Raw genomic sequence first — 139,508 nt, 5'->3', positions numbered from 1 at the left:
TTTCTTTGGATTCAAACGGAAATATACCAATTTTAAACAGTGCAACGTGATATGGAGGCGAATCTTTATCTCCTCCATGAGCTGGAGGCCAAAAACGGGGCAGGTAAAGTTTCCAAATTCAAATTGTTAAATATATTCCTTTTGGAAGAAATTCGAAAGTTTTGTTTAAAATTCAAATAATAGGATGTCAAGTTGCCAGGAAAAGAGAGCTCCTTAGCACTCCCTGTTAATAGAGTTAAAAAGGCGTATTTGACAGCGAAAAGTTCTCTTCAGTGATAGTTGAGTCCTTTCAGTCACCTTCAACATCGTCAGTTATGCAAAGGGCCTGTTGCATTGAGCATCACAAAACGGGAGCTACCATTTCCATATGGCAGTGCTTCTGGACAAGGCCCAAAGGTGGATCAGAGTTAAGCAGCATATCCAACAGCAACATGGTATTGTTGTGAATTTTTCTGACCATGCAGACTATCATTCAGCTTTCGCATATGTGATGAAGGAAGATTTGGCTGTTCTAAAAAGTCCAAATCAACCTGCTGTTCCAATTCAACTGCTAATGCCACAAGGGCAGGGAAGGGCCGTAAAAGTGTCAAAATGGCTAAAAGCCTTTCCAATAGCGAAGTAGCAAAAATTGTTTTGCGAAATAAAATATGTGCTTGAATTGATGTCTTTTCAAGCTTCCAAAAATTAAAACTGAATATGCATGCAGATTGTTTCGTTTCATGGCAGCAAAAATTTACAATGAACTGCCTATCGTTTGGTGTTGAGGATAAAACAGTTATATTTTTGAATGACTTCAGGTCGTCTACAGTTATACTGCAATGGCATGACATTTTGTTATTGTTGGAAGGCCATGCTGTCCGTTTTGCTGCACCAAAACAACGTACAACCAGGACATTGAATTCTGCAGAGACACGCCAATCTTTGCAACAGCAAAAGCCCCAATATCTTTTGTCAAGGGTTCCATCATAAACGACCAAGAAACGGAGAGGATGAAGGTTCGATGGCGTATTTTCTCTTTTAGGCATCATGACATATAATGCCAGAAAACTGTTCCTTTCTGTGGACATTTTTCTGCAACAATGCTCCTTTATTGACAGCATTGATTATCACATAACTATCCTTCGCAGTTTGGTGCTCTGTAAATCAACTTTGTAAACAATGACTACTCAGAACGATCCACACAAGGGTCTAAACTTTATTTTGTTCAGAATACCCTATATTCTATGAAGCATTTTCCTAGTAAAGGTAACCAAAATTCGTGGAAAGTTTCCCTATGTACGTTGCTATGTACTTTACAAGAAATACCTACCAACAAGCACAACAAAATTGCAGGTGGCAAAAGGACTGCAAGACAATGAAGAAAAATGACTGGACTAAAATTAAACCACAGTAAAAAGAATCATTTAGCTGTGAATCTCCTTGTTGCCAAAGTCAAACTGCGAAGGCAAAAGAAAGGAAAATCTCAAAGATTTGAATCAGGAAAAAGATGAAATCAAAAGTTGAACAATGTTATGAAAAACAGGAAGCAGATAAATTTAAAGCCAGCAACAACTGGTTTTAGCAGCAGTTAAAGCGCAGAAACAGAACTGCTTTGAGACGTAGAGCCAATTAAAAGAAAGATGATGGAAAGAAGACAATTCAAGAATTTCACAGGAACCTCAGAAAGTCATTGCAAACTACCAGAAGAAGAAAAAACTCTTTGCAAGTTTGGAAGATGGCTGCCAGATAACAGGTATTATAACGACTAAGTGCCTCTCCCATTTGTTGTGGAACAGGAAAAAACATGATGTATTGGGCATGAAGCAGCTATTCTCTGTTCTGACATGATGCTAACCACAGAGGGGAATGGGACCAAAATAAAGACTGCGTAACCATTGCTTTGCAGTTTATTGTGTACATGCGTAACCAGTGACGATCAAAATGTTTGACCTCAGATTCGGATTGCGAGCAATGTTTTAAGTATACTTTGAAGTTTTCACTAAGGTATTGCTCACGATATTGATTTTATGATGACAAAAAGATAAAAAATTTATAAGGGATTTGACCGTGATTGGTGACTAGGGGGGTAAAGTCTCCCCCGAATGATTTTTGCGGTCAAATCCCTTACAAGTTTTCAAACTTCATTCTCTTTAAAATCTAAAATACAAGCACAAACAATATGAAAAATTGTACAAATCATATACTGATCAACAAAGAGCCAGGGCATGCGGTTGCCGATCCGCATGCCCTAGCTGAATTGAATCACAGCATAAGTCTTCGAGATGTGGATTCAAAGAAGTAGAAGATATGGACTATAGGGTTATAGAAATAGAGAAGTATAAGATGATTGCATAAATGTTTTTTTTCATTTTAGCTTGAGTCCCACGTGAGGGTACTCAATTAGTGAGGGTAACCAAATAGGGAGGGTACTCAAATAGGGATGGTACGGGGTAATTCATTTGAACATAGGGGTTTAGGCGGATATCTTTTGACCGAATCTTTTATTTTCTAATTGTGACCTATCAAAAATCCTTATGAAAGTATGAAAAAGTGGTCTATAATTTTCATTTCAAAGTGTGCTGTAGATGTTCTGTTTGGGCATGATAGGATTTTAGAGAAGGCGCTATTTTAACTATCAGGTGTTTTTAAAAAGCTATAGCTTCCGGGGGCTTCGCCCCCTGGTCCCTCACAAGGGCGTTGCACCTTGGCACAACTCGGCCTTCAGCAAGCCCCAGATCCCTCGCCGCATACCCGCTTCTGCAACTCACGCTACGCCACTGGTCAACAATGATGGAAACCTTGGTCTTGAAGTGTTTTCTAAAACAAGATGGTGTTGTTTCCAGCAATTGTTCTCTGTCTGGCCATTTTATCAAGGGTTGCATTCTGACAAACATAATATCCACCCATTTGAGGAAAACAGATGAAGCGGTGCTTCTGCTTATGCCATAGCAATATCCAAGATCACATAAGGTCAAGTTCAAACGCAACCTCATTGTTGGCATTGAAAACTCCTGAAACTGTGTTAGAACTGACTTTGAGGAATGTTTCAAATTAGCCGTCAGAAAATTGAGCAATGTCAATAGTACATGGAAATTGGAAAGTCCAGTGTATAGAAGAACTTTTTTTTCATCTCCTTGAAACCACTCAGGAGTTCCAATTTTAAGCTTTTTGCTTGTCTCTCTTACCTGACACAGCTCTGTAACAAGCCCATTTTTTTCTTCTCCCAACTCAACTATTTGTTTGCTGAGTTTCACAGAAATATGCTCCATTTCAGTTAAACCACCAGAATTTAATTCAGTCTGGGATGCAACATCATGGAAGCCTTTTTGGGAACAATCTTATGTTGAACCTGGTAGTTCAGGACCAACTATCATACCAATCTGTTTAGTTTTATTTTCTGATTGGGATAGCCTCTTCCTCACAGACATAAGTGACTCTTTACCAGCAATCATTTTTTTCTTTTTCTGCGCTCTATGAGACGGTCATTTCGCACATTGTCTTTTAAAGGGTCAGATGGCTTTGTGTAACCCATTCTTAGAGATGGTACCCAATCTGGGTCACTCTACTGATACAATGAGGCTGGTTTACCTAAAACAATTATGAAGGGTTTTAAATATTTTTATGAAGCATAGTGTTTTAAAAAAATATATTAAAACACATTTGTTTAAACAATATTACATGTAAGTGGTAAAAAACGATAAGTCAACAACATACCTACAAACACACTCATTCTGTTGAACATTATCTTGAACACTAAAAATTTTAACAAAATAAATTAACCACATAACACGAAAAGATAAACTACAATTTTCAAAAATAGATTGTCACAAATTTACGTACCTGAAATGAAATGAACACACTCTGTAATGAGTTGATTCTGCCTTAATATCTTCCCGCTTAATCGCCGACAGCCACTTATGCCTTCGTTCCGTCGAAAGCTTTTCCGTTTTTTGACCATGAGCCGATATAATTTTAAGGATTCTAAATTATGATTTGTCAGAGTCACGATAAGATCAATTGGAGGAACCGAAAACACAACAAAAGTTTACCATTTTCTATTTTCGCTTCGCTACCTTCACCGTTCACACAAGCGTCCTCCACCTCTTGCTTGTCCTCCAAGATGGCAGAACCTTGTTTTCGTACCCAGACTCCAGCGTAGTTTTGCAACCCGACGGAACAGAGAATGAGTTTCCCAACCTTCTGGCTGACAAGAGGTAGACAAGAGGTAGACAAGAGGTAAAGCTCTCTATATGTGCATCAGAAGAGCAAAAATAAAGCTGCTGTGGTTTTTAGAGGCAAAAGCAATGTGACAAATGAGGAAAAGAGACAGTATGATAGTACACGTTTCTTGCCAGAATTGTGCTTGGATGGATACAGACTTGAATATGAAATGGCTTTACAAAACATTGATTCTGTTTTCTAGTTTTCTAAGTTATCTTTGTGGAAAATGTAGGATTTCAGCAGGCAAAGGACAAAGTTCTCCAGAATGATGTTGAAAAATCACAGCAAATCAAGCCACAACTGGTCCCCAGGTCACAAGAAACCGTATTATGGCATATAAGATTTTCAACCGAATAATTTGAACTGGCACAGCCGCTCTAGGAGGGGCAAATTTTGTTGACATCCACAGGAACACCAACAACATGAAAACCCTAAGCACCAATAAACAAGGTAACTTTTGCACTACATTTTTTGGTAAAATTGGTGTCAGATTACTATAAACAAATTTGTTCTAAATCTCATTAAAGGCATGAGCTCAAAATCGCTAAACCAATGATGGAATTTGCTTCTTGACCAATAAATTTCTCTTTCAAAGAGATGTCTCTAATAGACATCAAAATTAAAACTCTGTTAAAAAAGGGAGCAATAGCTCAAGTTACTTCTACAGAAGGGCAAATGTTTTCAAATATTTTTCTTCGTCCAAGAAACTATGGCAAGCCCTGAATTGGCATCTTGAGATAAATAATTTTAAAATGGAGCTCTTACCCTCTATTTTGCCCCTTATTTGCTCCAAAGAAGCTTTTATGACACCCATTTATCTGACTGATGCATAATTTTACTTCAAATTGCCAAGTCCAGAAAATTTGTGCACTTCCAATGGTGAGACATGCTGCTAGTGCCCCAACGCCTCTGTTATGGACTTTCCTTATTTCTTTAAATAGGTAATGAAACAAGTTTTCTCCAGACCTTGCCTGAAGGAAATAGCACTCTGATGCGTTGATGTCATAATTGTTCACAAAATCTTCTTGAAAGCCAATGTGGGATCGATGTGCGGACAAAAAAGATGCTAGAAAATGTAATTTAGAAGTTCTCAAAAGGTGGTTGGAATGTCATGGGCTAAAGAAATCCGGAAAGACCGATGAATTGGTAAAGAGAATTTGTTGTTAAGCCTTCCAGTCGATCCAAAAGTTGAAAGTGGAAAGTGGTATAAGTTATAAGCTACTGGAGGCATTCAAAAGCCAAGCCATGCAAACCAATTTCAAGAATTTCCAATAAATGGATCAAGGAAGTTTCCATGAAGAAATTTTCGGCAAATTCCTACAATAGGCATGCCTATTTTTACCTTGTGGAATCAGTAGTGCTACCAATTAGGGCTGTCCAAACCTTCCGATATACCTATTTGATTATTCGGTTTAAAATTTGATGAATATTTGGTTATTCGGCGAATATGGGTGTGGCTAAGTGGGTGTGGCAGAGTAAGGTCATAAACTGCAATCTGAAAATGTATTTTAATTTGATGAAAGTAAACAACAGCCAATCAGTCCTAACTATTCGATAAGTTGCTTTTCTATTGGGCCCTATAAATAATGTCTTTTCGACCCTTCCCTAGCGCTAGTCGCCCCAAAGGCCAGAAAGGCTAAAGTCACTATCAAAGGTCGTTTTCCAGCATTTTGAAAAGTGAAACTATTTGCAGCACAAAAGCCCACTAACCCCCACCCTCTAGCCACACTACACTCCTCCTGCCCCCTTCCAATATTGCTTTATTGGCTTTGTTATCCCTAGGTTTTCAAAGTTTGAAGAAGGCTTGTATCCATAAACAATCTGACCAGTTTACGCTATTCGATCAGTCATTGCCATTCGATCAGTCAGGGTTATTCTAACAACCATTGTTACCTTTTGTTCGTCTACAACCGAATAATTGTACTATTTGAACTATTCGCTTGCAACCGAATATTCCCTATGGGCTTCAGCTAATTGAATATTGAAACAGGTATCCGAATATTGATTATTTGACCTTCGGTGGACAGCCCTAGTACCCATCTCATAAATAATGACAGTAGTGAGGAAGATGATGGACACTGTTACTGCAAAGCCACTACGTAAAGGTAGAAATTTACAAAAAAGTGGTTTCATGGAAAACCTTCAGGACGATTTCATTGAAAGTAGGAATGAATTTATTGTGCGTGTCCATGTCCAAAATTCAATGAATAACTTGCTACCCTTGAATGTGGCAGTAGTTTTAAGATATTCAAGCGGCAATGTTAAATATGCAATTTGTGATTGAAAAGCAAGTGTACTTTGGAGATATGCACATATTGCAACTGCCCTACTACATCTAAGTGATACATCAAGAGATCAACATTCAAGATTTGATGACGACTTGCCCAGAAAGAATGGTAGTGCCAGTCGGCTGATGCTAGTTTGCACAGAGTGTAATTGGTAACATACCTTTCCACTTCAAAGCAAATAAATAGAGCACTTGAAGTCAACAAGCACCTTGTATATTCCATGCGCAGCATAGGGATTGGTTAAACAGGTTGTAAAAAACTCTGTGCTGTTATGAATATCCCTACTTTGCCTACCATTAACAAATTCAGCAAAAAAGGCATTTTTGGTGTAAACAGTGGAGATTGTGGGGTTTCTGTGGGTCGATGCTGGCAAAAAAGGCTTTTTGTTTCTCTAAATGGCTGTGTTGCAGTTCTTTTAAAAGACAATGGAAAGGATTTGCATTTAGAGACATGTCAAGGCACTGTAAGCAATGCTAATTGCAGATTAAGCTTGGCAAGAATTCCAAAGAGTATCAGGATTTTAAAGAGAAGCACATTTGATGCAGAGCAAGCTGCAGGGGATCTGCACCATCAATGGAACCTGGAGGTGCAGTGCATAGTTTTGGCAGATCCATTGAAAAGCATGGCCTTAACTACACAAAGTTTTATGGAGATGGTGACAGCAAAAGCCATCTCTCTGTAAAAAATGTTTATGAGTCAGTTTGTAAGAAAGTAGAGAAGTTGGAGTGCATTGGGCATGTTCAGCGAGAATGGGTACTGCACTGAGAAAATTAAAAAGGGAAAAAAGCGAGTTGGGAAGAAAAGGCAAATTAACAGAGAAAACTATTGAGAAAATTCAAAATTATTTTGGAATAGCTATTGGAAACAGTGTTCGTAATTTGGAATCAATGAAGAAAGCAATAGTTGCAAAACTCTTCCATTCTGCATCATCAAAGGAAAACAATTACCATAATTACTGTCCAGATGGGAAAAATTCAAGGTGGATATTGCTGAGAACACCAACAGGTTAAAGCCAGGACATGGACTACCATTAAAAGTGGTTGCAGAAATGAAGCCTGTGTTTGCACGTTTGAGTGAAGAAAGCTTGCTGAGAAAGTGTCTTCATAGAAAAACTTGGAATAAGAAAGAGTCTTTTAATCGAGTGATTTAGGTTCCAATTCCGTAGTCCAAATATGTTGGCAGAGATGTTTTCGAGCTTGGGGTCTATGATGGTTGCTCGTGTTGTGCTAGTGAGCAGACGTGTTTTACTTGGCGGTAACATGAAAGAACTTGTAATACTTCATGCTGTCAAATAACTAATTTGGTGAACTCTTTTTATGTTTTTTGTTTTAATGTTTTGTTTTAAAATGACACAGAGTTTAAATAATATTAATAAAAATGGAGATGAATAAAGAAATCAAAGACTTCATTTTACAAAGCTTGAGCGCTGTGGAAAATCCCCTTGGTAAAACAATTGTTGGAATCCAAGACACAGTAAAAACAGAAATAGAAAATACTCTTGGCTCTCGTATAACACAAACATTGAAAAAAACTGATTGACATTGAAAACTCTCAACAATTTAAAGCCGACCAATATGAAACTTTTTGAACACAAGTTGGGAATCTTATGCGTGAGAACATTGAACTGAAAAAGGAAAACGAAAGTTTGGCCCCTCGTAAGAAAGAAGAGTTTTTGATTTTTTATCCTATTCAAATTGCGAAGCGTGGTTTATATGGCCCTGGTAAGGATAACCCAGCTGATTTACCGTCAAGTGGTACATACGGTTGTGATTTTTCATACAATTTTGGTGGGAGGGTCCATTTTTCTTAAAGCTACCCACCATGGACCTAACCAACAATTAATGACAGTATCGTTTTGCAGGAAAAGATAGAACCAAATGTTACGCATGTTCTTCCAGATATGAAAGATTCTAACATTGATGATGTCATACATTTAGAAAGATTTAGTACTCAAGGCAAGATGTTCCTTTGTTACATGTCTGCTGAATTTTCAGGGTCCGCGAAATTGGTGAGGAATTAGCAAAGACAAATTAGCAAAACTGACCAATAGATATCGCCTTGGCTACAAAATGAAACTCACTGAAACAGAAGCTGTGGGTGTTCTGATGTAGCGTTGTTAGATGTCGTGTCTTGGCGTCAAATTTTGCTCACATCAATGCTGTCTAATTGTTGAAAAGTATGTGTGGACATAAGAGAAAATTTTTTGACACAAAAATGAAGCGTGTGAAAGTGTCATTTCACGAAACGATGTTGGAACTGTGGCAGAATTTGCGAGGACAAATTTGCCTTCACACTGATAACGAACTTGCTTTGGCATTGATTTCATCTTACAAAAGAACATAGCGAGGTAAGGAGGAGTTAGTCTTTTAAGCAAAATACTCAGACCTCTAAGACACTTGACTTAGCCCTAACTAACGTTTGATTTCATGTGAGCAATATTAGGATAACTTTAACATTTAACGAAAGATAGTTTAGACACGTTCTGTGAGGACACACATTTCCTATAAAGCACATATTTAGGTTGATTTGATAGCCCTAAATCGGATGGTTGTTGGATTTGTTGACTTTAAAAATTCAAATACAGTAAAAAATTTTATCCATACAAATTTCACATACTTTGAATGATCTGCTGTCTAGAGTAGAATAGGACAGCAAGTATTGCCAGCATTTCAAAAAGGGGTAGCCCTTAAAAATTTTTAACTACCAAGAAAATATGTGTGTAGCCCTAGGTTTTTGAGTGCATTAGACAAAGCTCTGCAAAATATATGTTTTGTGCACATGCCACACTCTGCAGACTGTGGTTGAATAAGCCCGCTGATTCAAGAAGAATTAATACTATTATGAGAAGAAAAAGTTAACAGATAAGAAATGAAAATATCAAAATGTTTGAATATGCGGATGGGTATGAAAGAACCTTTCATATAAAAAGCATTTGGAATGGAATGGGGTAATAATCATGAATGTTTCTGTCTTACACATTGGTTTTGTTGTCTCCTCTGGTCATCAAGAACTGCACTCAACCCTTTTGCCAAAAATTAGACAATGCAGTAAACAAGGATCGACTGAGACTGTAAGAAGAAAGCTGATCTCCAGTATATTAGAACCAGCAGAAGAGTAAGTTTCCTACTCATGATACTCTTCTCACTGTGAATTTAAATATAATTTCTGGCTTTGGATATTATTCATGATCTAAAAAAATTACAACTAAGCAAAAGTCTTTGAAGATAGTCTCCCTATGGCTCCAAATAACATATCTAAGGCACGAGACTTCCTCAAATAATTAAAATACAATCAACTCCTGCTGTAAAAAAGAAGTTATTGCAATAGACTATTTCTGTTTTTGATTGATTGATAAACATTTAAGCAATCACTTTATAGTCTTCTTACAAAAGCAATAAACTCTTAAATCTTATAGAATGCTTGCATGTTATGAACTGTAAGGCTCACAAATGTGTTTTTATTCTTGTCATACTCAAGTTAGTGAAGTATTCGACTCATATATAGGATTGGATGCATGGAAAATGATGTCATTAATGATATCACAGTTGCTGCAGAAAATGTGAGACCAGCCCATGTCAGCAGGATTGGTACAGCGAAGAATTCTCTGATGATAGTGATTTTGACTTGGAGGAGAGGTTTCAAGATATGAAAATTGGAAATGATTATTACCTGACCCACATGAAGGAGTTTGTTGAAACTGAGGTTGAAATTTCAGAACTTCAGAACAATGATAAAGACACTGAAACCATCAACATGACAAACCCTTGCATCTCAACTCCTGATAGGACACTGTTAGATGGCCTAAGCATGACATGGGAAGCTACGGATGATCAGACAATTTTACTTGGGTGTTTTACAATTTTACAAAGTTACTCTGCCAGAAAATTATCATAATGATTTTTTTAAGGAAAAACATCTTATTAATGAGCTGAGTTAAGTTGAAGATGAACAATTTATCTGCTCATCGACACAACTTGGGATCCTGGTTGGCTGCATTAATTGTGACATTAGTGGGCAAGAGAGGAAGGTTAAAAAGCACAGCTTCATTGGAAGTGTTGCAGAGCTCTGGCTACACTGTGAAAATTGACATTTAATGAAATGGAGTTTTTCTGAGTCAGTTAATGGAGTTTATGCCATCAATTTGCAGCTGTTATCTTCCATAATATTGTCAAGGAATCTTTATGTGAAGGTATCTTTGTTAGCCAAGCTCCTAAATCCGAAAATACCATCAGATGTATCATTTCACAGGATTGACAAACAGTATGTCAATCCAGCGGTAGATGATTGGTGGGAAGAGATGCAATCCTTGACCTTTAGGCTGTTTGCAGGTAAGGAAGTTACACTTGGTGGAGATGGAAGAAATGACTCTCCTGGTCATTGTGCAACATACTGCACACATTCATTCATCGATACAGTGTCAGGTTTAATACTACACCCAGAAATTGTTGATGTACAGGATGCTAATATGAAGAGCTCAAATATGGAGAAGCTTTGTTGCAAAAAAGGCCTGGATAAACTCCAGAAATATATGAAAGTTAGAGGCTTTGTCACAGATGATCACAGGCCAATATCTGCAATGATGGGTAAGAATTTTCGTTCTACAATTTTTGTATATACATTTATATATATTTCATACAGGTATGTTATACATATATGTTGGGTATGTTGATTATAAAACTTCTCTCTGAACATTAACTGTTTAATGACTTTTCTCCTCAATATCTGTCAGTGAAATTGCTTGTGATTGCTTTTGAATAGCAACTAGTTTAATCTTCTCTCTTTTGAATAATTTATATACATTGCAGAGAATGACAACAGTCACAATGAAATAAAATTTCAGAAAGAGGTATGGCAAAGTCAGCAAACTTACAAAAAAGTTTGTGCAGGTAATGATATTTTCACATGTTGTGATATATTCAAATTTATCAGCATTTCCCTTTATATAGTTTGAAGATGCTAACAAATTCTTAGAACTAAATCTTTCCTCTGGAAATTTATGACCTCATGCATGAAAATTCAAACCTGACATAAAGTCAGATATTAAAATTTTTGTTTCTCTGTTTATTGAAGGTTGCAAATGAAAGAGGTAATGAAAATATTTGTAACTGGATACCAGCAATCATAAATCATTTTTGGTACTGCTCTGAAACCTGCAATAGACCTCTTTCGTGGTGGAAATTGAAACGAGGCTAAGTCCGCAAAAAGAACTCCACTTTTCAGCATAACGTCAACATCAACAGATCACAGCCACTGTTGTGTTCCTCAATGTGTTTCCGATGCTAGATACGACCCAGAGAGACAGCTATCGTTTCATACTTTTCCAAAAGACAAGGAAGCCAAGTCAGTCTGGATAAACAAGATAAGGCGTGATCCTGGATGTCATTTCAAGGTTTGTTTTCATTGGGGCCTAATATGATATTTTCCAGCAGCTATTATCTCCTTTCATAAATTCAAACGCTTGTCTGATATAACAACCCTGATCTTAATATCTAATTTTCTCTCTTCTTAGATAACAGCGATAGCAAAAGTTTGCTCAAAGCATTTCAAGAAAGATCTTATCAGAGAAACACCAAATGGAAGACGATTGCTAATGAAGAATGCTGTTCCTACTTTCTTTGCATGGAACAATTTTTCAGAGCCAACAAACAGAAGACCACCTTTAGTCAGGGGAAATTTGAATGGGTAATTGATCTTTTATTTTTAGCTATTGAGGCTCAATGCAACAATTTTTTTAATATTATTCATTAATTGGTATCTAGTCTTTTTGGGTTATAAAATGCAGGTATTGTTTTGCAATCAAATCATATTTTATATACCAGCATAGGTGGATTTGGGGTAAAACCTGCAGCCTGGTTAAATGAGAAGTTAAAGGCTAAATTTTTAACTGGGGCCTGATCTAATGAGAGCTGATTCAGCTTGAACATCGGAATAGGTTCTTATTTGCAAATAACTAAAAAATTGTACAAGAAATACTCTACCAGTCTTTATTTATGCAAGAAGAATGCAAACATGGAAACTTCTATTCATTATGTAAAATATATTTAAATACTTGATCCAAGTGTTGAGGCAAATGTTGATTATTTTCAATTAAACTCTGAATGAAAACCAAGATTTATTTTTTGTATGTAAGGTATATAATTTCAAAAGAATCATCACATTATAATGTTATTTTTCTAGGAATTGTGATAACCATGCAAAAGAGGATAGTGTACAGCCAGTACTACCTCCCATTGACAATTTTCATGATTAACACCTTGGCAATGATGTGATACCTTTAGAAGAGAAGCTAAGAAAGGCAGAAGAACACATATCAAAGCTAGAGGCTACTATAAGTCATCTGGAAACATACAAGTTTGGAACATCAAGTCTAAAGTCAAGCCCAAATGAAATAAAATTTTACTCTGGTTTTGAAAACTATGATATGTTGAAAGGCACCTTTGAAGCACTCCAACCAACTGCTGAGAAAATGGTTTTCTGGTCCCAGTATCAGAGGAACAAAGGGTGTGTTAAGAAGTGCAAAGATACCAGTTTTAAAAGTAAAATTCCACTGTTTGAGCATTTCTTTCTGTTCACTTGTTTTCTAAAAGGTGGGTTAATGGCAACTGACATTTCTTTCAGAGCAAAAATATCAGCATCAACAACCAGCAGAATGCTCATAACATGGGCAAATTATTTGTACTTTATCTTGGGAAGTTATACATGCTAATGCTAAATAAAAAAATAAACATGAAAAAAATAATAATAATAATAATAATAATAGTAATGAAAACATTTTTATTTTTATTTTATATTCTTCTACTTACAACAGTAACCTCACTTATGATACATGGTGATAAATAAGCGGGAATGTCAGCATATATGAATACATCTCGGATACATTGAAATGATGATGCAATGAAGTGCAGGGCAGAGTCGTGTCTCCAAGTAGAACGCCCTTGCTCAAGGTATTTGTTACACCCACCTACGACATGAAGAAGTGATTCAGGCTGAAGGCAGAATGAGCAATCTGGAGAAGAGCTAATTTTCCATAAGCAGAGGTTGTTCCTTGTGGCTAGTGTGTTGTTAAGATACCTTATCGTAAAGTTGAAGATGTTTTTTGGAAGTTTACTTTGAGCTGCAGACCAGAGTGAGGTTAACTTTGTATATGAATGCTCAAGCAGGAATGAAATGATGAAGCCTTGGGATGTTAACTGAGTTTTGAGCTTTCCAGTGTGTTCATCCCTTACACATTTCAGTACCGCCTTAGTGTTCTTGTATGCTTCAAACTGTATATTAGGTCCATAATTGGTGTTCATCCATAGGGATTTGATGTTTTCGTTGGGCAAAGATTTAAGTGGGTTTCGAGAACAATCTGGCACTGTTGAAACTTTACGGAAGGAAGCAGAAGCTCAAGACCAAAGTGTTTTCGAGAAAGAACTATGCCACTCAATGCGAAGATATTGGAAGCTCGAGCCACTGTCGAACGAATTTTGTGACCAGCTGATCTATCATAATTCTTCATATCATAATTTAAGAAACGACCCAGGTATTTGAAAGATTCGCCATGTTTCACAAAAGGGACAGGATCGTTGTTAATGAAGAGTTTAGGCTGAAACTGTGCAGACCTAGTTGCAAACTTTTTAATTCCAAAGGTGATGCACTTGTCTACGCGGATGATCATATTTGCCCATTGGCTCCATCTTGTAAAACAGTTTAGCAATAATTGATTTTCGCGTTCATCACTTGTGACAACTGCAGCATCATCAGCGAATTGAAACCAGTGAACCGGGTTAAACAAGCGATCGTTGCCGTCATGAGGAGAAAATCCAAGTTGTTTATATTTGTCTTGTTTTACCAGCTGAATAAAGGTGTTGAAACATAAATTGAAAAAGAGAGGGCTGAGGCAGTCCCCTTGCAGTACTCCTCTTTTGACTGGAATGGCCGGAGACCTGAAATTATCGGTTATAATTGAAGTGTGGAAATCAGTATAAAGATTAGACACGAGATCTTGAAAGTGAGCAGGGATGTGATGATAGTCCATAGTTTTAATGATTAAGTTATGATGGACCTCTCCAAATGCGTTCTTTAAATCCAAAAGAGTGACAACCACAGAGCGTTGCTTTATGTGTGCTTTATTGATAATATGGGCCATCAGTGAAGTATGTTCCAGCACTCCAGAGATGTTAGGCCTTATTTTGTTTGAGAAAGGAAAACAGAGCATCACGCAGGCAAGAGGTAAATATTTTTAGCGGTACAGACTCGATGGTAATAGGTCAAAAGTTTGCCGGATCATCAATGCTGCTTTTTTTATAGACTAAAACTGTACAAGCTTTTTTCCATTCGCTAGGAACGTGGCCTGTGGTCCACACAACACTATTATTTCATATTATTTCAGTCAGAAATGACCGGAGGTAAGGTCATCTCTTGAAACAAATAATAGAAATCTTGTCCAAAGGGCATGGAGATCCTGCTGACTTCATTTTGCGAATAACTTTTGTCACTTTTTCATAAGACGGGGGTTCTGTATCAAATGGAACTGAAGGTTGAGAAAGAGAAGGAATCCATGGAGGTATGACAAATTGCCGGTCTGGGAAGACTGCTGAAAACATTTTAACGAAAAATACACCTCTCTCACCCTTGCTCCGCTTACTATGAAAACGAGGCCACCAGGGCAAGAAATTTTCTGACCTTCAGATACAATGGCGGATCGCGATAATCAAGCACCAGAAGAACAAGAAAAACAGCATGTTGCTGAGCAGCAAAGTGCTTCGGGCTCGCAGTCGTCGTGGACTAGAAGTCTTGTGTCGGTGCCTAACATTTCATATGAGGATGTGTATAAATTTTTAGGGAAGGTACCACAGAAAATCAAAGAAAGAGAGTACCAATTCTTTACGGAAGGATACATCCACAACATAAAGGGTTGGTATCTATACTGTTGTACAATTTACTACATTGATTCATTTATATTTTGATTGTTTACCTCTCTGTTGTATGAGTTACAGTTTCTTGACATCTTCTTCTTTATGTTTCAGTGAAAAGAATCAATGAAACAACCGAAATCACGCAATGCAAAATAGTGAGCAAGTGCTACCATTCGATGAGAAAAAGTGAAAAACCGCATTCTTTGGCTGTTCTCCTTTCCTCAGATGCCTGGAAAGTGCATGTAGACGCATTAAGTTGCACATGCAAGGCTGTAAAAGGGGTTTGCAATCACAAGTCTGCCTTTCTGTTCCAGATTGTCCACTACAAATCCCTAGGATTAAAGGTATGTTTCCATGTTTAGTTAACATTTGGGTGGGTCTTTTGGCTGTTCACTCTAAGGTGCATGTAGATCTTATTCTCCGTGTAAATGATTGTGTTCCTACCTTTCCCTTGGTTTTAATCAATTTGTTATTTTCGTTCCTTGGCTCACAACTTCAATTAGTCAAAAATATTTTTTATCAAGGTATGTTTTAGAGCATAATACTTTAAACTTGCTTTAATGCAAAACATGAATTTAGTATTAATCTGTACATGTTCATGAAACAAAATCTGCAATAATGTCTTCTTTTTTAGCTTTGTGATACATATTTCTTCTTGCTCTCAAGTACCTTTAGATTATTTTTTTATACATTGCAGGTTTTGCCAAATAATGTTTCCAAAACATCATTACCTCAAACTTGGCACAAGCCAAGAACGAAAGGTATAAATCCTGAGCCAATTTCTTCTCTGCGGATTCAAAAGCCTGTGAAATTTGCAAAGAAGAAACTTCAGTCAAATGGTTTTTTATTTTGTGTATGATTAATTTTATTTCAACTCGCAAATAGGTCCTTAAATTCTTTCAAAGCCTGTTTTTCATGCTGGATTACTTTTTGCTATCCAGCTGGGTTTATTTTAGAGAACTAGCTCCCCAAAGACAAGAGTCTAAATTTTCTGTATCAATTCTTTTATATATTTTTCAAGTTTAATATGAATCTAGGATTTATTTATTGTTTATCTCTTTTAATTTCTAGGACTCTGTTAAATGTTAGAAAAATTTTAATCAACAACCCAACCTGTTTTACTGCTTAAAGGAAGTAACCTTTGTGTGCTCAAATCTGTTTCTTCAAATTTGAGTCTTTTAAAGCTTTGAAAGTGATGAAATTAAATTTCATTTTTAGGAGATAAAATTGAAGACAAGAGGGCAAAAGAAAGAGACAACTCCATATGCATTGAGCCCACTGTGTATAACCCTTTGCCAGATGAAGATTATTCTGCAAAAAAATTTATTGCAGACTTTAAAAAATCCTTTGCAAGTGGCCCAAAAACACAGTTTTCCTACATTCTGGATGCAAATCAGGAAGATATCCTAGTTTCATCTTCTTATGGAATGCTACCCAAAGGCTCAGTTATCAGTTACCATTCCCCACTGAAGGAAGTTGACAACTTTTGCAAGCTTAAAGATGCACCTACCTTCCCAGCCATTCCGTTGTATTCTCTAAGTAGAGTCTACTCGACTGTGTTGGACAGAAATAGCTTGGAAATTTTTGAAGAGAGCATTGTGACCGAAGAGGAAGCTATTTCAATTGAAAATGAGACCAGAGAGCAATCAGTTACTCCTTTATGGCATGAAATGAGATGCAGTAGAATAACATCAACTAAGTTTAAACGGATTGTTTCACGTCGTGATAATTTTGCAAAACTTGCTATGGATTTAGTAAGTACAAAAAATATACAAACAGCTGCGATGAGAAGAGGCATTGCTTGTGAGAAAATGGCTGCTTCTGCATATATGAATAACAGGGGACTCAATCTTTACAGAGCTGGTTTTTGTATAAAATGGGGAATACCATACTTAGGGACTTCACCTGATTATAAAGTATATGATCCAGCTGAAGACCCATGTTTCGGTCTTCTTGAAATAAAGTGCCCTGATAAGTCGGTTTTCCACTAGGCGAATTTATTCGCGCGAAGCGACTTTTTTCGAGCATACGCATGCGTATTTAAATTCTCGCGCAGGAGCTCATTCGCGGTGACTGTTCGCAGCAGCGAAAAAGTGAGTTCGAATGAATTCAACTTTTTCGCGGCGAAGAAAGGCGCAAGCCAATTAAATTGCTGGAAGCCTGTCATGTGACATCCATGACCAAAAGTCGCTCCAAAACAACAGCAGCAGAAAGAAAACATGGCTGCAATGACACTGAATCTCTTACAACAAATGATGGCAAATGGAGACATAACTGTGGCTGACCTTGCCAGTTTAGCAAATACCAACAGTGAACAGGAACTCTACAACCACAAAGACAATGCTGCCACGCAAGGCTCCGTTGATGAGACAGGTTTTGAGAAGACAGAGACGATCGTCTCTGTTGTCACCACCACCCCCGAGAACAACCTACAAGGCCTAAACCAGTACAATGGCGAAGAACTACTTGCAGCTGAATTCGACAAAGAATTATTTTTGGAAGAAGTCCGCAAGTACAGATGTTTGTGGGATATTGCTTCCGAAGGATACAAAATTAGGCCCATGAAGCAAAACGCATGGTCAAAAATAGGCCAGTTATTCAACAAGGACGGTGAGTTCACACCTTTTTTTTATATTCTCATAAAATTTACAACGACAATCAATTACAATACAAAAGCCTAGGGAGCAAGGAAATGCATTCCAACCCTAAGACCTACACTTAACATAAAGAAACAAATATTACAATAATAAGCTACAAAAGTGATTGGAGTGGTGTCGCCCATCGTTCCAATAGCGTTGCAGATATGACAAATACTCACAAAAAGCTATTTTAAAAGGAGATATCAAGTTTACCTATGTTCCTTGCTAATCAAACAAATTTGCGCCCAGACATGATGAGCGACACCACTCCAATTGTAAAAGGAATAAAATTTATACAAAAGAGAAAATAATTTACACGAGAGAGGTTTTCACAGCTTGTGGTTTTCTTTTTGTCCCTCAAACTGATAACTCTCATAATAATAATCTAATAATTCTAAGAGACTTTCTGTGCTGGACAAAATTCTTAGTTTGATGATATCTTTTAGAATCTTATAAATAATATTATTTGATTTCTTTTTTGTAGTGGAATTTCTTCAGAGGCATCTAAAAAATCTAAAGGACAACCTGAAAAAATGTTTGGACAAGAGGAACCGGATGACTAGGTCTGGTGCTGCTGCAAGTTCATTGCCTAAATGCAAGTACTTTGAACCAATGAGATTTCTGCATGAAAAAACAGCAAACAGGCCCACAGAAAGCAAAATTATTCAAGCTGAAACAGCTTTGCAGTCTGAAGATGTTTTGGACGGCCCATTAGCCCCTTAGATATCAGTAAGGCCAGTTGTTCTGAGTGGTACAAAAAGGAAGGCAAATGACACACCATCCTCTTGTGGTAGTCAAGGGTATAAGAATCGTCAAGAAAGATTTGATAATGCAATCCTGAAAGAATTGGAATCCACAAATAATGCAATCAAGTCAGTTGTCACTACTGATAATGAGGATGAAGTTTCTCTGTATTGCAAAAGCATCATTCCAATAATATCATCTTTTTCAGTTAAAAAGAAACGATTAGCTATGATCAAAGTCAGCCAACTGTTGTTTGAACTTGAGTTTGAACATGAATAATATTATGTAAGGTTAACTTATTATGGTTATGTAACATTTTTATTTTGATGTCTATACACATTTGTAGTTCTGTTCTTACTTGCTTCATTCTTTTATTGTCTGTCCTGAAACCACTCATGTGGATTTGCAGTTCGACTAACCAATTCATTTTGCCATTCAACTGCGCCCTCATTGGTAAAGTAGTTTTTATATCCATGTCTTACAGAAGCTGCATCTTTAGAGTAGTTATTCGAACCACTTTGAGAAATTGGTCGAAGGCTACCAAAATCAGCTCTGTTTTGTCTCCATTCACCAGCCTCAAACCCTGATGGTCCATCATGGTCAACAAAGTTTCTTGGGCAATATTGATTGTTTGTTGATGAATTTTTAAACATCAGTAGATTGTGCAGTGCAACAATAGCTTTTGTGATAAGTATTACTTTGCTTACATTGGCAATGATTGGTCTTCTCAATACTCGAAATCTACTGGCAGCAATCCCGAAAGTGTTTTCAATCACCCTCCTTGCCCTTGATAACCGATAATTAAAGACACGTTGATCAAGTGGCAAATTATGTGATGGGAAGGGCTTCATCATATGTGTTTTGAGTCCAAATGCATCGTCTGCAACAAATACAAATGGAAGTCGTTTTTCTGAGTTGGGCAGCTTTGCAGGTCCAGGGATTTGCAATAGATTATTTTCAATAGCATAACCTAAATTACTACAATTATACACACTTCCATCACTCTGGCGACCACTATCTCCTATATCCACCAGAGTGAACTTATATCTTGCATCGCAAATTGCCAAAAGGGCAATGCTAAAAGTTTTTTTGTAATTAAAAAAGGAAGATCCTGATTTTGCTGGTGCTTGCATGACCACATGTTTCCCATCAAGGGCTCCCAAGCAATTCGGAAAATTCCAAAATCTTGAAAATTCTTCGGCTATAGATTTCCATTCCAGTTCTGTTGATGGGTTTTTGATGAAGCCTTTTGCGCTGAGTACTTTCCATACAACTTCACAAGTCTCCCAACAACTGTTGGACTCATACGGAAGCTTGCTGATATCGTTACTTGGGCATCACCCGTCATCAGGTATCTTAAACAAACAGACAATATTTCACTTGGTTGGATAGCTTTCCTCATTTTCGTATCGTTTTTCTGAAGAAACGGGCCAAACTAATTCAGGAGCTCTTCAAACAGTGTAGGAGTCATTCTAAACACCTGAAAAAATATTCAGCATCGTGTAGTCTCAGTTCTTTGATCAAAAGATGATACTCGCCCTTCCGCTCCCGTTCTTCATAGATCTTTCTTATCCAAAACCTTTTCTTGTACTTTTGCAACCTTCTCTCACGTCTTCTTAGCAGCAAAATTTTGATCAATAATCGAGCTTTCAGTAGCAGTAGATACCTGAGATTTACAGCGGCCATCTTTGAAAAGCTTTTTGCACCAAAAAACCAAAACTCGCTGGAGTTTCTGTGGAAAACAAAAACGCGTTTGATTGTTTTGTTTCGCCGCGAAAAATTCGCTTCGCGCGAATAAATTCGCCTAGTGGAAAACGGCCTATAAACAAACAATCACAGAAGTACCAAACCTGAAAAAAAGGATGGCAAGATACACCTCAATGATTGTCATGAGTACTACTACCAAGTAATTGGTCAGCTTGGGATAACGGGCCTGAAGTGGTGTGATTTTATGGTTTGGTGCCCAGAAGACCACTTTGTTGAAAGAATTCACTTTGATGAAACAACTTTTTTAAATTTTATATCAAAAGTTGATAAATTTTACTTTAAATACTTTTTGCCAGCCATAGTTAACAAAAATTTAAATTGAAAAAATTTAAATTTAAAGGTTATTACTGTAGTGCTCTTAATTTTATGTTGATATAAGAACATGACTATAAAAATGCTTTTTCAAAACAAGTCCCCTCTAAAGTTTGTAAGCAGACATGCAATTGTCCAGAGTTGGTTTGTTGTCCCTGCTATATTTAAAGGTAGAACCTTGTCAAAAAGATGATTTTTCTTCACTCTCCTTATAGCCCTTTTCACGTGAATACGCAACCTTGCAATTGACTGAGTTTTCTCCACCTCATCATTTGAAAACTGCCCTGTAGGGTTCATGAATGGTGGAATGTTTAGAATTGCCTTGTATTTAACCAAAAGATCTTCTATCTGGAAGCCTTTGTCAGATGGATCCCAACTATAACAAGGGAGCCTAAGGATTATTCCTGGGTCATTCCATGTCAAAACAGCACGGTCATGTAACCCACCATCTCAGATTTTGTTCATTTTTGGTACATACACTCCCCTCACAAAAGTATTGCACCACCTCGAAGGAGGGAAAATGGCGCAACAATTATTGAAAGCTATTGTTGTGCGAATTGATTGTGTTTAAGTGGCGAATGGGAGTGTGTCGGGAGTGAAACAACCACCAATCCAAACTTCAATCATTTTAGAAACTCTTTTCAAAATAACAGTTTCAAAACGTCTTTAAACAGTTCCTGATTTGAAATCAGCATCTTGATAGGCACTAAATTTTCAACGACATCCTTTTTAGCAGTACTGGTTTATGTATAAATGCCTCTAACATTTGGTAGATTAATCCTATATCCTTGAAAATTGATACCTAAGGGTAATAAAATGTGCCGATTTAAAAAATGCTGACAGTTGTTAGCTGTAGATTATAGAAAGCTAAAAATTTTGACCTTGAAGCATGAAAATGTTTTTCTCAAAATTTGCCAACCAGGGCTCAAATACCCCAAAAATGGAGATGTAGATGATGTGATAGCTAACTTTGGAGTTCATTTTCAAATTCAGCACACCTGAATATATGAAAATTGATTGAACCTTTTGTTTGTATATGAAAGAGTACCAGAATATAATAACTGGAAATCAAATGTTCATTTTGGCATTTATAAGAAATTTCACACCAGGGGCTGTTTTTTCTGGTATTAACATTTTGAAAGACCTTGTCTATACATTATATTTTGCTTCTGTGTAGCTGGTGATTGTAATGATAAGAAATAATGCAGACTAGCTTTCCAGGAAACACAGAAAGTTAAATCATGATTCAATGTTGCTTGTTAGTTATTGGATTATTATTTCATTGCCACCTTTCACAAAGCGCACATCTTATGAACTGGTTGATTTTGATTATGAAATATGATTTAAGAATCTTGTTGTTAATCAACACCATTTCTAAAATTCAAATCACATGTAATCTTACTCTAGAATACTTATTTTTTGAAAAAAAATTAATGATTAAACAAATTTAGTCACAATGTTCTCAAAATCATTCTCCAAAATGTTATATGTTCTCCCTGTTAAATGTTATAATGTTATACTGTGACTGGGGCATTCAATGGGCATATTATGTTTGTATATGGAACCCAAAAAGTGTCTGCTTTCTTTGGCCAATGTCTCCTCATCGTGCTTGTGTTCACTGGACAAAAGAAATGAAAACTTCTTGTACCTGGAATAGTCTAACCAATAGCAAACCTCTCTTGTAAGTCTTTACGAACTACAATCATTTGCCCCTTTGTAATCAACTGCAATGTAATATCTCTCATTGCATCTTTGCAGAAAGTTAGCATATAAAATACAGTTAAAATTTGATTTGATAGTGACTGTTGCAAGGTAGCAATTCCAGTTAAGCGTTTTACGGTGCCACCAATTCAATCACAGACAGATTTTCCATGGCTAGTGGCAAAAAAGTTCCAGCTTGCTTGTAGCTTGAAATTATTTTCATGGTGACATAAATTCAGTATATTTTTATACTGTGTAAGTTCTTATATTGTACAGCACAGCCATCTGAAAAATACTCAACTTTTTGTATCCCAGGCATCTTCTCTTTGATGTAAATACATATTTCACGTTGAATTGCATGTACACAAAATTAGTAACATGCTCCAAGTCATCTGATAAAAAGCAAAAAGAGTGATGTGAAAGTTCATTTTCCATTTTGTAATATACAACAACAGGATGCACTGTGCCGCAGCTTTTATTACAATGATACGATTGCACTTCGTCCTGAACAACAAATGGGTAGTTCTCGGCAAAGTCACCAAGGACTGGTACTGAATCAGTTTCCAAAGTTTCTTTGCAGTCCTTCAAATACTTTCCCTGGCGTCTGGCAATAAAGGAGTGTGAGGTCAAATTGCCAATCGCTGCAATAATTAACTCCATAAAATCTTCTTCATCTAGTGATTGTTTTATTAAGTCAATTTTATTGGTACTTTGCCACTGCTGAAAAGTTACATCGTCAAAATCCGAAAAGTGACTTTCCAGAAAAGTCTTGAGAAACTCACTCCCTGGACATGCAGGGCAACGGTGTAACATACACATTCTATTGTCACTATCGCAAACAACCATGTTTATTAGATCCTTGTATGTCAGTCCAGTTTTAGTACCATCAGCAAAAAGAATGGAATTCTGATGGATGGCACATACACAGATGGCATGAGTACCACTTGAGCCTACATTGACACCATTTTGACCGCAAGGAGCAGAATTTTGAGAAACCCACTTTGCACTCAGGATATTGCTTTTGTATAGTTGATATAATTCTTTCAAATTGAACAACAGCAGACGTTTTTGCATGTGCATATTTTTTGCAATACTGACATGGTCTTTTTTCCCTGGAAGAAGTCTTGAAATGTGATCGTCTTCATAAAATCATTTTACTTGGTTTGTAACAGTAACTGGCAGCAATCTGCCTAGTTTAGCAGATGGCATTGAGCAAATTCCTTCTTCATCCTTGAGTTTCAGTGCTTTTTTAAAACATCTCATGAGACATAGTTTAAGACGAAGCTGCATAGTTTATAGACCATGATTTAGGAGTCAGTGTCAAAAGCTGTATCTTCCTTTGAAATGAAGACACTGCCATTTGGTTTTTTACTTCTTCCATTAAAAGGTCTAAATCTTGGGCTTTTTGTACGATTTCTGCAGAAACATTGCCAACTGGTAGTGAAATTTAATTAGCTGATACACCTATGGCAGTTGCAACATGATGCTGAACTGATTTTGCTACTTTGTCGAGTTTTTGGTTGGCATATGTTAAGCTCCTGTGTTTTGGCATACCATGAGTTTTGATTGGAGATTCACCAATGGCTTCAAAACTCTCATTGATTTTGAATAGAGCTTTTCAATTTCAGAGAAATTCATTTCATTGTCTGAGTCTTTTACATTTTCTTTTAAAAAGTGGAACTGTTTTTGGTAGCTGTTTCTACATAATTGCCAGCCTGGAGCACATAGTATTCCCTTTTCCATAAAATCTTTTGCAATTTCTGTTGAGATTTTGTGCCCACCTTTTACTTGCTGCTTGTGTAGTTTTAATGGATCACAGCATTTGTTGAATCTTTTTTCAAAGACTGAACCAAACTTTGTTTCATGATAGAAGCAAATGCTATCAATGATGTTATCTTTTAATCCTGATCTCCACAGCAATACATCTCGTGCCTTTGATTTCAATACTGCTAAAAAGCTTGATTCCAGGCTTACGAACTTGATGAAATTTGTTGCAGTCTTCCTCCAAAAAACCATTTTCCGTAGTTTAATTGCAAAGGAGTTCAGAAATATAGAAGTTTTATTTCACACCCCTCGCCATGCAGTACCGCGTTTTAAGGGTGGACTGGGAATGAGCCTTAGCTACATCATACCGGGAACCTGTATTGGAATCGTATCTTGAAGAAGACTGTGTCTGTGCATACTTTGTTCAATCTTCCCAAAAATTTACTATGTCTTCTTCCAAAAGTGTCTAAGGCGAATGGTAGTTATGATTATGAATTTGAAGAGAAAATAGATGCCGCCACGGCTGCCGATGTTGATTCAAGTAGGAACGATGATAATGGCTTACTCGAATACGATCCCGTTGCGGACCAAGAGTACGTTCGAAATTATGAAAAGGCTATTCAGGAAAGTCTAGAAGAAGAAGGTATCTTATTGAGACGTTTTAAAGGCTACCTAGAAGAAGAAGTGGACTCTTGGTGAGTTGTTAGTCAATGACTTTCTACCTCCTAGAGACAGACACAAACAAAGACAAAAGTAATGACGATGTATTTCCAATGTGGGCAAGAGTGTTTTTCCAGGTCATATTAATGTACTAGGAATCTAGTTAAGTTGAATATATGAGTCGTTGGCATCTTAGGGCTTATTTTTCATATAATGTACATTCGAGCCTTAAATACTTAAATACCAAATTAAGAGATGCAAAATTAAACAATTTACACCAACATTTTACAGCGTTTTACCTCCTTCTTCTACTGACAGACAAACTTCTCAAAACATTTCTTTACAGGCTGTGAATAAGTCGCCAATTCGTACTTTCGGAGAAAAGTCTTTACAATAGACCTAGGACTTCTCCGCACGTACAGGTGGATTTTTATTATTGCTGAAATACCGTTCCCTATTCTTGGCGCTGATTTCCTTGCTCATTTTGGCCTTAACCTTTAGAGGACTGGGTTTTTTTTGCATACAATATACTTGCATCAGAAAAGTCTTTCTTGGAAGAATAATGGTGCATTATGTCCCAGTAAAGTATATATTTTTGAATTGCCAGTTTGTGAAGTATTCCAGAAAAAAATTATTTAACCTAATTAATGATCACGTGATCTCATTAATAATTCAAAATGGCTGACGAAAAAATTTTTTCCCCATCATTTCAATAATTTAGGAGCCAAAAGAGGACATTGTTCTGGTCACTACCAAAGCAAATTGCATTTACTATAAAGTTCTATCATCAGAAAGTCAGGAATCCAAATTATATTCAATTGTTTTATTATTTCAGTAAATTATTGCAACTAAAGAATCATCTGGCTCTGAACCGCTTGACTCGTGTTCTTATTTTGATACCAGTTGCTATCACAAGAAAATTACCTATCCCTGAAGTAACTTACAGGAAATAAAAAAGGAAACCTTTCAAGAGAAATAATGTTACTTATAGCCAAAAGATATTGCTATGACCAAACTTTCAAGAATTCTAGATATTAGGTAAAATAGCAAAACAATAGTTCATTCAAAAAAAGTTAGTATGCAAAAAAAAGTTTATGAATTGAGATGTTCAGTAATCAAATGATTTGAAAGAGTTCCAGTAAATTAGACTCTAGTATGCCATAATTTAAAACAGTTCCTATCTTTATTCAAGCAAAGATGTACATTGCACATCTCACAGGATATGTATGTTACATGAACCCCTGCAGCACGTCGATCAATTTTGCCAATCTTTCCACCTCTGCTTGACTTCACAGTTTCTTTGCATAATTGGCAGTCTTTTCTGTCTGTGTTGTACACAGGCAGATGTACTCCTACATTCTGAAATCTGAGCTCATTTTCATGTGCTACAGATGGACGACCTACAGTGCGCTTTCTTGCACGGTATTGCCCTATCAGCAACTCTATCAGCTCCTCACGAAAGTTTTGACGCTTGGGAGTTTTCTTGCCAACTTCATGAGGGATGAAGCATGATCCCAAGATGAATGCATTATGTATGCACAGCTCAAGAATATGGAAAAGCACCCTCCTGTACCATTTTCTTGACCTTCTTCCAATGTTGTAAAATTTGATCATGTGATCGCAAAAATCGACACCACCCATTTTCTTGTTATATGGCTGCACAATAGGTGGGCAAGGTATTTCAACTGCTCCCGTGTGTCCTTTTTTACCACGGCGCTTCACAACTTTTTCTTTATCCTGGATATCATCTTTGTATTCTGGCTCATGTATTGTAGACAAAAAATGTACCCCTTTGTTGTCAAGCCATGATGTGGCCAAAATACTTCCATTCATTCTCCAATCTGAATATCCACGATCTTTTCCTCTTTTACTTGCAATCACTATTTCCTTCGGAAATCCGCTTCTGTCCACTCTGGCTGTTCCACTTGCATAAATTCCCTTTTCCTCTAAGGATTTGAGCAACCAAGCCTTGGTGTAATAATTGTCCAAGTACAAATGATGATTTACATCTTGGTAGCCTTCAGTGAGCTTCAAAACTACTTTCTCTGCTAGGCCTTTTGAAATTGTTTGGTTAGCATCTTTCCCTGTATAGATGACAATCTCACTAACATACCCAGTGTCAGATTCACATAACACAAAGGCTTTGATGCCAAATCGTGCCCTTTTACTAGGAATGAATTGACGAAAGTAAATTCTTCCTTTGTATGGGATGAGGCTTTCATCAATGCATATGTCTCTGGATGGTTTATATACATTTCTAAACCTGTCAGAGATCAAATTTAGAAAGGACCTGATTTTGAATAGAGGATCATGACCATCTTGTCCTCTTGGTATTTGCTGATTATCATTACAAACATGCAAATATCTATACAGCTGCAAAAACCTGTCTCTTGGCATTACCTCTCCAAAAGAACTGACATGTATAAGCCAATTGATCTTTCTCCAATAGTCCTTTATTTTAGGCAATTTCAACAAGCCCATAGCTAGTAACAACCCAAAGAATGCCTTCATCTCTGCTACATTTATGTTCTTCCAAGAAGACACATTTTTGCCAATAGCATTTGCATTTGTCATGTCAACAAGTAATTGCCATACCTCATCAGTGAAATACTGCTCAAAAAAAACTTTAGATGATAATTTTTCTGGGAGGCTTGTCCTTCTCATTTGTGGGCCTTGTTTTCCAACAAACAGTGGAATTGCCCTTTCAGAGCATGTTTTGTTCCAGTTTTTATCATTAGCCCACTTCGAGTGCTGAGACTCTTCCTTTCTTGATTTCTTGGATGCCTTGCTAGCAAGATTTTGGCTTTGAGCATGAATATGTTTTTTCGGTCGGCCACGTGTCACATTGCTTACTGCAAATCTTGAAACGGCTTTTCCTTTTCCAATTTTCCTTGTCTCTTTCCCTGGTTTGAAAACATTTGTTTCTCTTTCCAATGAAATTTCATCAGGACTTTCAGATTCTAAACTTTCTGACTTTTCATCTACCTCTTTCTCCAAACACAATGACGATGGCCTAGGCGTTACAACTGACCCAACTGCAACCTCACTTTCTGATAAATCCATGGACTCACAAGATTCAGATTCTGATAAAATCTCACAATTAGAGTCTTCCTCATCGTTTTCTGATATTTCGCTGGCATCACAGCTACTTATATCATCCAAAACAAGCAATGCTTCTGCTGCGTCAAACTTTCGTTTTGAATGCGACGCCATGTTGAATTGAAAAATCAGGTGAGATTTTCATCTCGCGATATTTGGTCTTGTTTCCATGTCAACAGCATAAACATGAACAGATATACCACAGGTAGTTCAGAGAAATGTTTAAGCATCTGCACAGCCTATAGTGAGGAATTTTTATCAGGTTTATATGACATCATTTCAAGTGACGTCATGTTGTCACAGATCTGTGACTACCGTCCCCTAAAGGTTAAAGTTGATGTTAAAAATCGGAAACTAATTGATACTACAACAAATTTGACCATTCAAGGTATTTTGTCCGCCGACAGCTCACCTCATCCTATGCTGGCAACCCCTGATACTACTTCGCCATACCAAGCCTTACTTCAAAAGTACCCTGACATTGCCCGTCCTTCATACAACGAATCAAAAGTAAAGCATACCGTCACCCATCACATCACAACTTCAGGCCCTCCTGTATTTGCTCGTCCCCGTCGTCTTGCTTCTGAACGTTTGACCATTGCCAAGGCTGAATTTGATCACATGTTACAACTTGGCATCATTCGACCGTCAAAAAGCAGTTGGTCTTCTCCGTTGCATATGGTTCCTAAGGCTACTCAAGGCGACTGGCGACCTTGCGGTGATTATCGTGGCTTGAACAATGCTACAGTTCCCGATCGCTACCCCATCCCACACATCCAAGATTTCTCTTCGTCTCTGCATGGAAAAACCGTTTTCTCAAAAATTGATCTCGTGCGTGCCTATCATCAGATTCCAGTCGAACCTAGTGACATTCCTAAGACTGCTATAACAACTCACTTTGGACTATTTGAATTCGTTCGCATGCCATTCGGATTGCGTAATGCAGCACAGACCTTCCAGCGCTTCATGCACCAAGTACTTCGTGGTTTGGATTTCGTTTTTGCTTACATTGATTATTTACTTATCGCAAGCAATTCTGAAGCAGAACATTTGTTGCATCTTGAAATTTTATTCTCGCGTCTTTCCGATCATGGTATTGTCATTCATCCTACCAAATGCATTTTTGGCCAATCTCATATTGACTTCCTAGGACATCATGTTTCACCACAAGGAATCTCACCGCTTTCCACAAGAGTTAAAGCGATCAAAGATTTTCCTCCTCCTACTTCGCTCAAAAAGCTTCGCGAGTTCCTGGGATTGATCAACTTCTACCGTCGTTTTGTGCCTTGCTGTGCTCAATTAATACAGGCTCTCACCGACCTTCTCTCTGCCAAGTCTACCAAAGAACCGTTCCAACTAACTGTGGATTCGTTATCTGCATTCTCAGAGATCAAAACAGCACTTTCCCGGGCTACTCTTCTTGTTCACCCATCACCAGTAGCACCATGCAGTGTAGTTGTTGATGCTTCGAATGTGGCTGTAGGAGCAGTGCTTCAACAATTCATCAACGGTGCCTGGCAACCTATTTCTTTCTTTTCAAAGCGCCTGCAACCAGCCGAAACGAAGTACAGCACATTTGGACGAGAACTACTCTCCGTCTACTTAGCTATCAAGCACTTTCGGTACTTTTTGGAAGGACGCGCATTTCATATTATGACAGACCACAAGCCATTGCTCCATGCACTGTCTTCTTCGTCTGATCGATATTCGCCACGGGAAATTCGCCATCTTGATTTTATCTCTCAATTCACCTATGACATACGACACGTAAAAGGCCATCAGAATGTGGTTGCTGATGCTCTTTCTCGCATTGAGCTCAATTCCTTGCTCAATATTCCAAGCCTTGACTTTGTCACACTGTCTGCAGCTCAACAGCAAGATTCTAAATTCCACCAGGTACAGTCAAACACCTCTCTTAATCTGAAAGAGTTTCCTTTACCTCTGTTTATCTCTTTTAATTTCTAGGACTCTGTTAAATGTTAGAAAAATTTTAATCAACAACCCAACCTGTTTTACTGCTTAAAGGAAGTAACCTTTGTGTGCTCAAATCTGTTTCTTCAAATTTGAGTCTTTTAAAGCTTTGAAAGTGATGAAATTAAATTTCATTTTTAGGAGATAAAATTGAAGACAAGAGGGCAAAAGAAAGAGACAACTCCATATGCATTGAGCCCACTGTGTATAACCCTTTGCCAGATGAAGATTATTCTGCAAAAAAATTTATTGCAGACTTTAAAAAATCCTTTGCAAGTGGCCCAAAAACACAGTTTTCCTACATTCTGGATGCAAATCAGGAAGATATCCTAGTTTCATCTTCTTATGGAATGCTACCCAAAGGCTCAGTTATCAGTTACCATTCCCCACTGAAGGAAGTTGACAACTTTTGCAAGCTTAAAGATGCACCTACCTTCCCAGCCATTCCGTTGTATTCTCTAAGTAGAGTCTACTCGACTGTGTTGGACAGAAATAGCTTGGAAATTTTTGAAGAGAGCATTGTGACCGAAGAGGAAGCTATTTCAATTGAAAATGAGACCAGAGAGCAATCAGTTACTCCTTTATGGCATGAAATGAGATGCAGTAGAATAACATCAACTAAGTTTAAACGGATTGTTTCACGTCGTGATAATTTTGCAAAACTTGCTATGGATTTAGTAAGTACAAAAAATATACAAACAGCTGCGATGAGAAGAGGCATTGCTTGTGAGAAAATGGCTGCTTCTGCATATATGAATAACAGGGGACTCAATCTTTACAGAGCTGGTTTTTGTATAAAATGGGGAATACCATACTTAGGGACTTCACCTGATTATAAAGTATATGATCCAGCTGAAGACCCATGTTTCGGTCTTCTTGAAATAAAGTGCCCTGATAAGTCGGTTTTCCACTAGGCGAATTTATTCGCGCGAAGCGACTTTTTTCGAGCATACGCATGCGTATTTAAATTCTCGCGCAGGAGCTCATTCGCGGTGACTGTTCGCAGCAGCGAAAAAGTGAGTTCGAATGAATTCAACTTTTTCGCGGCGAAGAAAGGCGCAAGCCAATTAAATTGCTGGAAGCCTGTCATGTGACATCCATGACCAAAAGTCGCTCCAAAACAACAGCAGCAGAAAGAAAACATGGCTGCAATGACACTGAATCTCTTACAACAAATGATGGCAAATGGAGACATAACTGTGGCTGACCTTGCCAGTTTAGCAAATACCAACAGTGAACAGGAACTCTACAACCACAAAGACAATGCTGCCACGCAAGGCTCCGTTGATGAGACAGGTTTTGAGAAGACAGAGACGATCGTCTCTGTTGTCACCACCACCCCCGAGAACAACCTACAAGGCCTAAACCAGTACAATGGCGAAGAACTACTTGCAGCTGAATTCGACAAAGAATTATTTTTGGAAGAAGTCCGCAAGTACAGATGTTTGTGGGATATTGCTTCCGAAGGATACAAAATTAGGCCCATGAAGCAAAACGCATGGTCAAAAATAGGCCAGTTATTCAACAAGGACGGTGAGTTCACACCTTTTTTTTATATTCTCATAAAATTTACAACGACAATCAATTACAATACAAAAGCCTAGGGAGCAAGGAAATGCATTCCAACCCTAAGACCTACACTTAACATAAAGAAACAAATATTACAATAATAAGCTACAAAAGTGATTGGAGTGGTGTCGCCCATCGTTCCAATAGCGTTGCAGATATGACAAATACTCACAAAAAGCTATTTTAAAAGGAGATATCAAGTTTACCTATGTTCCTTGCTAATCAAACAAATTTGCGCCCAGACATGATGAGCGACACCACTCCAATTGTAAAAGGAATAAAATTTATACAAAAGAGAAAATAATTTACACGAGAGAGGTTTTCACAGCTTGTGGTTTTCTTTTTGTCCCTCAAACTGATAACTCTCATAATAATAATCTAATAATTCTAAGAGACTTTCTGTGCTGGACAAAATTCTTAGTTTGATGATATCTTTTAGAATCTTATAAATAATATTATTTGATTTCTTTTTTGTAGTGGAATTTCTTCAGAGGCATCTAAAAAATCTAAAGGACAACCTGAAAAAATGTTTGGACAAGAGGAACCGGATGACTAGGTCTGGTGCTGCTGCAAGTTCATTGCCTAAATGCAAGTACTTTGAACCAATGAGATTTCTGCATGAAAAAACAGCAAACAGGCCCACAGAAAGCAAAATTATTCAAGCTGAAACAGCTTTGCAGTCTGAAGATGTTTTGGACGGCCCATTAGCCCCTTAGATATCAGTAAGGCCAGTTGTTCTGAGTGGTACAAAAAGGAAGGCAAATGACACACCATCCTCTTGTGGTAGTCAAGGGTATAAGAATCGTCAAGAAAGATTTGATAATGCAATCCTGAAAGAATTGGAATCCACAAATAATGCAATCAAGTCAGTTGTCACTACTGATAATGAGGATGAAGTTTCTCTGTATTGCAAAAGCATCATTCCAATAATATCATCTTTTTCAGTTAAAAAGAAACGATTAGCTATGATCAAAGTCAGCCAACTGTTGTTTGAACTTGAGTTTGAACATGAATAATATTATGTAAGGTTAACTTATTATGGTTATGTAACATTTTTATTTTGATGTCTATACACATTTGTAGTTCTGTTCTTACTTGCTTCATTCTTTTATTGTCTGTCCTGAAACCACTCATGTGGATTTGCAGTTCGACTAACCAATTCATTTTGCCATTCAACTGCGCCCTCATTGGTAAAGTAGTTTTTATATCCATGTCTTACAGAAGCTGCATCTTTAGAGTAGTTATTCGAACCACTTTGAGAAATTGGTCGAAGGCTACCAAAATCAGCTCTGTTTTGTCTCCATTCACCAGCCTCAAACCCTGATGGTCCATCATGGTCAACAAAGTTTCTTGGGCAATATTGATTGTTTGTTGATGAATTTTTAAACATCAGTAGATTGTGCAGTGCAACAATAGCTTTTGTGATAAGTATTACTTTGCTTACATTGGCAATGATTGGTCTTCTCAATACTCGAAATCTACTGGCAGCAATCCCGAAAGTGTTTTCAATCACCCTCCTTGCCCTTGATAACCGATAATTAAAGACACGTTGATCAAGTGGCAAATTATGTGATGGGAAGGGCTTCATCATATGTGTTTTGAGTCCAAATGCATCGTCTGCAACAAATACAAATGGAAGTCGTTTTTCTGAGTTGGGCAGCTTTGCAGGTCCAGGGATTTGCAATAGATTATTTTCAATAGCATAACCTAAATTACTACAATTATACACACTTCCATCACTCTGGCGACCACTATCTCCTATATCCACCAGAGTGAACTTATATCTTGCATCGCAAATTGCCAAAAGGGCAATGCTAAAAGTTTTTTTGTAATTAAAAAAGGAAGATCCTGATTTTGCTGGTGCTTGCATGACCACATGTTTCCCATCAAGGGCTCCCAAGCAATTCGGAAAATTCCAAAATCTTGAAAATTCTTCGGCTATAGATTTCCATTCCAGTTCTGTTGATGGGTTTTTGATGAAGCCTTTTGCGCTGAGTACTTTCCATACAACTTCACAAGTCTCCCAACAACTGTTGGACTCATACGGAAGCTTGCTGATATCGTTACTTGGGCATCACCCGTCATCAGGTATCTTAAACAAACAGACAATATTTCACTTGGTTGGATAGCTTTCCTCATTTTCGTATCGTTTTTCTGAAGAAACGGGCCAAACTAATTCAGGAGCTCTTCAAACAGTGTAGGAGTCATTCTAAACACCTGAAAAAATATTCAGCATCGTGTAGTCTCAGTTCTTTGATCAAAAGATGATACTCGCCCTTCCGCTCCCGTTCTTCATAGATCTTTCTTATCCAAAACCTTTTCTTGTACTTTTGCAACCTTCTCTCACGTCTTCTTAGCAGCAAAATTTTGATCAATAATCGAGCTTTCAGTAGCAGTAGATACCTGAGATTTACAGCGGCCATCTTTGAAAAGCTTTTTGCACCAAAAAACCAAAACTCGCTGGAGTTTCTGTGGAAAACAAAAACGCGTTTGATTGTTTTGTTTCGCCGCGAAAAATTCGCTTCGCGCGAATAAATTCGCCTAGTGGAAAACGGCCTATAAACAAACAATCACAGAAGTACCAAACCTGAAAAAAAGGATGGCAAGATACACCTCAATGATTGTCATGAGTACTACTACCAAGTAATTGGTCAGCTTGGGATAACGGGCCTGAAGTGGTGTGATTTTATGGTTTGGTGCCCAGAAGACCACTTTGTTGAAAGAATTCACTTTGATGAAACAACTTTTTTAAATTTTATATCAAAAGTTGATAAATTTTACTTTAAATACTTTTTGCCAGCCATAGTTAACAAAAATTTAAATTGAAAAAATTTAAATTTAAAGGTTATTACTGTAGTGCTCTTAATTTTATGTTGATATAAGAACATGACTATAAAAATGCTTTTTCAAAACAAGTCCCCTCTAAAGTTTGTAAGCAGACATGCAATTGTCCAGAGTTGGTTTGTTGTCCCTGCTATATTTAAAGGTAGAACCTTGTCAAAAAGATGATTTTTCTTCACTCTCCTTATAGCCCTTTTCACGTGAATACGCAACCTTGCAATTGACTGAGTTTTCTCCACCTCATCATTTGAAAACTGCCCTGTAGGGTTCATGAATGGTGGAATATTTAGAATTGCCTTGTATTTAACCAAAAGATCTTCTATCTGGAAGCCTTTGTCAGATGGATCCCAACTATAACAAGGGAGCCTAAGGATTATTCCTGGGTCATTCCATGTCAAAACAGCACGGTCATGTAACCCACCATCTCAGATTTTGTTCATTTTTGGTACATACACTCCCCTCACAAAAGTATTGCACCACCTCGAAGGAGGGAAAATGGCGCAACAATTATTGAAAGCTATTGTTGTGCGAATTGATTGTGTTTAAGTGGCGAATGGGAGTGTGTCGGGAGTGAAACAACCACCAATCCAAACTTCAATCATTTTAGAAACTCTTTTCAAAATAACAGTTTCAAAACGTCTTTAAACAGTTCCTGATTTGAAATCAGCATCTTGATAGGCACTAAATTTTCAACGACATCCTTTTTAGCAGTACTGGTTTATGTATAAATGCCTCTAACATTTGGTAGATTAATCCTATATCCTTGAAAATTGATACCTAAGGGTAATAAAATGTGCCGATTTAAAAAATGCTGACAGTTGTTAGCTGTAGATTATAGAAAGCTAAAAATTTTGACCTTGAAGCATGAAAATGTTTTTCTCAAAATTTGCCAACCAGGGCTCAAATACCCCAAAAATGGAGATGTAGATGATGTGATAGCTAACTTTGGAGTTCATTTTCAAATTCAGCACACCTGAATATATGAAAATTGATTGAACCTTTTGTTTGTATATGAAAGAGTACCAGAATATAATAACTGGAAATCAAATGTTCATTTTGGCATTTATAAGAAATTTCACACCAGGGGCTGTTTTTTCTGGTATTAACATTTTGAAAGACCTTGTCTATACATTATATTTTGCTTCTGTGTAGCTGGTGATTGTAATGATAAGAAATAATGCAGACTAGCTTTCCAGGAAACACAGAAAGTTAAATCATGATTCAATGTTGCTTGTTAGTTATTGGATTATTATTTCATTGCCACCTTTCACAAAGCGCACATCTTATGAACTGGTTGATTTTGATTATGAAATATGATTTAAGAATCTTGTTGTTAATCAACACCATTTCTAAAATTCAAATCACATGTAATCTTACTCTAGAATACTTATTTTTTGAAAAAAAATTAATGATTAAACAAATTTAGTCACAATGTTCTCAAAATCATTCTCCAAAATGTTATATGTTCTCCCTGTTAAATGTTATAATGTTATACTGTGACTGGGGCATTCAATGGGCATATTATGTTTGTATATGGAACCCAAAAAGTGTCTGCTTTCTTTGGCCAATGTCTCCTCATCGTGCTTGTGTTCACTGGACAAAAGAAATGAAAACTTCTTGTACCTGGAATAGTCTAACCAATAGCAAACCTCTCTTGTAAGTCTTTACGAACTACAATCATTTGCCCCTTTGTAATCAACTGCAATGTAATATCTCTCATTGCATCTTTGCAGAAAGTTAGCATATAAAATACAGTTAAAATTTGATTTGATAGTGACTGTTGCAAGGTAGCAATTCCAGTTAAGCGTTTTACGGTGCCACCAATTCAATCACAGACAGATTTTCCATGGCTAGTGGCAAAAAAGTTCCAGCTTGCTTGTAGCTTGAAATTATTTTCATGGTGACATAAATTCAGTATATTTTTATACTGTGTAAGTTCTTATATTGTACAGCACAGCCATCTGAAAAATACTCAACTTTTTGTATCCCAGGCATCTTCTCTTTGATGTAAATACATATTTCACGTTGAATTGCATGTACACAAAATTAGTAACATGCTCCAAGTCATCTGATAAAAAGCAAAAAGAGTGATGTGAAAGTTCATTTTCCATTTTGTAATATACAACAACAGGATGCACTGTGCAGCAGCTTTTATTACAATGATACGATTGCACTTCGTCCTGAACAACAAATGGGTAGTTCTCGGCAAAGTCACCAAGGACTGGTACTGAATCAGTTTCCAAAGTTTCTTTGCAGTCCTTCAAATACTTTCCCTGGCGTCTGGCAATAAAGGAGTGTGAGGTCAAATTGCCAATCGCTGCAATAATTAACTCCATAAAATCTTCTTCATCTAGTGATTGTTTTATTAAGTCAATTTTATTGGTACTTTGCCACTGCTGAAAAGTTACATCGTCAAAATCCGAAAAGTGACTTTCCAGAAAAGTCTTGAGAAACTCACTCCCTGGACATGCAGGGCAACGGTGTAACATACACATTCTATTGTCACTATCGCAAACAACCATGTTTATTAGATCCTTGTATGTCAGTCCAGTTTTAGTACCATCAGCAAAAAGAATGGAATTCTGATGGATGGCACATACACAGATGGCATGAGTACCACTTGAGCCTACATTGACACCATTTTGACCGCAAGGAGCAGAATTTTGAGAAACCCACTTTGCACTCAGGATATTGCTTTTGTATAGTTGATATAATTCTTTCAAATTGAACAACAGCAGACGTTTTTGCATGTGCATATTTTTTGCAATACTGACATGGTCTTTTTTCCCTGGAAGAAGTCTTGAAATGTGATCGTCTTCATAAAATCATTTTACTTGGTTTGTAACAGTAACTGGCAGCAATCTGCCTAGTTTAGCAGATGGCATTGAGCAAATTCCTTCTTCATCCTTGAGTTTCAGTGCTTTTTTAAAACATCTCATGAGACATAGTTTAAGACGAAGCTGCATAGTTTATAGACCATGATTTAGGAGTCAGTGTCAAAAGCTGTATCTTCCTTTGAAATGAAGACACTGCCATTTGGTTTTTTACTTCTTCCATTAAAAGGTCTAAATCTTGGGCTTTTTGTACGATTTCTGCAGAAACATTGCCAACTGGTAGTGAAATTTAATTAGCTGATACACCTATGGCAGTTGCAACATGATGCTGAACTGATTTTGCTACTTTGTCGAGTTTTTGGTTGGCATATGTTAAGCTCCTGTGTTTTGGCATACCATGAGTTTTGATTGGAGATTCACCAATGGCTTCAAAACTCTCATTGATTTTGAATAGAGCTTTTCAATTTCAGAGAAATTCATTTCATTGTCTGAGTCTTTTACATTTTCTTTTAAAAAGTGGAACTGTTTTTGGTAGCTGTTTCTACATAATTGCCAGCCTGGAGCACATAGTATTCCCTTTTCCATAAAATCTTTTGCAATTTCTGTTGAGATTTTGTGCCCACCTTTTACTTGCTGCTTGTGTAGTTTTAATGGATCACAGCATTTGTTGAATCTTTTTTCAAAGACTGAACCAAACTTTGTTTCATGATAGAAGCAAATGCTATCAATGATGTTATCTTTTAATCCTGATCTCCACAGCAATACATCTCGTGCCTTTGATTTCAATACTGCTAAAAAGCTTGATTCCAGGCTTACGAACTTGATGAAATTTGTTGCAGTCTTCCTCCAAAAAACCATTTTCCGTAGTTTAATTGCAAAGGAGTTCAGAAATATAGAAGTTTTATTTCACACCCCTCGCCATGCAGTACCGCGTTTTAAGGGTGGACTGGGAATGAGCCTTAGCTACATCATACCGGGAACCTGTATTGGAATCGTATCTTGAAGAAGACTGTGTCTGTGCATACTTTGTTCAATCTTCCCAAAAATTTACTATGTCTTCTTCCAAAAGTGTCTAAGGCGAATGGTAGTTATGATTATGAATTTGAAGAGAAAATAGATGCCGCCACGGCTGCCGATGTTGATTCAAGTAGGAACGATGATAATGGCTTACTCGAATACGATCCCGTTGCGGACCAAGAGTACGTTCGAAATTATGAAAAGGCTATTCAGGAAAGTCTAGAAGAAGAAGGTATCTTATTGAGACGTTTTAAAGGCTACCTAGAAGAAGAAGTGGACTCTTGGTGAGTTGTTAGTCAATGACTTTCTACCTCCTAGAGACAGACACAAACAAAGACAAAAGTAATGACGATGTATTTCCAATGTGGGCAAGAGTGTTTTTCCAGGTCATATTAATGTACTAGGAATCTAGTTAAGTTGAATATATGAGTCGTTGGCATCTTAGGGCTTATTTTTCATATAATGTACATTCGAGCCTTAAATACTTAAATACCAAATTAAGAGATGCAAAATTAAACAATTTACACCAACATTTTACAGCGTTTTACCTCCTTCTTCTACTGACAGACAAACTTCTCAAAACATTTCTTTACAGGCTGTGAATAAGTCGCCAATTCGTACTTTCGGAGAAAAGTCTTTACAATAGACCTAGGACTTCTCCGCACGTACAGGTGGATTTTTATTATTGCTGAAATACCGTTCCCTATTCTTGGCGCTGATTTCCTTGCTCATTTTGGCCTTAAAGTTGATGTTAAAAATCGGAAACTAATTGATACTACAACAAATTTGACCATTCAAGGTATTTTGTCCGCCGACAGCTCACCTCATCCTATGCTGGCAACCCCTGATACTACTTCGCCATACCAAGCCTTACTTCAAAAGTACCCTGACATTGCCCGTCCTTCATACAACGAATCAAAAGTAAAGCATACCGTCACCCATCACATCACAACTTCAGGCCCTCCTGTATTTGCTCGTCCCCGTCGTCTTGCTTCTGAACGTTTGACCATTGCCAAGGCTGAATTTGATCACATGTTACAACTTGGCATCATTCGACCGTCAAAAAGCAGTTGGTCTTCTCCGTTGCATATGGTTCCTAAGGCTACTCAAGGCGACTGGCGACCTTGCGGTGATTATCGTGGCTTGAACAATGCTACAGTTCCCGATCGCTACCCCATCCCACACATCCAAGATTTCTCTTCGTCTCTGCATGGAAAAACCGTTTTCTCAAAAATTGATCTCGTGCGTGCCTATCATCAGATTCCAGTCGAACCTAGTGACATTCCTAAGACTGCTATAACAACTCACTTTGGACTATTTGAATTCGTTCGCATGCCATTCGGATTGCGTAATGCAGCACAGACCTTCCAGCGCTTCATGCACCAAGTACTTCGTGGTTTGGATTTCGTTTTTGCTTACATTGATTATTTACTTATCGCAAGCAATTCTGAAGCAGAACATTTGTTGCATCTTGAAATTTTATTCTCGCGTCTTTCCGATCATGGTATTGTCATTCATCCTACCAAATGCATTTTTGGCCAATCTCATATTGACTTCCTAGGACATCATGTTTCACCACAAGGAATCTCACCGCTTTCCACAAGAGTTAAAGCGATCAAAGATTTTCCTCCTCCTACTTCGCTCAAAAAGCTTCGCGAGTTCCTGGGATTGATCAACTTCTACCGTCGTTTTGTGCCTTGCTGTGCTCAATTAATACAGCCTCTCACCGACCTTCTCTCTGCCAAGTCTACCAAAGAACCGTTCCAACTAACTGTGGATTCGTTATCTGCATTCTCAGAGATCAAAACAGCACTTTCCCGGGCTACTCTTCTTGTTCACCCATCACCAGTAGCACCATGCAGTGTAGTTGTTGATGCTTCGAATGTGGCTGTAGGAGCAGTGCTTCAACAATTCCTCAACGGTGCCTGGCAACCTATTTCTTTCTTTTCAAAGCGCCTGCAACCAGCCGAAACGAAGTACAGCACATTTGGACGAGAACTACTCTCCGTCTACTTAGCTATCAAGCACTTTCGGTACTTTTTGGAAGGACGCGCATTTCATATTATGACAGACCACAAGCCATTGCTCCATGCACTGTCTTCTTCGTCTGATCGATATTCGCCACGGGAAATTCGCCATCTTGATTTTATCTCTCAATTCACCTATGACATACGACACGTAAAAGGCCATCAGAATGTGGTTGCTGATGCTCTTTCTCGCATTGAGCTCAATTCCTTGCTCAATATTCCAAGCCTTGACTTTGTCACACTGTCTGCAGCTCAACAGCAAGATTCTAAATTCCACCAGGTACAGTCAAACACCTCTCTTAATCTGAAAGAGTTTCCTTTACCGGCAGATTCTGGAACGATCATTTGTGACATATCAACCGGCACTCCTCGCCCATTCGCCGCCTTGTGTTTAATCACCTCCACTCACTTGCACATCCCGGTATTCGTGCAACACAGCGACTTATCAGACAACATTACATCTGGCCTAGTATCAACAAAGACATCCGCAATTGGAATCGGTCCTGTATCCCATGCCAACAGGCTAAAGTCACCCGTCACACGTTTTCCCCCATTGGAACTTTTCCATCTACTGACACACATTGACCTTGTTGGCCCTCTACCACCATCAAACGGTTGTAGATATCTTCTTACTTGCATCGACCACTACACTCGTTGGCCAGAGGCGATTCCAATTTCAGATGCTACCGCAGAAACCGTCGCTCCAGCTTTTGTTTCACGTTGGATTGCAGCTTTCGGTGTTCCTTCAACGATAACCACTGATAGAGGAGCTCAGTTTGAATCAGCTCTCTTCCGTTCCCTCGCTGATTTACTTGGAATCAAACGTATTCATACTACTTCTTACCACCCTTGTGCCAATGGCATGGTTGAGCGTTTCCATCGACAGCTTAAAGCTTCAATCAAAGCTCAACCGGATTCCACAAGATGGATCGACTATCTTCCACTCATTCTCCTCGGACTACGGACAACGATTAAAACTGACCTCGGTTGTTCACCTGCCCAACTTGTTTATGGTTCCACACTTCGTCTTCCAGGTCAATTCATATTTCCGACATTTGATGTCACAGCCCTTGATCCCTCTGTTTTCGTTGATCGTCTACAAAGTTTTATGCAACAACTAAAACCAACTCCTCCCCGTTCTCAAGAAGCTTACACATACATCCCAGCTAATCTTCCATCTTGTACGCACGTTTTTGTTCGCCATGATGCTGTTCGAAAGCTGTTTCAACCTCCCTATGACGGTCCTTTTAAGGTTCTCAAGCGCTCTGACAAACATTTCCTCGTAGATGTCAATGGAAAACAAAAAACAATAAGCATAGATCGTCTTAAAGTTGCTTATACCGATGCAGATAACCAACGTTCAACTGCCAAAAACACATCATTCCCATCAAACCATGCTTCAGCGAGGGCCAAGCCGGTAGAGAACCAAGTACCTGGTACTGTTTGGACACGTTCAGGGAGACAAGTTCATTTTCCCGACAGATATGGACATGCCTGAATATTCTTATATACGTTTAATTAACTTTTATCCCAAATGCTTTTCTCGAGCTTGCATTCTAGGGGGGAGGTACTGTAGTGATAACATCTAAGCTTTTGTTTTGTTCCCGCTGTGTTTTTCATGCTACGCTTCGCTGCTTGTATATACCGCTGTGTTTATTTTAGAAATAGTTAGTTGGTTCGAAATAAGACAATAACACGACGTACGTCTCTTACTATCGACTTCGCTCTTCAATAATTCGTCCTTCGAGACTGTTACTTTATTAACAACACAGGTTGTTAAACTTTTATCATTATAATATGATTTTAACCGAGCATATGTTTGATCAATAGCTTATAAAACAAATGCTGACCTGGCATTGTTGGCGGTACATCAGTAGCAACTAATGATTTTCTCGCAATATGCTTTTCAACAGCTAGAATTCATGACTGTTTCTCAAGTGTAGAAATCATGGGTGGCGTGGTTTGATATTTCAACTCATTTACTGCATCCTGTAACATTGTTGGTGACTCGATGGCATTAAGAATGGTCTGATAAATGTCTTCCACATAATCTGTCGATATAATTCAGTAAGAGTTTCCTTTATACAGAATGCGAGAATCCTTATTTCTAAAGCCAAAATTTCCTTGATTGTCTATTGCCATTTGTTTTTATTTAATTCAAAATTATAACCTTAACTGCAGCAGGGCTGTATTAGATTTTTTATTGAGTCAAAATGAAATTCTGTAAAAGCAAATGTGTAATTAGAAAACTTTCAGAAAATTAAGTCTAGTGTTAATTGAGAATATAAAAGAGGAATTCTTACCAAACTATAGTGCCACTGGGACATCACATACTGTTGCAGTACCATTTTTGAATTTAGGATAGGCCTCTTTTTAATCTACACAGACCCATCTTTCTTTCTTTTTACATTGCGGTTGACATTATAATTGAAATGTATTGCAGCTAGAGCATGCCTGGAATTATTCAATTTTAAAGGCATTGAGTCATGGTAAATAGGCTTTCTCTATAGGGGGTCATTTGGTTTCGGCGTGATCGCTGCTGTTTCATGTGATATTGGCATCCGTTGTTGACAACTTGCTATTGATGGAAACTGTTATGTTAATCAGTACGAGGCGAGTTCATGTGACCAGTTCAAGGTCAACCAATAGCATCGCAGTCATGGAAATCATGACTCAGCGGATTTTGGCAGTTAGGGTATACCCAGTCTATTTATCATGACTCAATGCCTTTAATATTTTAAGGTATATACAAATTAGGTTAAAATGCATTGTGGTGGTTCTGAAGTTTTTATTTACATCTCTTGAAGCAAAAATAGATTACCTGCAGTACCTTCCAACATATGAATAACAAATCATCTTTGGTGCAAATTGGTTGGCTACAGAATGAAAATCTTCCAAACAGCTACTTTTTATGCCTTTAAGGAATCCTGGTATTGTCAGGGCTTTGCAAATTGTTTCGTATGCATCAGAATCTGAAGTTAAATGAAATGTTGATAAAATGACAGACAGATGTAAGATTTGCATTACTATTGTACATTAAATGAGCTTCTGCTTTTGAATGGTTGAAGACTTAGCAATTGTCATAACTAACCTTTTTTCAACCATTTGGGCTTTGTTAAATCTGGACCATGACTGCAACTACTTATTAATGGGTCGGGTAGACTCTCATGCTTATTTAATATGTGGCTCAGAAACACTTTGTTCTTGGCAAGTATCACATCACCATTCCCATCCAATACACATGGTTAACCCATGATCGTATCCACTCATCGGCAACTTTACAACCCTTTTCTTTGCAAAGTTTTGTTGACATTTTATTCCATTCTGAAATCAAATATAAAAAATTATAATTTTTGCAATTGTGTTAATATTGGTAAGATTTGCAATTGTGTTAATAATGGAAGGGAGTTGTGAATAATAATGAACAAAAAAGGAAACACTCTCTGAAAACGTTTACAAGGCTGTAATATGTTGTTCTACACAGAAAGCTGTTTAACATACTTTTTGCAACATGTGAGATGTCATAATGATGAATGATTTCTGGATGGTTCTGTAAAAAGTTTGATATGCCTATGTGGCGATCTGAGACAAATTTGGAAATTGAGACATCTCTCAGTAAAGTCTCTAGACAGAGTTTGAATCCATATAATTCCATGGCACTGCTCCTACCAGCTTGATTTCTCTGAAACTCAAATTTTTAGATGGTTTGAAGTAGATACTCATGCATTGCATGCCTGAATCGCCTGTTTCATATGTTGTATATATAAATGCAAAAGAAATACATGAACAGTCTCTTATTAAATTTTTACCTGCACAAGATCAAAATGTATCACAGCCGACTGAGAGCATGAATAAACCGAATATGCGCCATATTTTCCACTGTGACCTATGCTGTCATGGTGGGCATCTCCAGCTAGAACAGCAGGATCACTTTGGTCTTTTAATGCCTTAAGGAGACCAGCCAGATAAACTTTCCAGAGGATATATATAGCTGTAAATAATTTTTCCTTTGAAAACAAACTTGTATGTTAACTATTGGTTGTCAATTCATAACTTTCGTGTACTGAAACTTCCATAAGAAACTTTTGCTATACACTAGGGTATCAAAAGTATTGCACCACCTTGTTCAAGATGGCGGCACTTTTTGTCGACTTTTTGACAATGCAAAACATTTGAATGCATTAATTGGGTGAAGTAAGCGCATTCTAGAGCAAACTTTGGCGGGAAAAGTTTGCAAATCTTGCTGACACCATAGAAAATTTAGTTAGAAATGTATAAATTACGAAAAAGCATTGTTATCTGTAAAAATGTAGCCCATGCCTGAGGAAACAAATTTGTCAAATGAGAGGCGAGTCGGTATAAAACATTTGCAAGGAAGTGGTCTTTAATTTTTAAAAAAATGTTGACCAAGTTAGATGCAGCTACACAACAGCTGCGGTAAATCAAAAAAGATTTCTGGAGAGTGTTACAGTTGTAAAAAAACCGAGAAATCGGCGACCAAAATAAATTTGATGTTAGAGGGGAAAGAATTTGTCTGTTTTATTTCACTGCCTACAGCACCAAGGGGCAGTAAAAGGCATAAAACTCAACACTGCGCAAGGTTTTGCAGCTCAAAATCCGTCCACAGAAAATATAATGAGTGTTTTGCACAAATACAAAAGAATAGGTTACTTGAGTAAATGGAAACCATTTTTACAAATATTTATTTCCATACAAAAGAAATTAAAGATTTGGCATAGCCAGAATCAAGTCCAATCTTTAACATCCCTAAAAAAGTTTGACTTCAAATGAAAAATGTTACAAACCGTGATCCAAATGGTCGTCCGAAAGCCAGAGAATCATTTATTCTAAGACTTTTCTAGGCCTAATACGAAATTCTACAAGAATACGTTGCCCAAATTCATGGATCCATTTCAAGGAGGCTTTTTGCGGTTTCAAAAGTTTGCGGCAGCCAGTCAAAATATTGATATTTGAAACTGTTAAAAGATGTTTGCTACTGTTATTTTTTAAATAAATGCTCTAAATAGATTGAAGTTTTGATTGGTGGTTGTTTTGCTATCGACCAATTGCCATTGGCCCTCTAAAAACAGAATTAATTTGCATAACAATAGCTTTCGATCACTCATGCGCCATTTCTCCTCCTTTGAGGTGGTCAATACTTTTGATACCCTAGTGTATAATCAAGAAAATATTCAAACTCTTAACCCTATCCAGACTAGGCTTTTTGAAACTTTCGGGAGACTAGGGGGGGGCACAAAGTGCCCCCCCTCCGTAATTTCTTTGTCCCTCTACAATGCCCGCCAAAAGTGTTGGAACAGTTCAATCATCTTTCCTACTAAACGTCTCCCCTCCCCCCATATACAATGTTGGATCGCGACTGGAAAATGACAACAAATGTATGCTAGCGCGCAAATTTTGTAACACATGTTTAGCGACATGTTCATCCTTCTTCACAACATTGTATAAGGGGGGGAGGGGGTTCCGTCTGCTTGAAAAAGGGAAATGAACTGAAAAATATACATTTATTACGAGTACAATCTCGGTGTTCCAACTACTTTTGGCGGGCATTGTCTAATGCCAATTTCAAAGGTGGGCGAATAGAGCATGACCTAAAGGTTCTTTATAGGGGTTTTCGGTGGTGCTCATTTCATTGGTCAAGTCAAAATTGTGATTTGACTGACCCGTGACGTCATAATTGCTTAATGACGTATTTTTTTACCCCATTTTACAAATTTCCGGGACTTTTCGAGATATTAATTTGATAATCTGCAGACAATTAGGTTGAAATCATATTTGAAGACAATTTTTAGTTTTTCATGGAATGTATTAACCTTTTATTTCACAAGAGTTTACAAAATCCGACTTTGGAAACTTGACAGATGCACTATAAAATTGAAATCCAATGAATTCCAATTTTCCATCAATGTTATTTTCTTTAAACTCATAGCATCGACAGTCGTCTTCAATTCTTAATTAATTTGCAATAAACCGCAGATATAAAAAACCGCAGAGAAAAATAGTCATAGATTATCATATACATCGACATGTAGATATAAATAATTTTACAGTAGCCCAAGAACTAGCAATAAACATGTGACAGTCAATTAACAGCTTCGCGGATGTGCATGAGAATTTTTTTGATGTATTGAATCCCACAAAAGAAAACAGGCCAGTATTTCTATTCACATTTTTGAATTTCATTGTTTAAAACAATGCATGCCAAACGTGAAAACGGCGGTTAATTTCAAACGACCTGTCTATGTAATACAAGCAGGGTTAGCCTATAGTGACGATATCATTTACTTCCATATTACGCTATGGCCGAAAGAAAAAACTCAGCGGCGATTCCAACTGACACAGTTCGAAAGATGTACATTGTTACATACAGTAATGCAAATACCGAAGCATTTAATCGTCATTCTTTCGCGGATGCTGTTGTTACAGCTTTTCATGAAAGTACCACTACCAAAGTGGTGCAATGGGCATGTTCCATGGAACCCCATAAAGAGGATGGCTTCCACTTCCATATGTGTGTTCTTCTCAGCAAGAATCAGCGCTGGCTGAAAGTGAAAAATTTACTGAAAGACCGCTTTAGCATTGTCGTAAATTTTTCGGGCCATTCTGGATATCACACTGCCTTTGAGTATGTCACAAAAGAGGATCCCGATTTTGTGACCAGCTTGAACCATCCAAGAACAGTGCAGGCACCGAGAACGCTAAATGCAACGAAAGCTAACTGTAAAAAGGGGGAAAAGAGGTCGAAAGAAAAAAAAAGCTTACCAATCTTCAGGTTGCAGATTTAATTATCAAATTCAAGATGCGTACCATGCTGGAGGTTTTGGCATACGCCAACAGCAGGAAGTTAGTTGGGGATTCTGCGCTGTATGAATTCGTTTTGAACAGGGGCCAAACTCGCAGACTCGCCTTGAGATCCTTCAAGGGTACTTGAAGGAGAAATGCTTCCGTGGGGGCGAGTGGCTTTCTTGTGCTCTTGAAATTCTAGAGAACAATCAAATAGAGAGAGCAGTCTTTTCAGATGCGATCGTAAAACTTTTAGTCATGGGTCGTGGGAAGGGGCGTAACATTTACATTTGTGGGCCAGCAAATTGTGGCAAAACATTCATTTTGGATCCTCTACGGTTAATCTTCAAGTCATTTCTTTCTCCTGCCACATGTTCATATGCTTGGCTGGGTGTGGAGGACAAAGAAATAATATTCCTGAACGATTTCAGGTACTCACCAATAATTCTACCTTTGAGTGATATGTTACTTCTCCTTGAAGGCCATGTTGTTCATTTTGCGGCCCCAAAAACCTCATATAGCGAGGATATTCTCTTTGAAAAAGATACGCCGATCTTTGCAACATCCAAGGCCCCAATAACATGCGTAAAGAATGGTGTTCTCGACGACCGCGAGACTGAGATGATGAATGTACGGTGGAGAATTTTTAGCTTCCGCTTTCAAATACCTTTGGAGAAACAAAAGGCTGTTCCCATCTGTGCACGTTGCTTTGCAAGCCTTTTGTTGTCTTGAACACAATCATCATGTCACTTGTACTTTTGTTGTTGATGCTGTTCGTTTTCGTTGTCATTTAACCAACGAGTAACGGTTGGAAAATTATTTTAAAATTATCCACAGCAGTAGTTTCCTTTAACTTATTCTTTTGAAAATGACATGCAGGGGTGTGCAGTAAGTTATTCAGTATTGTGGATAAGTTATTTATCGGCTTTTTCTTTCTTCCGACACGCAAAAACGACAAATTTCACGTTCAACGGCAATTTAAAAGTTCAATGACATCATTGGATATGTTATTATCAGAAAAGCGTTGAGCGTGGAGAAATCATAAAAATATGCAGCTTCCGTCCTATTATTGTTCAAAAGAATTTCCTGCAACATCACATATCACGATGCACACCTATCTAACTATTTACTTGGGAGATTTATATCTGAACTGCTTTGTATTTTATCGAAACTTATAATTTTTCCAACCGTTGAACGTTGAAAAAAATTGACACTTCAATTCAATTCAATTCCAATTTTTATGCAGGTCTGGTTAAAGTTTTAGCGAGGCACGGTTGTCAATGATATGTATGCTGTAATAGCCGGTGTAGAAGAGCATACTGTTGAAATCTGCTGTACTAGCCATTTTTTACACCAAGTTCTTACCCTCCCTGTTTCAAAATGTACTTGTAAACATGAAAAAGTCCCCCTTATTCTTCTATTCGAGATACACTGTCAAGAAATGGACATAGCATTTTCTTAATAATTCAAATCATTCAAGTTTAAATATAAAAATACAAAAACATTACTTCAAAGCTTTTTTTAATATTTCGTTCCATAACCTTTATTGCGTGCCAGAATTTGCAGTCTTTCATGTACAGTTCCTATCGTATTATCAACTAATGATATATCGCAATCTTTTAAGTTCTTCATAATTCTTTGTTTGAATTCAGCGTAAGTTTCTTTGCAAATTTTTCTCTCCATTGCTTCTTTCCTCAACGCCAATCTTATATTATGAAATATATTTTCTATTGGATTTATATCCGGTGATCTTGGAGGTATATTCAGAAACTTTATCCCGCACTCGTCTACAGCGTCAAGTGCCACCTTGCTTGTTTGTGAAGGATCATTATCCATGACAAATACCAACTCCTCTCTTCATTTCATATCAGCCAGTTTCAGAAGCTTTCTGTGAAGAGTTTTCTGCACAAACTTTCCAAAATAATGTCCCTCCATTTTCGTGTATTCCTCGATTAATGACACACCAAATCCAGAACTGATGCCAACCAGGAAATGTATTCTTTTCCCGCCAGGCAAATTTTTCGATCCTCTGCTAGTTATCTTTAGTCCTTCGTTTTTCTGTCGGTACACTTTGCCCTGCGCAGATACTGCTTCCCTATATGGATTGCTCTTATAAATAAATGAGACGCCATCTAGATAGAGCAAGACATCATCACTCCAAAAGCGTCTGTCGTATTTTTTTATTGCCTCTCTCGCAAATTTTACACGTTTTAATCGGTCGTCGGCCGATAAAACACCCTTTCTTCTTGCCGTTAATTTATAGTACTTTGCTTCATTCAATGTTTGTATCAAAGTCCTACAGCTGACATGTGTCATACCGGCCTCCCTGCCCACTTGAAGCACTGTTACGTTGCGGTTTTCTTCTCTCATACGCAAAAATGTTCTTATGAAGCGCGCTCTATCTCATTCGGTAAAGATATGTGGTCTTCCTGTTTTTACTTTACCAGCTTTGCTTTCCACCTCACTCTTTGCGTTAATTCCTTCTCTGCATATTCTCAGGACGGATGACGGCGATACGTTTTATATTCTGCTAATTTCTCTCAGCGACAAGTTCGTCTTTGTTCGCATAATATAAATGTACGCTGTTTTTTTATCCGTAATCCTCCTTGAAAACGCCATTCTTCCTCCAATATTTCTTAAAATTTCTTTAGTACCAGAACTAACGACTCATATCACAATTTAAAGTTGTTCACTCCAACCCTACATTCAAATATCAAAACTATAATTTATGACGTATGTCACAATAGATTAAGCATTCCAGATGTCATGTGCGCCTTATTTGATGTAAAATTTATCACTACAAATCATGTCTTGCTGATAAGGCTCATTTTAAATTCTATTAGAAGTAAGACTCGTTTCCATGTTTTAAACAGGGTTCTTCTCATCCCAAATAAAAACCCAAATCCACAGCTGTCAATGTTAAATCCTAGCTATCCGCGCAATATAATCCACCTTTTAACTATCTGCAATCAGCATTTGATTCTCCAATTAAATGACTTGACAGTAAAAGTTGTTTTAAAGTATTGTATATCGCTTACCCTTTATGACACATAGAATATTATTCAAACATTTAAATATGTTACATTTTGTATGAAAAAAGTCAAGGAACTTCATTTTTATAACTTTCAGATAGCTTCAAACGCTATGGTGCTCCCACCACTTTACCAAATGTCTCTTTCAAGTACAGCTAAAGATAAAAAGTAGCCAGCCTCGTATCCATTTGGAGAAGGATATATAATGAAGGCTACTAATTACCCCGTAAAGCACACATTATGAGCAAATAAAGCGTTCAAAAGCTAAAAAATGTACGGAATAACAGATCAAAGAGACGAATGGTGTTATGATACCTTGAATGGATAGGAAAATCAACAATAAACAGTAATTGCCGGGAAAACAAGACGGAACATTTAAAATATACCAATTATGACGTCACACCTTAGCCATACACCTTCGATTTTAATTCCATTGGAATGCTCACCCCCCAAAACCCTACAATTGTCATCTTTAACATGTCAGTCTTTCATACACAAAAAGAATGCAAAAAGACAATGCCCGCCAAAAGTGTTGGAACAGTTCAATCATCTTTCCTACTAAACGTCTCCCCTCCCCCCATATACAATGTTGGATCGCGACTGGAAAATGACAACAAATGTATGCTAGCGCGCAAATTTTGTAACACATGTTTAGCGACATGTTCATCCTTCTTCACAACATTGTATAAGGGGGGGAGGGGGTTCCGTCTGCTTGAAAAAGGGAAATGAACTGAAAATTATACATTTATTACGAGTACAATCTCGGTGTTCCAACTACTTTTGGCGGGCATTGTAGCTAGGACAATGAACTTTGTTTGGATGGTACTCTTATCTTTTCTCCACATTTTAGTATTATTGTTCAATTTTTAAGTCACGTGGTTTTACGATGACGTCATCATAATAATGACCGGGTGAAGCAAAAATTTAGAAAATTTTAAAATATTCATCAATTCCAAAGCATGGGGCTAAGATATTAAAATAAGCAAATTTGATGCATTTTCTAATAGAAACAAGAAGATTGACACAATTTTAGTGTTACTTATTTTGTATTTGGCTATAGTTTTTTCTATATAACTAAATGATCGATACAACCAAATGTCATTATTGAGTTCATTTTTAATGCCTTAGCAGACAAATTATTCTAAACTTGCAGTTTTATTAATGTAATACCTATAAATATGTCAACAAATGTGTGCGCATGCGCAGCAAAAATATCAAAGAAGAGGATGTTGAATTTGAATTTTCTGGTCAGAATCATGAAAAGAGCACAAATTAATGCGTAGATACTAATTTTCATCAATATATCTACTTTTGTTGCGAATCCGTGGCAGATTGAACTATTTTTTACTTGACTAGTTTTGAAAACGCCCCTACACAACCCCCTGATTAATAATAAAAAAATTATCGTTTTATATAAACATGTGTCAGATAGGTTAAAGCTAAAGGTCAGGAGGTCTGAGGGGTATTGCTTTGAAACTCCTGAAGTTATGAAAGAAAAACCAGCTAGGGGGGCACTTTGTGCCCCCCCCCCTAGTCTGGATAGGGTTAAGCCTTTTTTGTTTGCAACTCTGCTTTCCCGGCCATTTCTCAAATTTGATTAATTTTTATACCATTTGGTGTTTGAAGAAAGTAGTGAACGAGATTGTGCAAAGATTCATGTGATTGAAAATCTGTCTGACTTTTGAGATTGAGCCCCCAGCTAACAATGTTGACATACAGAGCAGGAAGTTGCGGGCAGGTATGTTAGTTCCAGTCATTTTCGGTTGACTTCTCCAAAGATATTCTTTCAGACATGCTGGGTTAATACAGTGGCTCCTAACAATCAGCATTGTTCCAAATTTAGCTGCTTTAATGTTAGGGTTTTCACCCTTGCAGAAATGACAGAACTTGAAGAGCAACAAGATTTGCACCAAAAATGAGATGAATTTCGGTTCTGTCCGGAGGTTTCCATCTGTAACTAAGAAGATGTGTTTCAGAATGAAGTAAATTTTAAACTTATGCATAACTAAACTTGACTAAACAATTTGAGAGATATGTTTTCTCTGCTAATTATCTGCAAAATTGCATAGAATAGTAATGTTTAAAACTAGAAACACTGCAATGTGCAGATAATAAACAACAATGAAACACAAGTGGTTTAAAGATAGGTAATATTTTACCTCAGCAAAAGTAATGGCATAATTATGTCTGCAACAACTTAACCAGATTTTAAATGGGTGGGTAGTCTACAATCATATTTAACATGTAAAAAGTACTAGTGCATTTACCTAGAAGCCTCTTCTGTATCACTTTCTAAATTGGTTTCTGTGTCTGAATGAGCAGATGGTTCATACATTGACATTTCTTCATCCTCACAGTCAAAATCATGCTCCTCCAATGATTCATCATCACTTTCCTCAGAACTATCTGCTTTATTTTGGAAGATCATTAGAGGCAATTTTTGAAAAATCGCTCTTTTTAGGTGACCTCTTTGTTTTCTTTACTTTCTCTGAAATATTTAGCCACAATAAAAATGGCTTGATTCAAGTGATGATTCATCATAAATATTAGATAGTCATCAGTTCCAAAATAGGCTTTTCAGTGCTCTTTGTGCAATTTTATGATCTTATATTTGCACTCTTCTATGCAAAGTTGATCAAAAATTAAGGCTATAATGGTAGTACTTTAGTGGAGGGGCAAATCCCTGTTCAGATCTTTTGAGGAGAGAGGGATTTGATATCCCTGAACTTTGGAAATTTTTTGCACAGCTTTTGTCGCAGAGAGCAAAATGAAACAGAAACCTTGAAACTTAAAGGCCAAATTAAGCTGAAAAGCTTTGTAGTAGGATTTAAGCCATTTAGAAGCCATTTAGAATGCAAGAAACTTATGAATCAAACAAAATTAATTGCACATTTGGGAAATAATCAGGAAACACAAAAACCTACCTTGCAGTTCACTGTTATTTTTTGTGATATAATTATTCTGACCATAACACCAAAGCTGGATTTTCTCAACTTGAAAGTTGAGGGTCTGTGTAACCATAGTTGATAAAAGGAATGGTTTGGAAACTGACTTCTTAAACAATGGGGCCTTTGTTTTATGTTGAAAATCGAGAGAGTTTGGTCACGTGACCAAAGAACATCCAAGGTGAAATCGTGAAACAATGGCGGAAGCTGACTTTGATGTTCAATTTGTAGGAGACGATGAGGTTTTTGCTTTTATATGTGAGCTTGATGCTATAATTGAAGTACAGGAAGATTTTGATACGGCAGGCGACAAGGTACTGTAAAGTCTGTGACTATTTTACCTCAATTTTTCGAAGTTTTAGGCCCAATGTGTATCTCTCGCGCGTTCGGTTTTAGTTCTTCATATTTTCCTTACGTTGTCGCTTTTGAAAATCATATTTATTTCAATTTTATTCATTATTTTGAATTTTCAGATTCTGGAAATGAATATTAAGGAAGAAAAGTGTCAGTCTTGTGATAAAACATTTAAGACAGTCCGCAGTTTGCTGCGACACAAGGCCTCCAAACATGAGAAGATCCCTCCCACTGTCCAGGCTAAAATCTATTATGGAAGTAGCCTGTCAAGAAATTGCAGCCGATCGCTGTTACGGAACAGAAGTCAATACTTCGTTTGAGCTTTATTGTAAAGAGAGATATCCCCTTCAAGATGGTTTTATTTCTGAGTCATTTTGTAATATCATAAAGAAAGTTCTGTCAAAGCTGGTTGATAAAAAGAGCAAAGAACTCTATTATGCAGAATATTACAGCGAAGTAGTAAACAAGAGTAAAGAATTATTCCCACTTTTAAAAGAACATGAGGCCCCCTTGCTTGCAATTATTGTTTGTGAGAGGTTAATGACAGAGTTTCAATCTGTTTCAAAGCAACCTGCACCATCTGTGCCACGAATAAATGACAGAGATAAACAGTGCATACAATACATTGGTGGGTATGTGTTGAGAAAACTATACTACAGCATAAAAACAGATTCTCCACAAAACGAAATCACGAAGTCCATCATCATATGTTTCAAAGACGATAATCTCGTTGATCAACTTTTGATATCAGCAGTGAATCGTGGAGGTCTGTGGGGCATTAAAAGGCCTGTATCCAATTTGTTTCTTGCTGCAGAGCGCAAATTTAGAGAAGCAACTGTTGGAGCGAATATAACATTGATAGCAATTAGTGCAATAACCAATAAGTTATTAGATGACTTAAATGTGAGAGAACTTTTTTCAAGTATTCTTGAAGACTGCCCTGCTTATGAACCTAAAGATGATGAAGTAGCCAGAAACATTTTACAGGAAATGTTTACCTTGTTTTTGAGAGTAAGGTCATTTTCATATGCAAAGGACATCATAAACAGACTTTTGCAAATTTTGTGGTTCCCTAGTAAGTTTGAGAAATTCAAACTTTTTTGCAATGCAACCTATCATCCCAATGCCTAAAAATCTAAGTCGACTTCAGAATGGGGTTTTTTGGGGGTCCCAGTTGAATTAATCAGTCATCATTAAGCTTGTAAAGGTTCATTTAATTTAAGAGCTTTCAGAGGGTATCTTAAAAAAGGATTTAAGGAATTGTTAGAGAGGGTGGCTTTTTCACAAAGTAACATGAAAGATATCTTTACCCTAGAAGGATAGCTTTACCCTACATTTTGCCAGTCAAAATACACAAATTTAAACCAATGTTAACTAAAAAAAAGTAGACTGTTATTTCTTTTCATTGTCTTTAGTCTTTCGCTTCTTAAGTTTTGAATCATTTATTTCATACCATGATTTTTTCTTTTTTAATCCATGGTATTTCCTGTAACTGTTGAAACAGCCATACCAACACGGATATTATTTGCATTGTATCCAAATTGCTGCATATTTGGGTTTTCACTACTTCTCCCAATGGCTCTTTGACAGGAAAAATACTCTTCACAATCATCTTGGCTAAATCTCTCCGTTAAAACATAAGGCATGCCACTTCTCAAAAGCTGCTGCACACATTCTACAGCAGAATAGACAGTTATTTGAAGGCCCTCATAGGTCTGCTTTGAAATAAACATCTTTTCTTTGGCAGCATCAGAAAATTCACCTTGGCGAGTTGAAATGGTCTCTTTCCATTGCTTAAGGTAGCCTAGGAATTCTTCTTTGAGCCATTTGAAACGTTCATCATCGATCGAAACATAGGGTTTTAGAAAGTTTTTTCTCTTTCTTTCATGCTCATGACAACTTCTTACATTTAGACAATCAAAAAATTTATCAATGTTGTCACAAAAGTCAGCTGTTGCACTTGTATCTGCAGAGTAAAATGATCTTAATACGGCAGCTACACTTGAACTCAGCACCTGAGCTGCTAAACGCACCTTCATCTTCGAATAACTGTTCAACTTGATGCGATCAGTGGTTAGCCTTGGTAGAAGCTTCAGGCCTCGATCTAGGTCAGCTTGAAATGCACCAGTGATGTGCCTCCAAATTAGGTATTTGCCATTGTTCCACATGTAGCGACTACTTTGACCTGAACCAGAGTTAAACAAGCAGTTTCGAGCTGTTTTGACCAAGTGGCATGGATCACTGAAGAAAAAGATGAATCTTCTGCGGTCAAAAACGTTTACAGTACGATAAACCACTTCACTATCTGTGCAGTAATCAAGGCCTTTGTGTAACTTGAAGAACTTACGATTGGGTGTTGCTCCATCACATATTGTGGCAATGACACATAATTTGACGTTTAACTCTAAAATGGCAATGCATCTCCAAAACAGAGGAAGAATTTGGCTACTTGTGATACCATCTGTTGCAAAATAGGCTAATGGGAACTTCAGGTCAGATGAAATTCCTCTGACAAAAAATAAAAGTGCATGCGTTGCAAGGGTCTTCTCTTTCTGGAGGCATGCTTCATTTATTTCACCATCTCCTAAGTCTGTGAAGCCAATTAGTTCACCTGTATATTTATCAAATACCATTATCATTTCATCAAATGAAACACAAACAAATTTCTGGTGACCTTTAAAGCTTTCAACAGCCTCCCTAAGTTCATTGATGACACCTGAATTGAATCCAACCTGAGGTCGAATAGCATTACGATAGTCTCTTAAAGTTCTTCGACTTGGTAGACAGAGAATCCCTGAATTTCTCAGCTCATCATAAGCGGAACCTGATTTTGCAGCAACTGATAGACAAAATCGAATAATCATTGGATGAAACCGTCTAGACCCTTGCTTAAAATACTTGACTTGTTCCTGCCAAAATAATGTCATAAAGGGTGAGGCACTCTCAAGATTTTCTGACATTATCTTATTGATATCGGTGGTCAACTCATCATCTAGCTGAACAGATGATGACTGAATTTCTTTATCCATCTCTCTCAATTTTTCCTCCAAAAGTCCACATTTCATTCTTTCACTAAACACTGTGGCCTTTAGTCTTGAATGACTTGTTGCTGTTAAAGGTGCTCTACTCTTTACAGCTGTCTCTTGCAGTGATGTCTTTACCTTGTAAGCTTGTATGGCCCTTCCTTCAAATTTCTTGCAATCATTACAACTTTCACTTGTGGCTGGTTCCAGGAGGACATAGCAAGTAGGTGCCCTGTAGTACTGGGTATACTGAAAAGGAATATCATTAGTTACATCTAAGATTGATGGAACTACATGGAGAGAAGCACTTGTCTTTGCATCTGCATTTGTCACACCAGTGCATATCACAGCACCTGATATCTTTGAAAGAAGTTTTGACAACTTCAAATACTTCAATGATCTTTGTGCATCTTGATATATATGACTGCCTTCTGGTAATTTCCAATTGAAAACTGCAATTGTAAATCTCAAATTTTTCTCAATGATCAAGCAGTACTTTGGCAAGGCATTAGTTTGATCATTCAAATTAATTTGAATTGAATTGTCACCATATGTAACAGACCATCCTTCCAAATTGATTCTTTGAAGTGCATTCTGCAAGCTTGTGAAGTCCTTATAAGCACATTGAGAATCTTCAGTTATTCTTTCTTTTACAATATCTATGTGTCTCCGGGCAACAATCTCTCTAGAAGGATGACTCTTTATTGGTAAATTCCTTTTTGGTAGGGCTCCTGGACGTAGTACTTTCCTTCCTTGTTCTAGGAACAGACAAAAACACATCAATTTGACACAATATCCACATGCAGAGCTGCAGTGGTGAGAATTCAGATTTCATTTGGGGACACAGACCTTTAATTTTCTGATAAGATATAAAATCTAAGGAATCCAATTACCCAAACTTCTTTGACAAGAAGGCAAATCCTTGGGGAAGGTCAAGCCATCACAAGCCTCTTGTGACATTTCACCTATGCAATGTACATTGACTAGACTTATAAGCAGTTGGGTCTCTTGTCTTTTGTTTTGAATCTATTTTTTGAAGAACGCGTTTACCATGAACTATTACAACATAGTCAAATATTATCATAAATACAGTCCGTGGAAGCTTTCAACCAACGAGTTTTTCTAATGCTATCGATGTATGCAAAGATTGAAATTTCTCGCTTTTATGATTTGTGAGTTCTAGTAAAAACCGGCATCAAAAGTTGAATTCAAACTGTCGTGATTTCCAAATATTTCTGATCTGGTTTTGCAATATGGTTTCGGATATCTTCCGTTTGGAAATACTAGAAATAAATTTTAGAATCATTCTTTTAGCCTTTTCTTGTACAATAATACAGATAAAACAAAGCTATAAAAACTATAAACTTACCTGTTATTTCAATGTCTTCAGGCTCATAATGATTTTCACAAACATATATTTGTCCTCTCTCGATTTGTTGGGAAAAATCAGCATCCACCTGCCGATACTTTGTGATTATGTTGAGGATATCTCTTTTCCAGTCTAAATAAAATTTACCAGAACGCGCGGTGATCTTGAAGATTGAAATATTATCGTACTTTCCAGATTTATTTGCCCGATTAGTATGACATCCGTTAAAAACACAGTTTACCATAATGATTTTGTTCTGTATCGGCCGTCCGCCATGCTAGAACAGTGCCTTGGATGTTGTTTGGTCATGTGATCAAAGAAATTCAGAACAATAACATATTGCGCAATCTTCCTTGTTTCCAAACCATTCCTTTTATCAACTATGGTGTAACCGAGAGCAGAATCATGTAAAGGGATTGAATTGAATTTTTTGCATAATTATTACAGATCTGTGTAATCATGCAAGAAGAAACGCCTATTATTCACGAATGTTTTGATTGGTTGTGGCAGTATGATATAGATTTATTTGTTAGAAGAAAAGTTTTGAAAGCTCTGCTATTTTGATGTTGAAGATCTTCATTGGGACCCCTCATTGGTTCTGACCAAAACAGATCAAAGATGCTGTGGGCCAATCTTGCTCATTTTACAGTAGTTGATGGAGAGTGAATCTACCGCATGCAGCAATCAAAGTAAGATTGACTTGGCAACCAATCAATTTGCTTTGAGTAGACATTTGATTTTGCATGGTAGAAGATGTTTATTTTCTAGTTTGGCTCGAATTTAATGTAAAGAAGCATTTTTTGAGACAAGATCTGGTGGATACGATGACGGAAAACATAACTTTCAGAGTAGCCATAAGTAATGGAAACTGAAAAGTAGACAAGACGCTTTGGCCTTAAGCTGTAGAAAATGATCTCTATGTATAAACGCAAGTCTACATACAGTGTAAATTGCTAAAGACTAGTAAACATTTATTATTGATCCAGACAAGGCTGCCTAACAGAGTGGGCTAATTTTTTTAGCAATGCGAGTCAATAGGCCCATGCCTTGTACTTTTCATGAATTCTTTTCATTGTGATAGTGATTGCTTTGCTATTAACACGTCTTCTAAGTTCCTTGTTTGAAATTTGAAATCTGAAATTTGATAAAAATGTTTTTAAACGTTCATTAACACATAAGAGAAGAGTTATCAACAAAAATTCATCCTCCGGTTTTTGAAGTGTTTCCATCCTTGTGCATCATGATATATTCACCTTGTGCAACAATTGTCTAGGCATCATGATATATTCAATGCTTTCAGACATTATTGTGTCACTGTTTGACAAAATGAAGAGGAACATTGAATTTGCACACATTTCTTTTCGCTATTTGAATGCGTTAACTGCCCCAGCAAACTACGCTCTGTTCACGCTGTTGTTCACTTTTGCCACATAATTTTTGGATAATAAATTTTCCCAGAGATCCTGACAAAAGCTCATTAGCGATATTGCTCTGGGTTACACAGACCCTCTACTTTCAAACACAGGCTAGATTTTCTTTCAGTCCTCCCTCTGTCCCTAGACCTCCCTTCCTATTGAAAGGCTTGAATGGTGCAATTTTCTGTTTCAAGTTTGTTTAGCAATAATGCCCACCTATTTTTAAAGTTTTGACAGAGATCAATTGAAATGAAACAGTATGTCCTCTTTTTTCTAGAAGCCTACATGGTATGGTAAAGATATTTCTTCTAAACAGGAACTGATTGACCTAGAAGGGGATGTTGGCTGCCACACCCCCAATATTTCTTTGTTCTTTGGTAAATTTGCTTCAATTTGGTAAAAAGCAGTGTTTGGTAGTCGGTAATAAGAAATGTTGCAGGAAAGTTGCTTTATTTATCTTTTTACTTCAAAGTGAAAAACTGAATTTGAAAGTGGATGTGTCCATCATTTTTTAGTTACCTTAAGGTTGTGACACAAAATCCAATTATAATCTAACACCCCACTTCTTGCCATTTAAATCCGCCCCTGCTTCTTAGGCTTCCTCCCAGACCCCCCCCCACTTGCATTTTCCCTATTTTATTTGCCCTGGTAATTATGGTACGTTAACAAAAATTTATTTATAAATTTGAAAAAAATATTTTTCCCGGCTGATTATGGCCAAATGGGGTTCTTGAAGGCTACTTCTTTTATTTCTCCGAGAAACTGCGCGACTTAAAAATGTGTCTGTTTTTTTCTTATCGTTTATAAATTCGTTTATAAAATTTCTGACAGGTTGATGCCGCACCCACCCTTCTTTGACGTCATTAATTTCAATACATACATAGTACATGTGTTGGAACTAACTAGTCAATTTTTGATTTTTCAGTCTTTGTTTTGATAACAGAACTCTCAAAGTGATGATTCAATTCCTTCTAATACAATTCTCTTTTAAAAGAGCAGTGCAGCTGGGACAAGCTTCTTTGTTGCTGACACTAGGAATTTGATGTTCTTGTACCTGGATTATTCTGATATAACAAGAAAATATTGGTGACAAGAAGGGCTGGAGGTGAACAAGGCAAAATAATAGCAAAATGAGCAGTTTTGTAAGAGCAGGAATTTGCCGAGCAATTTGCAATCACTAAATTACTCCCTGCTGCAGGTGACATGACAGAATTGACAGTCAAACTTGGACATAGATCTTTATAGATAGACTACCAAAATAGTCCATTTCCCAAAGTTGCCACATAATAATAGGTTGTTGCAAGTTTCATGAACGATGGATTGAATCTCTGTTCACCACCGTGTCAAACTCATGTGTAAGAGTCGCTTCGTGTCAAAAACATGTTTCTACTTTCTATCATAAGTAAGTGGGTTTCATTCTCTATTATTATTTTATAATTTTACAAAAGTTTTGAATGATATCTTAATGCCTACGTTTGTACATAAGAAAATTCAGCATTGGAATTATCAAATTCTTAAGAATACAATAAGAATATTGCTCAACTGTCAGCACCCAAATTTGTGTCTCATTTTTTAGTAGTTGTCTGTTGTGCTTTGCTCATAACAAATACTCGCATCACTGACATGTCCTATTTTCAAAAAGTATGGTAAAAATTGAAGCATGGGCTTTGATGATAGACACCACACCAAACGTCAGTCCTCAAAAACACCTGAGCATTTGTGTTCGCATTGTGCACACCAATGGAACATATTCTGAGCACATGTTAAATTGTATCCGAGCTAGGGGAACAAAAGCTTTTGAACTTTTTAAGGTCATCAAAGATACACTAGATTCCCACAATTTACCCTTTAAGAAGCTCATTGGCCAGACATATGATGGTGCTTCGAATTTGAGTGGTTGCTTTAAAAGGCTACAAGCTTTAATTAAGAGAGAGATTGGTGATCAAGTGACCTATGTCCATTGTTACGCACAAACTCATAATCTCGTGTTATCTGATAGTGCAGGTATTGCACTTGATGCTGCAAAACTGTTTGACCAACTAGAAAGTTTGTATCTACTTTTCTCCAAAAGTGAGGAAACTTAAAAATTGACACGAATCAATTTTTGGCAACTGCTGTGTTATTCCAAGGAATTTTCCAGCATACAGGTCCTCTTAGCCGCTACTTGCAGGCAACAAGCATAGATTTTGGTAAGGCACTTGCCATGATTGATGGCACTATCAGTCAGCTTCAGAGACCACGAAATCACCCAGAGTACATGACCCAATTGGTAGACAACATTTTCAAGGCAGAGCACATTAAGTGGAAACCCATAAGAATAAGGCATCGTCCACAGATGCCTGTAGAACCAGCACTAGATGAGCCAGCAGAACACCACAAAGTCACTGGGAATGCAATAAGTTTTATGTAGCTATGGACACTGTATTGGAATCCAAGAGAAATTGCTTTAAAGGTATTATGAATCGAAAAATGATTTTAACCTAATCGATAGAACTCACTTTGCTTATTCGTACTGTGGTATCCTGTGGTATGTGGTATAAAAACAAGATATTTCAAGCACATACTCATTATTAAGTCAAAACTACATTCTCAAAACGTCTTGTTTTTAACTTTGTTGTTTTTAATTCATTTCATTCTGGTACTCGATTTATTTGCTTACTTTATTATTATTATTTTGGAAAAAGTACCACACGCAACATACATATTTTATAATATTTTATAGTTTATATGCTAAGGCAGCTATGGTTTTTACTTATCATTCACAATTTACAGTTGTAATTATTTAAACAAAGATAGTGTACCAGATGTGCAAAATACTATACAGTAGCAACAATCACTCAAGGCCCACTGAAAACTTTAATTATAATTTGAAAACAATCATGTGGTTTATATCACAGCAAAATTAAAATGATGAGCACTCACTAAAGAATCATACTGACATTCAGTTATGTAGACAATTTGACATCTAAATGATCAAATTCAAAGCTTTAATTGTTTTTTAAAACCCATCATTTTTGCTTTGATGAGGATAGCTTTCTCACGTTGTTCAGATATGGTTAATTATTAGGATTAATTACATCATGCAATATTCCATTCGTTATTATTGTATTATACAAAATACTACGCAACCTACAGTGTGGGTCCTGAGTATATTAACATAAAATAATTGTCAAGGAATTTTTGATAATTTTCCAAATGCAAATGCAAATTGCTTTTTGTATATTGTTGCCAATGCTATATGAAGGTTTCACCAACACTCGATAACCATGCTAATATTCTGAGGCCTGCACTGTAGTTCTAGATTCTTAAATGGTCAAATAAAAGGTTGTTAAATAAAAGTTTATGGTAAAATAAAATTAATGTGTACTGTATACATTAAAGTTGTAAATATAAATGTTTTGCAATATTATTAGCAGTTACTTCTTTTTGCTTCTTTTTGGCAATGGCTCTGTATCGTTGACATATTTTCCAACCTGAATGTTAACATTTCCAGCAATTGGACGAACAGAAAATTGAGACTTAATGGTGCTGTCATTGTAACCAACATCTCTAACTGAAGGGTTGTCTCTGCGGCTTCCAATTGCACGCTGTCTGCCAAAGTAGTTTCAAGATCATCTTGGCAGAAACGGTTAGATAAAACATAAGGAACACCATTTTGAAGGAGAAATTGGCAAACTTCTTTGAAGGAAAGGACACTTGTTTGAAGACCTTCATATGTTTGCCAAGAAATGAACATACTGCTCCTTGCATTTTCTGAGAAATTTCCTTTGCGCTTTTCAATAGAATCTCTCCAGTGTGAAAAATATTGAAGAAATTGATCCAACCAGGTGAATCTTGGATCCTCAACATCAGAATATGGCTGTAAAAAGGGTTTTCTCTTCAGGGCATGCTCAGTGGTGTTTCTGACATTTAGACAGTCAAAGAATTTGTCCATCATTGAACAGAACTTGGCTGTTGCAGAAGCTTCAGGGGGGCCAAATTTATCCAAGCAGACTGCAACTGTATCACTTAAAACCTGAGCAGCAAGATGAACCCTCATGACAGAATATGGTGTTAAATTAAAGTGATCACTGGTTAACTTGGGGAGCATCTTCAGGCCACTGTACAAGTCATCAAAATAGAACTGAGAAATATGAGACCAGAGGATGTGCAAGCCGTCATTCCATAAGAGACGTGTTGTACGACCAGATCCTGATTTTGCAAGACAATTACGAGCTGTTTTCATCAAATGAGGAACATCAGCAAAGAAATAAATGTACCGTTCATCTTTACTGAAAAGATTCTTGGTACGATAAACAACCTTGTCATGACTGTCACCATCAAGAGCTTTGTGCATGCGGAAGAATTTTCGATTTGGAGATGCTCCATCAGCAGTGGCGGCAATGACTTTCAAATTGATATTCTCAAGAATGTTTACTGCTTTCCAGAAGATGGGGAAGATTTGATAAGATGTTGCACCAGTGGTAGCAAATGTTGCAAGACTGAAAGAAAGAGGATTGACAACACTTTTGATGAGGAATACAAGGACATGTGTGGCTAGCTGTTGAACATCTTGAAGAGTGGCAAAATTTGTGTCAATGTCACCAAGATCAACAAAGCCAATAAGCTCACCAGTATGCTTGTCCCAAACCAAATCTTCTTGGATCTTAATTTCATCAAATAAAATGGTGACAAATCTTTCAGCAGGAGAAAATTCCTTTGTCTTTACAGACAAATCATTAATAATGTCGGGATTGAATCCTCTTCTTGGACGAATATAATTCTTATAGTCTCTCAGTGTTCTTAAACTTGGCAAGACTAAAATACCAGAACCAGTTTTGCTGTCATAGCGAAGATCAGAATATGCAGAGGAAGATTTTGAGGCAAGAGAAAGACAAAACTTGATGACCATTGGATGATATCTAATGCTGCTGGATTTGGACTCAGCTATATAATTCTGTTGTTCCTCCCAAAACAATTTCATGAAAGGTGGCACATCTTTTTCATCACAACCACTGAACAAGGAAATCAGATCTTTGCTAAGTTGAGGATCAACTGGTTTGCTGTGATTTGCCAAGGACTGCCTCATGTCTTCAATTTGCTGCTCAAATTGCTTGCATTTCAAACGGTTCTGTTGCAAAGTTAGCTTTATTCTTTCAGGGGCTGTAAATTTAATAGGAGCAAACAGCTTAGCAGGCTCATTTAATCGACTTTCTTTTCGTCTGCTTTCATAGATAAAATTTGCACCTTGAGCAAGGCAAGAAGAACATTGATTTTTACCTAATAAAAGGAGAGAACAGTTTGCAGATCGTAAAAATTCATCTTGAAGCCATCTTTTTTGGGAAGAGCTTTGTTGATATTCAAGAAATGAGAACTTTCTTGGGAACACATGCCTTTGAATGCTTGCAGTGGCTTTAGTACAGGTATATAAATTCCTTTGCATAATAAAGATTGCTCAATTTCTTGAATAAGATTGGACAAGGTAACATTTGTTAAAGATCGTTCGTATTTTCCATAAAAATCATGGTCATCAGTGAGCATCCAGCCAAAAACTCGCAAAGAAAATTTAAGAGAAGGTTCCACAAAGATTTCATATTTAGGAAGCAAATAATCCTCGATATTGGAAGCAATGGTTACCAAGAACTCAGACATATCAATTTGCCAAGAATCTCTGAGCTTTAGCTTTGAAAGACGTTGCTGAAATTCGGGAAAGCTCTTGTAAACTGCCATAGGAACTGAAGATGAGGAGACTGTTGAAGATATGTTTTCTTCTCTTTTCTTGATAGCTGTTGTTGAACGCGGGGGAGGGGGAGAAACAGAGAGGCTCTTCTTTGGAAGATGCAGTGATGGCACCACTCCATCTTTAAGAGCTTTTCGTGTTGGATCTATGGAATAAAATAAAACATACAGTCTCATTTAGAGACCTAATTTTTCCTTATAGACCTAAAATCCAGCAACATGATAACATGAAGACAAAGCAACATTAATTCACCGTATGTGATAAAAAGGTTGCTGTAATGCAATAAAATGCAATGGATTTTTAAAATATTTTCAAATTAACTATCAATGCCAAAATAATGCATCACTAAACGCTCAATGCGCCAGCAATTTCACATATAGTATTCCTGCCATCAGTGAAACGAAAGGAAAAGCAGACGTCGAGTTCACTGATTTAGGCCCAACCTTGGCAATCGCTACTGGTGTATCCTAAATAAGTGACATAAAAGAGATCAGAAAGCAAATATCAAAAGCTTTGAGCAGTTATAGATGAAAAAAACATAAATATTACTTACAAATCCAAAGTTGTTCCTCGGAGAAGTGTCTTTCACAAATATATATTTTGTTTGTATCAATTTGACGTTGGAGGTTCTGATCAATGACCCAATCTTTGGTGACAACATTAATTAATTCACTTCTCCATTTCTTGTTGGTTTCGCTATTTGGCAAAGGGATCTTAAAAATACTAAGCTCTTTATTTCTTCTTGATGTTGAACAACCAAAGATCGAACAATTTGCTCCAGGCATTTGGAAAAACTGCGAACATACACCATCCACAACAAAACAACACAACGCACAAAATGTGTGCACTTTGGGAGGTCCGGGCGCTAGGAAAATCTTTATCAAAGAGCTAGAACAATAGCGCATTATTCGCTTCCAGACTATTCATCTCTCTCTTATGACTATGATAAAATCCACAGAAAATCTCAGCAAGTCAATCGCGGTAGCACTTCCAAAAATACATACTTAGAATAGAGATGTTTAGAGCAAGAGTAGAGCAATATGGCCTACATGTTTTAAGAATCCCAGAATATGATACAATAGACAATTGAAACAGCTTTGTTTACTTGACTCAGAAGTTGTGATGGAGGAAAGAATGCAAATGCCTAAAAAAAATTTGAAAGCAGAGTGCTTTTGTTTGAACTTTCAGCGTAAAATGTGTTTTAGCACCCATTTTGGCATTAGGAGCTTCACTTGGATTATACCCTACATGAAACAAGGATATTGTAACAGCGCAACTGGATGTTGGTGGAGCACCATCTTTTCTTGTGGTTGTGACAGCGTCTGTCCACGTTACAAGTGTAGTAATAACATGGATTCAAATAACTCTTTTCAAGTTTGGTTAGACGAAAGCATCTCAGGTCCAGCAAAGATGACATTTTGGATAGATGCTAAGATCAAAGAGGTCAGGGAGTCATGAAACCTACAAAATTCTGGTGTTTTATGGACAGCAAAACGATTCCTTATGCTCATGCCTATTTTGAACACGCTACAAAGTCTATTGTTATCTTTAAACAATTGATTGACGTGACAAAGTGCCTTTAAAGGTGAACTGACACGCAAAACTATTTTTTGATATAATATAGAAAATGATGCGTGGAATCTTAATATCAAATTTACGGTTAATTATTGCTTTCCGTTTCGTTGCAATTCTGCCTCAAATGTCACAAAATTATCGTTAACGACTCGGCCATTATCGGCATTTCATATGACCTAGTGGGCGTGACATCACAAATACCATGTTTTCATCTCTCGAATACAAATCACGCCAAAGTGACCAGACACCTTGTTAATATTCTGCTACTTTTCGACGAGATAAACGTGGCCTGTGATTGCAAATAAAGAAAATGGTTGGCTGTTCAGCTTATAATTGCACTGGTAAAGGAAAATCGTTGTTCACATTCCCCGAAAACCCTATCATACGAAGACAGTCGATTAGAAATACAAAAAGGGAAAACTTCAATCCCGGTCCAAGAGCAGCGCTTTGTCAAGACCATTTCAAGCAAACTTGCTTCGAGAGGAATGCCGAGTTAATGGAATTAACAGGCATTCGTTTCAAGTTAAAATTGAAAGCGGATGCTGTTCCAACGGAATTCGACTGCTCGTCACCCAAATTTAAGTGTAATGTCAAAGGGAAAAGACCGTATTTGGGAGCAGGTTTGCGAGCAAATTTCAGAAACACCTGGAGCCAAGCCTTAGCCCAAGAAAAAGCCCTGTTACTGCTGCTGGCAAAAGCAAAGCGCTAATGAAGAGAGCCCGTCATGAGGTTCGTCAAGCCATATTAATTTTACATAGCCTGTTACTGCATAGTACATTCTAGATCATTGATTCTCAGAACACAGTATATTCGGCTTCTTTTAAATTTCATATTTAAAGCTGCACGTATTATTAAATTTTTTGGTTATGCTGTGGCAAATACTCCAAATATGCCCCTCCCCCCAGTCCAACCATGCCCACTTTTAATTGCCCGAAAGTAGTCAATTTCTAAAGGTTTTATAAAAGCTCCAGTGTTTTGCAAAAAAGTGAGGGGGCCATGCCCCCCTTAATAAATACAAAAGGCTGAGAACAAGGGCACTTTAGCCCCCTTGCTCCTCCTATCAAAGGGCAAGAGGGCAGTTTCCCCCTCTTCCCCCCTTTCCAGCTTCCCTGATAATGTGAATATTTCTAAAACAAAATGTGAGTTTTGTGAGATGACTTTTATTGTGCTATCAATGTAAAATAAAACGGGCAGTAGGAGCTTTGGGTTTCAAGCCCTAAATAATTTCCAAAACATATGAAATGTATACCAGAATGAAACTGGAGGGGCGTTGCAGTCTCAGGCTCTTTTTCAGGAAAGCAGTGATAGACACCTGGGAGGAGGGGGTGGTTGCCCCCAATATTTTTGAGGAAAATGGGCTTTGGGTCTAAAACAATGGAACAATTTGACATCATCTTATCAAAACAAATGGCTTGTCCCCCCAATATATGACTAAGTGTCTGCCCCTACAGGAAACTTTTTCAAGCCTGTTTTCTGCTTACCAACTTAAATAAAGGACTTTTAAGGAATTTATATAATAAATAAATTATGATTAATTTTTACATACTGGTCTAGATTGTGCAAAAGTTATTGGCAGAGCAGTCTCCTCCCTCTGAAAAAGACTCCACAGAACTTGCAATGCCCTTGTTTATAGACATTGGCTGCAATACAGACACCCAACTTCCAGTTAGTGTATCATTCCAAACAGAAAAAACAGAGTCTGTAAACAGGTATACCCAAACTGAACGAAAAAAAAGTCTGTCCATAAAGCCATACAAACAGACAGCCAAATGCATCCTTTATGTATCCATAGAGTACCAGATCAGGCGAACGAAGGTAAAATTTGATTTGTTTCTCTCATGTCGTACATTTTTATTTGTAATTATTTTTGGATTTTGAATTCTGTCAACTGTAGAGTAATTTCTGTCAAAATGTTGTCAACTGATTAGATCATTCAACATACAAGAAAAATATTCCTTGCAGACTTTCCTAATAGCAGGTAAACAGAAAAGAGAGTATACAGGCTACATGTAGATAAACTTTAAGGGGGGGGGAGGTAGTAGTTCAAGTCTGAGAGCACAATAGACAGTAATTTATGCCTGAGGATAATTAAGAGATGGTGTTCCTCTTCAAAATGTTTTATTTACAGTTTCACCACAATTGAGCAGTGGTCTTGCTGAGTCCCATGAGTTTTCTGAGGTAGAATCTGAAACCAGCAGTGGATCACAAAGTGAAAACTGGGATCCTCAAGCATCATCTTTCTCATCTGCCGAGTCTGAATGTGAAAAGGAGATTCTACCTCACTTTGAAAGAAAGTTCCTGGTATTTGAGTTCCTGGTATGTCTCCTGCAGCTTTTCGCAATTTGCTCAGTTTGTCTTGGTCCCTGTATTGATATCCTTGGTGGGCTCAATGGTACAAGTTGAAGCATCATGTCTGCAAGGTCATGTAAGAAAATGGAGAAGTCAGCCACTAATTGGTGATATGCCACTTGGAAATTTTGTCATTGCTGCAAGTGCTCAGGGTGCTCCCCAGCAAAAATATTGCTACTTTTTCACAATATGCAAACACCAAGCTTCACAGAGAGGACTTATCATAGGATCCAAAAACTGTATTTGATTCCCACAATTTTGGAACATTGGAAGTCTGTTCAACAGCAACTTTTGAGAAGCAGTCAGGATATCAGAAAACTGGGAGGTGATGCCAGAATGGATTCTCCAGGTCATCCTGCCAAATATGGGAGCTATTCATTGATGAATCTGGAATCAAACAAAATAATCAGTGTTAATACACTACAGGTAACTATGAAATGAGACCTAAAATAGTCTTACAACTTTAGGTATAACCTAAGCAAAGTTTCAGTTTAAGTCCAAAAGAGCTTTTCCAATGATTGACTATGACCTCCCTCGACTCTAAGAACGTGATGCTTTTTCTACTGATTTCCCTTTTTATTGGTGTAGAGCAATGAAGTTGGTGGTTCATATCACATTATGGTGGCCCATGGCTATCAACGCAAAAAATAAAATTTTTTAAAAATTTGATTGCATACTATCATTATTTTTAGAATAATCCAATAAAAAATTAATTAAAAGTTTAATGAAATAAAATTTAATTTTACAAAATTATAAAAATAAATAAATTTAAATGTTGAAAAAATTTTCTATTCAACTTTTTTAAATCATTTAATAAAATTTTATTTCTTTTATGAAATAAAATTTAATTCAACAAAAAATAAAATGAATAATTTCGAATTGAAAAAAATATTTCAAAAAATGAAAATTCTATATATTTTTATTTTTTAACGACGTGGCCCATGGCTATCAACTATCAGTGAAGTACTCCATGTAAATTATCAGACGGAAACTCGTGTTCATGCAAACATGGCGGATGGAAGAGATGCATACAATAACTTCCTGGCAAAAGTAAAAGCTAAACGAATCGGTCAAACAGACAACGCAGGGCACGGCAAAGGCAAGAAGCCAAAGAAGGGCATTGAATGTATTGTTGTGCAGAGAGTTAACTCGCAGCCAACTGGAAAATTGAAAAAATTTGAGCCACTGGATTCAAGGGACTTTGTAGACTTCACCCATTATGATTCATTGACATTGAAAAACATTAAGCATGCATGTGAGTCATTTTATGGTGCTCCTATAGGCTCTTGCTATGTCCTGTATAGCGACAGAGGTCCTTCTTGCACCTTAGATGAGCATGTAACCGGGAAAAAGTTTTATCTAGTGCGGTTTATGACATCAGGAAATGGAGTGCGAAAGCTGGACAGGCCTACTAATCAACGTGAAAATTATGAATTCAGCCCTGAGTTCAATAAAAATGTCAGCCACTCAAGCATCATGCCTTTCAGTTTGCCATCTAGAAGTGCATTTTCCAAACCTAAGAATGACAGTGGAATTTCATCAGCAACATCAAGTGCTGAGCCAATGAAGGTTACTGTCCCTAAATCTGTAACAATAGCAGATCTTCTTGGTGCTGGAAAGCTTATCCAACCAGAAGTTTGTGATGATGTTACACTGCAACTGGAATCTTTTGGCATCATCGAAAAGGTATGGCTGAAAAATGATCCAATCAATTTTCAAATAGAAATGAAACATTTTGCAGCAGGAGGCTTTCGAGATGCTTTCAAAGCAGTCAGTAACAAAGAGGTTTTTAAAGGGACTTGGGTTGTAAAAAAGTTCCAAGCAGAAACATGGGAAAACATCAAACCACTACTTGGGGACACCACAATTGTTGAACACACAAGAAAGCAGGTGCAGATGCATATGGCTGCTAAGGGGATTTTGAATCGCTTGGAAAAGAAGATTGAAGAAAAGGAACTATTTGGATCTATCTCTAGTTATGATGAGATATATTTTTCAATGATGGAGGACGTGCCTGTAACAGTGGAACCATTCCTAGCTGGAACCTTTGTCAAGTATGTCAACAACAATGGAGAGCCAATTGCAGCAAATATTGTAAACAAGGATATACATCAAAAAGCAGAAGCAGTATGCCACTTTTCACTTGCTGATAGTGAAGGAAAACTACTACTTCTTGACTTGCAAGGAGTTGGATATAAGCTCTGTGATCCAGAGATTGCAACATCTTCACTTGCTGATTCAATTAATGATGCTGAAAAGTTATTCTGTGCAGGAAATCTTCAGGACCATGCATTTAAAAACTTTTCATTGCATCATGTATGCAATTTGTATTGCAAACTTCTTAATTTGAATCAATTATCTAGCAGTGTAATTTCATAAAAAGCTGGTTATTTGTAATCCTTTTTTGATAAGATGTTTCAATACATGGAAGCTTAACATTGACTACTATTGACATTTTGTTTGTTACAAGTTGCTTTCATTGGCTATGTTAGGGGCCGCACAAAAATTGATTCTTTTAGGCAAAATATCCACTGGACATTCAACAAGATTGTGATTTGAAAATCATATGGAGTACCCTCCTCATTATGTTTTGAAATAATTGTTGATATTGCTTTTCTGGTAGATGCCAGTTTTTTGTTTCATTTTGAAATTGTTATTTGGCCTTAGCTGTTATGTTATCAGAGGTTTTTTCATTGATTACAAGGAAATAGTAACAAAAAAATGCACGACAAACTTATCAGAAAAAATCAACATTTTCTTGATTTTGAAAACAACTATTTGTTTTCCTGAATCCCATTTACAGACAGATAAAGAGCTTAGCAGCCTTGTTATAACAAAAGGTAGCATATGGTAGTAAAAGTAACTTTTATTTGTGTTCCAAAACATTATGATTAAGTGATAACATTTCAGATTGAAATCTATTTTTTGAAAAATCTGCCATGGCTTAGATTTTCAATCAAAATGCAATATGGACCAAATGATTTGTTTTCCCTCACCTTTCCCTGGCTAGGTTTAAAAATTAAGAAAGATCCCTGACTATTCCAGGTTTTCCCTGACTTTTCCTAAAAATAGCTCATTTTCCAGGTTCTCTAGGTTTTCCAGGTTTACTATGAACCCTAATCGACTTGTGTGCAGCCCCTTATCTATGTTAATATAATTTTTTATTAATATTAAGGGCAACTATTCTTCAGATACTCATAGACTGCAACAGTTTCTCTGAACTCTAAATTGCCTGGTTCTGGTACAAATCCACTAAATCTGGTTCTATCTTCAATAGACAAGTAATCATCTGGTGCATTTATCAACTCTGCGTAGTCAGCTGCATCAATTAGATCATTCTCTGCCACAACAAAGCCTTTGTTCTCACCTCCATAGTGTTCTGGAAATGCATACATATGATCGGGTATGCCTGTTGGAAGTTGTAACTCTTTCTGTTGTCTTATCCTGTGTGAATTCCATAATCTAACAAATGCATCACATTCCCTTTTTAGCACAGGGATGAATATATATGCTAAAATATTACGATCCCTTGCATTATGTGGATCATAAAGGCATCTTGATAGCAACTGATTCAAATACAATTTTAGGCCCTTCTCCATTCGTTCATGAAGTTCCCTCCACCAACGCTCAATTTTATTTGACGTAGATGGGCCATAGATAACACTTTCAGTTGGATCTTCGAAATCTCCAGTTTTACTCCTGAGATATGTATGCATAGCAGCCATCACACCAGTTTCAGTCCCCTTATCAATGCGTATATAATTTGGAATGATTTTGGCTCTATTTAGATACATCATAAAGAACTTTCCTATCACAAGGGGGTTGGAGTTCCCAGTCCAAACATTGAGAAATATGATCTTTCTGGAAAATGTATCCAGGCAGCCATATATGGCAAGTGGGAAGGTACTGTTCTGGAACCCCATCATTTTGTCGTGCCCATCCAATGAGAAGAGCTGATTGGGCCCATCACATATGAAAGGTCTTTTCATACCCTTTTTATTTTTCCGAAGTTTCCTTGCTTCAACTCCTTCAGGGTCAAGATCCCACATAATATCACTCACAAGTTTCCTGGGTACAAAAATGCCATGTTCATTTCTTAACTTCAGATTCATACTTCGATATCCAAGCTTTTGTCCTCCACCATCTAATTCTGCCCGCACTGCATCTATAACCTCTGGCAATGGAATAGCTCTGTTCACATAACGAATACCAAAATATCGTAGCCTTCGATCAAGAGTTGGTATACTCCAGCTGTACCTGAAATAGTCCCTCTTTACAAAATCGAGTATTTCTACTCGTTTCATGCTGGAGCCAACATAACGTCTCAAGTCTTTTTTGTGGTTTTCGTCATCCCGCCAGTTTCCAAGTTCACACGCACTTTCTCTTGACTGAGCCATGAATGCCAATAAATGTAGATTCATGCAGTAGTATGTCTCAGTAATCCAAGCTGTGGACAGTAGATGCACAAGTAATTGCACAGTCAGTTGTGATATTAGGCCCATCAACAATGCAGTGCTCTCTGGTAATTTACATGGAGTACTTCACTGATAGTTTATAGCGATGGGCCACGTCGCAAAAAATAAAAATATATAGAATTTTTATTTTTTGAAATATTTTTTTCAATTCAAAATTATTCATTTTATATTTTGTTGAATTAAATTTTATTTCATAAAAGAAATAAAATTTTATTCAATGATTTAAAAAAGTTGAATAGAAAATTTTTTCAACATTTAAATTTATTTATTTTTATAATTTTGTAAAATTAAATTTTATTTCATTAAACTTTTAATTAATTTTTTATTGAATTATTCTAAAAATGATGATAGTATGCAATCAAATTTGTAAAAAAATTTATTTTTTGCGTTGATAGCCATGGGCCACCATAGTGGTTCATATCACATGGAGCTGGAAGGTTTAAAACGTTGCTCGGATGAAGTGAAAGCTGCAGGTATTAACTCCTCGACACTTGTCACAGACAGACATGCTGGAGTTAAAAAATACATGAGATAATGTCATTCAGACAAGAATCACCGCTTCAATGTCTTCCATGTTGCAAAATGTGAGTTGCTTTGTAACTTTGTTGCATAGCAATTGGCATTAAATAAATTCATAGACAGAAAGGTTGAACTGATTTATAAATGAATGTTACAAATCAGATGTAAAAACTCCTCCAACTCTTTAAGGCCTAGTTTAAAGGTCGCATTTCTGCCGCGTCGAATTAAATTCAATTAATTTCGACCATAATGCGGCAAAATACAACAGTGGATTTAAAGGTCGAATTTAATTATGTGGCGTCGAATTTAAAAGTGGCGCCAAATATCTGAACGCATGCGCTTTAGGTATTGTTAGTGTTTTGGCGGTCTTCTTCTTAAAATTATACCAAAAATTGCGATCAAAGTTTCGAAGTTTCACATCTAGATGAAAATGAGCTCGGAAGAATTTAACAAAAACGACGAACTGGAATTTGAAAATGACGAAGAAGCAAGAAGTAGCAGTGAAAATGAAGGCAGTGATAGCATGCAAGGCGGAGAGTCTTTGACACCTCTATTAGGCCTAGGGAAAAGGCAACAAAACAAAAGAGAAGTGGTCGCAAATCGACATGGCCCGAAGAGATAATCGATGACCTCATAGATATTGTTTGTGAAGATGAATATTTAAGGCGAAAAATTCAGTGAAGTATACAACAAAATTGTTCGCCTTCTTTCAGCACGATGCGAGGACCAGGGGAAGACATGCGATTTTACTGTTGCCCAGGCACGAAACAAGTTCAAGGCCTTGGTCGCAATTTGTAAAAAGGCATCCCTTACAAGGAAAACTGCTTCAGGGATAGAGGATTTCATACAAAAGCAAGGATACGGTAAATGGTTTTCCCAGCTCTTCCCCTAAATTCAGAGCAGGGAATCCGCCCAACCGGAACAGGCAAACGAACGAATCTTTTTAATCTTGCACATTTCTTCATTTGACTTTAAAGAATTGTAAAACAGGAGATTCGAGGCACTGTTTGTCGCCGCCATTTTCTCCAACTAACGGGCTATTTTACGAATGCGCAATTGGTTGGAAATAATGTAAGCTGCTGCTAATATCTGGAACACACCTTTGTTTAATTTAATTCGACGCGACAGAAAAGCGACCTTTAAAGCCAGTCGCGCTACTGCCGTTTTATGCGACAAGCCTGGTGAACTACCGTCACATTTAATTATTTAATGCGGCAATGGATTTAAAGGTCGCATTTGTGTCGCATTAAATTGACACTTAGTTTTTTTAACCTCTTTAATTTAATTCGATGATTTAATTTAATTTAATTTAATTAATTTAAATTGACCTAAAATATCAATTGTTGGCCAAATGTTTAAATATCTACACATTCCACTGACATTTAATTTATAACTTCATTTGTAAATGAATATTGCTTTATTGTATTGATTATTTCTTAAAGAGTTGAAACATTGATTTACTGCTATATTCTAATCCAAATAAAATGACAATCATGCTTGAAATTCAATTACTGATATAAAATTCCTATCAGCGATTGCAAGAAAGGTAGAAGAAATTGGCAAGAAGAGGACAACAGCTGTGGTAAATGAATGGGTGCCATCAATAAAAAATCATGTATATTGATGTGCATCAACTAGCAAAGAAAGTCCACAACTAATCAAGGAAAAGTGGCTTTCTCTTTTCAACTACATCATTAATAAGCTCGAAGAACATGATGGACAACTTTTTAAATGCTGTGAACATGGGCCTATGGAGCGTGAATAGTTGATAAAAGGTATCTTATGCAAAAATTTTCAAACATGACAAAAAATGTAGAATAAACAATAAACGACTTTGCGAGCCAAAAACTTGTTGGATGGGATCATGTTTAAAAAGCATTTACTTGTGTTTGTGTTTCTTATGAGACAACAAACATTGATTAACACAAATACTCTTTTTCAGGAAAAGCTGCATATAAAGAATTGAAAGACAAATTGACCAAAACACAACTTCTTAATGACATAGCTAAGCTTTCACCTGTGGAACAGACAAGTCATCTTGAATCTTTCCATAACATTGTTCTCCACTTTGCCCCAAAGCATACACATTTTCACTTTCAGGCAATGACAGCAAGGTAACAATCAAGCACATGTTATCCATTTATTGGTTCCTAAATATCAATGAGACATAATAGCCCTTGTTAATGATATCTTAAGGAAGCTTGTTATTTACCTGGTTTAAATAGCTTTTCTTTACGAGAAAGACACTGCTATCGAATAATCCTGCAATTCTATTATGCATAATGTGATATTTGGCATACAGGATTAAAAGGAATATTCTATGTTGCTACGAAACAACGAGCTGGTATGTGTCTTTCAAAGTTTGTGCTTCACTGTAAACAACAGATCAGCATAATCTTTTTATTTTCTAGGGTTCTTCTGGCAGCTATTCATTTCAATGAGAATACTGGCAGACAGCAATTGGAAACAAAGGATGGGGAGAAAAGATGGCAAATATCCTATATAAAGTACAAACAAACTGGTTTGGTTAAACCAATTAAGTCAAAATCCACATATGGTTAGTCTTTCTTGTTGGCAGTGCCTAAAAATAATGACCTTATCCTTTCAACCTGCTCATTTGATTTGATGTGTTATTTTCAAACTTTTTAGAGTATGCAAAGATCATTATGGAGAGGGCAGTTGATAGAAGAAAAGAGCTAATGACATATGCACAAGCAGGTGATTGTCATGACTTGATCAAAAGTCCAGATCCTCTTTCTGCTGGCCATAAAAAGGTATCGAAGCCAGAGCTTGTGAGTCAGCATATCTCCCGTTTTTCAAAGACATCTTGTGCAGGGCCTACAGAGGAACAAAACAACCAAGTTCAAAACAAAAAACCTCTACATAGAAAAAGAAAATTCAAAATTGCTAGAGAAGTAAAGAAATTCAAAATTTAGGGATTTTTTCGGTAATGATATAGAAATGTATATAGAGATGATGTAGAAATGTATATCCTGTAACAAGGGAACACAATTATTACTATTTTCATATGAAAAAACCCTACAGGAAGAAAACATTATATATCCAAATGGAAATATAATGTAATGTATGTGGTCCAAGGCTAAAGCTTGGTTCATAGTTCTGAACTTATTAGCTTACGCTAAATTCTGCACAAGGGTAAGCTTTGAAGCATAGCCTTTTCATCTTGCATATACAAAAAGCATAAACACATACGTTTTCCGCATGTCCATGCGGGAAGCTTGAAACGATACGCCATAAGCTTTTTCGGTTCATAGTTTCCAGACATGCCGTCGAGGAATGTTCCTCTTGCCCTTCTACTTGTACGGAGAAAAAATAAAAAGAACAGCAAACATGCTGGTATATTCTACCTACAAATACTTTACGAACCGTTTGCGGGGATTGTGCCGTTATTGTCAACGATTCGCGTTTGATGTCAATGATTCCGGTATAAATAGCCATTTTTCTTGCTCCTGTCGAATAATTCAATATTTGTCCCGATTTCTTACTCTGGGTTCCAGACCGACAGTCCTCTAGCAAGGAATCATACATGTGGGGGTATTTGTGTATCTCTTCACAAAGTTTTCCTTCAAAATCGGCCATTGCTAAGAAATTTTCCGTACGGAAGGCAAAAAAAGTTGAAGATTTCTCAACTCGATAAGTTCAAGGCATACGGGTTTGCGGAAAACAGAATAAACTTCCGTACGCAAGACCTATGCCTCTGATATGGGGCGAAATTTAGCGTACGCTAGCTCTTTGGCAAGCCGACACCAGACAAGCTGGCGCCTCCCGCAGAGAAATAAGGCGTACGGGTAAAAGTTTTGATGTAATGCATCGACTATGAACTGGGCTTAATACACATATATTCAAAATATGCTGCTTTATTTACCTAATATAATCAGTGATCAATTCCAAATAACTTGAACCCCGTATATGTTTCAGATGGAAACTTGGCTCTAATCTTTGCCACCGAACAAGAAGGAATGACTTTCCTTACATGCTTTGCTAGCTGCCGCCAAATCCACCTGACAAACTGGTGATAAGCTACATGCCTAAAAAGTCTGGAAAGCAACAAAAAAATAAGATACTGGCATAAATCAAGATAACAGTTTAATATGGAAATGCTAGGAGGGGGCTTGGTCTGAAAGTTTTCATAAAAACCCCTAGAAGAAAATATCTGCAAAAATCACAACCCAAAGAAAAAAAATCTTCCAAACATGCATCAAAAATTTTAATGCAACTGGGGTCATTGGAGACGCGAGTCAGCTTTTCAAAAAAGCAGGTCCAAAACTGATCATTCAGATTGTTTTACTACCCAATATTGTTTCGCAAAGTTATTAAAACACTTTCTCCATAACGAAAAAAATGAGAAAATTTAAGACCCAGAAATCATAAAAACTTACTCAAAAGCGGGAGTATCGTCGACATAGCCTCCCACCTCACCCACATACTGATAAATCGCATCCTCTACGACATGATGATCAAGGCATAGTGACTTGAAGCCATCGTGGTCTGTTATGCATGTAAGTCTTCCGGTTCGTTTTTTTACTTCTTCTATCTCCAAGCAGCAGACACTCTCCCTTCCTTTTCGCATTGGCAAACATTTGCCACACTGACACCTGAATCAGTCAGGAAAGCATGGGTTTACTGTTTCGGCAGGTAGACACTATCATTCAAGGCAAGTCTCTATATTTTGTACAAATAGCGATCTTTAATATTGTAGTGTCTCGTGATTATCTTAGTTAACAAAAATTTGCATTTACTGATGGTAATACTAGCTCAGCTTTTAAAAGCAGAAATAAAAATCTAATTACCATTCTGTGTGTCCTATCCTATCGGTATTTACATCATCCTCATCCTCCATATCCTTGGTGTTGTCACTTTGACTAGGCCCACAAGCTGCATCTCTTTGTGACCGCGGTAGGGGCTCAAACATAAAAGGGCGAATCGTTGCCTGTTGTTGTAAATCAGGATAACTGAATTCTGTATCAGAGTCTGAATCCATTTTCAACGTATCGATCGATCCTCTTTCGCAAAATCAAGTCGATCCAACCAAAGTCAGAAAAGGCTTCCAGTTCCAAGTGGCGCAAGTGTATTCTGTGATTCTAATGTGGTGTTTGTGACATCACGGATTTGACAAAGCTCGGACGAACTCGCAGTTAATCGGAAGGTTGTCGGTGATGAACTTTAGCGCTCAAAAACTCGCAAACCGTGCTTAATTTTCAAAAACTGAAAACGCCCTAATTGTTTTGACCAGATAGACTTTCAATAGAGATCAAGTTAATTTTGCGTGTCAGTTCACCTTTAACCAAAAAGAAAACCAAAGACACAATCCAGACAATGAAGGAAATTGTTTCTGACAGGAATTATGAATCTCCTCTCACAACAATCATTCTGTCATTACTGACAGTGAGGAGGCAAAGCCAAGGTATAAGATAATTAATTCAATCAATTTAATAGATCTCTAAAAAAGCTAGCCGAAAACTATTGGGCTGCATAAAATGCACAGAAGGTCTCAGGAAGTCAATCGTGGTAGCACTTCCAAAAACATACTTAAAATAATGATGATGAGAGCAAGAGTAAAGCAATATTGCCTACATGTTCTTAGAATCCCAAAGTATGATCCAATAGCAAGACAATTGAAACAGCTTTGTTTACTTGACTCAGGAGATGATGGAGGAAAGAATGCAAATGCCTAAAAAAAATTTGAAAGCAGAGTGCTTTTGTTTGAACTTTCAGCGTAAAATGTATTTTAGCACCCATTTAGCACAGCAAAACGATTCCTTATGCTCATGCCTATTTTGAACACGCTACAAAGCCTATTGTTATCTTTAAACAATTGATTGACGTGACAAAGTGCCTTTAACCAAAAAGAAAGCCAAAGACACAATCCAGACAATGAAGGAAATTGTTTCTTACAGGAATGATGAATCTCCTCACACAACAATCATTCTGTCATTACTGACAATGAGGAGGCAAAGTCAAGGTTTGAAATAATAAATTTTGAGTTATTCATTGTTTAAGAAGTGGATTGAGGGGTCGCGCTTGTTCTGGAGAGTGAACTTGCAGGCAACTCGCGTGTTTGAAAATGCAGTCAATTTGCTGAAAATTTAGTGTAGAAATCGGAAATGGTGTCTTTTTAAGACCCTGGGAGAGGGTGGGATGTTTTTTATTCCTTGGGGGATAAAATAGTCTGAGGATAGTCTAAACTGTTTGCATGACAATGCTGGTGAGGGAGGTTTGCATGAATCGACGAAAAACCCTAGTTGCAAGTGTTTGGTTGTGTGTTTCTAGGGTGGGGGAGACGGTTTTGGAAACGTAGGTGTCACAGAGAGATACGTAATAGCAAAAAATACATTTGTTCACTTACTTCTTCGCTAGAATCAATCCTAAACAACCAAATAGCAACCATGTTTCGTATCTTCGACCCACGCTGCACAGCAGTTTCCAAAACTAATTAACCCTGTGTAGACAATGCTTTGGTATGTCATTGTTAACAGGCATCAACTAGTAGGAGTAGTATTGAAAACGAAAACAATACCACGCAATCTGATGCTAAGTTTTCCATAAAAAGGGGTCCTCGAATGCAAAAAATCAGTTTTCATGAGAAGTCATGAGCCAGAAGATGGACCACGAATATAATGAAGATGGTGAGTACATTGCAGTTCATTTGTTTGTGCTTTTTGTTCTGAAATCTATTTGGTGCTTTTGGTAAAAAAATAATGTTTTCCTACAACAATGATGAGACCATCATTGATCCATTAATCAATTATCAAAACAAATTCATTTATTTTCGTTAAATTAATTTATTCGAGCCAGCCTCCAAATGATTGATAAGGACCAACTTTCCAAGCCCTGCCTCCAGCCAAATTAGTGAGAGCTCAGCCACTGTTGAAACAAACCGCTTCCTAGTTAGTGCCTTGTTTTATTTCAAATGATTTCAGCTACTGTAGGGAGTCAGTTTTTTCTGCCTAACTTACATTCTACTTTTTGGAATCTATTTTAGTGGAGCAGAAATTTGGGGTGCAGCGTGATGCAATGGAAGACGAAGAAGACGATAAGCAGATCGTAGAAGATGAGATCCCGCCGCCCCAAAGTAAGAAACTCTCAGCACATTTTTTCAATCGTCAGAATTTTATTTTAATATATGAATGTTCACGCCGAGAAGAATCGAGAATTAGAAAGAACAAACCCCCTTCTGGTGTCTTGTTGTATTTCTAGTTATTATAAAATTTCTACACCGTCTTTTTCCGTGAATCTAACCATTTACCTTTTGGATTTCTTCTAGTGGATTTCTTCGATGAAATTGCCGACGAGGAGAATACGCAGATCATAGCAGACGAAATACTCCAGATGCCAAGTAAATGCCCTCTTTCATTTATAATGATATAGTATATAGATACATTCATGCTCAGAATCATCCAATTTTATGAACATCCAATTTTAGACTTGGCTCGCCTGATTTTTGTGCTCTGTCCGTGCCTTTAAAACCATATCACTACCTCGATAAAGACTGAAAAAAGCTGAGACTTTTTTTTAAGCTAAAAAAAATTTTTCAAATATATCACAGCTGAAAATATTTATAATATACAGTAATTTTTCTTATTAAAGAGACTGCTAGGCAGCATTCACTAGTACCTGCACGACAGAATCATGTTTTTTAGAGAATCTTTTTTAAAATGTGACTTGCACTTAACAACCTGGCTACAAAAAATTTGGACCTTTATTGTAATAACATATTTATTTCTGCAAAAAGTCCTAGTTTAAGCTATTATTGGAAGTACAACGTTCGAAAGATTCAATATTGGACAAGTAAAAGGCATTAGTGCTGCGTAAGTTTAACAAGGCTTTACTAATTAATAATGGTTGTTTTAGTGAATAGAGATTTATGCCACTGTTATCTCTTGCCTGTTTTCGCTTTCTCCTTTAGCGAAATTTAAATTTAAAGGCACGCTCGAAAATCTGCTGGTAGTGAAGTAGCTCTTCTTCATAAGACGAAGACCAGGTTACACAGTCGTCGATATAGATTATCAGCCATTGATACAAGAAGTCAGATAAGACTGTGTTAAGTATACATTGAAATGTCTCGGGCGCAGTTTTTAAACCAAAAGGCATACGCAAGTTTTCCCAGAGGCCTAAAAGAGTACAAAATGCTGTTTTTTTGCGATGTTTCGGATTCACTGGGACCTGCCACTAGCCACTGGCTAAATCCAGCTTACCAAAAATTTTACCCTCACTTATAGCATCTAGAATATTGGAAACGTTAGGGATTGGGTACCCATCACCAAGGGTAACAGCATTGAGAGCCCGATAATCTACTACAAAGCGAGGTGGTTGAGGTTTTCCTTTTTCGGGGGGTTTACGGACTAAGATACAAGGAACCCCCAAGGGGAATGGCTAGGTTGAAAAATGCAAAGTTTTACCATACGCTCAAGCTCCTCCTTAATAGCTGCTAACTCTGCAGGACTCTTACGGTAAGGAAGTCTATAAACAGGAGGAGAATCGCCTGTATTGATATCATGATAAACCCTTTAATGGCTGACAGTGGCGAATTCGGCAAATGAAATACATTTGGATATTTTCGTAAGAGTGCTTTGAATCGGTCCATAACTAGACTTAGCACATGCGCATATTGGAACGTGTCCAATTCTAAAGCCGTTACAAGCTGTTTATAAAATTCTGGTGAAGTTGGGTTAAGACACACATTATCTGTAGGCGGAAAAGCATTATCATGCTCGACGGTATTGGTTTCTAGAAATTCGGATAATGCTGGAGAATCTAACACTGTGCTCTTAACGTGTGTTGGCAAGGAGACAAGCGGATCGACACCTAAAGGCGGATTATGCACATTTGCTAATACCTGTGAATACCAGTGGTCGGCCATTTGTTTTGCAGTATAATCCACGGTATCTTCATACACCACACTATCCGCTTTGGAGAAAGATCGTATAGTGCCGAGCGAAACATTAAAAGGTATATTTGCAGAACCTTTGTTCGAACGTATTAAGATTTTGGTTACGAAGGCCATATCAGGTTGATCATCAGAGTATATGGCGTCGTTGCTTTGAGGTGCAAAAACAGCCACACAAGAAGGTGGGGTCAGGGCCAGTGGCCGACTTGGTCGACATTTTGAAAACCCAGGGTGGCTGGCAGGGTAACATTGGGGCAGTTGTTCACCAGAAAAAGATACGCTCTTCAGGGAGGCAAGGTCTATTGGACCACTAAGAGTTTGAAGCCCTGGTGAAAACGTATTGCCCTCCAGCCAAAGGGGCCCCGAAAAGAGAGGAGAGCCTATAAGGGAGGCGGTTACCATGAGGCAAACCGTGACAAAATTGAGCCGTCGGGTCAAAGAAACATGGCTTGCTGACATGCCTTGCATTGATTGGCATGGCGGTAAGCAAACATGTAACATTGGCCGTTGAGCTGGGGCTGGGCTGTTGGCCTCTCATAGCAGGAAAATATTCGATTGGATTGGAGTCGTAACAGCCAATGTTAAAAGCCATTGCAGAATCAGCAAAATATACCTTCAAATCCTTAGAATATATACGTGCATCGGTTTGTTGCAAATGATTCTGACCAAATAAAATAGGCCAAGACAGGCTGGGAACAACGAGCATCGTGAAAGTTGCGGGAAGATGACACCAACTGCCATGAGGGAAGAATTAGGCCCAGCGACCGAAACAGGGATGGGCTGCTCTAATTTAGTAAATTGAAACGCAGGGTCGTATTTGGCTACGGTTTGCGCATGATGTTGGCTGACGAGTGAAACTGGGCAGCAGCTATCCAGGGGCAAGGGCAGGGAAACACCTGCAGAGGTGACCTTAGTCCACCAAATGTTTTTTGCCGCAAGATCCAAAGATGAAAATTTCGCATTAACGGGAAGGGACGTTATAGCTGGCATACCATAAAGTGGATCTTGCATTGTAGCCACATGAGACACGGGAGCCTGGGTAGGCTGGGGCAGTTGCCGTTTGACTTCTTTCTTGATACTTGTTGCTAAGTCTTTCTTTAAGGAAGAAAAAGAATCGCTGACAATTTCTTTTACCGAGCTAAGCAGTACAGAATTACTGTGTTTAGGGTCAGAAGGGGATACATAAGTTTCCTTAATTCTATCATGCTTACGAATATCAGGAGGGGCACTGCGAGAATCACTACAAGGGTTGGGAGAATGTGTAAGTCTAACAGTTAAATCTAAAGCATTTTGAGCATTTATGAATATAGCCTCTTTTACATTGATTATTTGGCATCTCGCATTGTGCTACGTCAAATTTGTCAAAGTAACGACAAAAGTTTGTACCTGGAGGGTCTTTTTGAGCTTGTTGGCGTGATCGAACATTTTGCTTCGCATGAGGAGAGTCTTGAGAGTTTCTCGACTGCATGTCAGGTGGCGGAGAGGAAACCAAGGCTTGGGGCTTTCATAAACCTCATCAGGCTTTGGAGGCTGGACGGATTCAAACCGTTTGGCAGCTTCAATCATGGCTGTAAGCAAAGAGAAGGGTGAATCTCGGCTCACAAGTTCTTTTGCAAGAGAATGTAATTTGAGCATAAATGCGTGAATTAATTCTACATCTGCGTCGGTACAGTGAATTTCAGGAATGAGTTTTTCCAAGGAATGCTGGGTTTCAAGGAAACGATGGGCGAAGTCGGCCACTAATTCAGAAGGGTGTTGGCACATTGAGTAATATGTGGCGATTAGTTGGTGGATTTTTTGCTCTTTGGGAACCCCTCTCTGGGCTTTGAGTTGAGCAAGGCCAGTTTCATAGAAAAGAATGAACTCAGCATTGCTTGTTTTGTCTATTCTAGCGGCATTGGAAGCTTCGAATGCACAGATGATGTCGAACGCTGGGGTATCCCGGCGGCATTGTTGTTTCAAATAGGTAAACCAAAATTTGGCAGAGACACCAGAAGAAGAAAGCATGTTTGTGAGTTGTTGGGCAAAACGATCAAGGTCTTTGCGGCCTGTAAACTCAGGGAGAGTGAGCTGTGGTAGACGAAGGGGTGAGCTTGTAGTTTCTTTGTTGCGAACAGATTGCGATAATTCATGGATGGCATTAGAGAGCTCTCGAATCTGTTGCTGAGTTTGAGAGGAAACATCTTTGGCGGTGATCTGTTGTTCTTTGACAACGGAGGCAAAACCACTGACAAGTCCAAGGACTTCTTCGTATGACATTGAGAGGATTGATGATCGATGGTAAAGACGAGCGGGTCCTGCACCAATTCTGTGACAGTACTTCGAGACGCGTTAGGATTTAGACGAAGAAGACTTCATAGTTTCTCACATTTTCTTGATTATTAAAAAGCCCTTTAACTACAAAATCAATCTATTTATATTCTTTAAAACGGAAATGCTAAATACAATGGTTGAGTGACACTTGGCTACTACGCATACATACATTAAATACTTACATGGGGAAGAATTTACAGAAGTATACAGCGATCCTGTTACACTTTTTGGGGGGGGGGGGTAGCTGTAGGTTTATCAAAACATCCATCTTTATGATAATAAGGGACTCTCCTTTCCTGAGACTCATGTCACATCTGTATATCGATGCTTCCATTACCCTGAAAAATGCAGTTTTTCAAGCAAATTTTACTAAAGCCATCTTCCTTTCCGTATTGAAAATTCATTTATATTTGCAAACGGATCTCTATTTCTGTGACGTATTATAACATTCTCGCCGTGAAATCTTTTAGTTTGCTATGTATCTAATAATTTTCTTTCAAATTTCTTTTAGTTGAGCAGAGGTCGGCAGTCGAATGCGACGAAAGTGTTAAGCCCAAAAGTAAGTGGAGTCTCCCTTCTTATAATTTCCAAACATTATTACTGTCCACATACCTGATGTCAAAGGCTGCTTAGCATTCAACTCTTAAACACAAAATAGCCTACCCCCCGCCCTCCCCTTTTTTCAAAAAGATTTTTCAACAATGAACAGATACCTTGCAAGGATTGTTTACCAATATATTCTACAAAAATATACATGGCAAAGCTGGGTCTGCTTTTATCAGTCAAATGTAGACGTGAATATTTTTTTTATTATCATCATTAAATTCTTGAAGCAGGCATATATATATATATATATATATATATATATATATAGATATATACCTACATTTGTTCATTGACGACTGCTAAAACAAAATTGTAACTTACTTATTTAATTTCAAGTGCAAGTTAATCTATACAAACATATGATATGTATATTTATGGAGAGTTTTTTAAGTAAGTAAATCAGCTATAAAGCCCTATATTGCCAGTCGCCTGGGTACGCTTGAAAAAGCCCTTACACCACCTAAAGTGATTATTTGTACACGGTAAGGACTAAAGTACCCATATTAGGAGATATAGAGAAATGCATAAACACTACAAAAGTGAATAGAAACAAATTAAAAGATAGAAACAAATTAAATAATTGGAACTGGTCAACTCAAAAATGTTGGCTACAGAAATTTATGATAGGATAAGACCCACGGGCTCTCAACGACCACAAATGTATGGCCTCCCTAAAATACACAAGCCGAACGTCCCACTTAGACCTATCTTGTCTATGATTGGCTCAGCACAACACGAACTGGCTAAGTGGCTTTCTGAAGTTTTGGACCCTGTTCTTCAAAAATATTCAAAACATTGCATCAAGGATTCTTTTACTTTCGCTGAATTCATGCAAAACTTGAACATCGAAAACGAAACATCTTTCATGTGCTCTTTTGACATTAGTAGTCTTTTCACAAATGTTCCTTTGAGTGAGACCATCAAAATATGTGCCGACGCTTTGTACCGGAGCGAGCTTAATAGCCCACCATTCCCAGAGGAAGTATTCATTGAACTGATGGAAACTGCAACACGTTCAGTTGAATTCAGTTTTAACAATGAAATGTACCAACAAAAGGATGGTGTCGCTATGGGTAGCCCTCTGGGACCTGCCTTGGCCAATATCTTTGTTGGCTTTCATGAAGAGCGTTTGTTTGACTACGACCAAAAGCCAGGTGTCTATTTTCGGTATGTGGACGACACATATACCATTTTCAAAACAGAGGCTGAGTGTGATATTTTTCTAAAACACCTAAATAGCCTACACCCAGCCCTCCAGTTTACGTTTGAAAAGGAAGAAAATGATTCCTTACCATTTTTAGATGTTTTGGTCGAAAAGTCTAACACTGGATTTCTTACCAGTGTATATCGCAAGCCTACTTTTACCGGTCAGTACATACGCTGGAATTCATTTTGCCCAAAACAACGCAAAGTCAACCTTGTCAAAACATTAGTACATAGGGCACTTATGATCTGCTCGAAATCTAAACTGCACGCTGAACTGGAAAAACTCAAAACGATCTTCTTGGACAACGGCTATCCTGAAGACGTCATTTTATCTTATACTAAGGAGAAGATCGCAAGTTTTTCGGCTGTTCAAAAGTTTGGTCCGCAAAAGTGCCCAGTTTATTTGAAACTACCATGGATTGGTAACACTTCCTTGCGATTCGAGAGTCAAATTAGGCAAGCCATAACCAATTGTTTCTTTGCTGTCAATCCTCGGATTGTTTACAGCACTAGGAGAGCCCTTCCATCCATTCAAAAGGATTGCGTCCCTACCAAACAAAAAAGTTCCGTCATTTATGAATTTACGTGCCAGTGTGATTCTGGCTACGTAGGGCGCACAACCCAAAGATTGGGGGATAGGATAAAACAGCATGTTCCTTCCAACATACGAAACAAAACTGCCCCTCAAAGAGAACAGCCTCCTCGATCTTGTAGGTCTAGAAACACTGTTAAAACAAGTGATTCTGCCATTGGTCAACATCTTTTAGACAACCCAGATTGTGCAAAACTCTATAATGACGACATGTTTCGGATAATTGGCAGAGCCCGGTCGTCCTTCCATCTAGCAGTTTTGGAGTCAATCTACATAAAAACGAAAAAGCCGCCATTGTGTAGACAAAAGGAGTTCGTTTTCTCTCTTGGACTCCATTGGTAATTTTTCTTTAGGCTCGCGGCACTGATTGGTCAACTATACCGGTCTTGTGCTTGCGTTTTTCTGATTGGCCTATTTCTATCCACAACTGGGTATATATTTTTCAAACGTGTCTTTTCGGAACCTATTCTGACGTTTTATGCTCTGAGGAGTGTCAGACGAAAAAGCTTTAAGTATGTTGTAAAATGTTTGCTTTTTTCAAAGCCATTTTCAAATTAAATAATAGAAACAAATCTTACCACAATATCGGCTGACCATAATTCTAGATTAGGCACACAGCAACAGCTAGGTAGATTGAGATTCAGTCTGTGTCTACAATTTCAAACAAGTCTTTTTAGTGTGGTGAAATGATAAAATAATGAAATATGCTCAATAATTTAGTGTTCCTTGAGCTAGAAAAGACAGATTATGTTTGAAATCATGTCTAACATATTTAATTTAAACTGGGGTTAAAGGAAAATACCTGTTTAATCAAATGTCATAATCAAATGTCATTTCGAGTCATCTTGAGCTCACTACACAAGTGGAAATTAGGACGACAGCTAACATTCTCGAGAGGTCCTTGAAAAAATATGAATCTCTGGTAAATATCGGACATATAAAAAATATGTTTTAAAGAAACACAATTGTTTGAAGTGTAAATCATCTAACATTTCACAAGTTTCACTCACTCTGAAGAACAATTTTCTCGCTTCTGTAAGAAAATGTCTCCACTGCTGCTTCCCAACAACAAAGATGGCCGTTGACATGAAAGGGAGGTCCCTGGCTTTTCAGGAAGGGAGGTTGCTAAAGTTCTCTACCTCTAGCTGCATCTAATGAAGTGCTTAAGGCACTGTCGATTGCCCCTCTTGTCTAATCATTGTTCGGCTTGAAATTTAATATCAAAATGCAAACCGAGGTTTTTGCTTTTTCAATAGAGAGTATGCTGAAAAGTTTTTTTTATTCGATATAAAAAGTTACAAACAAGACTACCGAAAACTTTACTGAATGGAAACTGCTATACTACATAACAAGAGCCTCCTAGCACAAACAACAATATTAAAAAACGATTGGAGATTTAAAGATTTTTGTTCCTGGATTATTTGAATCCTTTGGAGGCCTGGATGTTCAAGGCCATATTGGATGACTTTTAACAAACCATGAGGCAACAATATTGCATGTACACTGTTGAGAAGATCACGTCTATTTACATCATAAGTATGGCAGCGCAGAAAATAGTGCTTCGATTTGTTTGGCACAAAGGGTTCAAAGTATCCCTAAAATTATGTTTGAATTGATAAACATTAAGCTTACTGAGCTCGACCCGTAGCTGTGTTAGGATGGACAAGCCTTTTGGATCATGAAAATGATTGACAGTGAAACTTTCTTGAAAATATTAATAGAGCTGGATAGTCTATTTTCAGAGTCAGGCCTTTCCCATTCCGATAAGCAGTTTTGGTAGAAGAGTAATTTGAAACATAGGGTTCTTTTTTCATTAGATTAGGTAATACAACATCATGACTAAAATCGCAAATAACATGTGGGATATGGTTTTTCTGAGGCTGCTGCTGGTGGGAGAAAAGGAGGATCAACCCTTAGACATAAAGAATGTCTCGAAATCTTTTACAAAATAGCGTTATAGAAGTGACACAAATAATTTCAAGATCTCCTAACTTACTAGTACTGGGAGGTCGGGCTTTCTCAAAAAGCGGCACTTACTCAAGGTGTTTTGCTCCTTGGGATGCTGTCAAGAAGCTGCCCGACTGTTAAAATTTTTCAACACCTTGCCAGTTTCCTACCAATCGCTTTGCCTTAGTCTAGAGGGAATAATCTATTCTTTTCTTTAAGGTTGATGTTGAATGGTACGGATGTCCTATCAGTGGCGTAGCTAGCGGTCATGCTTGTCATGCCGGGCATGACCATCTATTTCCAGAGATAACATTTTTCAAAAAATTATATTTTCGTAAGAATAAAGTCCTATTCTCCTGATGAAATAGCTCAGGCCATTCGCCTTTGGAGCCCTATGGTTCCACGCAACAATATGGAGCCATCCGAAGGCGCTCTTCTATTGTCGGGCATGACTAAAACAGAGGGTTTCCAATTTAGTTCATGCCCATAACTATGAGCATGACCAAACCCTGTGTTTTAGTCATGCCCATAACGCTGGTTCCCTATGTTTGGTCATGCCTAACAATAGGAGTGACGCAGGAGAGAACAAAGGCCAATCATGCCACTTCAAGAGGGCATCATTATAATCATCAGAACCGTCCTGTGTTATTTCATGAACGCGGATGCGAGGCATCGATGGCGGCGCTGCTATGCCTAGATCCACGAGCTGGGAGGTGATTCTCTGTAAGTAAATGCAAGGAATAGCTTATTGACAAGCAGCCACTATCATGTTAATCTCCAGAACATTTTATGGCAATGACAGGGTTTTTCAGCCCTAATGTTGTTGCACTATATGGAGAAGTGACAGGCACGAAAGGCCATTTTTGGGCATAAAATCAGCGAGCAGGATCATTTTATGCAACCAAACCAAACTCTCAGCCTTTTCAGTAATCAATTGTTACTAGTTGAACATTTGGAGAAAATCTTCTTGATTAAATGAATGCCAAATCTTGGTGCTGTTTCAATGGATATGGATGGAGGAGATAGCATTGTTATTTTCCAAACCAACAGATTTGAGAGCTTAAACTTTCCAGACATTTAGCAGCATATTCAGAAACTGTTAAGCCCTTTAAGAGCATTGTTACCATATTATGATTAGGACAATAAGGTTGTAGTTAATGAATAGGAATGCCAAAACTTGCTTAAAGTTATTCTTCAATTTTTTATTTATTATCACATGCAATAACACTGTTTTTACACACAATTAAAGTCAAACTCAAAGCTCTACTGACTTCACTTGTAATTGAAAGTACCTTTTTACTACTTATAGATGTTTAAATAAGATGACCAGCGACAAGTCAAGCATGTTACTGATCTTGTTAGTAAAACAGTTTTATTTCTTTATAACTTTTCATGTATTTGAAAATTTACAAGTTCAAATTATTTCATTTAAAACCCTTGTTTGCTAGATTTAGTAAGGAAATCCAATCATGTGGATGTTTACCACAAGTATATGTGGAAACATATGAATGTTTTTATCAAGCTAAACTTATTTTGCAAGGTATTTTTCTATTAAGTCTTAACTTTGCAGGAAACATTTTGCAACTAGGCCTATCCATTATTTTAGCTTCCTATATTTCATATCAATATTTACATTGCATATTCCTTTGCCCATTTGTTTTATTCATCTATCAGTTCTATTTGGGTTGTTAGGTAATCGTGATGGCTTTAAAATACCTTCAATAGATTGATAATAAGACTATTTGTGAAAAATATGACCAAAAAGCTCCCATTCAGTTTCATGTGATTTAATGTTTTATTTACAAATTTTAGCTTATCTCTAAACTTTACAAATGTATTTCAGCCTGCAAATTGAAAGAAATTAGGAGAATAACACAATTATTTGTTTAAGCTAAATTTATCTACTATACTAAACTAATGTTTTCTAATGTCTTTTGTACAGTTCTGTTTTGAAATTGTCAGAACTCTGTCTGTATAAATTACCAACAAACCAAAACAGTGTCACAGCTACAAGACACAAAGGTCATTTTATGGTGTAACAAGATAATAAGAAAAGCTCTTTCCAAAGGTTCATCAAAAAATTTTTTATAAGTTGCAAGCCTTAAAATTAAAATTTCTCAAAGGAACTCGTCAACTGAAAAATTGGGCGTGGCAGAATATGGCCACACCCATATTTTTTCAAATTTGAGGGAGGGCATGACCACTGCTATTTGGCTAGCTACGCCACTGTGTCCTATTCAAGTGAAATGTTCCATCCAACACAGGTGTTTGATTCCAGAAAGATTGATGGTGGATAGAGACATGTCTTATGGGAAAGTATGAAAAGAAAAGACTTACTTTGATTTACCGGCTCGCTTCTCTATATAACCATTCTCGGTAACTGAAAAAAATCAGTTGGAATCAGTCTTTACATGATACATTAAAGATGGAGCCATCTTCTGACAGACGTAAGTAAGGTTTTTGCTCTAATCAGCTTGAATTATACATATATTCATCATTTTAGTCTCAGGTAACAAGGCTATATCTAATGGTCTATATTCTTGTTCTAGGTTCCAGTGGGGGTATGGCTGATGGAGAAAAATTGAAGACAGAGCAACCCGAGACTACTGTGAAAGAGCAACATGTTGATGTTGAAGGTAAAATAATATTGTCTTCTGTCATTACTAGGACACATAGTTCCTGTGTTCTGTCAAAACTAATATTGAATGAATGAGAAACCGTAGCAAACCAGATAGATCTTTGGTATGATAAAATTAATTATCTGTATGCTGTTTCCGTCAATCTCTTGCTGTAAAAATTTAGGACATACAATTTTCCTGTCACACGTTATCCAGGCGCAGCTATTTATTAGATCAGATTATCTTTCTTTTTGAAGCATACATAATTATTACACTATTACTAGGCGTAGCTTAATAACTTCAAAGGGTGATTCTTTAATTCTTTGGTAATGTCTCTTAAAATGTTTCAACTAAATTGTTAAGGCCTTTAGCATCAATGTCTGTAATCGTTTATTACTAATTGACAGAGTCTACGACTTATGAAAACTGTGAATCTCCTTGAAAAGCTCACAAAGCATTGCATTGGAGTTAGACATTGTGTGACTCTGTACTTCAAGATGTCTGAGGTTACCTTTGTTTTGTAAATTCTAAACGTTAATGAATATTACCTCTAAACCGAAGGCCAAGAGTATCTTTCTATAGGTCTAAAATGCACGGCAAGAAAAGCCGACGTTGCTCAGAAACGAACAGTTTCTACCAATCTCACCAAAATAAATTTGTAAGAAACTTAGAATTTCTGAAGCAGTTTCCGACATCATAAATCAGCAGAAAGGTACATTTCCGTTTCCACGGAAACGATAAGAAACGTTGGCGTTTCTTACAACAGAAACGATAAGAAATCTAACATCTCCTATGCCATTTTTACAGAATAAATTTATGTTTCCAAAAAACCCCAGTTTCTTACTTACAGAAAACCTCTGAAATTTAACTTTTTTTTAGGCAAATGATAGAGAATAAATTGAAATTTCCAAGAAATTCTAGTTTCTTACCTACGGAAACGGCTCAGAAATCTATCTTCTTTATGCAAATGATACCGAATAAATCTGGGTTTCCAAAAAACCCTATTATCCTTTTTTCCCTTTGGAAACGGCTCAGAAATTTCAGCTTTATCTTATAAACAAAATATCATATTTATCGAAAAAGATCGGCAGGTTGAGAAAATGTCAGATAAATTGAAAAGAAGATGTATCAAACTCATTTCCATGAAAATTATCAGAACATTTAATGGTGAAGACACCAATAATGGTACTAACAATAAAATAAGTTCATATTTTATACAACTACGGATAAGAAGAGTGGACTGACATGACATGTATGGACTGTAATTGCCAAGTTAAGATAAGTCAACACTAATAGATGAGACTATTAAAAATAAACTTTTGGAATAAACCTATTTGATCAAGTTCTTATTATAACCATTTATATTCGTTAGGAAGAGTGCAGGGGATGGAGATTCATATACTCAGGTGGAAAGTGAAATGGCGGCTTTAAAAGCGCATATTTGGAAAAAAGATATTAAAGAAAAACAATTTTTCAAGATTACTCAGCTAAAAACGTATTCTTTGACTAATAATTTATCTGGTTATACATTTTCAGTCCATCTACGTTATGGATACACACAATAATTTTCGTGAAAGTACTTTGTTGAAATCGTCTATCTATTTTCAATCATCGTAGTCCTCTTTTACAAATGTTTTTGTTTTCGCCCTTTTGATGGCATTCGTTTCATTGGATAAATCTTTTATTCCTTCAAATCTGTTTGCATTCTTCCGCATTTTTTGCCTCAGCGAGATGATACAGAGCTTTGGTCTCCAATGGGGGAGTTTGATCTTGAGAACATCTCCATGGTCCTCTTCGTCTTTTGTGCTTGAATACATCGCCACAAAGCTGATCACTGATAATGGCATTATCCTGCTGCCCAAATCTGAAAATTTTAATTTGAAGAGTAAATCGTTAAAAGCATGTTAAAAGTAAATCTTAATTCAGATTAACAGCGTTATTATAAAATCAGTTGTAAATTGGAGTTTGCGCAGTAGCTAACTGGGATGAATTTTCCAATGTGAAATTATTTTCTACTGACCCTTCATGAAAGTTAAAATTTACATACAAGACCTAGTCTTTAAACATGAGCTGACGTTAGCGTGCTCTTAAGAAAACTTACCCTCTTTCTATCTATTTTCCGTTGAAATCTGCTTGCTTCAAGGTACTTTCATGCAGGGGTTGTGAGCCAGGACTATGAAAAGAATTGCATAAAAGAATTTGATAACTGCAGATCTATCAGGTGTCCGCCAAACCAGGCGGGGAGTTAAAAATGCAACAGCTTTCGGTCGATTTCTTTAATCTTTTTAGAACATTTAATTTTTTTTTTGTTTACGCAGGTTTTCGACAAAATCAAGGTTGAATAAAGGCCACAGAATTTCTATTCTGCTTAAAGGCCCTGAAGGGCAACTCAGATGCCAGAAAATTTGAAGTAAGATGAGGAAACGAATTACCTTTTGATCGAACCACTATTAAATTTGCTCGCTCTGTGTTCTGCCATGTTTATTTCTGAAAGTAGAGAAAATACTTCGAAGATCTCTTTTCATGTCAGCAAACCGTTGGAATAAACTCAAGCACTCAGCCTCGAGGCAAAAGGGCGGAAATATCACCTTGACCTTTGCTACTTTGGCGCGCACATTTCCGTTCACAATAGGACAGTCATTGTGAAGTGACAAATTCTGTCAACTGCCATCGATGGGCTATTGTTTGTCATTCTGCCAGCAGCGCGCGAGCATGGTGTAGCCTGCATCACAGACCAAATCGAATTTGATTTCGATTTGGTCTATTTCGATTTGGTCTGTGATACAGGCTACACCATGCTCGCGGCCTTACAATTGTCGCAAAACTAGGCACTACAGGATAAATTTAATATTTTACTGAAAGCATACGATTAACCAACAGAGAATTTCTCAAATAATATAGCAACATAATCGTTTTCATAATCAAAAATTGCCACGCCGCAGGAAGGTTGTAAAAACGAAACACAAACTTTGGCGCAAAGACTGTTTGATTGATTTCGAGCAAAACCGTTTACTCACAGAAAGGACAAAAACGATTCAATGTTAAGCCCTGAATCCTAAATCAACAGTCTTATGGGTCAACTTGCTTTAATACCTGAAATTCTCAATAATACTTCTAAATAATTTAATGGAGACAGCCGGAGTGCAAAAAGAGTCGCTAATTTTAGTCATAAATTGACATTTTCCCCTTGAAATTCAAAATCAAGGGCAAATCAGGCAAACATCCAAAATTCGTTGCAATTCGATAATAAAAACAAGTTAAAAGTTTATGAGATCATTACCCAAAAAAATTAGCCAAAATCCGGCATGTAGATCTCAGTGAAAAGAAATTTCTAAGAAATTCGTAGCGTAAATTTCCGGCAAATAAACTTGCACTGAGATTCAGGGTGCACATTTCCGTAAGAGGAAATCTCTCTGAAATTTGTAGTGTAAATATCTGATTGGGAAACTCGTATACACGTGGAAATTTCGGCAAGTAAAACTAGATGAAACTGAGGCATGGACTAAAGAGCATGGACTAAAGAGCATGATGGTATGGACTAAAGAGCATGATGTTTTCTTGGCAAGAGAAATTCTAGTAGCCAAGCCATTTGGTTTTAAGTTTGGCTCTAGGGAAAGGGGGCAGGCATGGGATAAGGTTGCTGAGTCATTGAATTTGGTGCAACAAATTAGATTCACTGTAGATCAGAGAGGTGTAAGGGAGAGATATGCTAAATTAGAAAAGGCCTATAAAAAACGTTTGAGGGAGGAAGAAAGAGCAAGTGGAATTAGCCCTGAAGCAAGTGAGCTTGATGAAGCCATCAAAAATTTAATAGAGGCATCTGAAAATGCAGAAAAGGAGCTGATGGATTCCCAAAATAACAAGAACAAACAGTCGGAAAAAGAAAGAGAAACAGCAGAGAGTGTCAGGAAAAGATCAATGGAGAGACTGTCTCAGACAAGGGACAGAGAGGGCCAAGAAAGTTCAAATAAAGAAGAGATCTGGCATTGGCATGGTTGAGTATTTACAGGATAAAGAAACCAGAGAAGAAAGCCAAAAAAGGTTGATATTGATATCAGAGAGAGACAATTACAGCTTTAAGAAAGGATGCATAATGACATGTTTCTTATAAAGAAGCATGAAATCAAGTTAAAAGAAAAAGAGTTGGCTATTCTTGAAAAACAGCAGGAGGACAGGGACAAGAGGGGTGGGGAATTGCTGGAATCTATGAAAAAAATTATTGAGCAACAGCAGGAGATAATCAAACAATAGCAAGAACAAAAAAATATAATAGCTTCGCTGGGAAATGGCAATAATTATCTTTGACAAAATATTTAATTTCAATTTTTGCTGTAGTGCTGGCTGTGTATTTAAAAATTAAATTTTCTTCTATTTAAACCCTTAATTGATTTTTGTCATGTGTGTTACTTGTGAAAGACTTACGGCGAATTTGGTAGCTTTTTGTTTGTGGTTTATAGGTAAACCTTTATGAAGGGATTACTCCCTGCTAAAATATCGATCAAGGGCTGGAGGTTGAACATCAAAAAAAATTGGATGTGCTGTTCCCATAGAGGCAAGTCATAGCATTACGAAGAAGGGCACACACAATATAAAACTTTCCAATAGCACTGAGTCCAATCTTTAAGTCTTTCTTGAAATCGGTAAGCTTAAAATAGTTTACGATGTCTTAAAAGACCCATTCAACTGAGACTCTAAAGGCTGGTTTCCATATAACCGTAACTGCCGTTAGACTGCCGCCGGCACCTAGCTTCCATCCACAGCTGCCATGTTTAGGGTACCGCCGGCAGTGAAAAGTTTAATGGAAACACTTTCCAGCTGCCATGTCGGCGGCACCGTAAGAGCTAGTTTCCATATAACCGTAACTGCCGTAAAGCTTGCGATCCCATGCACCTTGATCCAAGATGGCTGCTGTCAATAGAAGATTTCTTTTGCACTGCCAGCTGGTTTTACTCATGTACTACTATACGAGACTAAGACGAAAAAGATCAAAGGTCAAACGTAAGCACAAGTTTTGGGTGCGACCAATTTTCCGTCGGCGATGTGAACAAGGCCATTTTCATACCCTTTGCAGAGAACTAAAGCTCAGTGACAGAGAATACTTTTTCAGGTAAGTACCTAGTCTATGATAATTGGGCTATGATTTAGATGGGTACATCGACGATATTTATTTTTGATTAAAGGCAGTCATTTTACTTCTTTTTACAAAACGTAGTTAGCTACAGGGCCCGGGGATACAAACAACTGTGCCACTGAAGAATGCATGCAAACTTATAAAAAAATTGTTCCTTTCAGGTATTTGAGAATGTCACCTGAACGATTTGAAAAGTTACTGTCCCTTGTTGGTCCACTGATAGCCAAGAAGAAATGTCGATCAAGAGAACCATTATCACCAGATGAACGTCTTGTTATCACTTTGCGATATTTGGCAACAGGAGATTCACAGCATTCCCAATCCTTTAATTTTCGTGCTGGCAGGTCAACAATTTGCCACATCATAAGAGATACATGTGATGGGATCTGGAATGCCTTGAATGGCAAATATTTATGTGCACCTGAGACATCAGATGATTGGGAGAAAATAGCTGCAAAATTTCAAAATGATTGGAATTTTACAAACTGCATTGGGGCATTAGATGGCAAACATATAGCCATTGAATGTCCCAGTAATGCAGGATCTATGTATTATAATTATAAAGGCTGAAAGGAACTTTATATTATAATTATAAAGGCTTCCACAGCCTTGTGTTGATGCCATTGTGTGATTCGAATTACTGTTTCAGTCTGGTTGACATAGGGAATTTCGGAAGAGACAATGATGCTGCAATTTTCAACCAATCAAAAATGGGCATGGCATTTAATGAAGGAGAGATGAATCTGCCCAAAGCAGAAGCTATTTGTAATTTTGTTTGCCATTTGTAATTGTCTCAGACGAAATATTTCCTTTGAAAACATGGCTGATGAAACCATATCCAGGCAGAAATCTTGGCGAAGAAGAAGAAATTTTCAACTACAGACTATCCAGATGCAGAAGGACTATAGAAAATACCTTTGGCATTTTGGCAGCAAAATGGCGGATCTTTAGGCGCCCAATACGGGCAAAAGTTGAAACAGCTGAAAGAATTACAAAAGCCTGTGTTTGTTTGCATAATTACTTGAAACAGACAGAGAATGCATGTTATGTTCCTGCAGGCTTTGTTGACACTGAAGATGACACTGGAACTATTATTCCTGGCAGCTGGAGAAGTGAGGTTACTGATGATGTTTCAGCATTCGAAACTATGAATCATGTTGGTAGCAATAACTATAACAAAGATGCAAAAGAAACTAGAAACCAATTTAAATTATACTTCAACAGTCCAAGTGGGTCTTTACCTTGGCAAGCAAAACATGTTCAGAGCTGTGGTGAAAAGCTATCATCAGATAATTGGGAACAGGAAAAAAATTGACAATTGACAGAACCTAACATTTTATATAAAAGATCTAGATTGAACATTATGTTTTAAATTTCTATGTAGTGGTTGAAATTGCAATGGTTAGCCTCTAGTTATCTATTTAACAGTCCAGAAATGTTTCAAGTTTTCAGATTTGTTGATAGCCAAACTTCTTAAATGATTCATTCCAAGGATTTCCAAAATTTTATATTTCTCCATTATGTGAACAAACAGGATATTGATTATTAGTTAACTATCAATGAGCATTATATGGGTAATTTTCCATTGATGGAAGGTTAATTAATGTTGCAACTTGCAGTAAAATATGTATACATTATTTTGGGACATCTAGTAGTTCATATTGTTGGTTTTTGAAAAAGTTTGCTTTTTGCTAACATCTCAACATTCTAAAGTTATTCATCTTATATAACCCCACAACTTCAATTATTTGATACATTTAGAATCCATGCTTAAAAGTTAATGAAAAGGTATCTTTGAAACAAATTGTTATTGATTCTGACTGTAAGTCACAATTCATTTTCCACATTGACTGATGTCCTGACATTGCTTAAAGTTGTATAATTGGCTGCAGCAGCATGATTCATCACCTTTCTGCCATGATGTTGCATGAAACTTTGCTGTTCATATGGCTGGAATTCTTTGCTTCCTTCAGAGTTAAACATTGGAGCCATGAATTGAGTATGATGCTGTTGGTGAATCTGTGGTTGGCTGTTGGAAAATTTCATCCATTCAACATCATTGAAGATCTTCAAGATCTGAAATTTAACCATGGATTTGTACCTTGGTTCTAGATTTTTAAGCTGGCCAACCAGGCTTAAACAAAAGTGTTTATCTTCATCAAGATCCTCACTTTCAGATGACTTTGTCTGAGATGGACCATCTTTATCCTTGATAGCATGACTGATGGCTTTCATTGTTTGAAAAAACTCTGCATCAACATCAATAGGGGCAATAGGTTTCTTTTTTTTGCCCAGGCCCTTTTCTTTGCTTTATGTGTGGTTCTTGTGTTCAGTAGTGTTGGGGCAGCTGGGGTCAAATTTTGAAGTTTCTTTTCTTTCTTTTTTGGAAGCTGAACATCTGGTGTTGATGCTCGTGACAAAATTACAGAGCTTGATCTTTTTGAGCCCGGAGTTGAGGAAGGCTCCTCTAAAATGTTGGAAATTTCCTCATCTTCAGGCTTATTTGTTAAATCTGCTACCATCTCTTTGAAGCTCCCATAATTTATACCTATGCCTTCATTATAATCATAATTCGAACCTGATTCAACCTCCTCATCATCAGTCCCATATTCTGTGACACCGCAATTTGGGCCTGAGCTGTCGACATCTTCCTCTTCTTTTCTGCAGACTTCCTCTTCATTTTTCTGTCTGAAATTGCTTACACTTTCCCTGTGCTTGATGTGCGTAATTAGCCATCTTAAGTGCTCATATTCTTCTTTTATTTGAGGCAAGTCGCTCCTTCCTGCGCCGAAGCGAGTGCATTTAATTCGTTTAACGTATTTTGAAAAGTTCGTTCTGATGCTTTTGTACCGTGTCTGGGCCTCTTCAACACCGATTCCCAATGTTTCACTTATTTCTATCCAGGCATTCCTCTTTTGTTGGGGAATTTTGTAGCCTTTGCTGGACTTGTCATATATGACTCTGTAATTTCTGATGCAATTCATCAGTTTCTCATTTCCAACATTTTCCTCTACGGGTTCGCTGCAAGTCGCCATGTTTGATTTGATGTGTTTGTGAGTAAAACAATGGCGCCAACAAGTAGCAATTTTGATTGGGCGAGACAATATCACATGACATTAGAAAATCATTAAATGATCGCCGGTACCGCTAGCAAGTGTTTCCATTAGACTTTTCACTGCCGGCTATACCGTAAGGCTACCGCAACTGCCGGCAAAAGTTGAACATTGCTCAACTTTCTAGCGGCAGTTACGGTACCGCCGGCATGGCAGCTGGAAAGTGTTTCCATTAAACTTTTCACTGCCGGCGGTACCGTAAACATGGCAGCTGTGGATGGAAGCTAGGTGCTGGCGGCAGTCTAACGGCAGTTACGGTTATATGGAAACCAGCCTTAACCTGGCTCATAGATTGATTGAAGGCTTGCTCTTCAGGCACAGCTCTCCTTGCAAACGGGCATTGGAGGTGGACTCTGTGAGGGTAGGCAGGATCACCGTAGATGCACAGTGGCTGACCTGTTGGTAAAAAAGAATGCCTCCAGCTCCTCCAACAGACCAGAAATTGCCAACATCCCACTGCCGTGTCGCCTTCCTTCAACTAGTCCAAACAAATTAGCAATTAGACCATTGGGTGCAACAACTGACTGAAACTTTATCGCATGTACTCTCTTATGCCCATTGTAAATTACTGGTTGGTTTTGCTTTGGCCTACAAATAGGTCGCACAGTACCATCGATGAAACCCTAGCAGTTATCGAGAGCAGCGCCTTTCTGGTAAATTGCATCTGCATATCTTTGCAAATTTTCTCTTGAAAGAAAAGGCTGGTTTAGACTTCTCAATAGCCGTCCGTGTGTGTCAACCATAAAGTCAATCACTATATTTGTTATCATGCAGAGCTGTGGAACCGGCCTACCGAACCTTGGTACTCAGTCGCATATCGACAAGGATATGCCATACGTTTGAGACAGGTGCAGAGAGCCTCGATGGAAACGACAACAACGCCATTCGCACATCTAAAATCCGCGGAGAGACGAAGTGCAACAGCAAGGTTATAAATGTCCTCCTTCTTAAACGAAACTCAACCAATCATTCGCAACCAAAGAACAAAAATGGCCGTTGACATGAAAGGGAGGTCCCTGGCTTTTCAGGAAGGGAGGTTGCTAAAGTTTTTTACCTCTAGCTGCATTTAATGAAGTCCTCAAGGCACTGTCGATTGCCCCTCTTGTCTAATCATTGTTCGGCTTGAAATTTAATATCAAAATGCAAACCGAGGTTTTTGCTTTTTCAATAGAGAGTATGCTGAAAAGTTTTTTTTTTCTAATATAAAAAGTTACAAACAAGACTACCGAAAACTTTACTGAATGGAAACTGCTATACTACATAACAAGAGCCTCCTAGCACAAACAACAATATTAAAAAACGATTAGAGATTTAAAGATTTTTGTTCCTGCATTATTCGAATCCTTCGGAGGCCTGGATGTTCAAGGCCATATTGGATGACTTTTAACAAACCATGAGGCAACAATATTGCATGTACACTGTTGAGAAGATCACGTCTATTTACATCATAAGTATGGCAGCGCAGAAAATAGTGCTTTGATTTGTTTGGCACAAAGGGTTCAAAGTATCCCTAAAATTATGTTTGAATTGATAAACATTTAGCTTACTGAGCTCGACCCGTAGCTGTGTTAGGATGGACAAGCCTTTTGGATCATAAAAACGATTGACAGTGAAACTTTCTTGAAAATATTGATAGAGCTGGATAGTCTATTTTCAGAGTCAGGCCTTTCCCATTCCGATAAGCAGTTTTGGTAGAAGCGTAATTTGAAACATAGGGTTCTTTTTTCATTAGATTAGGTAATACAACATCATGACTAAATTCGCAAATAACATGTGGGATATGGTTTTTCTGAGGCTGCTGCTGGTGGAAGAAAAGGAGGATCAACCCTTAGACATAAAGAATGTCTCAAAATCTTTTACAAAATAGCGTTATAGAAGTGACACAAATAATTTCAAGATCTCCTAACTTACTAGTACTGGGAGGTCGGGCTTTCTCAAAAAGCGGCACTTACTCAATGTGTTTTGCTCCTTGGGATGCTGTCAAGAAGCTGCCCGACTATTAAAATTTTTCAACACCTTGCCAGTTTCCTACCAATCGCTTTGCCTTAGTCTAGAGGGAATAATCTATTCTTTTCTTTAAGGTTGATGTTGAATGGTACGGATGTCCTATTCAAGTGAAATGTTCCATCCAACACAGGTGTTTGATTCCAGAAAGATTGATGGTGGATAGAGACATGTCTTATGGGAAAGTATGAAAAGAAAAGACTTACTTTGATTTACCGGCTCGCTTCTCTATATAACCATTCTCGGTAACTGAAAAAAATCAGTTGGAATCAGTCTTTACATGATACATTAAAGATGAAGCGATCTTCTGACAGACGTAAGTAAGGTTTTTGCTCTAATCGGCTTGAATTATACATATATTCATCATTTTAGTCTCAGGTAACAAGGCTATATCTAATGGTCTATATTCTTGTTCTAGGTTCCAGTGGGGGTATGGCTGATGGAGAAAAATTGAAGACAGAGCAACCCGAGACTACTGTGAAAGAGCAACATGTTGATGTTGAAGGTAAAATAATATTGTCTTCTGTCATTACTAGGACACATAGTTCCTGTGTTCTGTCAAAACTAATATTGAATGAATGAGAAACCGTAGCAAACCAGATAGATCTTTGGTATGATAAAATTAATTATCTGTATGCTGTTTCCGTCAATCTCTTGCTGTAAAAATTTAGGACATACAATTTTCCTGTCACACGTTATCCAGGCGCAGCTATTTATTAGATCAGATTATCTTTCTTTTTGAAGCATTCGTAATTATTACACTATTACTAGGCGTAGCTTAATAACTTCAAAGGGTGATTCTTTAATTCTTTGGTAATGTCTCTTAAAATGTTTCAACTAAATTGTTAAGGCCTTTAGCATCAATGTCTGTAATCGTTTATTACCAATTGACAGAGTCTACGACTTATGAAAACTGTGAATCTCCTTGAAAAGCTCACAAAGCATTGCATTTGAGCTAGACATTCTGTGACTCTGTACTTCAAGATGTCTGAGGCTATCTTTGTTTTGTAAATTCTAAACGTTAATGAATATTACCTCTAAACTGAAGGCCAAGAGAAAAGATGGTTGGCATTTGAATCAAATGGAACATTGTGGATAAGCATGGAACAAGTGAAGGCCGAGTTCACAAAAATTCTACAAAGCTTGACTCTCTGCAGCAGAATGCACAGATTGAAGATAAATTGCAAGAAACCTATGGGGATGCTGCGCTTGAAGCTCGAAGAGAAATTTGGACCACGTAAAGGTGGGCATTACGTCATCCCATTCGACAGTCTTCATTTGCTGCTACAGAAGCAGAGTGTGCTTCAACTACCACAAGCAGCAGTCGCCAATGTGGAGGCGGGTACAAGTTACGAAGCAGCTTCAAGCATGCAGGATGGAGTGTCTTCATTTGAAGTGTTCTTCGAGAAGCTTCCGGAACTCTACACGGATGAAATAAACCCGTTAAGACCATCAAACGGTATGACAGCAGGGACAATCGAACGCCACACAAAAAGGTTAAAGAAGTTCTTTGAACATGAAAAAGAGACATATAACAGACCCCCACAAATAGAGGATGCTACAAACATCAACTTTGTTAGTGTCTATGTGGCGGAATTGAGGAGGGACCTAAACATGGGTACAGTCGCAAACCATATTCAAAGGCTCATAGTGGCAGCAAAATATATTCTGAAAAAAGAGGGCCTAACAAAAAGATGGCAAGAAATAGCAGAAATAACACAATTGAGGCACATGCAGGCCCAATTGCAAGTATGTATTCCAGTTCACCTAAGCTATATATATTTTCACTTTTCATTAGAAATTCTACAATAGGAACTTGAGTTGCATTTCATTCTATATCATAACATTAAACTCTGGCTGCCTAAATTCTACTGTCAAGAATGGTTGATGAAGCCAGCCGAAGTAGAGTCATTTATTATATTTAATTTTTTTGAAATTCTTTTTGACTACATTGGATTTTCCTTTCCTTTCTTTTTACACATACATTTTACACATCGCTTTTTGATATTTTTAGTTGAAATTTACCACTGCTTTTTAGAGCCTCTATCAAAGAGAGCGAAGACAAAGGTACCCAGAAGCAGATGAAAGAAAGAACTTCGAATGGAAACAGGTTTTAGAAACATTAAAATTGACGAGGGACAGGATAATTTTGTCGAAAGAGATGGATGGGTATCAAAAGGCAAGGTTATACCATGATTTTGTAATACTTTTATTGTTCACCACAGTGAGCCCATCAAGGAATGCAGATTTGATGAAACTAAAAATACTATTTAAAGAGGAACAAGGGAGTGTTTCAGAAAACTACATTTTATTTAAAGAAAATGGCAGCACTATATTCGCTGTAAATGATTTTAAAAGGAAGAAAAAATACGGGTGCAATAGAGTGGACATCTCCAGTCACGATTATGTCAACCAACATCTACGTAAATATGTTGAGGAGGAGAGGGAGGAGCTTATGTTGAGTAAGAGACATGATTTTCTTCTAATGAAGGGCACAGGGCAACCATTTGACACATCTGTGTCGTTTACTGTTTACATCGAAAAGGCGTTTCAGCGACACAATGGGGCTTGAACTTCACAACTAAGACCCTCTGAAAAACTGGCTAATGTGCAACGAGAAGGAGGACGAAGTAAGAAATTCAGTTGCAAGTCTCATGAGCAACTCACCACGAGTTCAGCGCCTTCGCTACAACACAGATGATTCAGCAAGAAAAATAAAAAGGGCCGCTGACCACCTCACTTCTGAAACATTGACCTTTTTGGGAGAAGACGAGAATGACACAGAAACCAGAAGCAGAAGATACCCCTTTATAAATTTCACAAGGTTCAACGAATGTCAATAATTACTAATTGATTGCTAAGAGATTGCTAATTTCGAATTTTTAGCTAGTCGTATTTTAGAAATTATTTAACATTATTTTTAACAATATTTTATCTTTCTGATCCAAGGTTGTCAACATAATCACTTGCCTTTGCCTTTTCTCAATCTTTATATGCACGTTTGAATTATTGCCTGTGTCATTTTCCATTAAGTAAGGTTAATTGATTGATTTGCGGAAAGCTCTATTTACTTTTCTGTCCTATTTCTTTTCTATTTACTTTACAACATATCCAAAACAGTTTGCATGCTTTCTAGGCATATCAATTTACGGTATATTATTCTCTGTCACCAATTCTATATACCAAAGCAGAAAACGTAATTAGTAGATTGAAATGGGCATGCCGTAGCATATCCTTGGCAGTATTTCATGCTTTTTGTATGCGGAAACAAGTTTAATTGCTCACTTAGCATGAACAAAGATGATGGGAGCTGAATTCATATCAAAATGATCGTTATCTTTTAGTTTAGTTTGTATTCTAAGGTAAACTTCAATGACTCATTTCTAAAGAAATAAATTAGAAATTGGAAATTTTATCAATAGCTAGATCGTCAAGGAAGAGGTTTTTTGAGTTACATAAACAATTTTGCATGGTTGTGTAGTGTACCTAACCACCTCAGCATTATTATGATTAGCTAGTAAAAGCTTTGTTGTCTTTCATTATAACATCTTCAAAAGATTCCACATTACTCAAGGAGTTTGTGGCCTCCCCACATATTTCATTTGTTGATATGTTATCATTTGCTTCCATGGTTGTGGTGCTTTCAAGCTGTTTGGAAATTTGCTGTTTATGTTCAAGTTTTCGAATATAAGGCTTAAAAAATAACAAGTTTGCACGTTTGTCTGGGATAACAACAACATCAACCTGGAAACCTTGACAGGAGTTAGCATGCATTGCACCAATGGTATAGTTATTCAACTGTCATCAGATGCTATTGAAACAGTGCTGAACATTGAAAGGGCGCATTTTCTTATGTCCGAAAGGCAAAGGTCGTTTCAAGCAATGCAGACTTAAATTGAGCCAGTTATCCGAAAGAAGAGAGTGAATCCTGATTCCTTCAACATCGAGCTAAGGCCTGTGGGTGAATGTGAATGCGCGTCAAGAAATACTGACTTTTTCTGGGTTCTCTTGAATGAAGCAGCTCGTTGCGATCTTCAGTATGCGATCCCAAATTGGACTGGCTTTAACTGTCTTTTGGCGAAAAAATACGACATGCATCACGTGGTTGCATATTTGCCTGCCATCGATCAGTCGCCAACAAAACTCAAGACAGTTAAAGAAGTTTTGCTCCAATCAAAGATCAAAGCAGAAAAACTTGGTTTATTTGAGACAGAGGTCGTTCTAGACCTTGCGATATACGCAAAGGTAGTTGAAATTTTGATAATGCCTCAACATTCTGAGATAAAGAGCTTCATTGTTCTACGTATAGGTGCTCTTCACACGTCGTTGATTTTTCTTGCAGTTATTGAAAAAAGATTTGGTGATGCAGGACTTCGAGTGACGATCGACTTCAAATTTCATTCATACAGTACCGTTGTCTCTATTTTAGCAATGACAGCTACCACAAAAGCGATGAAATGTTCCCTTTTTCAATTATATCATTTGTTGGTAGACACAATCAAGGCAACCATGATTTCATGTTCTTTTCTAATTGCTACTCATAACCTTTCAACATGTGAAGACTCTGTTGAGAAAGTTCTTAAAGGGAAGCACTATAACAACTGCATAGGAGTTTACAAGTAGGTTTTTGATGCCCTAAGAAGACTGAAGATTGATGGCTTTGAGCAGTGGCTGATTAAAAAAGATGGAAATAATCACCTACGCACATTGACGTCTTCGTCAGAATTTGAGAGAGTCCTTGATGAAGTAACTGGCTCAAAATTTCAAAGCCTTTTGATGAGACACGGTACCGTACTTGGGTTTTTAGATGAGTACGAAGAACATCTCTCTGATTGAACTGAGGCAGGGCCAATGGCTGCATTGTGGCATTCATTTCTACAAATTATGAACATTTTGTTTGCATTCATTCGTTCTGTTAGGACTGCCGATTGGCAACTCCATATGTATTCAACACAACGAATGCTGCCATGGATGTTTGCTTATGATAGACCTAATTACTCTTGATTTCTTACTTACTACTGGGCTGAAATGCAGAAATTTCCAGTAAAACATCCTGCAATCTATGTTGAGTTTAGGTGAGCTGTCTTACTTTGGCTATTTTCATTGAGCCTGTAAAGGAAAAGTTATAAAACATTTCATTCTAGCTATTTAAGACAGAATGTATGGCCTTTTCCAAAGATTCATATCGACTTTTCTTTGAATATAGGTAGTTTAAAAATTGTTTCAAGATTCTGCACACAAATTGGCTGTAGAGCTTTTGTAAAATGATATGGTTCTACTGTTATGTTTTAAAACGCAAATTTCTTTCACAGAAATGGAATTTTCTCTGTTCGCCGACAGCCGGGTTTCTTGAATGCTCTCCTTTCCGACCAAGTCATTGAGCAAACAATTAATAAGGAGCAGAAGTGCCGTGGAGGAATCACTGGCTACAGTACTTCAGCTGGCACAATTCAAAGATGGGTGCTCACAAGCCACAGTGTCGCTAAAGCATTGCACAAGATGAAAGTATCTTAGGCATAGAGGACAGTTTATCTGAGAAAAGATGTCAAGAGTGCAAGAATGCTTTTTGATGAGGGAGCAGTATCACAAGCCTTTGGAATCCTTTCAATCTTTTCATTCTATTCTCTTCTCATAAGAATCCATTCTCTTCAAGCGACATGTTGATAAATATTGCATCTGGTCTGGAGGCACACCTGAAGTCAAACAAGATCTACTGAAAACAAAGTATATTAGGGAATCTGTCCTGAATGATTTTTTAGAGCAGCAAATCAAGACGAGTGTTGTTCCTTTTTACGATGCCATCAAGAAATGCAGATTAAAATCCTTCTCCTCTCTCAAAATAAAGAAGATTTGTAAAGTTAAGGAAAAAGCAATCACCATCAGTACTGAGAGAGATGCCAATCTCCTGGTTGTTGGAGAGAAGAGAGATACTGTCAGCATGAGGGATCTTTTAACATACTCATTGGGATCAATTCCCTGGCCTCTGTAGCCGAAGAACTTTTCTCAAAGTAAGAAGAAGCAGACACAAAAGTCCTTCTTTGTTGCAAGCATGCAGAAGTCACTGGACATCAACACGCCTGTATTGTGACAGTTGACAGCGATATCGCTGTATATGCAATACATTTTGCAAGCCAATTGGAGATAGATGTGTACGTGCAAACTGGTGCTAAAAGCTCAACGCGAATTTTCGATGCAAAATCAATACACGACAACCTTGGGGCATCCATTACAGCAGTGCATGCTTTCACAGGCATCAACTACACAAGTGCTTTTCGTGGCAAGGGAAAAGTGAATGCCCTGAAAGTTCAGAAGAAAGATGAAAGGTTTCAGCAAGCTTTCTCCCACTTTTGAGACGAATTCGAATTTGATGTCGATCTGTTTGAGATCATCCAAGAGTTTGTCTATGGCTTTAGTTCCCTGACAAATGTGAATTAGGTCAGATACAAAAACTTTTGCTCATCGGAAGGAAAGATTCCTGAGCCTCAAATGCGTCCACTGACCAGTGACAAACTCCTTCAGCATTGCAAACACGTCTCCTACATTACAGCCATAGTCAAGCTGGCGGTAGAGCAAAACCCTGAAGTTCTATCACCACGTGGTTATGGTTGGGAAGTCGATGCTGATAGTGCGCTGGAAATAGTATGGATGACACAAAAGCCAGCACCAGATTTCATTCTAGATCTAGTTTCGTGCAACTGCAAGAAGAATAAATGCCGAACAGAAAACTGTGTATAGGTTTCACATGGAAATGGATGAGGCTGATACTGATGAAGATGGCTTTGATGAGGCATCTGAGGATCATGAATGCGAAAATTTGGACGAATAACTTCATCGTATAATAACTTATTGACTTGCTTTCTGAGTGGCTAACCCCTTTTTCGAAAATAAACCAAGTTTACTTTTGACAGAAAATTTCTGAAAGGCAGATAAGTCGATTCTGCAGGCAGGCTAAACAGTATATGTCAAAATTATTTGCCTTTTACATTTGTTGTACTTTTTTTAAAAGAGATTTCCGATGAAGGTCTCTGACCCTTGCAATTTCTTTAAAAATGGAATGAGCCCCCCTTCTTCCGCTTGCATCGGAGCCGCTGGTACATATGAGTAAATAATTTTTGAAAAAAAATATCAACTTGGTTAGGATATGCCAAACATTTTTAGGTTATATGTTAAATCGTGTTAAATCAAAGAATTATTACCATTTTTGTCTTAAGCAAATAGGGACAACAAACCTCCTCCAAGTCTTCAGTAGAAACCCCTGATTTCTTATATCACCTTTTTTTCATCATGCCTCTATGATCAAATTTTCTAGATTTCCCACCCCTATTTCCCATTAAAAGGAAGCTTTCATCAGAAGTAATATCAGCTGAGAACATTGATACATGTCATATCTCTCGAGAACTCATCCATTAGCCCCTCCCCCTTTTAACGGGTTAAATCCCCATAATTTCCTTTTAAAACAACTTTTCTGCATTTATATGGGAAAATCACTAAAATTGATCTTTTTTGGAAATAAGAGCCCCTTTGAGACTGATCAGAACCTGCTCGAGAAGTCTGACATACAAAACAGAATGGCGCCCGTGGAAGAAACAGGCCTAAAACAGCGCCGACAAAACTTTGATTGGATGACCTACTGAAGTAATTTGGAAGTGTACAACCAGTAAAATTATCATGCGCAAGGTATAAGGTATGTTATAAGCCAAAAATTAAATTGCCCACAAAAAAATTCCAGTGTGAATCTCCATAGAGCCCTGACTATAGCCTGAGTGAAACAAGTCACATAAACGCGCTTTTCTGGTTACAAGTTTCTAGTTACATAGAGGAAACTGGTTATAAGCCAACTGTTTACATGATGCAACAGGATAGAAAGCGTTACATGATGCAACCAGATAGTAAGCAAGATATAAAGAACACAAAATATTGCGGTTTCATAATAATCTAGAACCAAACTCACCTAATGAGTAGATAAACCAATTTTGTTTGTCTCATTTAAACTGACGAGGATTGAATAAAGAATTTGATTTGCGTTTATTTGTGCACTGTACAATACACTTTCTGGTATTTTTATCCACGTCGCAGATTTTGACTTTCAAAGAGATGACGCTAAAGGAACATCTGCTTTCATTTCATAAATCGAACGGTGACTACACTTCGGCAAATTCACATCAAATCTAAAATGATAGTTTGTACATACCGTTAAGTAACCAATAGTCAATGTAGCTATGGTTATCAATGTAACTTTGTTTGTTTATTCTGCTCCGATGCAAGCGGAAGGGGGGGGGGGGCTCATTCCATTTTTAAAGAAATAGCAAGGGTCAGAGACCTTCATCGGAAATCTCTTTTTAAAAAAGTACAACAAATGTAAAAGGCAAATAATTTCGACATATACTGTTTAGCCTGCCTGCAGAATCGACTTGTCTGCCTTTCAGAAATTTCTGTCAAAAGTAAACTTGGTTTTTTTTTAAAAAGGGGTTAGCCACTCAGAAAGCAAGTCAGTAAGTTATTATACGATATTCGTCCAAGTTATCTGTCTAAATTTTCGCATTCATCATCCTCAGATGCCTCATCAAAGCCATCTTCATCAGGATCAGCCTCATCCATTTCCATGTGAAACCTATACACAGTTTTCTGTTTCTGTTTAACAAACCGTAGTAAGAATTGGGAATACAATCAAAGGAAACAGTTTCAGTTAATTTAATACACAAAATTTCCCACAGCATAAAATAAAGGAACTGTTAAATACATTCTGATTAATTTATCTCGAATTAGTTACTAACAGATATGCGCGGTGACATAGGCCTTCTCAGTTACAGCAAACTTACACATCATGCACTTAAAGTGCCTATGAAATGAGTTTTTCAAGTCCGTTTTTTGTTTCAAAATGCTAGTTTTATCCTTCTGAGATATCATGAACTAAGTAACAGCTGTTAATTTTGATGGAATGGGGGTCTAAAAGCCGTTTGAAATCCCACACCATTGGAGACAAAGAAGAAAATTCTGTGACGTCATGTGGTTCGCACAGCTCGAATAGAGGCATGTGCTTCCACTCATTTTATTCTCCAAGACAATCCAAAGAACGTTGTTAGCAGAATTCGAAGAGCGTTTATTTTAACAAAATTCATTCTTTCTCGTGACACAAAATGTCTTCAAATGAGTTTAACAAGAGGCAGGCTTTTTCAAGCAATGAAAGTAACACCGGGGACGATGGAGTCGTGCATGTAAACACGACAACAGTGCCATAACAGTATGAGCCACTGGCAGAGGGCCTAACAGATGACGAAGAGGAAGGAAGGGCTAGGATAGCGGAAGAAGCAGATGAAGATTGCCTTTCTCTTGCAACTATTGAAAGAAGATTTGAAAGGGTTGAAAATGTTAATGAATGATATGTTGAGTTACCCTTTTGGTTAAATTATCTCAACGCAGACCGCAAGGCAAATGAATGTCTCGCACAAACTAACTTAAAAGAAGGCCTAAGGCCAAGACTGGAGTTTGTAAAACAAGCAAAATTATTCGTTTGTTCTTCAAATGTCAATGAAAGGTCTGTTGTTGAAAGCACTTGATTTATAAATTTGTTCAATGTTACAGGTGTAAATGTGGAAAGTGCAGTGTTCAGAATCTGGTAGGTGCAAGGGAGTATAGATGTTGCTGGGAAGTTCATCCAGTATTTGGAAAGTTAACGTTTGATGGGTCAGTCGAAAGGGATAAAATGTGTGACACTACACGATGAGTATATCGCTCTGTCAAACAGAATTGTGCTGAAGCAGATTGGACCACTGCTAAAAGACAGACAAGGGCGGGGATACAGGCGCAGAGGAAACCAGACAGAAAATGAGTAAGTAACATTTCAAAAACATTGTTATATATTTCAATGAGCAAATTGTCATACATAAGAATTTAGAATACCTTTCTATCATTATTCTTGAGAAATTAGTTGTAACTGAACTAACAATTTATTATCATAACTGAATAGGTTCAATACAAAAATTTAGCAGTTGATCGGAGGCTTATGCTGATGTATTGACAAGTAACTTTCAATAGAAAAATTCTATAATGAAACTTCCAATTTCAGCATCGTGACACAAAAAAAAGCAATTGTTACCTTCACAATCGTATTTGATTGTGTTATCTGCCAAATCATATTATTGATCACACTAATAAATATATGGTGAATGGTATATATTTATATATATAAATATATGGTTTATATACTTGGCAAAATAATTTTTTAGGAAAATCGGATTTTAACTTATCTTTCAGTTTTGCTAGCTTCAAATCTCTATGCCAAATCCCCATTTTCAATGCATATATATTATAATGGCATGTGCTTGCAGTATAAGAAGTTTGCTTTTATTTTCAGATGAGCTGTTGCCTATAGGTGGCTGGTAAGGTGGATCTTTGGACCTATGGATTGGACAACACAAGACCACTGACTGCCTGCATTTATGAAGAAATCAGGTCTCGGTTCCCGACTACTTCATTAAGAGGATATGCTACAGCAGAGGAGCGTGATTAACCCTCTTCTTATGAAAAAAAGTTGTTACACTGAGAATCTCATAACATTCAATCAGAAATTTTTTCTTTTCACTTGAAATATAAAAATTCTTTCATATTGGTTAAATTCTGATTGCAAAATAACAAGTACAGAAATATATTTTGAAAGATATGTGGTGATATTTCAAAATGCAAAGGGATATTGTTATCCTCCAATGAAACTAAAGATACATGATTGCCTTTCATTGGCAAATTGCATTTTCTGCAACATGGTGCCCTCTTTTGTTGTTGTGCATTTGTCTTCTCGTTTGCTTGCTTCTGTGCCTTTCTAGTTTCTTGCATTTTCAACTGTTCATTCACTGAAAAAATAACATGAGGGTGGGTTATTGTGACTAATTTAGTAGGAATTCTTAATATGTTTATTTCATCTATGATATAAAAGGAAATTATTATATGTTTAGTTATATATTTATTTTTATATAAATATCTACCTGGTGGAAAGCACTCAGCGACTGTCCTTTCTTAGCCTTCCACTTGTCAACTGCAGCTTTTTGAGTCAGCCTTTCCTGAAACCTGTGGCTTAAAGGGGAAGTTCGGTCTAAAATGAAATTTGGCTATATTGCTGTTAATATAACAGAAGGCTTTGTTGTGAATTGTTTTTGCTCTTACCTCTCATTTTACTCTGTTATTCCACGAAAACTGTCTCCTAAAATTGCCTCGCGATAGGCCGCCATCTTTAACTCTCACGAGGATAATGTTGTTGTTGCCTTTGACGTCATCACGTTCAGAAGATGAGAGTGACTCAAGTGTAAGCTATGGTGAAAGTTAATTGATTCAGAAGGTTTCGGATTGAGAAACAACTTTTCTCGAAATCGGACAGTATTTAAAGATTTTTCGTTCAAAATGCCGAACTGTGGTGCATTTGGGTGCACAAATCGCTCGAGTCATAATAAAGAATTGACGTTTCATCAGATACCAGGGGAAGATCGCAACAAGCAACTCAGAAAAATGTGGCTAACGAACAAACATCGTGCCGGTGAATTACCGAAAGACAAGAGTTTTTATATTTGCTCGGAACACTTTGCCGAAGACTGCTATGAAAGAGATTTCAAGGTAACTAAATTTTTAATTAATACGCTAATGCTATTTTCTACGGGTTTTAGTAATCGTCAGAAGTTTTGTCAGAAATTCTGCAAAAATAATTTGGGTACCTCAAAGTAGCTCTATCATTGAGTATGAAATAAACGATTTGTTAGATAAAAATAAGATGAAAACGGCTTATCAATGCCTCAAACGAGCAAAAATAAAACCACTAATTCTAATCTATTTTCTCAGTTAGTTTCATTCCAAAAAGCTTACTTGAATGCGCGAGATTTTTTTCTAGGGCTGAAGATATTGTATTACAAAATGAAAGGGGTAAAGCATTTACAGGAGTGACAGAAAACATATCTAATACAAACAAAAACAGCACATATAACATGTTTTGCCATAACCACTGCCAACCTCGTGTTAGCGATGACGACTATTATGAGTAATTCGTCTATTGATATTGAGTCATGATGAATTTCCTTTTTGCTCTGCCTGCTGCATGGGCGTCGTGAACGCCTTGTCTGTTTGGTAAGCCGAACACAAATTGCAAGAGGTGTATCCAATTTTGGGCATGAGGGATTAAAATCTGAAATATCTCATGCAGTGAAATAAATGAAATACAAGCACGTGATAGGGCTGCGCTTAATAAGAGAAGAAGAAGATGAATTTTGAATTGCTTAAATTCAAATTTTTCTTTAAATTCGAATTGAATAATATTTTGTTTCATGAAAAATTACTTTCCAGAAAGAACTGATGGAAAACAAGCCAGGTGCAAAAAAACTAAAGGCAGATGCAATCCCTACAATCTTTGTATTTAGGGAATCGACACAAAAGAGGAAAAATTCCATAGAGCGGGCTGCAAGGGAAGAAAAACGCAGAGTTTGTATTGTTATATTCGTATTAAGACTTTCATAAAACATCCAGTGTTGTGGGGGGTTGAATAACAGACTGTTTCTATATACCGTCACGAAATAGTTGGGCTATCTCGGGGGGCTCGGGGGGCTCAGGGGCTCAGCCCCCTTTTAATTAATAGAATTAAATTCAGAAAAATTTTGGGGTCTCAGATCCCTCTCAACAAATCAGTTCATGTTTGTTTTACAGTGTCGCTTAATAGTTTGAATGTTTTGAATATACATAACGGAGAGTCTTTAACAGAAATGCAAGTATATTGAGTGCTTTAAGGGTGTGGTCTCTTGAAGTTTCCTATTGCACAGCCCTTCTTCTTTAGTTCTTAGGACGGCATCCCGGGTCTACATACTTGACAATAGTTTTCTTGTAGTAAAAAATTGTTTTCAATCTAACATGTAATTTTTCAGCTTCTGGATGCTGCATGTGCTTCAACGTCCCCCAATGACCTTGATGAAACGATTGCCAAAAGCGTCTCCATTCAAACGGAGTCTAAAAAATTTCTGGAAAAAAGCGTCGGTTGTACAGTAAATATGGTACACAAGAAAGTTGGTACCTTCACCACAATGGTAAGCGTGGGAACCCAGTGTTGTGACCGTCAAAGTTCAACTGGCCCCGAAATGAGAGATGTGGCAGTAAACACAGAAGAAATGGCAGGATTTGATGATTCTACCGCTTATGTCCCATCCTGCAGTGAGTCAGAGGGTGAGACCGATTCCTTCAAAGATGCCGATTTTTCTTTCCACAGCGACGAAAATGCATCATCTACGGAGGCTAGTGACGAAACTGATGACGAGGAGCTAGGCAACGAGCAACCAAGCCACGACACAAAATTTGTTGTGTTTTGGTCATGCTTGCTTCCATTGCTGCAAATTTGCTCAACTTGCTTTACGACTACGACTTTACGGAAAATTATACGCAGTGGGGTCATGGTAAAAGTTGAACGAATTTGCAGCAATAGCCACAAAACATCATGGTACTCCACTCCGAGAATACGTGGGATGTCTCTGGGGAATCTTGAATTGTCAGCTTCCATACTTTATACCGGCAGTACTTTCACAAGAATCCAAGAGATGATGTCACTATGCAACATATCGTTTTTAGGTCGCACAAGCTATCACGCTATACAAAAACAAATACTTTTCCCAACTGTCAATGACTTTTACGAAAACGCTAGAAAACAGCTTATTTCCTTAGTGGATCGTCCTGTAGCCTTAGCAGGGGACGGTAGATGTGATTCGCCAGGTTTTTCTGCAAAGTATGGTACATATACTGTGATGGACACAAACACCATGAAAATTTTAGACTTTTCCGTTGTCCATGTAGGAACTGTCTCGAGTTCTAACGCAATGGAAAAGCAGGGTTTGAAAAATTGCCTTCAATCTCTAGAGAATCAAGGGATGAGTGTGGCATCGTTAACTACTGATCGTCATCAGCAAATCAAGGCATACATGAAAAACGAAAAGAGTAACATTAATCATCAGTTTGATATTTGGCACGTAAGTAAAAATATTAAAAAGAAATTAGTTTCGCTAGCAAAAAAGAAAGGCGCTTCAGATTTGAATGGTTGGATGAAATCAATTATAAATCACTTTTGGTGGTCTTGTGCGACATGCAACAAAGATCCTTATATTCTTCGCGAAAAATGGTTAAGTATCTTATACCATGTAAGGAACATACACAGATGGGAAGATGCAACCATTTATAAACGGTGTGCACATGCAAAGCTATCCAAAAGAGACAGATTGGAAAAAATTTGGTTAATAGAAGGTTCGCCTGCTTATGTCGCACTCGAATCGGTCATTAAGGACAAATTCCTGTTAAGAGATTTAAGGTATTTAACCGAATTTAGTCACACGGGGCAAATTGAGGTATATCATTCCCTTTACAATAAATATTGTCCCAAAAGGCTGCATTTTGGTTTCGAAGGAATGATTGCTAGGTTGGAACTTGCAGTATTGGACCATAACGCTGGGACAGAATGTAGACATGCCAAAACTCGGGACGATGAATATCGGCACAAGTTGTTGTTTTCAAAAGTAACGCAAAACTGGGTAGTAAAAAAAATTCCCGAAAAGAAAGACAAATCTTATTTACGGGAACTTATGACAAAAAAATTAGAAGCAAGAGAAGAGAAGAAAGCACCGAAATCTATAACACCTGGAAGCGTACCACAATACCTTGCATCTAAAGAAAAGCCAGACAAAGCTGAGGCCGTAAAAAACAAACGTACACGCTTTGAGACATAATTACCAATTATTTTTCATGTATATTTAAAAATTTCGTCATATAAGAATATATTTTAGTGTTAATACAGTATACTTTCATTAAGTGGGGCACTCAATGGACTGAGCAAAAGTGTACTACTTAGCAGGCGTCCTACTTATCCAAACTTGCAAAGGGTTTACTGTTCACATATCAATTATGTTCATTTATCCAAACTTAAAGAGAGTATACTGTAATTTTGTGCTTTTATTCGTCACTATCACTCTCTTGATATAGTCTTTTATCCTCAAGCCGGCTCTCCATGAATGGCACGTAGTAGGCGTTCTCAGACGGAAAACTATTCCGAATGGCCCAAATAGCACAAGATGGAATGACTTTTCGAACTCCTTTGCCAAGCCGGTTATGAACCCACCACGTGTATTGCTTATATGCTGCGAAACGTTAAGTCCTACGGAATAGATAATAGTTATTAGATGTTAGAAATTTCTAGCCACGATTTGTTATGTCTTCAATATTTACAATGAAAAGGACTTTTTATTCAGTGTTTCAACCTAAAAGGCTTTTGCCTTTTTAACATGCAAAGAAACAGTTTTTTACTTACCTGTTATTTATAACAAGCTTGTCTCCTCTCAAGTTGTTCATAGCAGACAGGGCAAGCATAAGAAAATGAACACAGTGTAATAAGCAATTGTAATAGTAACTGACTAAGTAATTTTATTTTTCTCTATTATTATGGGCTCCGACACAGGATGGATAGTGAGGGGCTCAAAGGAACATTTAGCACCCATTAAAAGATTTTGAAAAAGCTCTATTGTCTTCCAAAAAATTAGGGGGGGGCAATGCTCACCCCGCCCGCTTTGTGTGAAGGCCCTGATTCCCAGATCCTCTGCGAGCATCGAAATAAGATTATTATTTTCTTTAATTCTTTAGATCTTGCTAGTATTCTTAAGAAAATACTTTGTTGCACTTATATATAATAAGTTACTATTTTTGTGTATTTTTACTGCGAACTCGAATATTTTACTACAAATGTGTATAGTTTACAATGTTATACGGCGTTTTTTCAATTAAAAGCAAAAACGTTTACCTTGGAAGTAATTTTCTGGAATATCGTTAGTTTCTTGGCAGCAAAGACTTTCGGCGTATGTTTCCATTGCCTTACATTTACCCCCACAAACGCACCAGTAGGCATTTCCGATTCTCTCTCTTTCAGATTCACTCTCAGTAGAATCATCTGATTCTCCATCCAAATCGTTCAGTTCCCAGTCTTCAAGTTTCCGCCTAGGTTCCATATCAAAAGGCTTTAAACGATTTATTTCAGGAACCGCATTATCCTCCGATTCACAGTTTCCATCTGTGCTCTCTTCTGATGACAAGACTTCGTCAATGAATTTTTCAGCCATTTTGCGGTAAAAACGAAATCTTGCAGTTGAAAAATATGTCTGTTCTCTATACTTTTACATAAATCTGTGAATATTATGTGGGTTGAGCAATAAATACAATGGGGTTGAATGATAAAAATACTATTGACTGCGTAAGCAGCGTTCATTGAGTGACTCACTGCGATCTTCTGAACGTGATGACGTCAAAGGCAACAACAACATTATCCTCGTGAGAGTTGAAGATGGCGGCCTATCGCGAGGCGATTTTAGGAGACAGTTTTCGTGGAATAACAGAGTAAAATGAGAGGTAAGAGCAAAAACAATTCACAACAAAGCCTTCTGTTATATTTACAGCAATATAGCCAAATTTCATTTTAGACCGAACTTCCCCTTTAAGGGCTCGGGAAACAATGATTCATGATGTCTCATTGTTTCATGGAAATCCTCCAGTGGTGTGGAAAAGAGTACATTTTTCAAGTCTTCAACGAAAACTGCAAATGAAAGTTGACAATTACAAAGCATTTAAAATTTGTACATTTTCGTTCTACTGGATTGAATTTTAGATCGATTGCTACACTTGTACTTACTAACTATTATCACAGACTCTTGAGGACCAGTATGCTCCTATTATTGGTTGATTTAAAATAGCATAAAACTTACCGTAAGTTGGAGGCACTGAGACCTCGCGAATTATTTCCTCCCCAAACTTGAATTTTGGGTAAACAACATGGAAGTAAGACATCTTTGGTTTTCATCCTCTCCCGTTTGATATTTTCATTCAAATACAGAATTGCAGTTATAGTTCTAAAATAAAGATTTATATATAAATATAGTTTTTTATGCAAAATCAAATAATACTTTTCATATATTTAATATTTAATACTTTTCACAGACACAATCAGAAGAAGTATAATGCACCAAACAAACCTTGTTGATCTTGGAAATCACAGCTTGATAATAAAGAAGAAATCAGCAGGATAGAGGGGCATCATGTATTTCTATTTCAACATAAGCTAATTTGAAATTTATTTACCTGCAAACCGAACCAGTATAAAAGAATCCAATCATTTTTGGGTACCAGTGGTTTAGCATAGAATGAAAACCTTCAATGCAACTTGTTTGCGCATCCCCTGAAAGTTTTCCAATAGCTTTTACCAATGGTGGGTTGGTCACAATAACAAAAAGTTTGTCATAAGCCACAGTCCCTGAAAGATTGTGAAAAGATTTTGCATTGAATCTATGACCAAAAGTTCTTCACACAGAAATATGCCTATACTTTGATGATTTAAAGCTGAAATTCAAATTACAAAAGCTTTACAAATTCATTTCTCAAAAATACCAAGCTTTTAATCCGAACCTTATATGGAATATTGAAATTCACACTTTCATAATTCTTTAAACATCTTACATGGGCCACCTGCCATAAAATATAGTCTTTTTACAAAAAACACATCCATGCCGATTTTTATCCAATCTCTGCACTCCAGAGTGTCGTGAGCACACTTTGGAAACAGCAAATCTGGATGGTCATCGTGTTTATTTGCAACATGCCGCATCAGAGAAATCCACTTTGCTTTTATCATGTCCTCGAAACCAGGAGTAGTTGAGGTTGCCCACCAGTACAAATGATTTCTAATGGCTTTAACCCATTCCAACAGAAATTCACAACCCTTTTTCTTTCCACCCATTGTAACTTTTTTCACAACATTTCTTGCCAAGTGCCATAGATCAAAATAATGTGTGATGCCGGGATGTTTTTCTCTCAGCCATTTTGCAATACCAGCATGTCTGTCTGACGTAAATTCTGGAATGAGGACATTACAATCCAGGAGTTTCTGGAAGCACCTTTTTGCATATTCCAACTCGGCAGCTGTACTACTACCAACTTGGTTTGACTAAAATATGTATGCATAAATATGTAATATATTGTAATATAAATTTGTATACATGTTTAAAGAATATAAATATGATATAATCCGATATTACAGCTCATGTTTTCAATGAAGCAATAGCTAAATATTTAATAAGTTCTAACAGCTCATTACATAGTATTAATAGCTCATGAGTAAAATATTCATATAATATCAATCTGTTTTTGCATAGAACTACCACAAATATTTTGGGTCAATTTATAGGGTCAAAAGTCTCATCAGCACACACTATAAAAGAATGTGACAAACCAAGTTGGATCTGGCCTTATTTACATATAAAGCCAACTTGTGTGTGAAGATGTGTAAACATCTGAAAAACACTGAGTTTGCTGACTAGTTTCAACAGATAGTGGTACTTGTAGCACCATATTTATAAGATATACATATTCAAATGCTCCAAAAATTTAACTCTATTTTAATGTCATTGTTTATGACACCTCACAGTAAACATAATGAAAGTGAATACCTGAAGTAATTCAAAGTGAACTATCTTCATCATGGAAGGAGAAAACAATGAATAGACACAGTACTTTGCTGAATGCCCAATAGAATCAAATCTGCCGTCTCCTTTCTGTGCTTTTGCCTCTTCTATCAGCTTTTCTTGATATGCCTGCCAGTGTTTTAAAATTGTAGGGAAGAGAAATTTTCTTTGATGATGGAAGTAGGTACGAATATTTTAGATTGAAATTCCGATGTGCTTGAAAATCAATATGGTTTTGCTTATCGAAGCTCCTTCAACCAGCGATCCAAAACACACCAGAATGTTTCCTGCAGGATGTTTGCCAAGTGTTAGTGGCTGACTTTGCCATTTACAACAGCGTCCACACTTCTTACAGCTTTGTATTACAGTCACCATTGTTCCATTTTTGAACATTTTTCAATCGCTGGTCCGTCAGGTTTGCAATGGAAACAGAAAAAAGAGAAAATTTGCAACAGCATGGAATAGAAGACGATGAAATTTGGCTCATTTTCCACAGCAACACCAATATCAACGCTGAAAAGTAAATAATGTATTCAAAGGTGGTTTTCATATGCTATTTCAAGCATTGGATTAAGATTCTTTTAAAAGGTTTTTCAAAAATCAGGACCCTAGTTGTTTTAACTTCCATGAAAAAAGAAACATAAGAAATTAAGATTTGTTTTACAATTGACACATTTATAGTTACTTTTATAATTTCGAAAATCTAAACTTAAGATTAAGCATTTTAATTTTAAAACTTTGGAACACATACTTGGACAGATTTGACAAACTTTTCATTCATTAAAGCACTCATCCTCTACTAAATTTCCATGAATCCTAATGCCAACATCTTATCTTGGAAAATTTACCTTTAGCAACTGTTCTTTATATTTCTTCTTGGCCAACCGTGCTTTACCTAAGTTCCTCTGACACCTTCTAAGCTTTAGTTTCAGCTCGTCACATTCAAGACATTCATGGGCAACTGGTTCATAATGGTCTTCGTTTTGGTCTTCATTTAGGCTTGGTGGCAGCTGATCATTTACCAAACTTCGCACAAGCTTCAGTAGAGGAAGATAATGAATAAATGTTTAAAATTATTAGGGAAATATCTTAAATCATTCCCATAACTTGAAAAAGATTCATGACATAAAAGTAAGGGGTTTTGTAAAAAATTACCAAAAACACTGAATAGCTGCAGACTGAAATTACATTTAACACATCAGCTAGCTGGTTTAATTTGAAATATTTCAATATCCTTAATACTTAATACTAACGTACATCATGCGGACTCGCTTAATTGGCAACAGCAGAAGTGCATACAGCGAACTATCTGGTTTTATTCTTTTAAGAATCCATGACATTTTAAGGGCCCAACCTGTCGTCGCTCGAGAGGTGTAACTGTTGGTGCTTTTTCTTCGGCTGTCGAAATGACGGTATCTTCGGTTGAAAAAGCTCTGGATTGAAGTGTCCAATTTAGATACACTCCATCGCTGATTCCTATGTCTAATCTTCTTGTAAAGGATGTTGGTGCGAATTGAGTGGAACATAGATGGGAAGTGGAGGTGGGTGAGAAGTTAGGCCTGTGCCTTCGAACGAAATTTGTCCACTTTCTACGCGTTTCTTCTTTTTTGGAGTATCTTCTTGACTTTTTTTGCATTTCGTGAGCATAAAAGACATCAAATTATACATGATTGGATTCACTGATTTTTTTTCTATCAGGAAATGTAATTTTTTCAATCACTTAAATTTCATTTCATAGGCACTTTAATAGGTCATAGTCAAAAACCCTTATGGATTATTTATTTCACACAAAGTTACAAGTGTAATTGCAATTTTGACATTTCAATTCGAACACTCATACCCCTTGGACCCCTCTGAAGCATCTGATGCCCCTGGCCTCATTTTCCTTCTTCCATCTCTTTAACCTGTCCTTGCAAAAAGTTAGATAAGAAGAAGTAAAACACTTAATCTCAGGGCAGATAATATTTGGCATGATAACTAAGTTTTTCAACTTTTCTCATTAGAAATTTCACGATGAGTCTGTTTTCACACTGTTTCAGAAGTTCTCTCAAAACCAAGGAATAAACGTTGAACTATCCACTTAAAAGTTTATTTTGGAAAGTATTTCTCGTCATTTTGGAAAGTATCTCACATTATATTGCAAAGCTCTCTGGCTTTGCCACGACATACTTTCATATTTACGTTCATCTATGCGAGCAAACAAGTTGATAGGAAATTTTCTTTGCGTTTTCCCCCTCAAAAACAGCCTTGTCAGTTGCTATACAAACAGCAGCGTTATTTGTGAGTCTCTAGTTTTTTACTCTCTTTCCTTATTTAAGGCTGCTTAGCCCCTGTTATAACGAAATTCATTCCATAATATACAAATACTCTTTTCACAAATAGCTTTAAATTAGTTGCTGCTTTGAGTGCTTACTTTCCAATCAGTTTTGTCAAATTTTCTTGAGTAGTTTTGTCAAAGTTTCTATATTATGTATATCTAATATTTTTTGTTTTCTTCAATAGATTTTTCGTACAGATTTCAAGAGGAACCTCGTATTTTACACAATGGTAAGAATCAACTCTTTTATAATTCCATTTGTAACTCCAACGACTATTTCAAACATGCAAGTATTAATAGTTTCATTTTCTTTCTTTCAGGCATGTAAGTATTTCAGTGGTCATTTGCTAACAAATTTTTTCCATCATTTTCAACAGAAGTTTGTGAATCTAAAATGCAAATTTTCATTTCTATGATATGATAAAAGAAAAAATGCAAAAAGGGTCATGCAACAAAATTGGTTGCGTTACTTCCTAAGTAAAAAAGCTATTAAATGCCCAATAACAACCTGATTTGCTTGTCTGTCTATAAACGGAAAGTGTTCTGTTGCTTTGATGAACTCGATAAACGCTTTCAGTTGTGCCATCTGAAGTTATTTTTTTAAAAGAATGTCAGTATGACATCGTTGCTCTACATTTAGTAAATCTAGGTATTAAACGTTTCAAGCTCGTTGTGACAGCAAGTAGTTAAACTGAAACCATTATAATAGTTAATAACGATTTTTGTACTGAGCTTTTTTCCTAAATGTATACAGCAATTAGCCTAAGCAAAGGAAACAGCACTCCGTTCAAATACAGACAACAAAATATCTTCCTTTTCTTATTATGGAGTTCAATAAAATTAGAATTCTAAATCACAGTAATCATTTGAAAATATAGTTGAAAACGTTTAAGAACGATGATCCGCAAATAAATGATGTTGTTAAAATATGTTTCTTTATGATATGCTACTAACTATTGCTGCGAAACTAGCCCCTTTTCTTCCGCCTAGAGAATTCTAACTCAACCAAGGTTAGATCACTATATAATATAAACTTTTTGTACGATTAATAATTTCACAGATTTGCAGATTTCACTTTTTGTACGATTTGCAGAAGGAGCTCAAAGTCACACAGACTGGGGGCCTCATTGGTAGTTTTACTCTTGATGAGAGCAGTCAGGATGTTGGATCAGAGCAACTGCTTGCAAATCTGCGAATTGAGAAATCCATTCAAAGTTCTCCATCTGAAGCTTGTTTTAAGTGACGCCATCAGGCTGCAAGGGGGCACGCTCAACTTTTATTGGGCATCATTCCAGCAACCAATCTAGGTATGAGGATATGTTGACGCATTCAGCATTTCCTGATGGTGATTGCAAGCACGTGGGAACATTTGTTGGCAATAACATTCATATGTACTGCCTCCTCTTTTTTCTAAGGACAATATTTTTCAATTGGACCTACCATACTATGGGTGTGCGGATGTTATCCTGAGTGCGGAAGGGATTGACCTCTTCAATCACTCATGGGATGAAGAAAACACACTGAGTTGGACGTGCTCATAGCTGCGTTGAACTACTCCCATGCTGTCCAAAATAAGATGTTTTGGCAAGTGGGTAGGTTTCTTGTGCACTCATCCTCCTGTTGGGACCGTCTAGAGATGAAGTTGCACTTTGCTTAGGCAAAAGGGTGTTTCAGAAGAGGCAAGAGAGTAACAAGCAATTGTTGCTACTCCTGGCTGCAATATGTGCTTATGGGCTGTTCCCGATCCTCACTCTTGAGGCAATCATTGCTGTCAGGTAGACTCAGGTGCACGCCTCATCAACATTAGGTATGCAAATACGAGCACCCGCTCTTTGCAGCACATGCTTAGGTTGGCTGAGAGATCTGGACCTACCCCCCATTTTTCAATGTCTGATCGATTCTTTTCTTGGTTCTCTATGTTCCACTGTGAGAAAGTCAAACTTTCACGGAGGTCATTGATATCTGATTTGACAGATTTTATATCATGTTTAATGTCCTCAGTCATCATCTTGAACGTGCTTTTGAAAGCATTTGCTTGGGTTTCCATGAGTGCCTTAACGACGCCCAAGGTTAAAATTTCTTCGTCACCCATCACTTGCACAACTTGATCTAGACTGCAACAATAAAATAAAATAGGCCTAGCTCGTTTAGGCCTAAACCGAAGCAAGATTAAAAAGTGATGAAAAACTTTTCTGTGTGCATAAATCGAATAGAATGAAATGATTGTTATTTGGTAAAAAACAACAAGACCTCCGTCTTTACTCCTGCTTACTGCTAAGTCGAGAAAAACTTTGGTAAAAAGAAAAAGATACTCCCTGAGGCATAACACATGCATCCCGCCATCTTGCTTCAAGGTTATTTTTGAAAGGAAAGGAGAAGAGAGATTAGTTTGGTGGTTCCATTCAAATATATGACGATGACAAATTACATCAAGTTCGCAGAAGTTTTGATACAGAAGCTCCAAGAAAAGACAAATGTCATTGACATCATGAAACATGAAGCTATTATTAAAAAGTTCCCATGTTATTATGATGAAAAGGAACAAAAATGAGAATGAAAACTTCAGAGAGCTTTGCAAGGTCTTTATATTTGCAAACAATGTCTGAGAACGGATTTCAAGGTATTTGGGTTGAGGAGACTGGATTGACAATTTCGAGCAAGTTTTCATTTCTTGGTGCTTTTCTTGATGGACTGGTTCATTTTAATGAAGAGAAGTGGGGCTTGGAAATCAAGTGTCCATATTCAAAGTCTTTTCTTTCCTCAGCTTTGGAGGATAAAAAAATCTTTTAAAAGAAAGGAAAAGTTGTTTCATTGAAAAGAAGTCACCCTTACTTCTACCAGATTCAGGGCCGGATGTATTGCACTGGCTTAAAGAGAATTGATTTGGTTGTCTGGTTTGGCAGCAATGAGCCTCTATTTATCCAGTCGGTGTCATATGATGACAGCTTTGTGGAGAGATCTGTCTTGCCAAAATTGAAATTTTTCTATTGTCGTGCAATCTTGCCTGAATACTTTACAAAGCGTGTAAAACGTTGCTTAAAGTTGTACTTGCAGGGTGGCTGGGAAAATTATGATGCTAAAGAATGACTCTAAATTGATAAGACATGAACTCATTTTCCTTTTCCATTTATCATATCATCTTTTATTGTACATCTTAGAATAATATTAGTAGTGTAAACATTTTTAATCGAAATTCTGTTAACATAGTTTGGCCAATTTGAAAGTGCTTCCCTCCCCTCGTACATGAAACAATTGAAGAAACAAGTAAGCATAAGTGTATCAATATGATATACTCTCCTCTTCTATATCTACATAATGGGATTAGCTTAGATGTCTTGTATTTGTAGAGTATTGTTTGCTATTTCCACTCTCCCCCATTTGGTATTATAAACATTACACAAAATTAGTTGGGTAAGCCCCATTAAAGACTTAATTGTGACACATTTGTCTGCAGTTACCATACATATAGAGCTGTACATGCAGTTACCTTACAATGGCATAAAGATCAAACTCAGATCCATATATCTATATAAGCATGATTACTAGTGGCATTTCATGTTGACCTGTGGTTTGTTATTATAATAAGGTAAATTTAAGGATCCTTTACATGATATTTAATTAAAATGTTGATGGACCTTAAATATATTCAGTATTATTAAAAACGTATTACTTATGCTATCTACCAATAAGTTTCTAAAGAATTCTGACCCCATACAAATATTGGTTTAAATACTAGCTTGTTAAAAAAAGTTTCATACAAAATAATACAGAAATGTGTTTATTAATCCTTAAAGGTGAACTGACACGCAAAACTATTTTTTGATATAATGCAGAAAACGATGCATGGAATCTTAATTTCAAGTTTTCGGTTAATTATTATTGTCCGTTTTGACGCAATTCCGCCCTAAATGTCATGAAATTATCATTGAGTGTTCGACCATTGTCGGCATTTCATGTGACCCAGTGCGTGTGACGTCACAAACACCATGTTTTGATTCCTTGAATGGAAATCACGCATGGACTGGACAGTTCAGTTCACCTTGTTCAGTTACTATTCGAGGAGATATACGTAGCCTTTGGTCCAAGACTCATGAAAATTCGAGGCTAATGAAATGTACGAAGGATATGTGCTGGCTGGTACTGCGTTATATTAGGAGGGAATTTATCTTTGGAAGGAATAGGCACTTTTAGCTGCTCGAAGAAATTCTCAATTCTGAAGTCAATCATGCGGACGAATGTAAGAATCTTTTCATTTTATCATGAATCTAGCTTCTTTTTCGAATAAATTCAATATATTATTACTTCGATAGATGATTTCTACACCCATATAAATCATGAACGTTATTTTATTTTGGGTTTGCAAACTCATCGGTTCACTCGAGTTACAGGAGGGCAGCGGCCTCGGAGTTGAAAATTTTACTAAGTTGTTATCCTGCAAATAGCGAAGCGATCGTACCAGGTGCACAACCCCTGAAAATCCTTCATGTGATTGAATAACAAATATGCCGAAAATGAGCGACTTTAATTCGAAATCTTTACTGCGTATATTGAAGTTAACCAGGATCAAAGACCAGAGATTAACTTTTGGGGGGAGGGGGGAAGCCCTGATAAATAAGTCAAACAGCAGCCGTATTTAACAAAATATAAGTATTTTACTTAGGTTTCCAGAAAATAAAAAATCCTGCCAATATTTTATCGCTACCATTATTCGATATGTTGGCCCGTCACACACTGGGTCCTGCAAGACGGAGGAAGGGCCTCAAACGCGTTGAATAATACGATATTCTTGCAAATCTTGTTATGAAAGGTTTGTAAAGAAGTCATAATCTGTTTTCCAATCACATTGTCAGAATGGAGCCAAAACCTACTCAATTAATGTATCGATGCTCATCCGCAAAGTCATGAAAGTACCACCCTCCAGACTGCCGTGTTGTTCAAGTGATGTGAACATGGTGTTTGTGACGTCACGATTATGCAGAAGGCTCGGGCAAACTCGTCCGTGCTCGGGAAATGTTCGGTAGCTAACTTTGACGCTCAATAACTCGAAAACTGTGTTGAATATTAAAAAAATAATAATGTACCAGGTATTTTTGCTCGATATGCTTTCATTTGAGGTCAAGTTAATTTTGCGTGTCAGTTCACCTTTAATATTTTGCTGGCTTTACTAAGAAAGGCAAGATGTTGGTAACGTAGCAGCAAACAGTAAAAATCTGGTTGGCAACAGGAGATAAACTGAGGGGTAATACTCCATCCAGAATGTGGTAGTTCTTAACCCTTCCAATGGCTCTTTCAACATGTATTCAAACAGCTGCGATATTTGCTGTTTCTTCAGCTTCTTGTGGAGTTAGTTGGCTGCGTGAACCTTTGAAAGGGGAAATGTTCAAAGAAACTCCACATGGCAAGATATCACAAATATTAAATCCTCTGTCAGCCATTATGTTATCTCCAGGTTCCAAGAGAAAAAGTACTCCAGATTTCAGAGTTATCTCTTGGTCCAAAACTTTCTCAGACCAGAGCTTTGAGACAAATATGATAGCCCCATTAGGAGATACACCAATAAGACTTTTCCAGTATTATGGTGCTTGTACTCAGACCATGTCTGTGACTGTGTTACCATGGAAGAAGGAACCTCTGTAAAGATTTCTGTACAGTCCAGTATAATCCTTGTTGAAGGGTAAAATTTATCCATGTTGTAAATATTTTTGAAGCATGGCCTTTAGAAATACAAAATCTATCAGCCAGATCTGCAAGAAACAAGCCCACTTTCAATCAAATCAATTGAATCAATTTTCAATTTCAGTCGAATGATGAACTGAACTGAACCTTTAATGTGTCCAGAGGAATTTCACAAAGCGTTTTCCGTTATTACAATCACCATTCTAATAATGGGCCCACATGGTGGCTCAGAAGAAGGGGCCGCCAAATATTTTTCACGACGAACCACCGCTTGCAAGCCCTTCAGACAAAAGTTACAGCTCTCCAGTTTGTTTAAAAAGACTAACAGGAAATCAGGCACTTCATAGATTTCTTTTTGATATGCTAGCAAGGAAGTATCTGCATTCATCTTCTAGGAGATACAGCACTAAATTTGCCAACTAACTTAGAAACTTTCAGCATTCGCTCAGATTCTAAAGCCTGAAATACACGATCAGTTTTCATCAGTTTTCAACTGACAGTTTTCAGTTTTCAGTCAAAAACTGACCGTGTATTTAGCAAAAACTGATAAAAACTGATGCATTAATGACCTTCAGTTGTTGACTGAAAAAGTTGAACACGTCCAACTTCGTCAGTTTTTTAACTGATGGGATTTCTATTCATCTATGTAGACTTCATTGTTTAAAGCTGGCGCCCCTCTAATCCCCTTGCGCAAGATGCCAAGTTTTTAGAGCAGCGTGGATAAGTGCAATTTAAAGATGGCGAAGAAAGTTTTCAATACAGATGAATTCATAGAAGCGTGGAAGGAAGAAAAGTCATTATGGGATGTTACTTCAGGTATTTATAAGAACAGGTTCGAGAAGGCAAATAGTTTGAAAAAGTTAGCAGAAAAATTTGAACTATCAGGTTAGTATCTTCTGTTGAAGATCGACAGGGACCGCTAAAGCGAGGAGGGGGTTGAGGGGGCTTTATTCCCTCCAATAATTTCCAAAATTTACTTAAATCCATACAAAAAGTCATCTTGCTCTTTGTTTTAAGCGGTTTTAAGCATGGTTATCTCCACAAAAATCGTTTTAGCCCCCTCAATCTATAATATACTCCACGGTCCTAGGAAACCAATACTACCAAATCTGTTTTTGCTAGCTCAAAACAGAATCTGGATTTAAATTATCCATTTCTTTATAGAGACAGAGGTAAAATAAAAATCAACACTCTGCGAACTTACTTTTCGAAAGAATTAAACAAAAGTAAAGATCAACGCAGTGGGGCAGGAAGAGACGAGATTTACAAATCCAAGTGGCCATACTTCAAGTCAATGCTTTTTATAAGAGACATAATCAAGCCAAGAAAAACAATATCTTCGTTGGTAAGTACTTAAGTTTATATGTCAGTTAGCTGAATTTATCTTGCCATGGGACTTTACCATCCGTGATAAAGTATTCACAAAAGCGATCTCGTATATCCTTGCTCTGTCGATAATAATTATTACTTCCACTGAAATTAACTGAATGAAATACTTTGTTTTCGCCATTTGACCTCCAGCTGCCAGGAATAATTCTTCCAGTCTCCTGAGCTTCACCATAAAAAATTTCTGGGGGTGTGTATCGCAAAGGTGACTTCTCACGTAGAAAATTATGGAGTGCGCTACTTTTTCAACATTTTCTGGTGATAAAAGCATTAGCGATAAAAAAACTCGAAATCTATTCGCAAGAATCCCGAAAGCATTCTCAAATACACGCCTTGCTCGACTGAGTCGATAGTTAAATGCTCTTTTTTCCTTGGATAGATTGTGCAGGGGATAGGGCTTCATTAAATCATTTCGTAAAGGGAAAGCGTCATCTGCAACAATCACGAAAGGTAGCGCTTGCATTTGTTCCACAATTTTTCTATCTCCGGGGATATTTAGAATGTTATTTTCTAGGGAAGTAGCCAGTGAACAATTCCGAAAAACAAAGTTCCACTGTGTTTCAAACAACTGAGCCACTTTTAACCATTCCTCTTCTGTTGATGGTGTCTGAAAGGTAAATGTTGTTATCTGTTTCTTAGGACAATGATTGCGCTGCGGCTGATACTGATGAAGATAGCTGCCCTTATGAAAAAGAAAATCTCAATGTGGATTTGTTGGAGGATTCTGACAACACTTTGAGGAAGCAATCGACGAAAAGGCCTCTTGCAAAAAGGCAAAAGAGAATGGTAAAGGTAGCAAAGAAGATTTGCTGATAGACCAAGCGTTATCGGCCCTTCAATCAAAAGTGGCGACACCAGAAGACGGGGATGATATATTTGGAAAAAATGTTGCATGCTCCCTAAAAAAGATTAATGATGAGCAGACAAAGGAGTACGCTAAATTAAAAATACAAGAAATTCTTTTTCAAGCACGATGTGGGGCGTTGTCTCGGGAGCAAATGTTATCTTCAGCTCAGAATAGATTGCCAATATTTAATAATCAATCTTTTCCTGTAAACCAAATGAGCTATGTTCATCCAGTGTGTCAGTCACCCCAATCCCCAACATATAGTTATCCCAGTCAAGCAATGCATTCGAAAAGCCCCTCAAGTATGATGTATGAATAATTAGATTAATAACAATGAGAAATATTTAAAAAAATATTGATTATTACATACTTTCATGTATTTATCTCTCAACCTCTTGTGAATTGCTTCGCAAACCAACGGAATGAACTCTCCCAACATGCTTGAATGGATTCTGAATTGATACTGCAATTCACTATAGCTCTCGCCTGTTGCCAAATACCTTACAGTGGCTGCTAGTTGAATATTTGCAGGTATAGAATCGCGCATATTTGTGTCGTATTTTGAAATGTCCGCCTTGATTAGCTCCAACAACTCGTCAAAATTTTCAGGCGTCATTCTCAAAAATTTTCTATATTCTCCTTCATCCTCCGATCTTAACTCTTGTAGAAGAGTGTCGTAAACACCAAGGTAAAACACCAAACCTCCTACTCAACCATGGCTTTACCCAAACAGACCTTGTTTTCTTTTTACGATATTTTCGCCTTTTTTTGACGACCAGAGCCGCAGCCAGAAGAACTGCAGTTGTTTCTTGATCAAGCTCCATTGTAAAAAAGAGCCGATCTAATCAAAACGTGAACTCGTTCCAAAACGGAAGAAAATTGATCATGTGAGAACATCGGTTTTTGTGAAACTGAAGACTGTCAGTCAGAAAACTGATAAAAACTGATCGTGTATGTAGGACGTCAGTTTTTGAAAAACTGAAAACTGTCAGTCAAAAAACTGATAAAAACTGATCGTGTATTTCAGGCTTTAGTTGCTTGAGGTTTAAAACTCTTTTAAAATTGTTAATTTTCCTTTTTGGAGCATCTTCCATACGTTTGAAAAAGTAATACCAAAAAAATTTACTCCCAGCTGCCCCTGACATAATCTATTTTTTTGCAAAGTCAAGCCTGCTAACATATCGTTTTGCAATTTCAGCAGTAGGCTCTGGAGTAGATTTTCCAATTGTGGCAGCAATCTTTCTTAGGTCACTTTCCTTCAGAAATTTTACTTTTATTTAACTCTCCATATTCTGAAATTCGTTTTCTTAGAATCTTGGCGATCATCATTGGGACATAAGGATAGTCCTTTTCATGGAACAGCTTCTTGATTGTCCAGTTATTTGTTCTTGGATTGTATTTTCTTGTTACAAGAAATTTCCCCGTTTTCTTATTTACAGCTGGTGATCTGTTGAAGAGAATGTTCCTGTCAATTGCTGCTAGGCATTTTCTTGCTTTGAAAACATCAAATCTGAATAGATAAACACATAATTTGAGGAAAAATCCTGTTTGCCAAAACTAGAAGGAAATAAAACCACAGTTTTAGATGAGGAAATTTAGCTATTAATGTTAAGTTATTCACCATGTACAGCCAGAATTACAAAACAGTTATATATTCAGCCATTATTTTCTACTTTTATCAGGAGCATCATTTTTTAATTGTTCTTGTTAATGATGTCAATTTGAATAATAGTTTGGAATATTTAACACAAAAGCAATTCGTTTGGATGCATAAGCAAGAGATAGGTTGTTGATACACTCTAGCTTTCCTGTGTGACGAAACTTTGTATACTATTCCAATGAATTTAAAAATTTTGGATCCAAAACAATTTGTTGCAGTGCCTTGTAATCACGATTTGTCTCTTTGAACCATGGCAATTCATGATCATCACCAATTATTTGATGTTTGCAAGCACCCCCTACCCATTCATGCCCATTGCATACGTGGTGAAGAACTCCAAGCCAGTCACTCTAACAGATAAAACAATGCAACAACAATAGGTTATTTTGAAAGAGATAAAACTGAATTTAATGTAAAAAGTAATAAGTTTGAACTGAAGAATTAAGTTAAAATTCTACACCAAAGGGAGATAGACACTTCTGTTATTTATTTTTTTACCAAAGATTATTACCACCAACTGTTGTTTGTTTGTTTGTTTGTTACAGGAAGAAAAGTATGATAAGACAGACAATTAAAACTTGTGTCTCTTTCAAATTACAATGTGACAGTGCTAGCTGCCACAGAAAAGGAAAGGAAATGGGTGTGGCCCATGACACCAACCTTTCTCCTTATTTATGTGTTATACACCAGTTATATTTGTTGATCTGTCTCTTGCACCCATTATTTTGAAAATGAAGTCTATTCTACATAAGATCTCATTAAAAAAAATCCACTAAAAAAATCCACTGAGTCAAAAATTAATTTATGAAGACACCTCTTGACAATCAACTTGAGACAGATATAATCAAGCAAACAATCAGAAACCAGAACAATATAAAGAGGTGATAAAATCTGCTTTGAAACATACATTCAACTTTTCCAGTGCTTCCATGTCTGTAAGGTCACAACCTGGATTGCAAGATCGGCAAAGTGGTTGACTATTTCATGAGCCCATAGCCTTATTTTATGAAGTGACCTTTTTTTGCTAACCTGTCAAAGAAGGACCACAAAGATTTTGAACACCCAGCATGTATCAAAGGAGTTAAAGTTCTACAAAAACAGATTTTTCTTGATTTGTTTAAAACCCTAACACCACACCAGCTAACACCGCACCTGATAGGAGCCTGATATGAGGGCTTTGTGGTGATAAAATTGAAGCACCTCACCCAATAATATGTTGAAATTTTTTGACACATTAGGAATTTACCTTCAGGAGTGCTTTTCTCAGATTCTTTGATTTATGCCAAATCTCTAGAGTATAGTTGATCTCTTGATGATTTTTTCCTGCAAATTAATTCAAAGAACAACCCTTAATTTATTGTTTGTTTTGCCTTTTATTGGCTATCATCTAAAGCCAGTTTTAGCTGCTGGACAGACTAAATTGGTTTGAAAAAAGCATTTATGTTCCAATGTTTTTTTTAGCTTTGCGAGATGTCTTTACATTAACACTGTATTAAATCCCAAAGCTTAAAACCACTCTCTTCTAGGTAATTTGCTGTACTTACTCATATCTTTAATAACAGTTGATGATGCATCAGTTGCCAGCTCCTTTATGGGGATATCATTTTTTAGTTTTTGCAGTGACTTATTTAGAGCTACTCGCTGCATAGCTGTAGAATTAGCACCTGTCATTCGCTTATCAAGTACTTCTGCATGTACAATAAGGTCTGTATCTATATCCTGAAGATAATACGACAAGTATTTTGCAGAAAACACAGAAGAATCACACTGACCGTCTCCAGCAAGTTTGCATGGCTCCTTTATATTTGACTTGATTTCATCTGTCAAACATTTCCACCATTCTTCCGTAACTGCCACCATGTACTTTGACTGATATTTAGTAAAAATACTCTTGCAAAACAGGTTGATCCCAGCAAACTTACAAAACTTCTGAATCTTCGAGTATTTGTTTCTCGAAATAAGGATTTCTGACCTCAATATTTTATCAAGAAAACATTTGATAGTTCTTTAGCTTGATTTTGCAACAGCAAGCAGATTGACCTTTCATTGAAATGATGACCATTATCTTTCAAATGGAGAATTTTATAAAGAAAACTTTTGTCTCACAAACAAAATAAATTGCTTTTTTATCTCTACACCATTCAAATCAAAATAAAACATATGCATAAAAAGACCAGTTCACAACGTCAGTTGCTTTATGGGTAATCAGGGCAAGAAAATTTAATATGGCGGCAATGTGTCATGTGTGATCTACTGTTTTGTAAGCTCGACAATATCAAAAGTTTCCAATTCCTTTAGAATAAGTTGCAGAACTTGATATAAAAGTCATATTCAATCTAAGCAGTGAAAAAAAGAAGGATCTTGACAGATTTCGAGGTGAACCTTGCTAGAAATTGCTTTGTTTGGTACATGTTTTGACGTTGACAATGGCTGCAAAACACCTCAAAGACTTCATTGACTTGAGTGCTGAAGAATTGAAGTTTTATTTGCAGCAAAGTGCCCTGCAAATAGGCGGTACTCACTCAGATTTAGCTGCTCTCGCTTTAGTCGCTTTTGAGCAACAAGTACCTATGAAAGAGTCAGCAGAAGATATTGCAAAAACCTTGCAAACCGATCACCAAAAACTGTTACAGCAGTATGGCATGCAACAAGACCCATTTGTAAGGTTGACTGGTCTGAAGATCTGACAAAAAGGCCCAAAATAAATCTTGGACATATATTCAATTATATTTTAAATATGAAAGCTTTTTCAACTGATTATATTGGTCAATACAAGATCAGAAAGGCTTACTCGTTTTATAAAAGTGGTTTTGTTCACCAAATTTTTTCGAAGTCCATTTCTGAATATTATTTGGTGAAGTTACTCCATCTCAAAGTGTTAGAGGGCAACCACACAAGGCTTGGGTTGTTTGCAAGCCTTCTGGTGAGATTCTTTGTGCATACTGCAGCTGCAATGCTGGTTACAGCAAATGCTGCAACCATGTTATTGCACTGCTCTACAAAGTTGAATTTGCCAATGAAACAGGCTTGACAGACCCATCCTGCACAGATGAAGCTTGTATTTGGAATAGAAGTTCCCGAGAAATTGAACCCAAAAAAAGGATATTGACTTTCAGGCTCACAAAAGCCACAATCCTGTACCAAATTATTCCCTCAATAATATAGCTAAGCAAGAATTTGACCCAAGACCATCTGCTCAGAGGGTTATTACAATTGGAGAAAAAGAATCACTCAGTACGACAGAACATCCAGATGCTGTTATGAATATCAGTTTTGCACCACCAGTAGATGAGGATGTACCCAGTGGCGTAGCTAGTGGTCATGCCGGGCAGTCGTATTCTCCTGATGAAATAGCTCAGGCCTTTGGAGCCCTATGGTTCCACGCAACAATATGGAGCCCTCCGAAGGCGCTCTTCTATTGTCGGACATGACTAAAACAGAGGGTTTCCAATTTAGTCATGCCCATAACTATGAGCATGACCAAACCCTGTGTTTTAGTCATGCCCATAACGCTGGTTCCCTATGTTTGGTCATGCCTAACAATAGGAGTGACGCAGGAGAGAACAAAGGCTAGTCATGCCATTTCGAGAGGGCATGACCATCATTATAATCATCAGAACCGTCCTGTGTTATTTCATGAACGCGAATGCGAGGCATCGATGGCGGCGCTGCTATGCCTAGATCCACGAGCTGGGAGGTGATTCTCTGTAAGTAAAATGCAAGGAATAGCTTATTGCCAAGCAGCCACTATCATGTTAATCTCCAGAACATTTTATGGCAATGACAGGGTTTTTCAGCCCTAATGTTGTTGCACTATGTGGAGAAGTGACAGGCACGAAAGGCCATTTTTGGGCATAAAATCAGCGAGCAGGATCATTTTATGCAACCAAACCAAACTCTCAGCCTTTTCAGTAATCAATTGTTACTAGTTGAACATTTGGAGAAAATCTTCTTGATTAAATGAATGCCAAATCTTGGTGCTGTTTCAATGGAGATGGATGGAGAAGATAGCAGTGTTATTTTCCAAACGCCATAACTTAGTCATATGGCTGCAGGCTTTCACAGAAACCACAGTCATTCACTATATGAACATCACTAGCTCTTCCACCATAAGTGTCTGAAAGAAATGAAATAAAACCATTGGGTGTGATGCCAATCAGAAACTTAACTGTAAAGTGCTGTTTGTAATTAGACCAGCACATTGCTGCCACTTCCAGACTTGATGGTGTCTCAATAAACATTCCTGTGCAGTCAATAATTACTTTCACTTTAGGGTAATATTTTCTAAACATGGATGGCAAGTTTCTTGTAATCATTCTTCTGTCAGGAAAACAAATCATCCACTTCAGTTCGTTGGCCATTAGCTTGATCCAGGTTGTAAAAACTGAACTAGCTGTACTTTCAGAGACAGCAAATCTAAATGCAATGTCATACAAAAAAGTCCAAGTTGTAACTTCATCATACATAAAAGAAATTCCTGTTTTAGTGTCAATGCTCTTTGCTGGGCGTATTTTCGTAGCTCAGAAGTTTTCTTTGGAGCATCCTTAGGTCCTTTCCAATAATGCATGACACTTGCCTTTTCTTGTAAGTGTTTGAAAACAATTTGAAACTCTATGCAAGACATTCCTGTAAATTGTGTAGCATCATGTTCCCTGGTTATGGCAGAAAAGGTGAGGGAATGGTATGCTAGTGGATTGATGAGTGCGCATTGGATTGATGAGTGCGCATTGAACACCACTTTCTTTTACATTTGGGCATTTGGATTTCGAAGGCCCTGGAGCGTCATGTTTCATAATTTTTCTTTGTTTCTTTGGAGATGCCTTTTGTTTATCGCTCTCTTTCAAAAACTTTGTGGGCACAGGAGGGGAGAAGGTTGGTTTCCCGTACTCAAAATGATTGGAGCAAACTACCTTGTTATCAGAAAGTACAAAATTCTTTAACTCTTCCGCAATCCGCTTAGTCCATCGAGCTCTCATTTCAGGATCTTTTGGAATGTTATGCCATTTCAATGGTCCCTCAACATGGCCACGTTTGATACATTTCTCTAGATACCTTGAATTGTTGTCACAACAACCAACGCACACCGATAGTTAGGCATGATAATTGCAAAATTGTCATTATTCTTCGCTGCTTGGATGAAAATGACACTGTTATATTAAGAAGGCCTACGTAATATTTATTTCTTGCCCTGATTACCCATGATGCAACTAACATCATGAACCGGTCTATAAATCATAATGAATACAACTTTTTGTCATCTTCAAATGAAGCAATGTCTCCAAATACTGTGCTACTCATTGAAATTGCATCAGATTCATCATTACTTTCTGAGTCAGAGTTCAAAATTGTCACATTTCCTGTCTTGTCAATGGAAACAGAAATGTTCTCAATATCCACAATAAGTGTATCATCAGAAGCAATTTTCTGATCTCTGGTCAAGATAGGACTTTGATGAGTCCTTGGTTCTTGTTTGATTTATTTTTTAGGTGTTAAACACCTCCTGTTCCCTGTAGCAAAGATAAAACTATGAATTAAGAAACACATTACTTTAACAACAAAGTTATGATCTAAGTGACATTTCTATTCTGGTTGGAAATTTACATTTAAAAATTGCAAAATTTTTCATTTTACTTATATGATTGTGACAACAATTTCCAACAATAAAAGCACATTATCTTTAATAAATTTTAACAGGATTCATCTATTCCATCAATCTTTTTCATTTAGATTTGGTTCTAAAACATGGGCAACTCACAAGCTTCATTTTTAATCTTATTCTTTCTGTGCTTTGCATCATCTCTTTTGTTATCTGAGCCAGCAGCACAATATCTGTACCTAAAAATAAAGGTTTACCCACATGAAGTTTGTTCATTTTTCACAATTTTGGGTAAGGCATAAGAAACAGGTTAGGTCAAGATCAAGGTCTATTCCAAACTGTACACTACAGGTAATGCACACTGACATAACAATAGTTGACTTAATAATGCCTTGGAAAAGGTGTTCCAGTCAATACATGATGGATCAGGTCTAGGCCAAGGTAAAAGTAACATGATCTAAGCGATTATTGCCTGTCTCTCCGGCGAAAATTCAAAGCATATAAGGTGGGAAGCAAGAACAGAATCACTTGAGAATTTTCCTATTGCTTTCAATAATCCTTCTATGCAAACTTTGCCATGATCGAACAGACTGTCTTTGGTTCTTCGCAGCAAACTGCATCGAATTCGTCCTTCTCCTCTTCCTTTTCTCCATGCGCAAGTACAAAATATATAAATAAAATAATAAAAACGACTATCCTCTTTAGCAGGGCATTTTTTAAGGAATTTCAACTACTGGGGAAAATTTGCAAAAAGGGCCCAAAAGTGTAATAGCCAAAAGAAGCACACAGGTATATGCTGCTGTAAAACACACTGTTTTAATTAATGAATTTTCGTAGTTACAAGTTTTTAGCCACAGCACAAACATATAATAGTAAACTAAAGACAGCCATTGTCACTTTGAAAAAACTTTCTGACAAAATCTCTTTGTTTGTAAAGCTCACTGCAAAGCTGTGCATTTCGCCTGTCTTTCTTCTTTAAAAATGTGAACACAGCCGGTCTTGGATCATAATAGGCAATGCCTATCCCATTTAGAGATATGTTCATTACACCATTGATCGTCTCTTGATGCAAGGATGATCGTTTCACACTTTTGATGTTGTTGTAATGCGAGACTACTCTTTCAGTCGCCATGCTGTGAGGGGCCAGTGTTAAAAAAGATGCCAGAAACTTTTTCA

At 37.2% G+C, this 139,508-nt stretch overlaps 20 protein-coding genes, 1 long non-coding RNA gene, 1 other non-coding gene and 3 pseudogenes across 29 annotated transcripts; 13 read left to right on the top strand and 12 right to left on the bottom strand.

Moving 5' to 3' along the window:
- The first annotated feature begins 6,089 nt into the window (after positions 1-6,089).
- LOC135694967 (uncharacterized) lies at positions 6,090-17,380 on the top strand. Of its 3 annotated transcripts, XM_089111482.1 has the most exons (6): positions 6,090-11,071; positions 11,294-11,374; positions 11,559-11,877; positions 11,998-15,732; positions 16,086-16,227; positions 16,607-17,380. In XM_089111482.1, exons 4-6 carry the CDS (start codon positions 15,565-15,567, stop codon positions 17,377-17,379), a joined length of 1,083 nt encoding a protein of 360 aa, XP_088967608.1. In that variant the 5' UTR covers positions 6,090-11,071; positions 11,294-11,374; positions 11,559-11,877; positions 11,998-15,564; the 3' UTR covers position 17,380. The 3 variants fall into 3 exon arrangements, with proteins under 3 accessions (XP_088967608.1, XP_088967609.1, XP_088967607.1); XM_089111483.1 differs by having other exon boundaries at positions 6,090-9,602; positions 9,993-11,877; XM_089111481.1 differs by having other exon boundaries at positions 6,090-11,374.
- A 227-nt stretch (positions 17,381-17,607) lies between these two features.
- LOC148959112 (uncharacterized) lies at positions 17,608-18,750 on the top strand. The gene is made up of 2 exons (XM_089111507.1): positions 17,608-17,998; positions 18,512-18,750. Exons 1-2 carry the CDS (start codon positions 17,608-17,610, stop codon positions 18,748-18,750), a joined length of 630 nt encoding a protein of 209 aa, XP_088967633.1.
- Positions 18,751-30,051: 11,301 nt separating this feature from the next.
- LOC148959111 (uncharacterized) lies at positions 30,052-35,111 on the top strand. Its single transcript, XM_089111449.1, has 2 exons — positions 30,052-30,953; positions 34,189-35,111. The coding sequence occupies exons 1-2, from the start codon at positions 30,396-30,398 to the stop codon at positions 34,438-34,440; spliced, it is 810 nt and encodes a 269-aa protein (XP_088967575.1). The 5' UTR covers positions 30,052-30,395; the 3' UTR covers positions 34,441-35,111.
- Positions 30,961-32,330, top strand: LOC135694146 (uncharacterized). Its single transcript, XM_089111506.1, has 2 exons — positions 30,961-31,578; positions 32,092-32,330. The coding sequence occupies exons 1-2, from the start codon at positions 31,188-31,190 to the stop codon at positions 32,328-32,330; spliced, it is 630 nt and encodes a 209-aa protein (XP_088967632.1). The 5' UTR covers positions 30,961-31,187.
- A 7,155-nt stretch (positions 35,112-42,266) lies between the features above and the next one.
- Positions 42,267-43,578, bottom strand: LOC148959110 (uncharacterized; the record flags this gene model as incomplete). Its single annotated transcript, XM_089111448.1, has 3 exons — positions 42,267-42,384; positions 43,155-43,305; positions 43,425-43,578. Coding segments are annotated over 3 exons (339 nt in total), but the record flags the coding sequence as incomplete, so codon positions are not given.
- LOC148959109 (uncharacterized) lies at positions 43,557-53,114 on the bottom strand. The gene is made up of 4 exons (XM_089111447.1): positions 51,777-53,114; positions 49,047-49,243; positions 44,143-44,353; positions 43,557-44,015 (listed from the first exon to the last, which is right to left on the bottom strand). Exons 1-4 carry the CDS (start codon positions 52,167-52,169, stop codon positions 43,725-43,727), a joined length of 1,092 nt encoding a protein of 363 aa, XP_088967573.1. The 5' UTR covers positions 52,170-53,114; the 3' UTR covers positions 43,557-43,724.
- A 182-nt stretch (positions 53,115-53,296) lies between these two features.
- LOC135693169 (uncharacterized) lies at positions 53,297-54,946 on the top strand. Its single transcript, XM_089111495.1, has one exon. It carries the CDS (start codon positions 53,679-53,681, stop codon positions 54,594-54,596), a length of 918 nt encoding a protein of 305 aa, XP_088967621.1. The 5' UTR covers positions 53,297-53,678; the 3' UTR covers positions 54,597-54,946.
- LOC135693144 (DNA transposase THAP9) lies at positions 54,935-61,789 on the bottom strand. The gene is made up of 2 exons (XM_065211534.2): positions 57,858-61,789; positions 54,935-57,246 (listed from the first exon to the last, which is right to left on the bottom strand). The coding sequence occupies exons 1-2, from the start codon at positions 58,099-58,101 to the stop codon at positions 54,935-54,937; spliced, it is 2,556 nt and encodes an 851-aa protein (XP_065067606.2). The 5' UTR covers positions 58,102-61,789.
- A 127-nt stretch (positions 61,790-61,916) lies between these two features.
- LOC135693931 (uncharacterized) lies at positions 61,917-67,845 on the bottom strand (annotated as a pseudogene).
- A 4,240-nt stretch (positions 67,846-72,085) lies between these two features.
- On the bottom strand, positions 72,086-73,417 carry LOC148959108 (uncharacterized). The gene has a single exon (XM_089111479.1). It carries the CDS (start codon positions 73,415-73,417, stop codon positions 72,086-72,088), a length of 1,332 nt encoding a protein of 443 aa, XP_088967605.1.
- A 3,202-nt stretch (positions 73,418-76,619) lies between these two features.
- Positions 76,620-78,911, bottom strand: LOC135683264 (P2X purinoceptor 7-like). Its single transcript, XM_089111508.1, has 4 exons — positions 78,721-78,911; positions 78,310-78,525; positions 77,796-77,967; positions 76,620-76,747 (listed from the first exon to the last, which is right to left on the bottom strand). The coding sequence occupies exons 1-3, from the start codon at positions 78,909-78,911 to the stop codon at positions 77,805-77,807; spliced, it is 570 nt and encodes a 189-aa protein (XP_088967634.1). The 3' UTR covers positions 76,620-76,747; positions 77,796-77,804.
- A 1,069-nt stretch (positions 78,912-79,980) lies between these two features.
- Positions 79,981-85,951, top strand: LOC148959107 (uncharacterized). The gene is made up of 4 exons (XM_089111522.1): positions 79,981-80,556; positions 80,913-81,002; positions 81,195-81,266; positions 85,642-85,951. Exons 1-4 carry the CDS (start codon positions 80,520-80,522, stop codon positions 85,761-85,763), a joined length of 321 nt encoding a protein of 106 aa, XP_088967648.1. The 5' UTR covers positions 79,981-80,519; the 3' UTR covers positions 85,764-85,951.
- A 1,192-nt stretch (positions 85,952-87,143) lies between these two features.
- On the bottom strand, positions 87,144-100,265 carry LOC148959105 (uncharacterized). 5 transcript variants are annotated; one of them, XM_089111501.1, is made up of 3 exons: positions 94,532-100,265; positions 94,201-94,272; positions 87,144-93,963 (listed from the first exon to the last, which is right to left on the bottom strand). In XM_089111501.1, the coding sequence occupies exon 1, from the start codon at positions 100,263-100,265 to the stop codon at positions 99,462-99,464; it is 804 nt and encodes a 267-aa protein (XP_088967627.1). In that variant the 3' UTR covers positions 87,144-93,963; positions 94,201-94,272; positions 94,532-99,461. The 5 variants fall into 5 exon arrangements, with proteins under 5 accessions (XP_088967627.1, XP_088967625.1, XP_088967628.1 ...); XM_089111499.1 differs by having other exon boundaries at positions 87,144-88,185; positions 88,337-100,265; XM_089111502.1 differs by having other exon boundaries at positions 87,144-88,185; positions 88,545-100,265.
- Positions 91,805-93,567, top strand: LOC148959106 (uncharacterized). Its single transcript, XR_016144299.1, has 3 exons — positions 91,805-91,928; positions 92,031-92,117; positions 93,472-93,567. It is a non-coding gene; the product is annotated as an uncharacterized LOC148959106 (long non-coding RNA).
- LOC135693330 (uncharacterized) lies at positions 95,625-96,540 on the top strand. The gene has a single exon (XM_065211778.2). The coding sequence runs from the start codon at positions 95,625-95,627 to the stop codon at positions 96,096-96,098; it is 474 nt and encodes a 157-aa protein (XP_065067850.2). The 3' UTR covers positions 96,099-96,540.
- Positions 100,266-100,524: 259 nt separating the features above from the next.
- Positions 100,525-101,301, bottom strand: LOC135693134 (uncharacterized; annotated as a pseudogene).
- Positions 101,302-102,525: 1,224 nt separating this feature from the next.
- Positions 102,526-104,919, top strand: LOC135693135 (uncharacterized). The gene is made up of 4 exons (XM_089111478.1): positions 102,526-102,663; positions 102,766-102,852; positions 103,396-104,096; positions 104,386-104,919. The coding sequence occupies exons 1-4, from the start codon at positions 102,642-102,644 to the stop codon at positions 104,917-104,919; spliced, it is 1,344 nt and encodes a 447-aa protein (XP_088967604.1). The 5' UTR covers positions 102,526-102,641.
- A 1,520-nt stretch (positions 104,920-106,439) lies between these two features.
- On the top strand, positions 106,440-110,606 carry LOC148959104 (uncharacterized). Its single transcript, XM_089111446.1, has 5 exons — positions 106,440-106,592; positions 107,267-107,320; positions 107,658-107,856; positions 107,890-107,898; positions 107,984-110,606. Exons 1-5 carry the CDS (start codon positions 106,440-106,442, stop codon positions 108,334-108,336), a joined length of 768 nt encoding a protein of 255 aa, XP_088967572.1. The 3' UTR covers positions 108,337-110,606.
- An 878-nt stretch (positions 110,607-111,484) lies between these two features.
- On the top strand, positions 111,485-113,707 carry LOC135687538 (uncharacterized). Its single transcript, XR_016144289.1, has 3 exons — positions 111,485-111,562; positions 111,898-112,176; positions 112,702-113,707. It is a non-coding gene; the product is annotated as an uncharacterized LOC135687538 (transcript).
- A 665-nt stretch (positions 113,708-114,372) lies between these two features.
- Positions 114,373-117,079, top strand: LOC135694202 (uncharacterized). Its single transcript, XM_089111445.1, has 3 exons — positions 114,373-114,803; positions 115,241-116,336; positions 116,367-117,079. Exons 1-3 carry the CDS (start codon positions 114,678-114,680, stop codon positions 117,077-117,079), a joined length of 1,935 nt encoding a protein of 644 aa, XP_088967571.1. The 5' UTR covers positions 114,373-114,677.
- Positions 117,080-117,262: 183 nt separating this feature from the next.
- LOC148959103 (uncharacterized) lies at positions 117,263-118,469 on the bottom strand. The gene is made up of 2 exons (XM_089111509.1): positions 118,144-118,469; positions 117,263-117,504 (listed from the first exon to the last, which is right to left on the bottom strand). The coding sequence occupies exons 1-2, from the start codon at positions 118,457-118,459 to the stop codon at positions 117,263-117,265; spliced, it is 558 nt and encodes a 185-aa protein (XP_088967635.1). The 5' UTR covers positions 118,460-118,469.
- Positions 118,470-118,830: 361 nt separating this feature from the next.
- On the bottom strand, positions 118,831-120,932 carry LOC135694222 (uncharacterized). The gene is made up of 5 exons (XM_065212924.2): positions 120,836-120,932; positions 119,847-120,333; positions 119,472-119,643; positions 119,099-119,242; positions 118,831-118,929 (listed from the first exon to the last, which is right to left on the bottom strand). The coding sequence occupies exons 1-5, from the start codon at positions 120,866-120,868 to the stop codon at positions 118,920-118,922; spliced, it is 846 nt and encodes a 281-aa protein (XP_065068996.2). The 5' UTR covers positions 120,869-120,932; the 3' UTR covers positions 118,831-118,919.
- A 297-nt stretch (positions 120,933-121,229) lies between these two features.
- LOC148959102 (uncharacterized) lies at positions 121,230-122,486 on the bottom strand. 2 transcript variants are annotated; one of them, XM_089111511.1, is made up of 3 exons: positions 122,205-122,486; positions 121,699-121,887; positions 121,230-121,363 (listed from the first exon to the last, which is right to left on the bottom strand). In XM_089111511.1, exons 1-3 carry the CDS (start codon positions 122,484-122,486, stop codon positions 121,358-121,360), a joined length of 477 nt encoding a protein of 158 aa, XP_088967637.1. In that variant the 3' UTR covers positions 121,230-121,357. The 2 variants fall into 2 exon arrangements, with proteins under 2 accessions (XP_088967637.1, XP_088967636.1); XM_089111510.1 differs by lacking the exon at positions 121,230-121,363 and having other exon boundaries at positions 121,681-121,887.
- A 7,094-nt stretch (positions 122,487-129,580) lies between these two features.
- On the top strand, positions 129,581-137,974 carry LOC135693558 (uncharacterized). The gene is made up of 3 exons (XM_089111444.1): positions 129,581-129,728; positions 130,058-130,188; positions 130,869-137,974. Exons 1-3 carry the CDS (start codon positions 129,581-129,583, stop codon positions 131,040-131,042), a joined length of 453 nt encoding a protein of 150 aa, XP_088967570.1. The 3' UTR covers positions 131,043-137,974.
- On the bottom strand, positions 132,793-134,596 carry LOC148959101 (uncharacterized; annotated as a pseudogene).
- Positions 137,975-139,508: the final 1,534 nt, after the last annotated feature.

This window comes from Rhopilema esculentum, chromosome 11 (assembly GCF_057945365.1).
Source record: "Rhopilema esculentum isolate cy_ngs chromosome 11, ASM5794536v1, whole genome shotgun sequence".
Classification (NCBI taxonomy): Eukaryota; Metazoa; Cnidaria; class Scyphozoa; order Rhizostomeae; family Rhizostomatidae; genus Rhopilema; species Rhopilema esculentum.
The sequence above is the reverse complement of the archived record's forward strand: the minus strand, read 5'-3'. Positions and strand labels throughout refer to the sequence as shown.

Coding starts and splice junctions, on each gene's coding strand:
- LOC135694967 (XM_089111483.1), top strand. CDS start 15,565: ATGAGAAAAAGTGAAAAACCGCATTCTTTGGCTGTTCTCCTTTCCTCA. Junction 15,733..16,085: donor ACAAATCCCTAGGATTAAAG/GTATGTTTCCAT, acceptor TATACATTGCAG/GTTTTGCCAAATAATGTTTC. Junction 16,228..16,606: donor GAAGAAACTTCAGTCAAATG/GTTTTTTATTTT, acceptor TTTCATTTTTAG/GAGATAAAATTGAAGACAAG.
- LOC148959112 (XM_089111507.1), top strand. CDS start 17,608: ATGGCTGCAATGACACTGAATCTCTTACAACAAATGATGGCAAATGGA. Junction 17,999..18,511: donor CCAGTTATTCAACAAGGACG/GTGAGTTCACAC, acceptor TCTTTTTTGTAG/TGGAATTTCTTCAGAGGCAT.
- LOC148959111 (XM_089111449.1), top strand. CDS start 30,396: ATGCTACCCAAAGGCTCAGTTATCAGTTACCATTCCCCACTGAAGGAA. Junction 30,954..34,188: donor GCCCTGATAAGTCGGTTTTC/CACTAGGCGAAT, acceptor ACAAACAATCAC/AGAAGTACCAAACCTGAAAA.
- LOC135694146 (XM_089111506.1), top strand. CDS start 31,188: ATGGCTGCAATGACACTGAATCTCTTACAACAAATGATGGCAAATGGA. Junction 31,579..32,091: donor CCAGTTATTCAACAAGGACG/GTGAGTTCACAC, acceptor TCTTTTTTGTAG/TGGAATTTCTTCAGAGGCAT.
- LOC148959109 (XM_089111447.1), bottom strand. CDS start 52,169: ATGCATAAGTTTAAAATTTACTTCATTCTGAAACACATCTTCTTAGTT. Junction 49,244..51,776: donor CTTTCTTCAAACACCAAATG/GTATAAAAATTA, acceptor TTTATTTATAAG/AGCAATCCATATAGGGAAGC. Junction 44,354..49,046: donor GAGGGACATTATTTTGGAAA/GTTTGTGCAGAA, acceptor TTAACATACAAG/TTTGTTTTCAAAGGAAAAAT.
- LOC135693169 (XM_089111495.1), top strand. CDS start 53,679: ATGAGAAGATCCCTCCCACTGTCCAGGCTAAAATCTATTATGGAAGTA.
- LOC135693144 (XM_065211534.2), bottom strand. CDS start 58,101: ATGGTAAACTGTGTTTTTAACGGATGTCATACTAATCGGGCAAATAAA. Junction 57,247..57,857: donor TGAAGACATTGAAATAACAG/GTAAGTTTATAG, acceptor GTCTGTTCCTAG/AACAAGGAAGGAAAGTACTA.
- LOC148959108 (XM_089111479.1), bottom strand. CDS start 73,417: ATGGGCCTAATATCACAACTGACTGTGCAATTACTTGTGCATCTACTG.
- LOC135683264 (XM_089111508.1), bottom strand. CDS start 78,911: ATGGATTCAGACTCTGATACAGAATTCAGTTATCCTGATTTACAACAA. Junction 78,526..78,720: donor AGGATAGGACACACAGAATG/GTAATTAGATTT, acceptor TGACTGATTCAG/GTGTCAGTGTGGCAAATGTT. Junction 77,968..78,309: donor GACGATACTCCCGCTTTTGA/GTAAGTTTTTAT, acceptor GTTGCTTTCCAG/ACTTTTTAGGCATGTAGCTT.
- LOC148959107 (XM_089111522.1), top strand. CDS start 80,520: ATGAGCCAGAAGATGGACCACGAATATAATGAAGATG. Junction 80,557..80,912: donor CCACGAATATAATGAAGATG/GTGAGTACATTG, acceptor AATCTATTTTAG/TGGAGCAGAAATTTGGGGTG. Junction 81,267..85,641: donor CGAAATACTCCAGATGCCAA/GTAAATGCCCTC, acceptor AATTTCTTTTAG/TTGAGCAGAGGTCGGCAGTC.
- LOC135693330 (XM_065211778.2), top strand. CDS start 95,625: ATGATGGTATGGACTAAAGAGCATGATGTTTTCTTGGCAAGAGAAATT.
- LOC148959105 (XM_089111499.1), bottom strand. CDS start 100,265: ATGGCGACTTGCAGCGAACCCGTAGAGGAAAATGTTGGAAATGAGAAA.
- LOC135693135 (XM_089111478.1), top strand. CDS start 102,642: ATGAAGCGATCTTCTGACAGAC. Junction 102,664..102,765: donor GAAGCGATCTTCTGACAGAC/GTAAGTAAGGTT, acceptor TTCTTGTTCTAG/GTTCCAGTGGGGGTATGGCT. Junction 104,097..104,385: donor ACATGCAGGCCCAATTGCAA/GTATGTATTCCA, acceptor ACTGCTTTTTAG/AGCCTCTATCAAAGAGAGCG.
- LOC148959104 (XM_089111446.1), top strand. CDS start 106,440: ATGCATCACGTGGTTGCATATTTGCCTGCCATCGATCAGTCGCCAACA. Junction 106,593..107,266: donor ACCTTGCGATATACGCAAAG/GTAGTTGAAATT, acceptor TCGTTCTGTTAG/GACTGCCGATTGGCAACTCC. Junction 107,321..107,657: donor CAACGAATGCTGCCATGGAT/GTTTGCTTATGA, acceptor AATTTCTTTCAC/AGAAATGGAATTTTCTCTGT.
- LOC135694202 (XM_089111445.1), top strand. CDS start 114,678: ATGGAAAACAAGCCAGGTGCAAAAAAACTAAAGGCAGATGCAATCCCT. Junction 114,804..115,240: donor CAAGGGAAGAAAAACGCAGA/GTTTGTATTGTT, acceptor GTAATTTTTCAG/CTTCTGGATGCTGCATGTGC. Junction 116,337..116,366: donor TGATATTTGGCACGTAAGTA/AAAATATTAAAA, acceptor TAGTTTCGCTAG/CAAAAAAGAAAGGCGCTTCA.
- LOC148959103 (XM_089111509.1), bottom strand. CDS start 118,459: ATGGCTGAAAAATTCATTGACGAAGTCTTGTCATCAGAAGAGAGCACA. Junction 117,505..118,143: donor TCCAGAAAATTACTTCCAAG/GTAAACGTTTTT, acceptor TCTATTCCGTAG/GACTTAACGTTTCGCAGCAT.
- LOC135694222 (XM_065212924.2), bottom strand. CDS start 120,868: ATGATGAAGATAGTTCACTTTGAATTACTTCAG. Junction 120,334..120,835: donor TTCACTTTGAATTACTTCAG/GTATTCACTTTC, acceptor TACATATTTTAG/TCAAACCAAGTTGGTAGTAG. Junction 119,644..119,846: donor TTTTATGGCAGGTGGCCCAT/GTAAGATGTTTA, acceptor ACAATCTTTCAG/GGACTGTGGCTTATGACAAA.
- LOC148959102 (XM_089111510.1), bottom strand. CDS start 122,486: ATGCAAAAAAAGTCAAGAAGATACTCCAAAAAAGAAGAAACGCGTAGA. Junction 121,888..122,204: donor CACCTCTCGAGCGACGACAG/GTTGGGCCCTTA, acceptor CCTCTACTGAAG/CTTGTGCGAAGTTTGGTAAA.
- LOC135693558 (XM_089111444.1), top strand. CDS start 129,581: ATGGCGAAGAAAGTTTTCAATACAGATGAATTCATAGAAGCGTGGAAG. Junction 129,729..130,057: donor AGAAAAATTTGAACTATCAG/GTTAGTATCTTC, acceptor ACTTTTCGAAAG/AATTAAACAAAAGTAAAGAT. Junction 130,189..130,868: donor GAAAAACAATATCTTCGTTG/GTAAGTACTTAA, acceptor TCTGTTTCTTAG/GACAATGATTGCGCTGCGGC.